At 48.9% G+C, this 141739-nt stretch overlaps 3 protein-coding genes across 6 annotated transcripts; 1 reads left to right on the top strand and 2 right to left on the bottom strand.

Moving 5' to 3' along the window:
- Positions 1-3711: 3711 nt before the first annotated feature.
- On the bottom strand, positions 3712-6802 carry TPBGL (trophoblast glycoprotein like). Its single transcript, XM_054441089.2, has one exon. The coding sequence runs from the start codon at positions 6341-6343 to the stop codon at positions 5195-5197; it is 1149 nt and encodes a 382-aa protein (XP_054297064.2). The 5' UTR covers positions 6344-6802; the 3' UTR covers positions 3712-5194.
- A 25783-nt stretch (positions 6803-32585) lies between these two features.
- Positions 32586-96614, bottom strand: SLCO2B1 (solute carrier organic anion transporter family member 2B1). 4 transcript variants are annotated; one of them, XM_054439429.2, is made up of 15 exons: positions 96272-96614; positions 84849-84979; positions 83532-83669; positions 81660-81822; positions 78198-78431; positions 77840-77938; positions 75017-75207; positions 58879-58981; positions 53526-53883; positions 50500-50665; positions 46831-46994; positions 44268-44332; positions 43806-43926; positions 36231-36354; positions 32586-32806 (listed from the first exon to the last, which is right to left on the bottom strand). In XM_054439429.2, the coding sequence occupies exons 1-15, from the start codon at positions 96285-96287 to the stop codon at positions 32795-32797; spliced, it is 2085 nt and encodes a 694-aa protein (XP_054295404.2). In that variant the 5' UTR covers positions 96288-96614; the 3' UTR covers positions 32586-32794. The 4 variants fall into 4 exon arrangements, with proteins under 4 accessions (XP_054295404.2, XP_054295403.2, XP_054295405.2 ...); XM_054439428.2 differs by lacking the exons at positions 32586-32806; positions 36231-36354 and adding an exon at positions 40978-42833 and having other exon boundaries at positions 96272-96612; XM_054439430.2 differs by lacking the exons at positions 32586-32806; positions 36231-36354; positions 96272-96614 and adding exons at positions 40978-42833; positions 87766-87811.
- Positions 96615-106932: 10318 nt separating this feature from the next.
- LOC129008692 (olfactory receptor 2AT4-like) lies at positions 106933-118489 on the top strand. Its single transcript, XM_063671656.1, has 6 exons — positions 106933-107058; positions 109305-109373; positions 115240-115337; positions 115757-116494; positions 116565-116650; positions 118446-118489. The coding sequence occupies exons 1-6, from the start codon at positions 106933-106935 to the stop codon at positions 118487-118489; spliced, it is 1161 nt and encodes a 386-aa protein (XP_063527726.1).
- Positions 118490-141739: the final 23250 nt, after the last annotated feature.

Below are 141739 nucleotides of genomic sequence, written 5' to 3'. Positions count from 1 at the left end.
CCCTAAGTTAGGGGCCTCCCTGGGATCCCTGTGCTTCCATGATCACAGTGTCCTGTGTGTGTGGTCACCATCTTGATCGAGAACAGGAGCAGGATCTGGTTCATCCAGGTGAGCCTCGTGCTCAGATGATAGAAGTTCAGGAAGAATTAGTTTAATGCCTGGGACTTCAGAGCCTGGAGGTCCAGACAAGCCCCTTTCTCCTCTCAGGGAGGGTAGACATAACTCCCAGCAGGGCCGCTGCCGGCACGATGCTGGCATGGGGCTCCTGAGGCCTGTCCGGAGCCGCTGACAGAGGCTGAAGAGTCCTTCCAACCCTCCACGGCTCACTGTCTTATTTTTATCTTCAGGCTACCTCAGGCTTGGGGCTGGCTCCTGGATGCACTGACAGGTGGAGATAGCAAGTTAGGAGGCAGGGTGGCTCTGCCAGATGCTCAGACCCAGGGCAGAGCAGGGGTAGCCCTGGGGCATCCTGGGCTCAGGATCTGCTCCTGACAACCTGTGTGACCTGGACGGGCTCCTGCATACTCTCGGCCTCAATTTCCCCACCCATCCAATGAAGGGTTAGTTGAGGGTCTGCATGGGCCTGGCCAGCTCCTGGCAAATCACCCTGTGACAGTGCTGAGGGAAGCAGGTGGGGGTGGTGAGGCAGGGGTGAAGGGTAGAGGGGGGACTCAGAAGGCAGCCAAGTGTATTATTAGCACAGGAATATTAACTGCCCCCGTCACTTCTCCCAGTCTGGGAAAGGCCATACCCATAAATTAGGGCCGAGAGTCTGCCAGGCAGCGGCTTAATGAAGAAGGAGATGGACTTCAGGGATAGCAGGCAGTGTCTCCAGAGGTCACAAGTCCAGCCCCAGCCCGGACAGAAGGAACCCGGAGCCAGAGGCAGGCAGGGGTGTCCGAGGCCACAGTGTCAGGCTGGGCCAGGAAGGCAGGGGCTGGTTCTGCTGTGGTCACTGCTGAATCCCCAGACCCTGGCACATAGTAGGGTCTCAACTGGTATTTCTGGCTAAGGACCAGGTGACATGACAAGTCAGGTGCTGAGTTCAGACTCAAACCCAGTCCTCCTGACTCTAGCTAGTTCCTCCCTGGTTCCCAGCCCAGGTCTGAGGGTGTGGGTAGGTGAGGGGGCGTGGAAGCAAAAGGCTTCTCAAGGAGACGTCTTTGAAAGACAATTTCACAGTGTTTATGAGGTCACAGAACCTGGGAAGTCTGCCACATTTCTCCAGGTGTGCAGCTGGCTTCACATCTCCCGTGTTTCTGACAGTCACACACACCTGTCCTCTCCTCTCCTGTTCTTTACCACGCCTGCTCTTTAAGGGGACATCCTACAGGCAGATTTCTTCCTCTGCCACTTGGCTCATGCAGGCAGGCCCCAGGCCTCTGGGCCTCTGCTCACCTCACACTCCAGCAGCACTCCCAGTGTGTGATCAGAGGAGGAGGCTGGCCATTTAGTGGGGCCCTGGCACCTCTGAGAAAGAGTCTGGAGTGGATGGTGTCAGGGAGTCTGGGCAGGGCCAGTCAGCTGCCCCATCTCACTTTTTACTGCAAGGCTTCTGTGGGCTCCCCTCCCCTTCCCTTCTCTCGCTGCCCTTATCTGGCCATGGCTTTGGTTTGATTCCTCTGTGTCTCCAGTGCCCAGCTTGAGGCCAGGCACAAAAAGGATGAGCAGAAGGAAGGAACAACCAGGCTTTACAAGCAGGAGGCACAGTGCAGCTGCTTGTGCCCCCATCACACCTCTCTACCTTCCTGACTTTTCCTCTAAGGGCAGAGGTCCCTCTAGTGCTTCCCAGTGGAGAATGCGGTGAATGTAGTAGATCCATTCTACCCCATACGCATCCTCCTACCTACCCCCAGCCATTGCTGGCCTTCAATCCTCAGGCTAACGAGATCTTCCTGCCTCCAGACCTTTGCAGAAATTGGTACTTCTGATCTTTCTCTGTTCAGCAAACTTCTACTCATCCGTCAAAACCCAGTTCAAATGTGACTTCCTCTAAGAAGTCTGTCTAGGTGGGGTCAGGGCTCTTACTCTGAGCTCTCATTATTTCCTGGGATTTCTTTTCTCCAGATCTTGATTAAATGTGATTCCTTCCCTGGATTGTTAGCTTTTCTAGGACTGGCAGAGTTGCATTCAGTAAGGGCTGAGTGAATGGCTGGGTTTGTAGAAGAGGTGAAGCTGGCAGCCCTGGACCTTGTTGATAGCCCCATAAGGCTATAGGCCACTAACAGACAGCAAGGAGGATGGCCGCCCAGAAAAGACATTTAATGGGGATCAGTGAATGGTACTAAGGTTAAACACCAACTGGCACACAGTAGACACTCAATTAGTTGATTTTTGATGACTATTGATTTGATACTTAGCAGTAGCTCTCATATACATCTTTGGAACTGGAGAGATCTACAGATTTACAGATCGCCTCCTCAGTTCCAAGGACATGCTCTCTGCTAATGTAGCTTAAGACTACAGTAAGTCCTGGCAAATAAAACTGCTATTAGCTATGGGTTTTCAGCAAAAATCTTTGAGGTTTTATGAGAGCTACTGCTAAACTCAGTATTAAATCAATAGTTATCAAAAATCAACTAACAAGCTCTAAGTTGGGTTAGAGAGACCATCACTATATTGTTCTGGGGGACTGCGGGGCACCCTTTTGAGGTGACAGAGGGGAATGTGTCAAGAGGACTTAATCCTTTCTCACGAGGAATGACTGGGAGAAGGGGTAGGGAGCATGCCGGGAAAAGACAAGGAGCCCCATGCATGGTCTCTGACTTGTGAAGAGCTGTCCTGGGCTGAGGGGTGCTCCTGGCCCCATGGCAAAGCTGGGGCTGTCAGAGTCCCAGGCAGGCTCCTCAGACACTGAAAGGAAGGGAGGGAGTGAGCCTCCCATCATGAGATGATGCCGCCTGTTGAGACAGCTTAGGAGGCTTCCCACATTACCTCTGCAGTCCTTTTCAATAGTTAGAAGGCACACATTCTAGAATTATGTGGCCCTAAAATTAGAAAATGCCAGAATTCTAGGCTTCTGCCCTATGGTTCTAGGGCCCTGTGACCCTGCATGCAAAACAATCCAGCCTGGGGACCTCCTGGCCCTCCTGGCCCTCCCGTCCCCTGGCTTCACATATCTCAAGGAGTCATTTCATCCACACCCCCCACACGCAGCCTCTCACATACCCAATACGCAGGTCTTACCCTCTGGCCAGGAGAGCGTGACGTGACACAGGACATAAAGGAGTATCAGATAATAATTCATTAGAGGGGATGATCCCAAAGCAGCAAACAATCCCTCTTCTTTCCTGTCTGAATTAACTCCTCATTCTCTGTAGCTGGATTTCCTCCCGGATGGTCTTGGCTGAGGCTAATGTTTCTTAGTTTAACTCCATCCCCATCCTGAAGATGAGGAACGGGAGGGAAGAGGATGTAGAGGAAGTGTCGAATCCCACCTTGGCTGTGCATAACCCCTCCTCCGATGATAGAAAGCAGGCTGGCTTGGGGAACAATGTCATCCCAATGGGAAGTCCCTCCATGTATCTAACCTTAATCCTGCTATGTGCAATCAGAGCCCATTTCTTCTCCCACAGTCTGGGCGAGCGCATCAAGGGTCACTGCCCCACCAAAAAGAGGTCCAAAATGCCCTCCCAAGAGTCCCCTCCCACCCCCATCAGTACTCCGAGGTCAGCAGGAATGATACGGCACCACTAACAAGAGTAGAGTATCTGAGATTATTGCAGACTTTATAGAAAACTGCTCAAGGGAGATCCAGATTTTCTGGGTATGGGGAGGGAAGGCAGGCCTCAAGCCAATATATTAAAGGAAGGTGACTTCCTGTGTGCAGACGCAGCACAGGCCAGCCATTCTGCCTGATCTAGAGGGTGGGGAGTCAGGGAGAGGGGGTCCTCTCCCCCACTCACCAATTGTGCTTTGGGATCATGGAGAAGGCAAGGTGCTGAGGTTCTGACCCTGAACCAGGAGGGCTTGTGCCTGAGGCAGGAGGCAAGACCTACTTCTCTTTCAGAAGATATACGGGGTGAGGTGGTGGTGGTAGTGGTGGTGGCAAGGAATCCCCAAGGGTGAAGAGCCACGGGGTGGGAGAGAGCATACAGAAATCGAAGGGCAGCAACTTCCAGCCCTTCAGACCCCACTTCCTGCCCCTCTCTGAGGCCACGATGCCCTACTATCCCTTTCACACACCCAAGACTCTCTCCTGCCCCACAAGGATCTGCCAGTATGCACTAGGGGTGCATGGCACCTGCACCTATCTAGCAGGACTGAAGAGCTCGTCCTGGAAGAAAAAGGGGATGAGGACATCCCAGGGACGGATTCCTCACTGGACCTTGACTAGTGAATGGCAGGGGTGGGTGCTGAGTGCCAGCACTGGGTATGGGGGGTCAAGAGCCTAAGGCTTGGGCAGGGGGACGAAAGTCAGATCGGGGTGAAGAGCTGAGAGTCTGAGACTGGGGACCAGCACTGAGTATCGGGAGGTCAGCGCCCTGGTGGGAAAGGCTGAGAGTCGGCTCCACACTAAGGCTAGATGGGGTGTGCTTGTCCCTGGGATGGGAGGGACAGACTAGTTGCTGAGCCCCATGCCTGAGCCGAGGAAGGGAAGGGCCTGAGCCAGAGGCGGGGGTGGGTGAAGGGGGGGCAGGGGTATGAAATATATTCTCAGATGAGGGGAGGGTGCCCAATTCTCCGAGCCCCAGGGTTGGGCCTCCGTGCAGGATGGAGGGCTCTGAGCTCTGGGATGGGACAAAGGGCTCAAAATCCACAAAACCATTCTGATGGGGGTGCTGTGCTTCGAGTCCAGAATGGGATGGGAGGGCCCACAAGCCCTGGAGTGGACTGAGGGCTCCGAGCTGGCGAGGGAGGTCAGTGCAGTCTCGGGTGTCGGAGGCAAGTGCTGGGGGCAAGTCTCAGAGCTTTGGCCTTGAAGGACAGAGTCTCCGTGTGAGCCCCGAGACGGGGAACGGACTTTCAGTGGTTCAGGAGGGAGGTTTCGGAAACTAGGGTGGGCAGGCGGGGTTTCTGGATTCGGACCGGCTATCTCTGGGTCTTTGACGGTGGGAGCTCTCGGAGGCGGGAACGAGAGGGTACGGCTTAGCGCCTCCGAGTCAGAGGAAGGTCTCAGAGCTCGGGGCTCGCGGGTGTCTCATCTCCACGGCTTCGGGCCAGGCAAGGGCAGCCCCGAGCCCGGGGGCGCCGCTCAGAGCCCCGAGCCTGGGGAGGTGGCGCGGGAGCCCGCGGGCGCGGCGGGCGCGGGCGCGCGGCGCGGGTCGGCGTCCTGCTCGTAGCGGTAGTGGTAGCCCTCCATCTGGTCCCGGCACGCCTCGCGCAGGTTGCGCATCCAGCGCTGGATGCCGCGGCGGTTTAGGTAGAGCACCATGAGGAAGATGAGGCCGATGAGCGCCAGCACCAGCCCGAAGAACACGTAGGAGGCTTCCAGCTCCGGGCCGGCGGCCTCCGCCTCCTCTCCGCGAGCGCCGGCGCCGCTGTCCGCGCAGCGAAGCCGCGCCTCGTCCAGGTCCAGCAGCGACCGGTCCAGCAGCGCCCGCGGGGCGGCGCAGCGCAGGCGCCGCGCGTCGGGCACGCGCTCCGTGGCGTTGAGCAGCCAGGCCAGCAGGGGGCGCGCGGCGCAGCCGCAGCGCAGGGGGTTGTCGGCGAGCAGCAGGCGCGGCCCGGGGAGGCCGCCATCGCGCTCCAGCGCGCGCAGCTCGTCGGGGCCCAGGCCGGCCAGCGCGTTGAGGCGCACGTCCAGCTGCTCCAGGCGCGCCAGGCGCAGCGCGGCTGGCGGCAGACGGCTCAGCGCGTTGCCCGCCAGGCCCAGTAGGCGAAGCTCGGACAGCGGGGCCAGCGCAGCGTCCAGCGCGGCCAGCAGCGCGGGGCCGCCCCGCACCAGCGCGTGGTTGAGCTGCAGCGAGCGCAGCGCGGGCAGCCCGCGGAAGGCGCCGCCGCCCAGGGCGCGCAGCGGGTTGTGGCTGAGGTCGAGCGCCGCCAGGCTGGGCAGCCCGTCGAAGGCGCCGTCCTCCACCACCTCGATGTGGTTGTGAGTGAGGCGCAGCGCGCTCAGGAGCGGCAGGCGCACGCCCGCCGCCTGGTCGCCGTCCCCGTCCCCGCCGGCGAAGGCGGCCGCGCGCAGCACCGTCAGGTTGGCGCCCACGATGGTGAGGTTGCGCGCGTCGGGCGGCACGTCCCGCGGAGGCTGGCGGAGCTCGGCGCCCGACGCGCAGCGTAGCTGCAGTTTGGGGCCGCCGAAGCAATAGCACTGGAAGGGGCAGGGTGCCGCGGGCTGGCTCAGCGCCGCCGCCACGAGCAGCAGCCCCTGGAACCCCGGCTGTCCCGCGCGCGGGGCCATCGTGGCCGCCCCCGCATCCAGCGCCCGGGCCGCCGCGCTCACCAGTGAGTTGGGAGCGCCTGGTGGGAGGCACGGGTGGGGCGAGTCCTTGACCCGGAGCGGCTGGCAGTCCCGGTCGGTCCGTTCGCTGTCTCGAAAGTCAGAGGAGCCGCACTTACTGGCTGACTGGCCGGGGGCGAGAGGGGTCAGACGGGGAGCGGAGCCCCCCAACCCCGGTGCCCTCGCCCTGCTTGCCGGCCTCCGGCTTCCGCGGCCGCTCCGGGCTCCAAGCCGAGTGGGCAGGGTTTGCCTCCCACCTCCCCGCCTCCCGGTCTCGTCCTCCGCCCCCAGCGGAGTCTCCGCGCCCTCCTCGCCGTGGGAGGCGGGGTGGGAGGCTCCTGAGAATCAGGGCTGTTGGCTGCTGCGCTTTCTCTTCACCCTCTCCGCCCCCGCTCCTCCGGGCTGCTGAGAAGTTTGGCTCCTGGAGTCTCCGACTTGGTTTTCCTCCTCCTCCACCCCCAACATTTAAGCTGGGTCCTTCCTCCTCCCTCTCCAGCACGTGTGGGGCGGGGCCCGGCTGCGGAGAGCAGGCAGGTGGGTCACCACCAGGGAGAATTCAGGGGTTGGGGAGGATTTTAGAGCTGCTCCTACTACAGGAGGAAGGGATGAGGGATGGGCTGAGAAAGTTACTCATTTTCCGGCCTCTTCCTAAGGCAGAGAGACTGGAAAATCCCCAGGCTCTGCTTCTTTCTCTGTGACCCTAGTTCCATTAGACCCGGCTGTGTCACCACCCCTGCAGGTCCTATGCGACCAGCTTTTTCTCCATCCCATCCCATCCCATTCTGAGAAGTCTGTGGCACCCGCTCCCCTGCCACCCACCAACTCTGGCCGCTCTGCCTCTGCCAGGAGTTCCCCCATGTGGTTTCCTCCACCGGGCTGGACTCCTCTGCCAAGCACTGTCCTAGGCACAGAGACCCGGGGGTGTAGTGATTCTATTCTTTGCTTTCACTCCCTGCCCCCAAACCTCTTAAGACTCCTGGGGTTCCGTTGGACACCATCAACCAGTCCCTCCAGGCTTCTCCACCTGTGAGTGGGGTTTGGGGCACCAGAGGTTGGGAGAGCAGGAGCAGATTTTGCAGCATGGAGTTTGGGGTCTCAGAAGGGGCCAGGGCTGAGGTGGGGGCTGAGCTGTTTACAGATTTGTTTTGTTCTGGGTTTTTTTTTTTCCCCCCCAGAACTGGGAAGCTCTAAACCTGATTTAAAGAGGCTCCTGAGAAGGGAGCCTTCCTGGCCTTGGCATGAATTATTCAGGCTGGAGAGGCTGACACTTGATCCGCAGGCCATTCGGGTATCAGCAGAGCTGGTTGGAATAGAGGCTCCCCACCTCCTCCCAAGAATCAGTCTTTCTCCTGAATTGGGTACGGTTGTTACGTTGACTCCTTCCCTGAGGTTATATTTAACAGATCGACCAAAGGATCAATACCACTTAAGGAGAAGAGGCAGACCCTGCAGTGGCCTGGGTCTTGGGCAAGGACCAACGTTAAAGAACAGAGCTGGTGATGGTGGAGGTCTCCCAGCTCTCCCCTCCTCCCAACACCTCTCTCTTCCCTACCCCCTGTCTTAACTCTCCCAGGTGTGAGAGCTCAGATGTGTCTCATGCAAGTCCATGCAGACTCATTCATATGTGCACGTAGGATCGTAGGTTTGAGTGCGTCCTGGCATGTGTCCATAAATTCATAAAGACATATTTGAATATGCATACTTCTGAGCCCATGCAGGTTCGTGGGTACATTCTCAGAGGGCAAGCTTACAGGCCCATGCTTAAGCCATGCCAAGTATAGGGACCCAGAGATTGGCTAGCATAGACCCTACTCCTCCTGCCCTGCACCATGCCCTTGGTCTGTAGAGGTAACAGGCTGGTGATGTCTTTTCTCACATGGGCACACGTACTCAAGTAGATGCCATTGGGGCTGGGCCCCCAGCTATAGCACTCCCCTAAACCCCGGCCCACACAGCAACATGCCCCAGCTCTGACATCTCCCCTGGTAGGAGGCACTAGGTCGTCTTCACTTTTGTGTTTCCAGTATAGAGACTATCACAGGAGAGTGTGTAGTGCAGATGACAGACTGAATGAACAGAACAGTCTCTGTTTCCTTGTCTGCTTCCAGGCCCTGAGGAATCACAGACCACTACCAAGGCTGGAACTCCTTCCCCAGGCCCCCGTGGTGGCTGGCCTCAGATTGGCTGATGCCCCGCTCCCCTGCTGCCCCCTAGGAAAGGAGCTGCAGGACCACAGGCAGCCTTGATTGGGGGGGTGCTCGACACCTCATTTGGGGAAATGAGGCCTGGAGAGAATTTAGAATCATCAGGTGCCAGAGAATAAGGCAAATGTCCTCTGTTTTGCACAAATGGGGAAATAGGCCAGAGGGGCCCCAAGGTCCCCGTCAAGGTTTCAGGGTTTAGCCTAGAAACCTGGCCCCAGGGTCCTTGCCCAGGACTCTGTCCAAGATGGTGGGCTGCATCTGAGAGGGTCCTGCACCACAAGGAATGCTCATCCTGACCCCAAGAAGCTGAGGCTGGGAATGGATGCCATGGTTGATCTGGTGTGACCTCAGGCCTGTCTCAATCTTGGGCTGTCACCTTCCTCTTCTATGAGGTAGATAGACTTTGAATTCCTGTTCTTCCTATTCCTCTCAGGGCTGTTATGATAAAGTGAATTGAAAGTGCCTCAAAACAAGAAAAAACATTTCACCTGGGTCTGGGGGCCTAGCACCCATCCTGCCAGACCCTGGATAAGACATTGCCCCTCTCTGGGACTAATTAGCTCCCATGTCATTTTTCCCTGTTCCATGTTCTTTCCTTCTCCAACACAGCAAATTTGTGGTGGATGTTAATAAAATGAGTCTCTGCTTGTCTGTCTGTATGGCCTCTACTCAGCCTCCTCTCCTCTCGTCCCACTTTGTAAAGGTGTTTCCCTTCTAAATTCTCCTGGAACCAATTTCTCTCTGTCCAGATTCCCCAAGGAATCAAGTCTGCGAGCCATTAGGGCTGAGGGATCTCTGTTCTTTGGAGGAACAGCACTCTCCATCTCAGATTTGCCAGTGTTCAGTATGCATTAAGTGTTCAATAAATGTGTGTCCACTTGAGTCTGAGGCTGTGTGTTTATTCTCTGATGCATGTGGTGGAAGTCTCTTTTCTTGGACTGTTTGCTGCAGCCGGGGTGCTCTCCTCTTGATTCTGTTTCTCCAGTCCAGTCCGCTGTCCCTCAGGATTTGTGAGTTTTGCCCCCTTCAGGGAGCCCTTATGGCTTCCCTCTCCATCCTTTGAACTTCATTTATCAGTTAGAGGGCTAAGACTCCCCTGATCTTCTTGACTGTCAGCAGCTGGGGCTCAGGTCTGGTCTAATTTCTTAGGGATCAGTACAGAGAAGGCACCGGGGAATATTTGCTGACTGAAATAATGATTTAAAAATCTGTGACTCGAGCCTTCCATCCCTATGAGGCAAGCTCGGTGAGGACCCCTCATCTGCACTTCATACCAGGAGATAGTCGCTCAGAAATGTTAAGTGCTTTCCCCAAGGTTGCACAGCTGACTGGGACCTGAGCCCGAAAGAAGCTCGAGTTTCTTGCCCGTCTCCTTTGCCGCAGCCCCCCTTATCCTAGGATCCCTCTCTCCTGGGAGCGTGGCTGGGTCAGATCCCAGGGGAGCCTGTGGGCAAAGAGCTCACGCCCTCAGGGTTTCCTTAGGACTCGGAAGAAGCAAGGCACCCCTCGCCACCCAAGCAGAGTGATCATCTGCCCTGTGCCCAGATGAGTACCCCTCATGTCAGCCACAATGGATCTCCACGCTTGCTTGAATTTATTACTCCACTAGGTCCCAGAGCCCCTCTCTTAGTATTCCAAGGTGTTGTCTCTACCTGAGCCTCTAGTGTCTTCGCTGGGCCTTTTCTGCTGGCACAGACCCTGCTCTTGGTCAGCTCCACTAACCCCTGGTAGGGAGCACAGAGTGTGATGACGTCCCTGAGATCACCCAGCAGGTAGCCCCTTCTCCAGCTCTGTTTTGTCATCAGAGGTGTGTCAATATTATTAAAGTCCTTGGACGCACCTCAGTTTCCCTGTCTGCAAAAAAGTGTGTGTGGATGGGATGGTCCTGGGGAGCCTAGTAGTCTTGTGCCCCTTGGCTTTTTAGGGATGGGGGTCAGGGAGGGGAAGGTCATACTGGGGTTTGCTCAAGTTGGTGCCGCCACCTTCTCAATATATGACTTTGAACTTGGCACCACCCCAATTAAGGTCTTGGTTGCCTGACTAGAAAGTGGTAGGGGTGGCCAGGTGTGGTGGCTCATGCCTGTAATCCCAGCACTTTGGGAGGCCGAGGTGGGCAGATCACAAGGTCAGGAGATTGAGACCATCCTGGTGAACACGGTGAAACCCCGTCTCTACTAAAAATACAAAAAAAAAATTAGCCGGGCGTGGTGGTGGGCACCTGTAGTCCCAGCTACTCAGGGGGGCTGAGGAAGAAAGTGATAGGGGTGGTCTGGGGTCCTTCTGGAGTGGATGCTGTAGCGTCCTGAGATCCAGGCTCCCTTTGTCCTCTGTCCCAGCAGCCCTCCTGCTGCCTCCCCATCCCTCTGTTCCCCCCTCCCCCAAGGCAAATGGAGGAGCAGCAGGCGGCCTGATGTGATGAACTCAGCCATGAGGTAGTGGGGGAGGCCCCAGCTTCTCTCCTCTTGCTTGGCTCCCTGCCAGCAGGGACGAGAAACTTCACTGTGGGCCTTGCCATTCCCATTTCTCACTCCCCTTCCCCTCCCCCACTGCTGTGAGACACAGGAAAATCCATAGGCCCAAGGTTCATTTTCTCTGTTGAGTCAGCAGAGGCCAGCGCTGCTTCTGAGGGGCAGGCAACTGGCTTTTAAATAACTCTCTGACATTTAATACCCTCCTCCTCCGCTCTGTGGCCTGGGCCTCTGGGGAAAGACTAGAATAAATGAGCTGGATGCGTCCTCTGAAAGTCCTAAATGTTCTTGACCCCACCTCAGTCTTCCCCCCAACGCCCAACTCTCAGACCTTTGGAAAAGATGACTCCTTACTACATCTGTACCTTGCTTTACGGTTTCTAAGTGGTGGCAGGCTGGGTTTGTTGTCCCAGTTTAGAATGGGAAATGGACATTTAGAAAAGGAGAGAGATCCCACTTTTGGTCTTTGTCTGCTGTTGGCTGGCTGTGTGGCTGTGGGCAGGTGGGTCTCTGTCCCTCCCTGGGCTTCTGTTTCCTCATCTGTGCTGCAAGGTGGTTCGGCCAGTGGGTTGTCGTTGGTCCCCCTTGGCTGTGTAATGTTATGATTTGCTGTGCTGGCCTAGGTCTCCTTCCCTAATGAAGCCTCTGTTTCTGCACTCCTCTTCAAGGAAAGGCTAAAGGGCAGAGCCAACTGAGGCTAAAGGCCAGCTAAGGTCTGGCCCCTAGGATTCCACTCTGTTGAGTCAGGGACAGGAGTGGGTAGGGGAGAGGGGAAAGGGAAAGGAGCAGAGTTGGGTGCCTTGCCTTGCCTTCCCTTCCCTTGCCTTCCCTTGCCTTCCCTTGCCTTGCCTTCCCTTCCCTTCCCTTCCCCTTCCCCTTCTCCTTCCCCTTCCCCTTCCCCTTCCCCCTCCCCTCCCCTCCCCTCCCCTCCCCTCCCCTCCCCTCCCCTCCCCTTCCCTCCGCTCGTCTTCCCTTGTCTTCCCTTGTCTTCCCTCCCATCCCCTCCCCTCTCCTCCCCTTTCATTATTTCTTGCTTTTGCCAGTAGAGGTTGGGACAGACCAAGGGCAATAACCTGTCTTGGTTCTCTTAAAACCCAAGGTCTCTACCACTGTGGATGCAGTTTATTGAGGTGGGAGCAAAACCCTCTTCCTCAACTGTGCCCAGGCCCAGGCTCCTGATAATGGAAGTTAGTGGGCCCAGTTCTCCTGGCTTTGCCACTGTCCTGCATTATTCAGAAGACAGGGATTGAGATCTCTGTTGGCTATATGAGAACACTGGGAGGTTAAGAGCTGTGCTTGGGGTCATCCCAGATTAATGATGGAACAGGGCCTATAATCTAGGTTTTCTGATTCCCAACTCCGTGTTCTTGCCACTTCCCTGATTCAGGCAGGAAGTTGGGGCCTGAGGGGTGAGCATGGGAGAGGCAGCTGGTTCTGTAGGGGTGAGCTTTGTTTGCCCAACTTCTTTAGCCTCCTCTTGGGTCCTCATGCTCTTCCTCGACTGTACTGAGCCTTCTGCTTCTAGAACCACAGAATCTTGGAATCAAAACACTGACTGCTAAGAACCACAGACTCAGAGAGCCGTAGAACTGTGGTCTCTTTGAATCAGAACAAAAACTTATGGTATTGGTAGTATGGGTGGTGGTGAATGAGACACTTAGAGCTTGTGGTAGGTTGTTAATATTGATGGTCCCAAATGAATTCTGCCTATCTGAGTCCATACTTTTATGTTGTCCCGCCCCACACTGACTTTGGGTTGGCCATGTGACTTCCTCTGGTTAATGAGACGTCAGCAAATGTGATGAAAGCAGAGTCTTAAAAGTGCCTGTGCATTGGGATTCACTTCTTCTTGCTCCTCTGAAACTGCCATGTGTAGGAACACAAGCATGCCTTTTAGAGGAAGAGACCAGAAATAAACCATCCCAGCTGAAGACCAACCAGCTCCCTGATGGTCTTCCACCTGCCTCCAGCCACCTGAGCGACCCCAGATGAGACCAACAGAACTACTCAGCTGACCTGAGCCCAAATTTCTGACTCACAGAATTGTGAACAAATAAAATGGTGGTTGTTTTAAGCCACTAAGTTTTGGGGTGGTTTGTTACACAGCAGTAGATAATGGATGCAGAACCTTATCACTGTAGAATCTTGGTCATAGATCCAGTATGCCCTGACAGTCACAGCATCGTGGAACCCCAGGACCAGAAACTGGAACCACTGATGTAGAATCCAAGAAACAGAAGAGTCCTGAAAACGCCTTAACTCCCACCCAATGGTACCCTCTCCTTTCAGTGTCAGACCAGGTGACCACTCATCTTTCAACGTTGAGCCCTGTCCCCACCCACAGGTGTCTCTTATTCTTTAGCGTTCTGCCCATTCTATCACAGTCTTCTGGTTCCACCCCTCAGCTGGCTTCTCAATCCCTTTCTCTAGGAAGCCTTCCCATATCGATCTGCTTGCTCTGGTCCTGGGAGCCAAATGTGGACTTTGTGGAAAGTTATCTTAGTATTCATCCCAGTTCCTAGCACAGTGTCTGGCCCAGAACATACCTTGAGGACAACAACCAGCACTACCAACCACACTTCTCATTTCTTCCTGCCCTGTTGCCTCACAACCAGCAGTCCTGGATCTGTCCGTGGTCCTGAATGTCTTTTTCCTTCTTGCCAGTGACTGCATCAGACTGGCCACTTCCCACATTCCCCACATTCCATTGTTTCTCCCTCCCCCATATACAGATCATTAGCCTGGACTATTAAATGCAGAATAATATGTGGTGATGATGATGCATATTAATTAGGATTAGTTTCAACTATATGCGTCAGGATGCCCACATGAATTTCTTAAATGATAGAGAAATAGAAGTTCAGTTTCTTTTCTTCTCATAAAAGAAAGTCCAGATGTAGTAGCCCAGAGTCTGAATGGTCTCTCCATAGTCATGAGGACCTCACATCCTTCTAGCCTCCTACTCTGCCTTCCCTATAGTTCTCATTGCCATGGTCCAAATGGCTGCTAGAGCACCAGCCATCACATCAGATAGCAGATGGAGGAAAGATATAAATAAGGGTACCCCCTTTCCTTTATTGGCACTTTCTATACTTTCATTCAACACTTTCACTTACATAAGCACACCTAACTAGCTTCAAGAGGCTAAGTAAGATAATGTGTCCAGCAAAACGTATGGTCCTTGTTACTGAGGAGGAAGAAGAAATAGCTATTGAAAAGCAACTACAAATCTCTGACATTAGTAATGGAACAGAGGTGTTGATGGTGACAGAGACTGTGGTATAATAGTTGTAGTGTTAGTAATGGTGATGGTAATGGTGGTGGTGGTGGTGGGAGAGTGGGGGTGATAATGGTGATGATAGCACGGATGGTGATGAATGAAGCTGGTGGCTGGTAAAACTCAAATCCAGGAGCACACACTCCTTTACACATTAGCCTGGACCAGGAGAATACTGGGAGATGGACCCAGTGACTACAAAGTGTCTTGAGCCTTGGGGTCTGCTCCAAGCCATGCAGGAGTGATTTCTGGCACCCCTGCTATTTGCAGTTCATCAGTTACAAGCCTCCTGCCTTCTTGGGTACAAGTCATCCCCAGCAGAACATGAATCAGATTCCCCCCATCTAGGCTGGAAATAACTCTGGAATGAAAATTTTACGCCTTAGGGATGTGAAGCAGGAAGGGCAATATTGGACTTCCATTTATTAGACAATAAGCACTGATGGAATTTGTGGTTATAGTCAAGGAAAGCTTTGCTGTGAAATACACAGAGAAACACATGGACACATAGCTTCAGAAATAGAATCAAGTCATTACAAAAACAAACAGAGAGAGAGTTACAGAGATGCAGAAAGAAACAGGCCCACAATCAGAAACCAACAGGCACAGACACACTAGTCTCACAAGGATGGCCAATCTGTCTCCCCAAAGAGATACAGACACCTGGCCATCTTTTTTTGTTGTTGTTTGTTTGTTTGTTTGTGTGCTTGCTTGCTTGCTTGTTTGAGACAGGGTCTTCCTCTGTCATCAAGGCTTGAGTACAGTGGTGCAATCATAGCTCACTGCAGCCTTGAACTCCTGGACTCAAGCGATCCTCCTGCTTTAGCCTCCCAAGTAGTTGGGACTACAGGCACGTGTCACTATACCTGGCTAATATTTAAAATTTTTTTGTAGAGACAAAGTCTCACCATGTTGCCCAGGCTGGTCCTGAACTGTTGGTTTCAAGCAGTCTTTCCACCTGGCCTCCCAAAGTGCTAGGATTACAGGTATGAGCCACTGCCCGTGGCCCACTCAGCCGTCATACTCCAATGAACAACTTTCATGTTACCAGCTGGATCCTATGCACTGAAGATACCTAGGAGCCAGAAATAACAGTGATGAGGGGCTCAGAGGTCAGTAGCCAATCACAGAAGCAGGCAGTCTGAGCTTCCATGCCGCTCTCATCTACAATGTGATACTGCATAGTGCACCATGGCCTTCACCAGGCTATGTGACTGAAGGTGATCAGAGGGGTGAGGCTTGGGTAGGAGGGGGTGTGTCCTCCAGGAAGTCTCCCTCCAGGGGCCCAAGGACACATCTGGAAGCCATTAACAGAGGGACCATCAGGCAGCAGGCTCTGGCTCCAGGTGAGAAGGCGTGATGAGAACATGTGGCAGCCTCCCGCTTGCTGGAGCTGGTGCATGGAGGACACCTTGGCACTGAGTAATTCCAGAATCACCCCCTGCCCAGCACCCACCTAGAATGTAGAGCTATCCACAGTGCAGGCCTTGGAGTTCACCTCCCGAATCTTTGACACAAGCTTTTCTGACCTTTGTAGTGACACTCTTTTTCCAGGAAGCCATCCTGATGCCTCCTTTGCCCCCTCCCCCACTTAGTCTCTTTCCTTTTCTGCTTCTGCTCAGAGCTCCTATAAGACATTGCTCTGACAGGCCTCCCATTTCCATTGATCTGTGCTTCTTTGGAAGTGACAGCCCTGCCTAGCTTCAGCTGCCACAGTTCTTTTCTCTGTCCTGCTGGAGCATCTCCATTTCATGGCACTTGCAGTCCTTTCCTAGTGGTTGAAGATGTCTGAGTCCCATCTTGGGTCTCAACCCCCTTGCTGCTAACCCTTGGTCCTGGGACTCATGAATGACTGTCAATTAATTTCCTGCCACTGCAGCACTGGAGCTCTGGGTTAATTAATGATGGAGCCCCAAGAGATTCCACTGTGCAGACAGATCATCTATTGCCACTAGCCCGTACCTCCAGAACTGGGGGCTTCTGCCACCCCAGAACTTCTCTCTTCCCAGCCTCATGTTGGCCATTTACCAGGATGACCTCTTCCTGGCTTTCCCCAGTGGGTCTGGTTCTAGGTCGCTGGATTTCCCTGACTGCATTTCAGAGTGATAGAAAAAGCATTTAGCCTCGGGTTGGATTGGGATAGCTTCCCCCAACCCCATACAGGTATAATACCCTTGGGGATCTCTATGAGCTCATCACTCACCGGAAGGCTGTGAGTGGGCAGGAAGACCTTGAAGGCTGGCCAGTACATTGGTTATTGGCTGTCCCACATATTCCTGGACATAGGACATGAACCTCAGAACAGATGGATGAAAAGCAGGTTGTGTAGGCAAGAAGTTCCCTTGAGGCAACCCCAAACTCTGGGTCTCAGCAGCCCCCACAGTTCAGCCAGGATAAGCGGCTCTCGCCCTGTTCTTAGCACAAGGACTGGCTGTGGTTGGGGCCTTAGCTTTGCCCTGCCAGTGTGTCCCCATCCCTGCCCTGGGGAAGGGAAAAAGAAGCCAGTTGGAAGTTCAGAAAAGGAAAGGCTAAAAAGGAGCCCACAATCGGCACTAATTAGCCACTGGGAGAGAGGAAAGGAGGTCAGAGGACTGAGTCTACTTCCGAAAGAAAGCATCTGGCAGGCAGAACCCTGGTTGGTCATCACCCCCGACTGCCCAGCGTTGGCTTGGCTCCACACAGGCCCACCTGACACTGCCCCAGCCCTGCTAGGGGCAGGGCTCCATCTCTGCCCATAGACCCTGTTCAGACCTTCAGACCTTCCCCTCTGGAAGAGGCAACTGGCTAAAAGGAAAGAGGGAAAGAGGGGAAAGAGGGAGGGAGGGAAGGCAGGCAGATGCAATTGAGCACCCACTGTGTGCAGTGCACTGAGTTGAAAGCTTTGCATACAGGATTATGTTTAATTCTCACAATGGTCCTGAAATGTGGATACCTTGGCCCTCAGCCTCCCAGGTAGCTGGGACTACAAGTTTTAAATACAGAGGTGGACCCTCAGGTTAAGTAGTTGATCCAAGATTACTGAAGAGAGTCTGGTTCAGGCTGTGTATGCTGCAGTCTATATTCTCAGTGCTATACAATGAGCACTTGGAGGGCAGAGCCCTTGCTCACATCATCTCTGTGCTCCCAGTGCTCCGCCCAGGCACATGGCAAGTGCTGAGGAGCTGTTGAACTTGACAGGCAGGAGAGGCTGAGCCAGGAAAGGACACAAAAAGAGGGAGATAGATGGAGGAATGATGGAGGCGCAGCAGATGACTCCCATCCCACAGGACACCATGCAGGGCACCTCTGGGGGGAGCTTTCCTGAGGCCCAAGACAATGCTGGACAGTACACAGCCTTGTACCCAGCCATGGGGGGAGGCAGAGAAGGTAGAAGTAGAGGAACATTGTATTTATTCTTCCCTCTTCTTCCAGTTCCCAGATGGTTACACTGAAGCAGAAAACACAATGAAGAACCTTTCAGCTCTTGCTGGAGCCAAGCCACCCATGCTGGAGCCAAGGCAGGTCACCAGCAGGCCAGCTGGCCCAGAGCCAGCTTGTGATTCAGGGTTGGGGGACCAAGGGGTGTTGAGGAGAAGAGGGCCTCTGGGTACGGCCACTGTGGGCATGGTGCCGTTCCACATGGGCTGGACCTTCTGGCAGGGCCAAGTGTCCCTAACGAGGAGAACAGGCAATGGCATGGGGGCAGGGAAGTGGATCGTCCTGTGTCCCTGAGAACCCCAGTAGCAACTGGGGTGTAGGAGAGACACACTGTGGGTCAGGCCGACTTCACATAGTGGCGGAATCAGTCCTCACAACCATCACCCTGAAAGGTGATGATTCTCAGCCCTGATTTTTTTTTTTTTTTTTGTTGGAGCCTCACTCTGTCACCCAGGCTGGAGTACAGTGGTGCGATCTTGGCTCACGGCAACCTCTGCTTCCTGGGGTTCAAGCGATTCTCCTACCTCAGCCTCCTGAGTAGCTGGGATCGCAGGCATGCACTACCATGCCCGGCTAATTTTTGTATTTTTAGTAGAGATGGGGTTTCGCCACGTTGGTCAGGCTGGTCTTGAACTCCTGATCTCAGGTGATCCTCCTGCCTTGGCCTCCCAACTGCTGGGATTACAGGCATGAGCCACCACACCGGCCAGCCATAATTTTAAAGATGAGGTATGGTGGCTCACCCCTGTAATCCCAACATTTTGGGAGGCCAAGGCAAGAGGATCACTTGAGGCCAGGAGTTTGAGACCAGCCTGGGAAACTTCAGGAGACCTTGTCTCCACAAAAAAATTAAAAAAGGTAGCCGGGCATGGTGGCACATGCCTGCTGTCCCAGCTACTCAGGAGGTTGAGGTGGGAGGATCGTTTGAGCCCTAGGGGTTGAGGCTGCAGTAAGCCACGATTACACCACTGCATTCCAGGCTGGGTGACAGAGCAAGACCCTGTCTCAAAAAAAAAGATGAGGAAACTGAGGCATAGAAAGGGTAAGTAACTTGCCTAAAGTCACAGTTGAGTTGGAGGAGGGCTGGGATGCCTCCCCTGGCTGTTTGGCTCCAGGCCTGCTCTTAATCATTATGATCTCCTGAGAGGAGCAGCGAGAAGCTTGCCTGCCTGCACCCCCCAGCAATTAAGGACCCATTGGTATTGTGAAAAATGTCAGTGGAGTGTGTCTGATTAGGCTCATCAGTGCCCAGCATGGGACACATGTGTTTTTAAGATGGATCACCATTATCCCTGGCTGAAGAATTGCATGGGGTTTTCTAATTACAAATTATTCCTGCTGGATTTCATTATGCTTCCTCTTGTACTGGCTTTTTGTATTTTCAGTAATCTTATAAAACTTTGAAAATCATGATCAGTCAAGCTTATCTTCTAGGTCTTAAAAATATACAGCTAAGCTTTTATTAAGACAGTATTGTTACATTTTTTTAAAGTGAATGTTTGATTCAATATTACAAAACAGCAATTACTTGAATTTTAGCATTCCGCAATTATAATGAGTCAGAAGAGAAGGTTGAACTTTTATCTTCCTATAGGAAACCTTCATTCAATCAGAAAGAAAATTTCCTGTGGTAGAGAAAAGTTTTCACTTAAGTGTTTTAGACTGTTTTCAGCCAACAGCCAAGTAGGCAAGAAGCCTGTGTTAATTTAATAATTTCTAACAGACTTTTCACTGATCACTGAAAATTCTTCCAATTTAACGGCACTAACAAAGACAGCAGAAGAGGAATGGTATATATCATTTTAAAAAGAAGAATATAGTTCAAATCCCAGCTAGGAAAAAAAAAAAATTTAAAGAAGAATAAAACATAGTGATCACCAGGACCCAGCCTAGGTTTACTTAAAAGAAGTCAGGCTAATCTCTCATCTCTCTTGCTTTGGGAGAACCAAAATTGCAATAGATCAGGGGTCTGTTGAAGTCTTGAGAATCTTGATTTCAAAAAGGCAATTGGGACATCTCCCAAGGTACTTTTTTTTTTTTTTTTTGAGACAGAGTCTTACTGTGTCGCCGAGGCTTGAATGCAATGGCGCGATTGCGAGTCACTGCAACCTCCGACTGCTGGGTTCAAGTGATTCTCCTGCCTCGGCCTCCCAAGTAGCTGGGACTACAGGCGCCTGCCACCACGCCCAGCTAATTTTTGTATTTTTAGTAGAGATGGGGTTTCACTATGATGGCCAGGCTGGTCTTGAACTCCTGACCCCAGGTGATCCACCCCCCCTCGGCCTCCCAAAGTGCTGGGATTACAGGCGTGAGCCACCGTGCCCAGCCTCCCATGGTACTTTCATGGCAAGCTACAGTAGAGATCAAATCGTGATACACTAGGGGAATCCCTGGCTGCCTGGACAGCAGGTGGTGGAGAACGGGTAAGTGGATCAATGGCAGCTTAGAGGGAAGACTAGTGCCCTACTCCGGGCTTGGTCCTCCCTGCTATCTTGCTCAGTCTGATGTATTTTTTCAAGGACTTGGATTAGGCCAAATAAAGCATGCTTATCAAATCTGGGTGGGAGAGTGATTATGTCAGATGGCAGAACTGGGTTTCAAAATGATTTGGATTAACTTGGCCCATAGGTGGTGACCATAGGTTCACGTTCATGGAGGTAAATGTCAAGTCCTCATCAAGGCTCAAAGTTTGGGGTGAGGGAGAGGAGAAGGAATTACTGAGCACATACTTTGTGCTGTACCCTAATGTAAGATATCTCAGTTAATAGTGAAAACCTTAAGAGGAGGATGTTGTTCTCATTTTATTTTTTTAAATTATAGATTCAGGAGGTACACATGCAAATTTGTTAAACAGATATTTTGTGTAATGGTGAGGTTTGGGCTTCTAGTGTATCCATTACCCAAATAGTGAACATTGTACCCAATAGGTAATTTTTCAGTCTTCACCCCTTCCACCCTGTTCTCATGTCATAGTGGAAGAAACTGAAAGCCAGAGAAGCTAAGCATTTGCTCAGGTCACATAGTAAGAGATGGAGCTTAGATCAAAGCCAAGGCCCATAAGACTCTTAGGTCCATTCTTCATAAAAAGTTCAGGATGAAGGAAACAGAGCTTAATAGCAGTTTATGTGGAAAGAAAAAACCACACATTTATGTGATATTAATCCTGAATTCATATGCTAAGTCTTTCCTGAGCCTCTCTTCTGGGACCATCCTTGAGCTAGGCTTGGGGTGCAGAGATGAAAACTCACAGTCCCTGAGCAAGTTGAGCTCCTGGTCTGGGGGAAGAGCAACCAACACTAGAACAGGTGGATTTGACAGTGCTGGGCATACAGGATACTGTGGGAGCGCAGAGAAAACCTGAGCCCTCCAGCAAACTGTAGAAGAGGCAGTGCCTGGCCTGAGGTCCGAGGCTGGATGGCTTGTCTGGGAGCCCAGGGAGGACATGGATTGTAGGTCCCAGCACGATGACCCAGGCTGGGCCTCACCTCTGCCCTTCAGTAGTGAGGGGCACTGAGGCCCCGGAAGGGGTAGGGCTGAGGGAAGGAGGTTTGCCAACTCTCCACCAGAAATGGAAGAAGAGGGCAGGAGGGGGTGGGGTGTGGTGGCTCACGCCTGTAATCCCAGCACTTTGGGAAGCCAAGGTGGGTGGATCACTTGAGATCAGGAGTTCATGACCAGCCTGGCCAACACAGTGAAACCCCATGTCCACTAAAAATACAAAAATTAGCTGGGCATGGGTGCCTGTAATCCAGCTACTTGGGAGGCTGACGCCTAAGAATCACTTGAATCCAGGAGGCAGAGATTGCAGTGAGCCAAGATCGTGCCACTGCAGTCCAGCCTGGGCGACAGAACAAGACTATGTCTCAAACAAACAAACACCAGACACAGAGAGAGAGCAGGATGGGAGTGGGAGCTCTGGAAGGCGTCTGAGAGCCAGGCAGGGACACGCCTCTGTGGACACTGGGAGGTTCTGGGACCTTAGCTCCAGACAGGCCGGTTACTTTGTAACCCCACACTGTGTCCTGCAGCTGATCCTTCAAGTGAGAAGGGCTAGAGACTGGTGTTCAGGGTCAGTGAGCACATAAACAGATGTGCTGGGAGTCATTTGGAAGAGAAAAAGAGGACATCCCAGGTCTTTGTGCCCACAGGAAAGACAATGTGAATAACACATACAGAAGTTTCTAAGGTGGGCAGGTGGGCTGGAGGCGGGAGGTCAGGAGACAAGGGAGGGGGTTGTTGAGATACTACTGGCGCTGTCAGTGAAGGCCAGGCCATGCTGGGCTTTGCAGGCCTTGAAGATTTTAACCTTTGTTTCAAAGGCAAGGAGAAGCCATTGAAGGCTTTTAAGTAGAAATGTGACATAATTTTATTTGTATTTTGTAAAAATCACTCTCACCACATGATTGAAAGAGCCAAGTGTGAGAAGATAAATGAGGAGATGCTTGGAGAAGTACAGGTGAAAGGCGATGGTGCTTGGGCTGGGTGGTGGTGAGGAGGTGGGGAGTGGTGGGTGGGTTTGAGATACTTGGGGCCTGGTGACAGACTGGATATGGGGTGAAGGGGAGGGATGGGCCCGGGGTTTCTGGCCTGTGGATGATAGAACTGACAGAGGGAAGACCAGGTGTGAGGTGGGCAGAGAGGGTGAACTTAGCCTTGGTCCTGATGAGTTAGGGATGCCAAGACATCCAAGTGGAGACATTGACTGGGCAGTGGGATATTGAAGCCTAGAATTCAGGAGCCATGTCAGGACTGGAGGTGCACAGCTGGGATTTGCCAGCACTTAGAGGATAATTGAAGCTACAGACCCACCATACCTGTATATTCAAGGCCCTCCTCAGTCCCCTACCTGCTCTGGGAAGCCATTCCTGACCCCTACCCCACTGCAAGGCTAGCTTAGGGCCCCCTTCAGCTCCCTCTGCTTCCCTGTGGTGGTGTGTTGTCAGTTTCTGCCACCTGCCCCCTGCCTGCCCCCTGCCTGCCCCCAGATGGCGAGCTCCTGAGGGCAGGGACCACATTCATCCCTGCTTCCCCAGAGCCCAGCACAGGCTGTGGCTCAGAGAGGCATTTCAGCAGCTTGATTGGAGTGGGCTGCCAGAGAGGGAAATGAGATTCCTGTCCCAGAAGGCATGAGAGCCAGGGCTCTACAGCCAGAGGGTGAGAGAGAGCCCTCCATTCAGCAGGTGTCCTCTGGAGTCTTTTCCAGGATCTGAGTCACCTCCCCAAGGGAGGAGGAAGTGTTTTCACCTATCCCTGAGTCCATGGTCACTCTGTGGCCTCCTTCTCCAGAGAGGTTTTTGGAGGCTGTGCTGAGCTCAGCAGAATGCCCTACTCCTGCCACCATCCTCTTTGGCCCTGGAGCTGTGACCCAAGCATAGATACCTTGCTAGAGTTTAGCAGAAGCTGCTGAGGTGGCTCTGGTCTGGGCTGTTAGGGTTGGCTGCTTGCCCTGCCTAGCCTCCTAGACCTCAGCCTTGGCCTGGGCCCTCCTCCTCCCTGGCTGCCTCTACTTTACCCACTGCATCTCTTACTGCAGCGGCTTAGCTACCTGAGCCAAAGTGAGCCTCAGCCTGGGGATTCTAGGGGCTCAGCAGGGAGTGTACTGGGAAGGAAAAGGAGAGGGAGGAGCTTGGTGAAGAAGCTGGGAGGGCAGAGGGAAGGGAAGAGGTTTGGGGAGAGGAGAAAGAGACACAGAAAGCACTGGGCTGGGTGGCCTATGAGGTTACTAGCTCCTCAGTTTTTTGCCCAGGAAAAAACTGAGAAGAGAGGGGGCCTGACTTTCTAGAGGGGCACCAAGAATCCTCCTTGCACTTGGAAGGGTGAGAAAGGCCGAGCAAGGCAGAGGGCCCTGGAGGCCAGGGGAGATCACGACAGTACAGGGAAGAAAGGGCTGGGGGCTTGCCACTCAGACAAGAAAGATACAGAAGACACCAGGGAGAGGCCCACAATTCACACAACTGAGCAGCCCTGCCCCATTTGTAGAGGAAGGTGAACCTTGAAGCCTGGGAAATGAGAGATGAAACCAGCAGAGAGGAGGGTTCCAGCTACCAGAGCTGAAGTCCTCACAGTGCAGAAGGGCTTGATAACATACACATTGTTACAAGACATGGGCACACTGGGCTCTTCCCACCCTGGTTCTGAGTGGTCGGCCGGAGATAACCGTGGTAACTGTGCCCTCATGCTGGCCACACCAGCTCGGATAGTGAATGCTGCAGGAACTGCCAGGCTGTCCCAGAAAACACAGAACTACCTATGCTTCCAACCATGATAGGATAGGACTATGAGAACTTGAAAGGACCAAGACACGTCAGTACCATCACTAGGGTAATATCTTATTTATGCTTGTTTATTTTTCTTTTTCTTTGTTTTTTTTTTTTTTTTTTTTTTTTTCTCGAGCCAAGATTCTGGCTGTGTCGCCCAGGCTGGAATGCAGTGGCGAGATCTCAGCTCACTGTAACCTCCGCCTCCTGGGCTCGAGCCATCCTCCCACTTCAGCCTCCCGAGTAGCTGGGATTACAGGCATTCGTTACCACATCTGGCTAATTTTTGTATTTTGTACAGAGACAGAGTTTTACCACGTTGGTCAGACTGGTCTCGAACTCCTGGACTCAGGAAATTCACCCACTTCGGCCTCCCAAAGTGCTGAAATTACAGGAGTGAATCACCATGCCCGGCCTATGCTTGTTTTTAAAATAAAATGTATTTTACTTTTTTTTTTTTTTGGTGTGAAAATTTGAAAAACAGAAGTTGAAAGAAAAATAATTATGCTCATAGTCCCACCATCTAGAGACTTTTTTTGACGGACATCTTTCCAGTCTTTTTTCTATGCATATTTTCTTCATAATTATTATAACACTGCAATAATCCTTAAAATGGTTTTACAGCTGGGCACAGTGGCTCACGCCTGTAATGTTAGCACTTTGGGAAGCCATGGCTGGAGGATTGCTTGAGCCCAGGAGTTCAAGATCGGCCTGGGCAACATAATGAGACCTTATTTCCACAGGAAATAAATAAAAATTAGGCCGGGCGCGGTGGCTCATGCCTGTAATCCCAGCACTTTGGGAGGCCGAGGCGGGCAGATTGCCTGAGCTCAGGAGTTCGCAACCAGCTTGGGCAACACGGTGAAACCCCGTCTCTACTAAAATAAAAAAAATTAGCCGGGCATGGCGGCAGGTGCCTGTAGTCCCAGCTACCTGGGAGGCTGAGGCAGGAGAATTGCTTGAACCCTGGGAGGCGGAGATTGCAGTGAGCCAAGATCGCACCACCACACTCCAGCCTGGGCAACAGAGCGAGACTCTGTTTCAAAAAATATATACATATATATATTAGCCAGGCATGGTGGCATGTTCCTGTAGTCCCACCTACTTGGGAGGCTGAGGTGGGAGGGTCACTTGAGCCTGGGAGGTCAAGGCTCCAGTGGGTCGTGATCATACCACTGCACTCCAGCCTGGATGACAGTGTGAGACTCTGTCGCAAAAAATAACCCAAACAAACAAACAACAAACAAAAAACTGTTTTTTAGCTGGGGTGTAGTGGCATGGGCCTGTAGTCCCAGCTACTTGGGAGGCTGAGGTGGGAGGATCACTTGAGCCCAGGAGTTTAAGGCTGCAGAGAGTCGTGATTGCACCACTCACTCCAGCTTGGGTGACAGAGTGAGATCCTGTCTCAAAACAAACAAACAAAAAAACAAAACAAAAACAGTTTTACATTATTTTTATTTGTGATTATTAAGGTAAAGTATGCTTTTTTTTTTTTTTTTACAGGAAAGTACAGAAAAACATTAGAAAGCTAGAAAAATATATTACTCATGATCCCATCAATCATTGTGTGAAGACATTGGAATATTTATTTCCAGTAATTTCTTTTTGTGCCCCACACTTTTTTTTTAATGTGTACAAGTGCTTTGTGTTTACAATTTGGGAGGCAGCATAATGTGTTTATGAATAACACCAACAAAACCCACCAGTTTTTGAGTCCTGGCTTCATCACCTACTAGCTGAGTGACTTTGAGAAATTTATTTCACCTTTATTAACCTCAGTTTCCTCAGCTGTAGAATGGGACCAAGCATCATCTAGCTGATAAGAGTTGCCTTGAAAATTTGTGTATATACTATGAAGCCATAAAAAAGAACAAGATGTCCTTTGCGGGAACATGGATGGAACTGGAAGCCATCATTCTTAACAAACTAACAAAGGAACAGAAAACCGACTACCACACGTTCTCACTTATAAGTGGGAGCTAAATGATGAGAATGCATGAATACATAAAGAGGAACAATACACACTGCAGCCCATTGGAGGATGGAGGGTGAGAGGAGGGAGAAGATCGGAAAAATAACTAATGGGTACTAGGCTCAATACCTGGGTGATGAAATAATCTGTACAACAAACCCCCATGACACAAGTTTACCTATGTAACAAACCTGCACATGTAGCCCTGAACTTAAAAGTAAAAAATAAATAAATAAATAAAAATTAAAAAAAATTGTGGATATAAAACTCCAGGCAAGGCAGAGGCCTTGGAGCCCTATACAGCGCTGGGCCTTTACTGTAAAAAAAAACAAAATCAAAAACGAACAAAAAAACCTCCTGGCAATAGGAGCACTTAGTGGGTCCTCAGTAAAGGTGCAGTGGACATTTGTCACATTTTTTTTTTTTTTTTTTTTTTTTTTTTGCTGCGTAGGACTAATCCGTTGCTTTGTATTTTGAGTAAATCTCCCACTAGGTGAGCCTTTATGGAAACTAGGATCCCATCTCCCCCTTCAAAGTCAAACGTGGCCAGATACTCTTTCCCTTCCACTCCCTGGCAATTTGGCCAACAGGGCGCCTGGCTCAGGATTTGATGTGAGAATTGGTGAGGCTGGGAGGAAGCTTCATTAGAACTCATTGTGTTTGTCTCATGCCACAGTCTGGGTATGCAGTGGGGTGATGTTCAGAGGCCAAGATCATGCTGTTGGAGACATTGGAATCAGCTGTTCCTATGTTATGAACTTGACTGTGAATTCAGCTGTTCATTCATCTCCAGCTTTCCCATCCATTCTGAGCTGCCTGGTGGAACTTTCAATAGGTTTTTTCTGCTTTGTTTAACCTGAGTCAGTTTCTGTTGCTTGCACTACAAAGGTTAGTTTTTAGCTACATATTTATTTATTTATTTATTTTGTAGAGACAGGGTCTCACTGTGTTGCCTAGGTTGGTCTCAAATTCCTGGGCTCAAGCAATCCTCCTGCCTTGGCCTCCCAAAGTGTTGGGATTACAGGCATGAATCACCATGCCCAGCCAAGGTCAGTTCTTAAATCTTTCCAATAATCAAGTAAATTTGAAGCATTAGCTTCAATTTCCAGCCCAAGTTTTCATGCAGAAAGGTCCTGGGGGATATGCTAAAGTACCATTCTCTGTGCTGGCCTTCTGGACAAAGAACAGGGTGACCCTCAGATCTTTGCCTCCCTGCTTGGCCCAGAGCCAGCCCAGAAAGGGGAGGTTCTCAGAGAGGGCTGCTGATAGAAAGAGTAGAGGAGGGACGGGAGAGAGTACAAAGAAGATTTCCATGTGATGAAGAAAGCTCCTGAAGGCAGCTTATGTGTGGTACATTTGAATTCCTAAGGCTCTTGGGCCTCTACCCAATGAATCCTGATTCCAGCAGCCTGAAACAGTTCCAACTCATTTTCCCTTTCTGATCTCACATTCTCCCGTGTTTCCCAAGGATGGCACTGCCCAAGATAGAAATCCTGAGTGCCATCCAGGACACTTCCCTTGATCTCTTTTCCCCAGCATCCAGCAGTCCTGGTGAGTCCACCCACTAAACACCTCTCAATCCATGTCTTGCCCCTACCCCCAGGGTTCCAGTTTATCCTCTCATCTGTCTGCATTTCTTCCCAAGGCCCTGGATTACCATCAGATGTATCCTTGGGAGGCCAGGTAGTTGTCAGGGGCAGGCCCCCAGAGGTCAGCTCCCCTCTGAGCAGGAAGACTGCTTGTCTGGATATCTCAGTCCTTAGGCAAAGGGCTGTAGGCAGGTCTAGCCAACAATTGGAGCCCCAGAAATACCATGTCTGGCCTGAATCCCACTTGGAGCCAAGTTGGTACTAACCAGCTTAAAAAGAGGGAATATTTGTGTGTCCTTCTAGAGCCCCCATGGGTGGAGGGCCTGAGTCAGGTTCATCTCTGCTCCCCCACTCTCACTCCACCCCAGTTCCAGCATGGGGCATGGCCTGCCATTAGTGCTCAGAAAGTGTGGATTGACAGTCTGGGATCATTGCCTCAATCTTTTCGTGGCATCCCATCAAAAGGAGACCTCAGCCTGCCTACCTCTCTTACCTTGCACCCCCCATCCCTACCTCACTCTCCAGGCTCCATCCACAAGACTCGTTCATAGTTCTCTGAATGCATGCCAACCCACCTCACCCACCATGCCATTGTACGTGCTTTTCCCTCCACCTAAAGCCCTCCCTCAACCAGGGAAGCCTGATGAACTCCCACGAATCCATCCTTCCTTTAAGGCCCAGGGAGTGCAAGCGCTGCCTCCTCTGGGAAGCCTTCTGGAACTGGCCTTGGGAGGCCTCCCTCCCTTGTGCTGTCTCCATGCCTGCCCATGCAGAACTCTGTTTGCCACTTGGCACGGAGTGTTGTGAGTATGTGTCCCCCCATGAAGCAGTACCCCTGAAGGAACCAGGTTTGTTTCCTTCTGTACCTCCAGGGCCTAGCTGGTACCTAGCCTGGAAGGAATGCCAGGACATGGTAGTTCCTCTTCACTCATACCTACTTTTTGAAGGCAGGTGATGCAGCTAGAGAGGTTGCAGGGCCTTGAATGCCAGGCTAAGGAGAGAGGCTTGGCTAGATTTGCATTGTTCAATGATACTGGTGGCTGGGACACTCTCATTTGGGGACTGGACAGTGATTTTTCCATTTTGGACCTCTTCCAACTCAGAGGACAGGGATTAGTTCCTTAGCAGGAAGATACAAGATGAGCCTGGGCTCATAACTCCCTCCTGTCCTGGACTCCCTTTCTTCTTCTGCATTCACTCTCAAGTCCCAGAGTCCCTCTCTAAAGGCCTGGGGTCTGGAATCCACCCCCACTACTCAAGGACCAAGTCCAAACCTCAATCCCCAGTTATGTAAGTGAATTATCTGCTGTCCCCAACCAGCGCCAGCCAGATCTCCTCCTCCTCCTAATTGATTTAATCTTCTCATACCAGAGAGTGGGGCCGGGTTTGGGGAGATGGTGTTGATCAGAAGCCAACACATCAGTGACGTAGACTCATTAATTACAGAGAATCTGGGTCATGGATTGGCTCTTAGTGCCTCTGATCCTCCTCCTCCCTAGTCATTTGGGTCTTTGAAAGGACATTTTCAGAACTCCTCATTCCTCAAGCCCCTGTCCTACATATAGAGAAAGACAAGAGTCCCTAAGACCCTGTCTGTCTCTTAGATCCCCCTAACCCTTAGCTATGAACAGAACTTCCCTGCATTCCAGTTCTGAGCACAGGACATAGATAAACCTAATTCATTGAAAAATGAAGAGATGAACAAATTATTTAACTTTAGCTGGGAAGAGACCTTAATTTACTTTCCACACCAAGCCTGCCTCTACTTTGGAGCTTCCTTGATAGAGGATGCCCAGGCCCTATTTGTACACCCTCAGGATTAGGGAGCTCACTGCCCTGGGATAGTCCTTCCCTTATGTGATGACTCCACCTAGGAGAAAGTCCTTTTTCACATGGGGCTGGGACACCAGCCTGGTGACTTCCCCTAGGACCCAGCTCTGCTGCTGAGGACATAGGGCATGCCCCAGGACAGCCAGCCAGATCCTGGGACACAGTTGTTGCCACTACCGAGTTGGCTCTTCTCCAGGCTGAACACTTACGGTTCTTTCACTGGTTCCTCATTTGGTGGACTTAATAGATTACTCCCTACTGTATCTCCTATGTGCACATCTTAGTTCATTTTTGTGCTACTGTAACAGAATAACTGAGACTAAGCAATTTATAAGGAACAGAGATTTATTTCTTACACTTCTGGAAGTCTAAGATTGAGGGGTCCACATCTGGTGAGGGCCTTTGTGCAGCGTGATCCCACGGCAGAGGGGGGAAGGGCAAGAGAGGGTGTGTGTGTGAGACAGAAAGAGAGATAGAGAGAGGAAGAGAGAGAGAGAGTGAGCAAGAGAGGGCTTGCTTTTATAACAAATCTACTCTTGCAATAATGAACCCATTTCCATGATAGCCATATTCATTCATTCATGAGGGCAGAGCCGTTATGAACTAATCCCCTCTTAAAGGCCCCACCTCTCAACACTGTTGCATTGGAAATTCAGTTTCTAACACATGAACTTTGGGGGGGACACCATAGCAATGCACAAGCTATGGATGGCATCATCTCTTCAGAGGTACAGAGCGGAGCACAGACTCCAGGGAAGTGTGAACAGCTCAGGGCAGGATAGAATCATCACTCTTTTTGGTCTTGTTATTAGATTTCCATTGATACAGCCTGAAATCGCCTGAGATCTTTGGGGGTGTTAACACACTTTGACTCAGCTTAAGCACAGAGTCAGCTAACCCCTGTAGTAATTTTTCTGGCACCAGCAATGGAAAGTTTCTATGAAAAACATATTAGGAACATCTCCATGTCCCCCCAACAAATAATTCTTCTCTCCACCTACTCTGACATTTATCTTTCCATACAATGATGCAATTATTCATCTACTTGTTTGCCCATGCAACTACCCAACCATATATATATGCAGGTTTGTTACACAGACAAATATGTGCCATGGTGGTTTGTTGCAACCTATCAACCCATCACCTAGGTATTATGCACCATATGCATTAGCTATTTATCTTGATGCTCTCTGTTCCCCCACTCCCCAACAGGTCCCAGTGTGTGTTGTTCCCCTCCCTGTGTCCATGTGTTCTCATTGTCTAGCTCCCACTTATAAGTGAGAATATGCATTAACCACTATATATTAACCCATATATTTACCAGCCCAACTAACCTCCCACATTCCCTTCCATTCATCTGTCCATAGAGTACTCATTCACCTGTCCAACTACCCACTCATCCACAAACCCACTTACATTTAATCAATTTTCTACCCTCCTAACCAATGATATACTTCCCTATCTGTTCATCCATCCATTCACCCACCCACTCACTCATCCACATATTCATCCCTTCATCTACCCTCTTTCCTAGTCACCCATACATCTGTATTCATCATCCATCCATCCTTCCATCCATTTTTTTTTTTTTTAGACAGTTTCGCTCTTGTTGCCCAAGTTGGAGTGCAGTGGCGTGATCTCAGCTCACTGCAACCTCCGCCTCCCAGGTTTGAGTGACTCTTCTGCCTCAGCCTCTCAAGTAGCTGGGATTACAGGCATGCGCCATCACGTCCGGCTAATTTTTTGTATTTTTAGTAGAGACAGGGTTTCATCATGTTAGCCAGGCTGGTCTCGAGCTCCTGAACTCAGGTGATCCACCCACCTCAGCCTCCCACAGTGGTGTGATTACAGACATGAGCCATCATGCCCAGCCCATCTATCCATTTTTTACTGAGATTCTATGGCATGTCGAATCTTGTGTTGAGTATTTTGTGCTCTCTCTCTCTCTCTCTCTCTTTCCTTTTCTTAGGTGAAGGAATAGGAGCAGATAAGGCAAATGGTGTGAAATACTATAAAATAGGAACAAAGAAAATGCTTTGGAGATTTGGAGGAGGAAGTGGCTTCTGGATGAGGTTATGGATGCCTTCCTGTCAGGAGAGACATTTGGTTTGGGCCTTGACAAAACAGCAGTATTTGGATATACACGAGTACATTGGAAGTCATTCCAAGTAGAAGAAGCAAAACATCAAAGACATAGTGCCTAGAGAACAGCATTCATATCTTATGCTTTATATCCCTCCTAAAGTGCCTAGTAGAGAGCTGGGCACACTTCAGCAACCTAATACATACTTGCTAATTCATATTATCTCTCTCTCTCTCCTTCTCTGACAGGGGCACCACCAACACTTAATTAAGGTAAGAATTCACACTTTCTTTTTAAAAGATTCAAGAGCTGCCTTACTAGATGGCCTTGGGCAAGTCACAAAACCTTTCTGGGATTCTCTGAGTGTGGGGTTGATTTTCTGTCTCTATCAGGTGATCCTTTCCCCATAATCTTAATTATTTATGCCATGCTCTCTGTTCTCTTCAGAGAGATTGGCATTTACATATATGTTAAATGTTATTTTCTTTTGCTAACACCAATTAATGCAATCCTGTCTGTTTTTAACTTCCTTAGCCTCCATCTTCAGGCAAGAAAGTCTGTGATATGAATGAAGGGGTAAGTTTGTGGAAATTGCACTGGGGTAGAAGCCAGGAGCCATGAATTAAAGTCTGCTTTGCCATAAGCTTGCTGTGTGACCTTGGGCAAGTTCCTTTCCCCCTCTGTTTTAAAGATTTTTCCACCATAGCACATTAGCACTGAACTCAGCATCTGATATTATCTAGACCAATATACATCTTGCAAATGGAAAAACAGGCTCAGAAAGAAAGGGCACATGACCTGCCTAGATCATATCTGGATTAGTGGCAAAGCTAGGACTAAACTAAACTTCCTGACTTCCAGTTTAGGGGTTTCTCTACCCAAACACCACATATCAGCCTTCATTCACAGCCTCTGTATATCTCAGAGACTGCTTCCTCTCCAACTTTCATTCCCTAGGAAGAAACGTGTGAATCTTCCAAGTGTTCTGTCTATTTTACTGATTCATGCCTGGGTGGGGGCTGGGCAGGCAGTATTTAAGAGCAAGCATTCCCAGCCTGACGGAGTTAATTATGTTCATCAGGAAGGGAGAAGAGAAAGGAACAAGGCGCTCTGGTTATCTACTGGGCTTTAATCAAATTGAGAAGAGAGGAAATCCATCACCCAGAGGCTAAGGGAGGTGGAGAGCTTGGCTTCCGCTGGCTCCGCGTCCTGTAATGGGTTGGGCGCTGTCCAAGGTGCTGACATCTTCACTTACTGCTCCGAGTTGCTGGGAGGAGCTGGGAGAGGCCCCCTCCTGGCCAAGGGACGGCAGCTCTTAGAAGAGGGTCTAGGAGAGACCAAGAGAGGGTCTGGACATGTTGGGAGAGGCTCGAGTTTCTATTCTGCCTCCTGAACCTTTCCTTTTCCATATATTTGTCTATCTGCTTTAAGAAAAATACTTTTTCCTATGGCCAGAGTCTTGGGCTGGGATAGAGGGAGGGAATACACAGAGAAGGCAGAGCCCTAGACTCCTTGCTGTCAGGGAGAGGGTCCCCAGCCAGAGGGTGGAGGCACAGTCCTTAAGGGACTTCCGTATCTTTTTTTTTTTTTTTTTTTAGACTGGAGTGCAGTGGCGCGATCTCGGCTCACTGCAACATCTGCATCCCGTGTTTAAGTGATTCTCCTGCCTCAGCCTCCAGAGTAGCTGGGACTACAGGCACGCACCACCATGCCTGGCTAATTTTTTGTATTTTAGTAGAGACGGGGTTTCACCATGTTGGCCACGATGGTCTCGATCTCCTCACCTCAGGTGATCTGCCTGCCTCAGCCTCCCAAAGCGCTGGGATTACAGGCCGGAGCCACTGCGCCTAGCTGAGGACTTCCATATCTTAAAGGGGAGGTGTGGCTTCTGCTTTTGTGAAATCGTTAGTCCAATGGCAGAGACATATACTTGCCTTCGGGAATTTGTTGATCTGATAGAGGAACATCACTGTGCCTCTAGCTCTACTCAAGTATGATACAAGGGAACATTGGCCCATGTCTACATGGAGCCTCCAGTCTGATGGAGAAGACATGGTCTTCCTCTGTAAAATTCCCAGTCTGGTTGAGGAGACAAACTCTTGATTCAGGGGGAAATCTCACATATAATCAGGGAGACAGGATAGACAGACAAGTTATGGGTCTGTACAATAACCAACCAAGGAACTCAGATCTTCACATTTCACACTCAAATTGAGGTTGTTGGTGTTAGAGATTTAGTGTCAACCATGGAAGGCTTCCTGGAAGAGGTACCTTTGAGTTGGGTTAACAGGAAAGCAAGAGACATGTGTTTCTAGACCTTAGGCCACATGAGAACCATAACCATGTCTTCCCTTTTTTTATATCACTTTTGAAATAAGTATAAGCCTGGCCACAGTGAAGACTCTTGTTTAATAAACAGTAGCCAGCAGGTAGAGAGTAATGTACCTCTTTCGTAGGCTGGGAGACAGCGGAGTGTGGATGGGATCAGAATTGGGGAGGAGGGTTGGTTGGAATGGAGAGCTTGAGGCTGGGGTGGAAGGATGATGGTGGAATGACAGAGTGGGCAGAAGGAAGAGCCCAATGTGTGTCCAGGCCACTGAACCACAGCATTTGGAGCAACTCCCTTGTATTTCTGGAGCTGGTGACAGACACTTTATTGACTTGAATTGTTAAAGCTAAAGACTATTAAATTATAAAAATAATAGGCTTCTCAGCTTCTAGAGCCACACAATTATGGAAAGTTCTAGTATTAAAATCATAGCATCTTAGCAGGGAAGAATCACAGAAATTATAGAACGGTAAAATATTAGAGCCAGAGAGCCAAAACTCCATATTAGACAATTTTAAAATCTAAGAATCTCAGTGTTAAAAAGGAAAAAAAGAACCCAATAATTTATTGATCCTGTCTATTTGCACTGGTCATGATGTTAGGAGTAATCTCATATGTTATCCCATTTAATTCCTACCTCAAGTCTAATGCCATTCAGTCCCATACCTGCTCAAACCTTTGTCAGTAATACTGCATTATCAAACACAAGCTTGCATAACCTTTATGACATGGGAGTCGTCACATCTGGGCATAGCTCTGCCCCCTGCCAAATGGTGCTAGAAAGTTTTCCCTTATATAAGTTGCACTCTATCTCCCTGTCGTGCTCCCACACTGGTCCAGTTCATGTCCTCTGAGCTATCCCGAGTAAGTCTAATCTTCTGCTCACATGACAGCTTTTCAGATGTCTAAAGACAGCCCTTATTTCTTTCTTCTCTAGGCTAAGCTGGCTTGTTGATCATGTAGCTCGAAATGGGACAGCAAATGAAAGAATATTTGAGCTTAAGAGGCCCTTAGAGGTCACCTTGTCTGGATACTTCCTTTTACTGCTAGGCAATATGGCTTTATAGTCAGGATCCTGGACTTCATGTTTCTGGGCCTCAGTCTCCTTATCCCTAAAATAAAGATAATAGTAATACTGACATAATAGAGGTGTTGTGAAGATTGAATGAGATGATGCAAGGGAAGATCTTAGAAGAGCACTGGGCACACAGTAAACAGCCAATAAATATTAGCTGTAATCATTGGAGGCCCAGAGGCGGAAGGGACTTGCTCAAGATTACACAGCAACTTAGAGGCAGAGCTGGGGTTAGACCAAGGATGCCTGCCTCCCAGCCTGGGCCCTTTCCCATTCCACTCTTCCCTCTGTCTTCCTCAGAAAAAGAAAATAGTCCCAGAGGGAACCACGATACTTTTCTCACTGAATCATTTAGGATGCAAGGAAAGAGGTCACCTGCTTTAGAGTGGCTTAAACTTTTTGTTTCTTAATGAGGCCAGAAGAAGTTGGTACCAGGATTGGTCTGCCGATTCAACAATGTCTTTGATGACTGAGGCATTTCCCATTCTGAGCCTCAAGGGTGACTACCCCTGTAATTGCAAGATGACTGAGTGCCATCAGGAACCATGTCCTCCCAAGCAGGGAGAAAGGGCATGATAGCAAAAAGGGTATTCTCCCTTCACATCATTCTGTTATCCAGGAGAGAAGCTTTCCCAGCAGACTATCCCCAAACATGTCATTGACTAAGACGAGGTCACATGTCTACTCTTGGACCACTCTCTGGCAAAGGGGAAGGCATTTCCATTGCTGCCTTGGATCATCCCTGTGGCTGAGCACCTTGCTACCAGAATGAAGAAGAGAGCATTTGCCATGGGAAGGCAACCAATACCGCCTGCCATACTCACCTTCTGTTTTCTCTCTGGATTGCCCTCCTACCTCCTCTCCACCTCTGCCAGGAAGTCTTCCCTGGTTGCCAGGGCCTTGTCCAGCACACCCTCTTCTAATGTAATTGAACATTGTTTAGTTTAGTTCAAGTTACATTTCACTTTGCCGAAGATTTCTCACCTTATCATGTCCAGATCTTATCTTCTCAACCAGGCTGTGATAGGTCATTGCAAGAGTTATAGCAGCGACTAATGAATAAGTACCTACTGTGTGTCAGGCACTGGTCTGAGTGCTTGTTGTAGCCAGCTTCCAAATGGCTCCCAATGATCCATACCCCCTGGTATTCATGCCCTTTTGTATTCACCTCCCACATTATACCAGGGTTTGTCTACGTGACCAAGAGAATATGGCAAAAGTTACGGTATGTTGCTTCCAATATTAGATCATTAAAGACACGTGGAATCAAAGCTTTTGGTCAACTGCCAACAAGGTACAGAGGCCCAACAGCAATCATCGAATGAGCTTAGAAGTGGATCCTCTCACCCCAGTTGAGCCTTCTGATGACTGCAGCTCTGGCTGATGCTTGACTACAACTTCATCAGAAATCCTCATGAAGATCCAGCACCTTCCAGTTAGCCCATCTGTGGGTTCTTGACCCTCAGAAATTCTATGAGATAATAAATATTTGTTGTTTTAAGTTGCTAAACTTTGGGAAAATTTGTTTTTTGGTTTTTGGGGGTTTTTTGAGGCAGGGCCTTGCTCTGTTACCCAGATTGGAATGCAGTGGTACAATCACTGCTCACTGCAGTCTTGACTTCCTGGGCTCAAGCAATCCTCCCACCTAAATCTCACAAGTAGCTGAAACTACAGGTGTGGGTGCTACCACCCTTGGCTAAGTTTCTTTTTTTTTATTATTATTATTTGGAGAGATGGGGTCTCACTATGTTGCCCAGGCTGGTCTCAAACTCTGGGGCTCAAGTGATCCTCCTGCCTCAGCCTCTCAAATAGCTGGGATCACAGGTGTGAGCCACTGTGTCAGCCAGGAAATTTATTACTCAGTAGTAGATTACTATATTGCTACTTTATCACATTAAATCCTCTCAACAATTCTGATAGGTGAAGCTTATTTCTCCCTTTTACAGATGAGAAAACCAAGGCTCAGATGAGTGCAGTGACTTCCCATGCCTGGTAAGTGGCAGAGCTTGGATTGGCCTTCCTGTCTGTTGGATTCCAAAGCAGAGGGACCTGGGTTCTGTTTTCCCAGCTGGAATGTCCCCAGCTGCAGGATGAAGGCTGAGGAAATGAGGACATAAAAAGGAAACCTCTTTCTCTGATGTGTTTTCTCTCCTCCCCCGTTTTTTTCATCCCAACCACATTAGTCAGCACTTACTACATCTATTGTATATATGTGATTCAGGGACAAGTACGTTTATTAGCAACAACATGGGAGTCTTAGGAAGGGGATACCTGGGCTCTCGAGTGACCTTGGGCAAGTTTCTGCGCTTTTCTGGGCCTCAGTTTCTTTACCTATTACATGGCAATAATAATCCCTTTCCTGCTTTCTTCACCAGGAAACCATGAGGACGGGGTGTAAAGGGACTGTGTAAAATGTGAAATGTAGTAAACACAAAAGGGTTTGTTTGGACTAAGGAGCACTCCTGACCTAGTGCTCAGACCTGTACAGCCACCTCTGTACAGAGGTGAGGGCTCCCTCTCCTCTCTCACCTGGGGCTAGGTTTGGGAGGTGGACAACACTGAGTGGCATTGAGAGCATCAACCCACTTCTTCAGCCTCACCCTCCCCATGCCTTCTCTCTTAGGCCATGCTGCAGCCCTGCTAAACTAGTGAAAATACCCCAAGCCTGCCAGGAGGTTTCTGTCTACTTTGTGCAGTTTCTTCTGCCTTGACACCCTTCCCAACTTCTCCTCCTGGTGCATTCCCACTTGTCTTTCAAAACTGACCTTAGATGTCCCACTTCTAGGATGCCTCTCCTGACCCGGCTGTAGTCCTCCTACTTCTCTGGATTGTTGCACCCGCCCCCTGCCTGAGCTCTTGGCCTTCAGCTTCTCTTTTCCACTTGAAGCCCCCATGGTGCAACCAGCGGCCTTTCCAAAATACAAATCTTGTCATGTCACTCCCTGCTTAAAATAACTGGCCAATGGAATAATCCATCAATGCTTCAGGGGTTCTTCCTTGCCCTCAGGAAAGCATCCACACCTTCAGCTGGGTCTCCATGCTTGGTCCCTGCTGGTCTTTCCAGCCTCTGCTCTCTTCTTTCTCCTGATTGCCCTGCACATGCAGTGCCCTCCAGCCACATTGCTCTTGTCACTGTATCTCAGACACACCTCTCTCTATCTTTGCTCGTCCTGTTGTTTTTCCTACCCATTTCCACCTTGTCCACTTGAGGAAGTCCTGCCTAATCCTTAACACCAGGTCTGATATAACCTCTTGGAAGCCTTCCCTATTGGCCCCAGGAAGAGTCCTTAGCTTCCTCTTCTTCCCTCTCCTGTATGACTACTCATGCTTTTGTTACTGTTTGTCAGCTTGTCTGTTTACACTGAGAGTTTCCTGAGTAGAGACTGTATCTGACATGTGGTTGTGTCTCCAGCAGTGCCAGGAGGAGGGCACAGAGCAGACATGTAGGCTATGTTGCTCATGTGAGTGGTTGAATGAATGAAGGAAGGAAGGGTGAATGAATCCAACCTTGAACCATCACTTCTTGGCCAGACCCAGAACTGCTGTTTCCCAGGGTAAGCCCATTTGATAGCCAAAGGGGAAGTAGAAGGGAGGGACTGCTCTAGGAGGGAGAAAGAAAATCAATAAAAATGTAAATCTGGTTGAGAAAAGCTGTCCCAAGCTGGCTGTGGGGAGAGATAAGACTGGGCTGGCTGAGCCCTGGCTGACAGTGGAGGAGAGATTGGGGACAACGGAGCTGTGGCCAGGGTAGGGCAGAGGAGGTGTGTTCCTCCCTCTGTTGTTACTTCCCCCTCCCACCGAGATGCTCTATGTGCTTATGAAATTTTTTCAGGGACAGAAGGGGAAGGGAGCTTACAAATCCTGATCATCAGGTGTGGTGCCTGTGAGCAGGTACATGATCTTACCCGGTCCTCACAGCTTCTGGGAGATAGGAGCCAGGCATGCTCAACCTCACTTGCAAGTGAGCAAACTGAGGTGCAGAGAGGTTAAATCATTTGTTCATCGTCACACTGTAATAAGTAGCAGAGTCAAGATTTGATCCCAAGCCTGACTCTCTCCACAACTCTATAATCTTTTCACTCCATTAAGGGCTTTTGACTGGGGACCTGGGATTCTTAGGAGGTCTACACCCAGGCATCATATGGTCTTCAACCTCTGAAATCATATGCACAATTGTGTATATGTCTGTGTGTGTGTTTTGTTTGATGTTTAGTGGAGAGTCTATGTCTTTGATCAGATCCCCAGAGGTGGTCTTCACTTGCCCCTCATTGCCTATACCATGTTGCCTTCCTGGAGGTGGTGGCCTTTGATCCGGGCCTGGAAGGTTGGGTAGGACTTTATGAAGTGGGGATGGAGAGACAAGCTGTGGGATGGGGATGAAGAAGATAACCCAGGTCAGAGGGAACAGCATAAGCAAAGGTATGTGAAGAGGAAAGAATTCAACACCTCCAGGCAATGGTGAGGATGTCCATGAGTTCTCTTTCACTTATCTGCATGTCAGTCATGACCCCTGGATGCCAGCTCCTGATAGGTCATCTGCCTGCCCTAGAACTTCCCAGCATCTAGCATCCCAGACCTTCCCAGGGTCTACAAGAAAAGAAACCTAGGCATCAGGATGTCAGTTCTGGTCTGAGTACCGTCCTCCGCTGACTTTACACCAGCACAGTCTAGCAGGGAGACTTAATGTCTTCTCCTCCCAGCTTTCTGGCACAGGGTAGGAAAGTAAGCTCGCAGATGCAAATGCTTGTGGCTCTTCATTGACCAGAGGCTATATTAGGGGAGAGGACTTCCCTGGGACCCCCACAGGGCCTGGAAAACCCCTCTGGCTCTGACTTGCTCCACCCCTTGGCTCTCGACCCATTTCTCTCTTGGGTAACTCCTGAGTCTCCTCACCATGGCCAGTTTGGAAGACTTTAGGCACAAGGACCTCGTCTTTTCCTTCAGATCTTGGCTCAACCAAGAGGCGGACTCGCTGTGATGTGAATGCAGCTTGAGCGTCCAGGACTCTCCCCAGATCCAGGGAGGGCCTCAGCGATGTGTTCATGTTGTCATATTTTTGTAAAATTTGCAAAAGTAAGATACTTTAACCACAATGAAAATTACTATTTTCTTCCCACTCCAACTTCCCTTGTGTTTCAATTTTCCTTTATATGGGATAATTGGAGTGGCCGTGGGCACTTTTGGGATCTGACAAAGGGGAAGCTGAGTGGGGGACTGATTTGAGTTGGGTTCATTGGGATATGTTTACGTGGTTTTCTGAAACAGAGGATATATTAATATTTATGTGGTTCTCTGTGTATAGATAAATCATTGCTAGTAATCTCTGTGTAGAGAATAGCTTCTAGGAATTCTACGCACTGCCCAGCTTACTTGGCATGGTGATATTAAGTTGCCATATGCAGAGGTCATATCGTAATATGAATGTGTGTCATGGCACCCAGTCCAGGAAGTATACGGGCAGTAGAGAAGAAACAGGAGAAACCAGGTTTGAAATGTACAGAGCCAGAAGCTAGTCTGTGGAAAATTCTTCTAATCATCTGGGGGAGAAAATGTGTCTTAGAGGTTATGCAGGGCAGTTAATAAAAGTATTATGCATTTTGGGGGGATTGTGTGATGTATCTGTTTTGATTTCTTTTCTCATTATAGGTAAATATAGGTACCTTGTACCTAATTTTATATTCATAATTTTGTATATTTTTCTTAAAGAGGGCTCCTCAAATTATAAAACCTTCAGTTCCCACAAGGTCTACACATCCAACCTTGGCTCCATCATTTATTTTCTGTGTGATCTTGGGGAAGTTACTTGTGCTTTCTGAGCCATTTTCCTCTTCTATAAAATGTGAATGACAATTTGGAAAGGTGAGGATTCAGAAATCCTCGTGACCTTATTCCATTTTTGAAACCATTAGCAGAAGAAGACACTCAGTCAAACAAAAATTAGACAATAATATAAAGATTGGAAAAGATGTAATATACAAGCAATAATGGTGAGCAATGAATCCAGTAAAACTTAAATCTAAGTTAATGGAAATGATGTGGTTGTTGCAAACCTCTAATGCAGTTTATAAAGAAAGAATTTTTGTAATAGAAGAGACATTATGCAAGAACAAATTTAATAATAAGCCGTATCTATAATTCCAGACTTTTTTTCCCTGCAAAACCTGGGAAACAAGAGGGATGAAGGAATATAAACATCCTAAAAGCCTCATATTGTTGAAGGATACTTTGCAATTCTTGGCATTGATACATACATGCTCAGATATTTGTTAAACATTTACAGATACCAACCAGCAAAATAAAAAGGGAACTGGAACTTCTGTAGCTCCCTTTTCTTTTATCATGTGGGAAAGTCTCAAAGCCCTGGCACTGGGAGCTGCTCAGAAGGCAAGGGCCACATGTGCCCCCAGCTTCCCCCCACCCCCAGCACAGGGCCAGGAAGCCACTGCTGGTGGCTCCCTGTCTGCTGCTTCCCAAGCAGCAGGTCCCAGAGAGGTGGGGTGGTAATAGGTTGGGCTGGGAGCCGATTAGCAAACTCTCTCCTCCCCGCAGGGAAATAACCAGGCCAGATAAGACTAGCCATAAAACAAAACAAGGCCTGATGTAGAAAAGGATTGGATCATAAGACCCGAGCAAGCTATAGCATCACTCATTACACAGAGCTGAGCTTTACTGCTCCCAGCTCTACAGTCCTGGGCCTGATGCCAGCCCAGGCATCAGAGAACCAGGTGCCACCCCCAAAAAACAGTGTCACAGAACTAAACATTATCCACACTGCCCCAGGTGACACAGACCCAGGCACCCAGGAGAAAATAGAGAAATTAGGATCCTAGTTACAAAGGTCACAGGGACTTTGGTGGCCCCTGGTCACGTGTGAAATCTTGGCAATGTGTAGGAATCAGTGAGTGCACGCTGAGTGTGTGTTTGTCTGAAATTAGAAAATACCCAAGTGTGGGCCTGAGTCTCCCTCCCTACCCCAGGGCCCAGACTTGCCCACCCAGGGCCCTAAGGCAGGTGTTGGGCCTCACCCTCAACCGTGGCTCCCTGAGGGCAAGGGCTAGAACTTCCTGAGATGGAGAGTGAATCTCCCCGCTTCAGCTAAGGCTTCCTGGGGCCCCCACACAGGCCTCTTGAAGGCCCTGCCAAGTCTGGGTGTCCCACACCTGAGGCCAGCTCCGTCCTCCCTGCGGGAGTTTACCCAGGGTCCAGCTCAGTGCTCTGCCTCCAGGGGGCGCCAAAGGGACACTTCTTAAAGGTTGCTGGAGTTGGGGAGGAGATCTGAGTGTACCCTGACCGCACAGATGGTCACAGCTGAGCGAGCCTGAAGGCTGGCAAGTTCATTCCCACCTGACAGGAGATGGCTAAGGCTCAAAGAGGGTGATCCAGGCGAGTGCAGACCTGCGCTGGGGCCCAGCATGGAGGACAGCCTGGCCCACTATGGCTCACTTTGCTATCCTAGGGCCCCAGGGAAAGGTATACAGTCTTTCCACCCAGGAAAGCCTGGCTGCAGGACAGCTGGCTGGCTGGGGGAAGGAGGAGGAAGACCCTCTTGCTTCAGAAATGGCCAACACAGCAAACGCCCAAACAACTCTTTGGTTCAGACTAGCAAGCAAAGGCTCAGAGAGGATAGGTGTCTTGCCTGAAGTCACACAGCAATTTAGTGGAGGAGCCAGAATGGAACACAGGGCTCTTGACACCCAATCTTGGGCAAAGGACTCAGAGGAGGTACTGCTGTGGCTGCTACTCTTGGCCAGGTGGGGCCCCAAGACAGCTCACACTCGGGAATCCTCTGGCTTCTTCCCTGGCCCCGACACTAGCAGTTGCTGCTCTACGGCAGGGCTGGATCTGCTCTCTTTGGTCCTTGCCTCTTTGTCCTGCTGCCTCAGGACAGCCAAAACTAAGGCGAAGCAGATCACAGAACCTGTTTTGAAGAAGAACTGGAGGCCGATGAACCTGGGGAAAGAATGGGGACCCTTGAACTCAAGAGCTGCCAGGCCAGGGCATGGACGTCAGCAGTCATCACTCATTGTGAAATCAGAGATACTGAGGCCTCAGGGAGACATTGACCTCTGCTGGGGCTCTTCCCTGGAGGAGGGGGAGAGGCTCTGCAGAGGAGCCCTGGGTGGGAGCAGAGGCCTTGCCATCTTCATCGCCCTGTCCTGGACTCTGCTCTGTGGCCTGGGCTGGCCCTGCCTCTCTCCGAGCCCAAGGGCTCAGGGGGCCTGACAAGTACAATTTTATATTGCCCCACCTGCCACAAGAACAAACGGATTCCCTCTCCCCTGTTTAACTATCAAAGCCCTTGTTTGACTTTTCCTCTTCTAGGAAGCCCCCTGTGGACAGTCCCAGCCCACAGGAACTGTGCCCTCCTCACCTCCTCAGAGCTGAAAGTGACCAGCTCCCTGTCCCCAGCCCTGCTAGCAAGTCCTCTCCACATCCATCCCAGGCCAGCCGCCTCTGTGCCTTCAGGTTCCTTTGAGTTCCCCTTTGTACAGATGGGAAGACTGAGCCCCAGAGAAGATAAGTCCCATGATGAGGCAGACAGAGCTGGGCCTGAAACCCAGGCCTCCTGTGTCCTAGACAGGGCTTTCTCCCCAGCCCTTCACCCTAAGTCCCTCTCGCAGCATGGCTGCTCCTCTGTTTCTCCCCAAGTTCCTGCATAGACTCTGTGGTCAACGCCCAGCTCTGCCAGTTATTAGCTGTGTGACCTTGGGCTACTTGCTTTAACTCTCACTTTCCTCATCTATAAAAGGAGGGGGGCACTGTCTAGCTTGAAGGACTGGTGAGCTGAGCACTGAATATATAATGACACCTGTCAGCTAGCAGGTAGACTTAAATGAAACCTCCCCTCCCTGCTGGTATCCTGCCTGGGACTCTGAGAGTATTTCCAGCACCCTTCCCACAAGCAGTCAAACCAGGTCTCACCGGTTTCGGAGCAGGTCGTTATTGTAGTAGCGACAGACAGCTCGACGCCCACAGCTCAGGGCCCAGTGCACACAGGTGGTGTCGATGGCGCTGCCGTGGATCACGGGGCTGGGCATCCAGGCTGAGGGAGATGGTGCTCAGGGGACAAAGAAGGCCCACCGTCCTGCCCTGCCCCCTCCCTGGCACGTACAACCCCTCAGGGGCTCTGGGTTACTGGGGCCTCTTGGCTCTCTGGCCCTCAAGCCCGCCCCACCCCTGCATCCGAGGTGGCTTCCTGACGGGCTGTCTAGACTCTGCCTGTATACCTGGCTCTAGGAGAGCTGGGCCAGGTCTATCACCCCATGGGCTTGTGAGCCCTAAGATCAGGGATTGAGTTCCGCTCATGCCTGTGCCCCAGGCCTGGCACACAGTGGGCATCTGGATCCCATCACCACCACCAATGGTCCCAAGCAAGATCTTTACCCAAAATCCTCAGGAACATGAACTGGATGCCCACAGCCAAAGTCTTGTCTTCTTTCTTCACTCCTCTAACAAGCAGAGACATGGGCAACATGAGGTTGGAGGGGTTCCAGCCCCCAAGGGCCATGCATCAATGTTGAAGGGTTCTCATTATGCCCTTCTCTCCCACCACCCAGAGCCAGCCTCCCTCCCATCTGGTGATCTAGGCTGGGGGCTCAGGGACGTACCCCATCCTTTTTCAACCTGCAGAGCCTGGTCCCATATACAAGACAACACACCCACTGACCATCAGGGTCCTGTGCTGACCTCTGTATGTTTCTGGTCACAGACATCACTCCTCTTCCTCCACCCACTGGTCCCATCAAATTCTCCCCTTACTCCTACAGTTGGCAAGACCTGGAGCTGGGACAGTCAGACACTTCCCCAGCATCCCCAACCACTGTAACACCACAGCCTGCGATCCTCTGGCTCCTGCCAGACAACACCAGTGGCCGGCATTTATGGAGCGCTTACTACGGGCTCAGTAACGTTGCCTTGCAACCCCACATCACTCCTATGAGCGAGGTGTACATTAGCCCCATTTTACAGATAAGGAGACTGACACTTAGACAGATTCAATAACTTGGCCAAGATCTCATGGCTGACAGCAGTCAGGGCCTGTATCCACGCAGCCCTGAGGCTGTGTTCTCAACTCCTTTTAGTCAGGCTGCCTGTTGGGCATCTAATTCCTCTATTTTCTCTCCCAGGCCAGCTTGTGTTCTAGATCTACATGTCTTCTAGTATTTGCAAGGGGCTCCATTTCCCTTCTAATTTCCTAGAAAGTAGATAGTGAATAAAATAATCCCAGGGGAAGGAAAATGGAAATTATCTTGCTCTGAGGTCCCTGTGATATTGTGAGATATGTATTTGGTCTTCCCGGCATACACTCCTAAAATTCTTGGAATCTTCAAAGTGAGAAGTGTCTTTTTGTATGCCAATGAGTTGATTGATGGTGAGCAGCCCCTAGGTAGCTTCAGGCTGGGGCTTGGTCACCAGAGGGACCAAGGCAGGATTAGAGGGTTGGGACTTTCAGCCCCAACCTCCAGCAAGGGGAGAGGCGCTGAAGGTTAAGGTGACTGCCAATATCCAGTGATTTAATCAATCATGCCTACATAACGAAGCTTTGGAGAGCTTCCGGATAGCTGAACACATGGAGGTCCCTGCAGGGTGCATCCAGGGAGGGCATGAAAGTTCCTCCCCCATACCTCGCTGTATGCATCACTTCATCTGTATCCTTTCTAATATCTTTTGTAATAAACTGATAAACATTAAGTAGATGTTTTCCTGAACTCCGTGAGTCACTCTAGCAAATAAAGCAAACTCAAAGATGGGGCTGTGGAAATCCCAGCGTATGGCTGGTCAGTCAGAATCATTGGTAAAACAGCCTGGGGCTTGCAGTTGGCATGGGAAGTGGAGGGGAAGTCTTGTGGGACTGAGCGCTCAGCCTGTGGGATCTGATGCTGTCTCCAGGTAGATCGTGTCAGAATAGAATTGGAGGACGCTGGCTAGGGTCCACTGCAGAATTAATTGAGTGCCTGGTGTGTGGGAAAATACCCCCACACTTCTGGTCGCAGAAGTCTTCTGGGTTGATTGTTGAGTGAGAGAATAGAAAAACTGTTTTTCTCAGCCGAGTGTGGTGGCTCGCGCCTGTAATCCCAGCACTTTGGGAGGCCAAGGCAGGTGGATCACTGAGGTCAGGAGTTCGAGACTGGCCTGGCCAACGTGGTGAAACTCCGTCTCTGCTAAAAATACAATTAGCTGGGTGTGGTGGTGGGTGCCTGTAATCCCAGCTACTAGGGAGGCTGAGGCAGGAGAATCACTTGAACCCAGGAGGAGGAGGTTGCAGTGAGCCGAGATTGTGCCATTGCACTCCAGCCTGGGCAACAGAGCAAAACTCCGTCTCAAAAAAAAAAAACCATTTTTTTCTCACTCAGTCCTCTTATCCCAGCCCTCACCCCAGGAGACCCTGACTTTGAACTCAGGTGACAATTTGTCAGGACCAGCAGGCATTCTTAGGACGAGGGCCACAAAGATCTTGGCCCAAAAGGCAGTGCTCAGCACGGGTTGGGTCCACAGCGGGCACCTAATAAGCACTTGTATGTAGCCTTGAAGCAGTATTCAGAATCATGCACCAGACTGACACAGTTTGGTTTCCTAGATGCACCTCCTGCAGCTCATCCATTGCAGGTATGATGCCCTCACCTCCAGAGGCCAGGACACGGCCCTAGGTATGTCCTCCTCTCCCCTGGACAAGTAGGAGTCTGGGCTCTGGGCCAGGGAACCAGTACTATTCCACCCAACACTTGCTATATGATGGGGGCCAGCTCCTGAACTTCTCTGAGCCTCAATTTTCTTATCTGCAAGATGGGGAGAAAACCTTGCCTCAGTAGGTTACCATGGGATGAACACAGTTAAGGCCATGTTGTGGGGACCAGGACACCCAAGTGGTCTCCTTTCTTGAACTCCGCCCTTGGAATTCCTTGTTCTGCCTGTGGTTAAGGACCTCCCGCCCCGCCCCCACCTTCACCTTAGGATGAGCATGAAGGAGGGTGTGTGGGTGAGACAGGCCAGGGCCGAGCCCAGGCTGACCAGGAGCAGGAAGGGCACCACCAGGTGGCTGCAGGTTGAGTCGCAGGATCCTGCCAGCATGGGGTTGCCCTCCGCCACGCAGCTGCAGTTGGTGTAGAAAACCTGGAGTGGGAAGAGGAGGAAGAGACTTCAAGAGCCTCCAAGGGCAGGCAGCTGGCCAAGGGCTTGCAGAGGGAAGGCTTGTGAGAGGCCCAAGTCCCGCAGCCAGTTGGGGTAGAGCTGGCTGAGAGTCTGAGATCCTGACCCGTTGTCTGAGCAAAGACAGCTTGAGGAGCAGGCACCTCAAGGGCTGTCTACGCGCAAGTTGAGCCTGGGCTGACGTGGTGGGCAGGGAGAAGGAAGCAGAGAGAAAGTAGAGAAGAAGAGGGAGGGACCCAGGAGAGCATCATTCCCTCACATTCTACACATCAACTGTAAGAAAACATCCCCAGGCTGGTCATGTCCCCGGGCTGGCCCCCTGGAGTGTTTGATCCCAGCCTGCACTCACTCCCTAGGTAGCCAGGGAAACCTCCAGCCAAGGACTCTGAGAAGTGATCTGGACTGCTAGGGCCTGCAGGCACCCGATAGAAGCCAGCCCAAGCCAAGAGGCCTGGGCTTCTCTTTACTTTCCCATAGACCAGAGCTTCTAGACTTATGTGCCCCAGCCACACAGGGCCTCAGATGGGAGACAGGTGTGCAGGGATTAGTCCTATCAACGCTTGAAGTGGCTGGCTGGCCTGGGCAGCTGGAGCCCTCTGGACCTCTCACCTCCAGCCCTGGCAGCTGCAGACACTTCCCAGTGTGAAAGGGTTAGGAATCCCAGAGGTGGATGCTGGGGGCCTTGGGAGAATTTTAAGCAAGGGGTAGATGAGACTGGATGGTACAAAGGGTGTTCTGGGGGCTGCATGGAGGAGGGACCAGATCAGGGAGGCAGGCCAAGGGGCCCATCATAGAGTGGACTTGGGGGTAGACGGATAAATGGGTTTAGATTTGAAGTTACTTAGCAGGTGGAATCAGAGAAAGGCAAGAGAAAGTGAGCATGTGAGCACTTAGGCTTGGGTGACCAGGCACTCTCCACTGGCCGGCAGAGCCAATGTGCATGATGAAGCTGTGCTGATCCTTCACACAAGGGTCTGAAGACCCTTCACACAAGCTGTGTGACCGCTAAGTGCATATCATCTTACACTGCAGGAAAAGTGGCCCCTGAACCTCCAACTACAGGTTGGAGATACAATGGAGGGACAAGAAATGGAAATGCTAAGGCAAGGTTCCTGGGAGAGAGGCATCCGCCCCTGCTCCTTTTCTCAGAAGCACAGGGTTGCCGGGATGAACACAAAGTCTGGAGGCTTCACTTGGGTTTTTCCTGACCCTTCACATTCATCTAATTCCATGGCAGGAAGTTTTTCTTATGAATGACTTCAATCTTTCTGCTGCCTCAGAGTCTCATTCCCCCAGAGCATTCAGCTCCACACCTGTACAGGCACCCACCTGCCCCATCTTACCTCATTCACTCATGCACTCTTAAGCTGTTACTGAGCAGCTGTGCTGGGCGCTGAGCCACCCATCCCTGAGCCAAGATGTTCACAATCCAAGGAGGCAGACATGTCAAGACACAATTCCAGGCCAGTGTGACAACAGTCCCTGAGTGCTGGCCCAGTCTCAGCTGCACCCTCCTCCAAATACTGCACCTAAATCCAAGCCTCCGTGATGCTCCAAAGAGGGGACTGGCTGGGAGGCCAGGGCCTTGGTGCCTAGTCCCAGCCCTGGTATTGAGACTCTGGGCAATGTCTGGTCCTTTCCCGGGCCTCCATTTCTCATCTGTACAATGGGTGTAATAGGAATGTGTATTACTGAGTATTTAAAATTGCCTAGGCACTGTGCTATGTGCTTTCATGGATAACGTGTGGCGCTTTGCTTACTAGTTAATGAAGTCATCCAGGTAAAGCATTTATTCAGCACATTCCTGCTCTGTAGGCACTCAATAATATCTCCCCTATTTTACAGACCAAGAAACTGAGGCACTGGTTAAATAATTTGCCTAAGGTAACAGAGTCAGTTAGAGGCAGAAGAGGGATTTGAATCGGTTCCCATATCCACAGGCGTTCACTGCTCCACCTGCCAAGGCCTGGGGGCCTCTGGAAGGGCTCTTAGGCCCAGGTGGTGCCTGGCTGGCTTCTGAAGGACTATGCACCATCAACAGGTTCTTCTGCACCAGCCGGTGCAGCCCAGGTCTCTCCCTGGAGGAGCCTCGGGTTTAGATGCTGATGCCTAGCATGAGGGTGGGAGGTGGGAGGACTCTGGAGAGAGGGAGATGTCATAACCACCAGCCTGATGCTACTGCCTCCACAAATCCCCCAGGCTTCACTACAGCCTGGGGGCCTGAGAAGGCAGATATTGTCCCCCTTTGTCATTTTGGGGAACTGAGGAAAATGGGGAGGAGGAACCGGCTGGTCTTAGCCCTCCTAAGATTCAGAATGCACTGCTGCTGATTACATTGCCTTCATTTCCCCACTGGGCCCCTTGGCTCTGAGTCCTCAGCTCCCAGCACAGGGCCTGGCACAGAGGAAGAGATCAGTGAAGTTTGTTGACTGACTGACTGACTGAATGCTCGCTAGCCTTCTGTGTCCTATCCTGTACTCTGCTCACCTGCCCCCACACTATGGCCTCAAGCGTGATCAAACACTGATCTGAACTTGTTACTCCCTGGCTGAAAACCCATCCATGGCTCCCCACTGCTCTCCAGAAAGTCCCCACTCTTGGCCTGTCATTCAAGGCCCCTCTTTTTCTGGGCCCTGCCTTCCCTTCATGAACCCTTGTGCTTCTGCTCCAACAGAAATAGTGTGTGTGCATGCTTGCGCGTGTGTGTTCCTCCAAACCTCTGCTGAGGGCATTTCCCCCTGCCTGGAAAGCCCTTCCTTCCCAAGTCCTAGTTTACCCATTTATTCTTGAATGTCTGGCACAAATGCCACTTCCCGTGAAGTCTTCTGGGCCCACCCCCACCCAGGTGAGATGTGTCTCTTTTCATCTTTGTATGTACTTGTAGGGACCAGTTGTCTTACCTATCAGCACCTCTGGAATTCCTGTGAGTTCTTTCCTTTTGCATCTCCCCTGCACAGAGACCTGGAAGCCAGAATGATTCACCTCTGTGTCCTGGGACCAGGCTGGCAATGAAAGCTTTATTTTTATTTTTTGAGATGGAGTTTCACTCTTGTTGCCTAGGCTGGAGTGCAATGGCATGATCTCGGCTTACTGCAACCTCCGCCTCCTGGGTTCAAGTGATTCTCCTGCCTCAGCCTCCTGAGTAGCTGGGATTACAGTTGCACACCACCACACCTGGCTAATTTTTTGTATTTTTAGTAGAGATGGGTTTCACCAGTCTGGAACTCCTGACCTCAAGTCATTTGCCTGCCTTGGCCTCCCAAAGTGTTGGGATTACAGGCATGAGCCACTGCGCCCAGCCAATGAAAGCTTATTGAGAGAATAATGTTCTACATCTGCCAACAGAGAGAGGCAGAGAGAAGAGAGCTACAGAGTGAGAGCTTGGAGAAGTGGAGAGTGTGACAGGCCCACAGAGACAGGGCAGGCAGAGCCCTGACGGGCAGAGGTTGCCACGAGAGGCCTGACTCACCTGGCTTTTGTCCAGAGCATCCCGGACCACCCGGCTTGAGCAGCCTGCGTGGCAGGGTGTGATGTATTCCACACGAGTGCTGGGGTCACAGACAGGGTTAAAGCCGTCCGATGGGCAAGAGCAGGCCTCCATGCAGCTTGGAAACAGCTCCAGCCCGGGGTGGGCACTGGTGGGAGAGAAGGCCAGTAGGGTTGGCCTGGCTTCCCTCCCTTAGGCCGCTAGCTGGGGCCTCCTCGGCCCTGTAGCCGAGAGCAATGGCCAGAGATTTCAGCTCCACACAGAGGATTTTCACCATCAGGGCTGCCCGATGATGGTGATAGTGAGATCCTTGCAATGAAGGTGGGCAAGTATGGAGACAGGCCCCCTCAATCCTACAAGCCTTTGAGCTTCTTCCAACATCTCTGCACCTCAGTGACCCTTCTACAGGGTATACAAGATAAATTCCTCCCAGAAGTTACAGTCAGATGAAGAGTATCTTTCCCTCAGTGAGCTTCCTTTCTCCAAAAATCAATGATTTTTGGAGAAACTGGGCCTCAGTTTCTCTGCCTGTCATGGCCATCCTGCAGTCTCACTCCCACCAGCCTGTTCACTGTGTCCAGGGCACATTTTAGTCCCACCTGCCTCCCTCCGAGGGCCTGTTCCCAAATCCCCGAGGTGCCCCAGCTCCAGGTGGCCAGAGCAAGGTGAAGGTGGGCAGGGGCAGGATGTCAGAGGGAGGCTTAGTCTGAGGGGGAGGTCACCCTGGGAGGAGGGCAGGGAGGTGGCCCCTGGGACTCACAGTGTCACCTGGCTTCACGCTAGGGGGGAGCACAGCTAACCTGCCAGGGAGACAGAGGCCCAGAGAGGCTGCGCCTTTCAGGGTCACACAGGGGTCCAGTGGCCAGGCTGCAGAGGAGGCCAGAGGCGGAAGCTGGAGGTCCCTGTCTTGGGCTTGGGGTGGGTGTGGGTCAGAGGCCCAGGATGATCACTGAGGCTGGGACTGGAGCTTAGTGAAATGTCAGTTGCATGGGGAAGAGGGTGAGCAGGAGCTGGAGACAGTCTCTAGCCAGGGTGTGGAGTGGGGAAGTGGGGCATGGGGCAAAGTGAGCTCCTCTCCCTCCCTGGGGTGAGGGGGCACTCCATCTGAGAGGGAAGGAAGATCATCGGCCACAAAATATTTCCTCTTCCTCCTCTGCCAGACAGTGCTTGTGTGTGTCTGACAACGTCTTGGCACATCTCCCTCAGGGTGGGGGTGGGAGTGGGAAGGCTGGCACTGTCTGAGCTGAGGGCCCATCAGGAGGCAGTGCCAGGGGACTCTGCCAAGGGTGAAGCACTTCCCAGAACCCTCTGCTAGCAGCTGGAAGGCTGAGCAGATAAGAGCTAGGGAGCCCTTCCTCCGCTCCTCGCTGTCATTGACCACCTGGAGCTGATTGCTTCTGTGGGGAGAATCCTGGCTCCAGGCTCTACCCTGTTCCAGCTGTGGGGTGACTTCACCTCTCTGAGCCTTGCTGTACTCATCTGTGAAATGCGGCTAATAACAGGACCCATTACAGAGATCCTGTGGGGATTCAGTGAGATGTAACATGGGAAGACGCTGAGCGAAGGGAGACCTTTGGTTCTTGCAGCTGTTAGTACCTGCGGTTGTGCAGGAATATGGAAAGTTCTTCTTGCCTAGCTCAGTTGGTCCCAAATGGTCTCTTCAGTGAATTAGAACCCAGAGCTTAGTGAATAAATCGCAAGAATTTAGATGAGAACACAGGTGACATGAGATGTCAAAGCTAAGGTGTGAAAGGGAGAAGAAAAGAGAGATGGGGCATGTGGGATAAGCTGACTTTTTCTCCCATGCACTATTTAAAAAATTGTGATAAAATATCCATTTACTTTTTACCCTAAAAATCATTTGACTGAGGACCTGTCTCCCTCCTCAGACCAGGGACTTCCTGAGGAGGTGGCTAAACCCCCGCTGCAGTGCCTAGAACAAGGCTCTGCACACAGGAGGCCCCAGGCTAGAGAGCAGAGTTGCCTCGCTATGTGGGAAAAGCGGGGCAGAGAATGAAAGGGGGAGGAGGGAGGGGAGATGGGGGAGAGATCAGCGAGGATGGGACCTGGGACAGATGGGGAGGGGCTGGGTGCTCCTTGGCCCTGAGCTGAGCCCCTGACAGCCGTGCAGGAGTACCCCTGGTGATGAAAGCTGGCACCTAGGTGGAGGCAGAAGATGCCAAGGAAGGGGTGGGGACAGAGAAAGTTGGGAAATTCTAGCTGAGTGTTGGGCCAACCTAAGCCTGGAGCAGTTTCCAGGAAAAATGAAATCATTCTGGAGAAGAAGCAGGAATGTGACTTCCAACATCCTCTCCAAGAAGGCTCCCAAGGGTAAAGGTGTGAGGGAGAATTGGAGAGATAGAAATCAAGAGACTTCCTCCCGGAGGGCAGAGGCAGGTGCTGCCTCACAGATGTGGAAAAAGAATTCTGTAATTTTAGAGTCATGGAATATCAGAATTTTAGCTCCCAAGCTCTAAAACCCAAAATATCAGAGGTCTGCTGTCCAATCTTTTCCCAGTGCCTGAGTCCCCTCTGCAGCCTCCCTGATAGGGGCCATCCAGTCCCTTGCTCACCCTCTCGTCCCCTCTCATCCCCAGGATGGAGAGCATGCTCCCTCCTGGGCAGGCCATTCCTCTGGCTGAGCTGGGTCCTGGCTCCTGTGATGCAGCCTCTGGCTCATCTCTGTTGGGCCCACAGGGCTTGGTCACCCTAGACATGCCATCCCATGGGTGGCTCTGCCCTATCTCAGCCTCCACACCCTCCCGGGCTTGAGAGTTTCTGCCCCTGAAGTCTCATCCATGCCCCTTCCAGTAGTGCCTGACACCTACCCTGGAGCCTTCTGGAGCACCCCACTGCTTGACTCAAATCTCTAAAGGGCTGTTAAGCAGAGGTGGGGAGGCGAGATTTGAGGCAGGGGGCGCCCTGCCATCCTGGCCTCTGCCCAGGGACCCTGTCCTCCCTATCCCGTCCTCCCAGGCTTGCCTTTACGTGCCCACGCACACACTCACCTGGTCTGGTGGGTGATGCCCACAATCTGGTGGCTGGAACAGCCGATAAAGAAGAGCGGCAGGCTGAAGAAGAGGCACAGCAGCATCCCCAGCAGGCAAAGGGCACCGCATCCCACAGGGCCCAGGTGGAGGCGCTTGACCAGGACGCCACCCACCACGATGCCCACGATGACGGAAGGGAAGGAGAGGCAGCCGATGAGCAGGTTGGCGTAGGAGGCTGTGATGGAAAACTGGCGCTCCAGGAACTTGGGCAGGAAGGTGGCCATGCCCGCAGCCATGGATGACAAGCATACCTGGGACAGGACCACCAGCAGGAAGATGGGGTGGCGTAGGGTCTGCAGCAGCACCCTGGGGAAGACTGTGGGAGTGAGTGCAGAGGAGGTCAGGGCAGGCAGGGCAGCCAAGCCGTCCAGCAGAGACTGCCCTCCTGCCCTGCTCAGTTCAAGCAGTTCCATTTCTTCCAACCTGCCCCATTCCACTTAATTCTATTGCAATCAATTTTATCCCACTTGACTCCATTCCTTTTATTCTAGTCCTTTTTTTTTTTTTTTTTTTTGAGACAGAGTCTTTCTCTGTTGCCCAGGCTGGAGTGCAGTGGCGCAATCTCAGCTCACTGCAACCTCTGCCTCCTGGATTCAAGTGATTCTTGGCCTCAGCCTCCTGAGTAGCTGAAACTACAGGCGTGCACCACCATGCTGGCTAATTTTTGAATTTTTAGTAGAGATGGGTTTTGCCTTGTTGGCTAAGCTGGTCTCGAACCCTAGGCCTCAAGTAATCCACCCTCCTTGGCCTCCCAAAGTGCTAGGATTACAGACTTGAGCCACTACGCCTGGCCCTTGTTCTAGTTCATTTTTGAAATTCTGTTTCATTTTGTTCCACTGAGTTAGACTGTATCTTATTTGATGCGTTTTTTTTTTCCATTCAATTCTATTCAGTTCCATATAGTTCTGGTCCATGCCATCCTATTTGATTCAATTTCATCCATCCCATCCCATGTCATTTCATTTTTTCTATTCTATGTATTCATTCCTCTCCCCCGCCCCACCCAGTTCTTTCCATCCTGTCCTGCTACAGCTTTTTCCAAGACTCCCAGGCCTTCATCCTCCCTCGCGTCCCAAACACAGGCCCCAATCCTCTGCCTTGACCTCCCTATCCCTAGCTTGTATTTCTCCATAGCCCTCTACCTGATGTACTATACCTTTCACTCATCCAGCTGTTTTATTGTCACCCTACCAGAATGTAAGCCTTCTTTAAAAGATCACGGGGTTTTGTTTGTTCTGTTAATTACTTAATCTCCAGAGCCTGGGATATGGGAGGCACCTGAATTCATGGAATGAAGGAAGGAATGAATGGATATATGGACTAATATGTGATCAAATGTCAATATGTCTGGGGCAGAATCAAAGACCTCCAGAGAAGGTGAAATCTGAGTCTGCTTGGTGCTGGGAGACTTCCTGGAGGTGGGACAGAGCTAGGGTCTAAAGAATGGGGGGGAGGATCTGGGGAGGTGAAGCGAGGAGGAAAAGGAATTGAGTAGGGGCCCAGGAGGGGCAAATGCTTGGAGGTAGGAAAAAAAGTGACTGTTTTGGCAAAAAATTACCTCCCCAGTCTCCTGCTAGCTCCTAAAATGGTGCCTCATTCACAGGTTGCCCCAATGCAAGTCTGCTAAACTAAAGGGCACAAAAGGGTGGGTAAGTCCTTTCCTCTCTGGGCTCCAGCAGCCAAGTGATGCTCATTGGTAGGGGCAGCCCAGGTGAAAGTGTCAAGAACATTTTCTGTTCGACACATGAGATCCTCTCTCCACTAACATGTGTTTCTGCCTGCAGTAGGCAAGACTGAAGTCAAATACAAGGTATGGAGGGAGAGGAGCAAACCACTTTCCAGGCCAGGCTGGTGGGGCCATGGGGATTCTCTGGGCCAGGTGGGGGCTCCTTCTGTTCCTGCAGCAGCAGGACCAGGGCCTCTGTCATGGGAAGATTTCTGTCTGTCCTCAGAGCAGGGCCAAGCCAGCTGGTTCCCTAGCCCCCCGGGCCAGGCTAGGATCTGTTTCCTTGGGAGCCAGAAAATAAAGACAAACAGTTCAGGAGGGGTGAGTGGGGGCTGTGGAATTCCCCCTCTTTTCCGTGCCAGGCCTGCCTCCTGTCCCTGATTCCTTGCTGCACACCATGCATTTAACTAGCATTAGAGTGAAGAGGTATGAGGCTCGCTCTGACCCCAGGTAGCTGCTCAGCCTTCTTGCCATGAGCTGCTCTGGCCAGGGCATCTGAGGCCTTATATTGAGCCATGAATTTCAATCTGGCATGGTCCAGGTTGTATAGGTGCCCCTACTGCATGGTAGAGTCTAGAGAGGGACAGGGGCTCGCCCAAGTTCATCCAGAGGCCAGTTTAAGACCAGGAGTTTCCTAGGGTCTCCTGACTCCTAGTACAAGGTCCATCCTCCCTTCTATCCTCCCTCCCCCATCCTGTGCCTCTCTGGCTGCCTGACTCCAGAGGGCTCCATCTCATGGATTGCTTCCAGTCCATTCTCCTGCACTGATCACTGCAGTGTGCTTTATAGCCATCCCCCATCTCTCCTCAGCATCCACAGCATGGCGCCGGAATAGATGGAAAATTCCTGGATGGAGGGCGGAGGCTATGCCTTTCACTAAGATAGGTCTACCTGCAGGGGAATTCCAGGGCCCATCTCCAGCTCTGAGGCAGATCTTTCCCATGAGACAGGGCTTCCCTTAGCACAGCACAGTGTCTCCCCCATCAGACCAGCCAGGGCCTCCCTCAAGTCAGTGACTCTGTCTTCCTCATCAGCCAGGAGCCTCACCCAGCTAGAGGCCAGGTATCCTCTGTCAAATAGTACAGGTTCTCCCTCAGTCTAGGGACTATGCTTCTTCCAATTAGGTAGGGGCTTCCCTTAACTCAAGGGCAATGTCTCCCCCAGGAACCTCCTCTAGTTCAAGGACTACGTCTCCCTTATCAGACGGGGCCTTCTCCATCACAGAGGTCAGGTCTCTTCCATCAGACAAGGCAGGGTCTCGCTCCATTCAGGGACTACGTATCCTCCATCAGAGAGATTGTATCTCTTGCATTAGACAGGGGCTTCCCCCAGCTCAGAGACTGTCTCCCCCATCTGACAGGGGCCTTTCCTAGCTCAGGGATTATCTTTCCCCAAGAGTATAGGGCACCTCCGGCTGAAGGACCATGGTTCCTCCTCCCTCGGCCTTGCCTGTGACACCAGGTGGTCAAGGCCAGGCCCTAGAGTCAGACTGGCCCCTGGAGCTCAGCAGAAGCCAGGCCGGCTCACCAGCCACAGGGCCTGAGGGCACCCCTGCCCTGATTCCCTCCAGGCTCATGTAGAAGCTGAAACCACCAGAGACAATCTGGCCTAGAACACTTGCTCTAGGTTCCAATTTCAGCAGCTTCCCTCTGGGCAGAAGCCCAAACAGTGATTAATAAGCAATTCAGCAGCGCAGAGTGCTGGGGCCTAATAGCATCTGGGGGTGGCCTGAGGCTAGGGAGTCCCGGCCGCTGCCTCTAGGCCCAGCACTATGCACAGAGTCCAAGCCCTGTCTTTCCCTGGGAATGCTGAAAAAACTGGGGGCTAGATTACCGATCTCCCAACATCAAGCCTTTTTTTTTTTTTTCAGATAGGGTTTCTCTCAGTCACCCAGGCTGGAGCGCAGCGGCCAGATCACAGCTCTTTGTAGCCTCAAACTCCCAGGTTCAAGCGATCCTCCCACCTCAGCCTCCCCAGTAGCTTGAACCACAGGCATGCACCACCAAGCCCGGCTAATTCTTTAATTTTTTTTTTTTTTTTTTGTAGAGGCAGGGTCTTCTTATGTTGTCCAGGTTGGTCTCAAACTCCTGGGCTCAAGAGGTCCTCCTGCTTTGGTCCCCCAAAGTGCTGGGATTACAGGTGTGAGCCACCATGTCCTGCCCCAACATCAACTCTTAGGAAGCTCTTCCCAAGAATAGACCTAATTCCTTCCTGTTGCAGAAATCCTCAGTAAGGAATGAAGCAACTCCTGTGGACATGCCCTCCTAAACCATAGGCAGCTCAATTTACTATCCTAGGGCATGGTCAGAATAACTGTGGAACAAGAGTAATAATTGAAATAATTGTACCTTATATATAAGTACAGTTTTTTTAATAGCATAAAGAGGCTTTCCATTTTTCATCTCATTTGATTCTCATAATAGCCCTTGAGACAGGCAGAGCAAGGATTATTGACCCAATCTTCCAGATGAGGAAGCTCAATTTAGAAAAGGAAACTAACTTCTTTAAGATTGTACACTGGTCACCGTTAGGGGGAGGACTCAAATCCAAGTCTTCTGACCTGCCATCCAGTGCTCTGTAAGAGCTGGGCACACGGCAGGCACTCAATCAATGCTCCTGGGGTCATAATCTTGAGAAAGAATGGCCTGGTCATAATGTGTACTCTGGTTAGTGATAGACTGAGTTCATAGTCTCAGGATCATAGCCTCAAGGACATTAGATCATTGAGTCTACTCCTGGCTATATAGATGGGGAAACGGAGGCCCAGAAAGGAGCAGGGATCAGGGACAAAAGCCCAGGTTCTGGATTTTAGCCCAGAGCTCTCTCCGCCCATGCTGCCATCTGGGAATTTGACAATTTCCTGATGGCCTCCCATTTGCAGGCTCAGCGGTGGGTGGGAGGAGAGGAAGGGTCGTAGATGAGCCAGCACAGGCCTGACCTTCAGGAACACAGGCTCAGATCTGAACTGATCTAGAAGCCCTGAGGGTTCTGAGAACCAAAGAGGGAGGGAAGTGGCCTTGCTGGCTGGGAGAGCTGGACATGTGGAGAAAGTAGTGGCTTTTTAGCTGGACCTAGAGGGATAGGGAAGGTTTTTTGTTGTTGTTTTTGAAATGAAGTCTCTGTCTGCTGGAGTGCAGTGGTGTGATCTTGGGTCACTGCAACCTCCTCCTCCCGGGTTCAAGTGATTCTTCTGCCTCAGCCTCCCAAGTAACTGGGACTACAGGTGCCCACCATCATGCCCAGCTAATTTTTGTATTTTTAGTAGAGACAGGGTTTAACCATGTTGGCCAGTCTGGTCTCAAACTTCTGACCTCAAGTGATCCGTCCACCTCGGCCTCCCAAAGTGCTGGGATTACAGGCATGAGCCGCAATGCCTGGCCCATAGGGAAGGTTTTGAAAGCAATAAAAAATGATGGTCCAGGCAGAGAAGATTGCATGTGCAAAGACTCACAAGGAGTAGATGGTGCTCATGAGGGGTCTGCAGGTAGAGAAGATGAATCAAGAGAGGCAGGAAGGACTGGATCCTGACAATCTGGAGGGCCTCTCTGGCCCTGGCTCCCCATAACCTGGTCTGAGCTGACTTACCTTTAATGAACTGGATGACAGTCAGGTTTGGTGCAATCTGGACTAGGCCATCCTGCTTCTTCGTGGACTCCCCAGGGCTCTGCTTAGAGGGAGAGTCCTTGCCCTGAAGGAGACACAAAACCAAGGACAGTCCGCTGGATGCCAGCGATCCCACTCAGAGTTGGCTGTGGGCTGGGGAGGAGAGGTCTTGGAGAGGAGAGGGTGAGGGCCCTGTGATCTCTTCAGGAGCAACTGAGGACTGCAGTGTTCCATTTGTTCTTGGCCCTATAGGTACCCAACAAGTGGTTTTGAAAGAATGAATAAAATTCTTGTGGTTAAACTTTGTCATCACCAGTATCCACGTGGGTTAGTTGTCATGACCGCTATTAACATCATAATAATCACCAACATTTTTAGGAAAATCACCACCATAATCATCGTCATCATTTCTATTCCTTTCTGCTTAAATGTCACCCTCATTCACATCACCCATATCGTTGTGACTAAATGACAAATTGAGTCATGACATTACCATCACGATATGACGATTGTTATTGTTGTCTCTGTCATGATCACCACCACCAGCACAATCATCGTTATCGCTGTCACCTGAACCTTCAGAATCACCACCACCATGATGATGATCAGAATCATCAATATCACTATCACTGTCTCTAACATCATCATCACTACCACTGTCTTCACCAAGATCAGTATCACCAGCCTCATCTCCATCGCCACTGCCATCATCACCACCAATGTTACCCAAAACACCAACACACCAATCCAGTCAATCTTCACTCCCACTGTCACTGCTCCTCTTGGATGAATCAAGCCACACCCAGAGGATGGACTCAGCTTTGGGTCCAAGCTGTGAAGATTCCCGTGGACGCCCGGGAGTGTGTCCCTCCGCCTGGGTGGGGACGGCCCATGTGCAACTCTTGAAAAAGAGGGGAAGAGAATATCGTGTGTGGAGGGAGGGGGCACAATCACCATCTTCTGATTGTCAGAAATAAGAAAGGAAATAATGATAAATAACGGTTAATGCCTACTAAGCACTTACTGTATGCTGGGCACTGTTCTAATGACTAATGCATAACTACTGAAACCTCACAACCTCCTGAAGTGTATACGTCCCTACCAACAACTTGGAGAAAGAAATAAGAGTCAAAAATCATTTTTAAAAAATGAAGTAGATACCATAATAATCCCTTTTTGTCAGGTGATAAAAATGAGACACAGAGAGAAAATAACTTATTTCAACTTATTTCACACAGATAATAAGTGGTCCAGTTAGGATTTGAATCCAGACAGCTTGGCTCCAGAGCCTGAGCACTTCACTGGTACACCCTGAAGGAAGGGGACAACCAAGGCCAAGGGCCCAGAGTACTCTACCTACATTTCTCTAACACAAAACTGTGTGAGGCAGGTACTATTACTGTGCACGCTTTTTAGATGAGGAAACTAAATCTTGGAGAAGTTGCTAAGGGCACAGGGTCATTTGAATATAAGTGAGCAAGTGGAGTGTAATTTAGTTATTTTTCTATGTAGGCTGAGGTCAGGATTAAAATAAAAAAATTCCCTGGAAGAAGACTTATGCCTAGGCCGGGTGTGATGGTTCGCGGCTATAGTCCCAGCACTTTGGGAGCCTGAGGTGGGAGGATCGCTTGAGCCCAGGAGTTCAAGATCAGCCTGGGCAACATGGCGAAACCTTGTCTCTACTAAAAATAAAAATAAAAATAAATCGGTTGGTCGTGGTGGCTCACACCTGTAATCTCAGCACTTTGGGAGGGTGAGGCCAGTGGATCACCTGAGGTCAGGAGTTCCAGACCAGCCTGGCCAACATGACTAAACCCTGTCTCTACTAAAAATACAAAAATTAGCCGGGCATGTGGCGCATGCCTGTAATCCCAGCTACTAGGGGGGCTGAGGCAGGAAGATCGCTTGAACCTGGGAGGTGGAGGTTGTAGTGACCTGAGATCGTACCACTGCACTCCAGCCTGGGCAACAGAGCGAGACTCCATCTCAAAAAAATAAAAAATAAAAATCAGCCAGGTGTGGTGGCACACACCAGTAGTCCCAGCTACTCAAGAGGCTGAGGAGGGAGGATCATTTGAGCCAGGGAGATGGAGATTTTGTCAGAGGCGTTAGAATCAAAACAACTCCATCTTGACTGAGGGGTAGGAAAAATGAGGCTGGGACTTGCTGGGCTGCATTCCCAGAAAGTCAGGCATTCTTAGCCTCTAGATGTTTATGGTTAAGGGAACAGATTAATAATGTTTACTAAATAGACCCAGACTTAGGAGTGTCCTGATATCCAGATGTCTGGAGAACAGAAGCATTTCTAATTTTGCTTTAAATATAATAATATTGATTCTTGCAAAATATAGTGATCAAGAAAATCCTTGATCACAAACCCTTGTAGCAGAGCACATCTCCCCATGATCTTTTTTCATCCTATATATAAACATGTATTGTACCTAGGGTGGACGCGTTCCTCCTCTTACTTTCGGGAACACCCTGCTCTGCCTATGGAGTAGCCATTCTTTATTCCTTTACTTTCTTAATAAACTTGCTCTCACTTTACTCTGTGGACTTGCCCCAAATTCTTTCTTGTGTGAGAGCCAAGAACCCTCTCTTGGGGTCTGGATCCAGACCCCTTTCTGGTAACAGTTGCAGTGAGCTGAGATAATGCCACTGCACTCCAGCCTGGGCGATAGAGTGAGACCCTGTTTCAAAAAAAAAAAAAAGACTTATACCCAGTGTGGACAGCAGTTTGGAAGAGGCTACCCTGGGAGGAAATGAGCTCCCTGTAACTAGGAGTGTGCAGGCCGAGGCTTCCCCACGTCCAGGGCCAGGATGCCATGGGCCATAGGGAAGGACCTGTTGGGCTGGAGAGCGCTCATTTGGGCTTCCTGGTTCTGCCTCCTCTTCCCATGTTGCCTGTGAGGTTCCTACAGGACTCACACTCTGATTGGGTCTGACACTTTCTCTTTCTTCTCCCATCTCGTTTTTTCTGAGATCATCACGAGGCAAATGCTGGATTTCCCCACATTTCAGAACCTTCATGTCAGCCACAACCTTGTGGGGGTCCCCTGTTCCATGCCTCCCCAACCTGGCTTCCTGAGGCTGGCTGGCTCAAGGCTGGCCTGTCCCAGCAGGACAATTCATTCAAATATTAATTTATGTGTGTGTTCCCTTGGGCTTTTTTCCCTTTCTTCTCTCTTCTTTCATTCCAGCAGGGGGCAGGCTCTAGGTTTCCTGTCCTCAGGGGATGTTTGTGGCATGGCAGAAAGCAGTAATGGATTGCAAGATTTCCCTTCCTGTCTTTTGTTTCCAGAGCTTGAGTCCCTTGAGAAGATTCTGCTGGGTGTTGTGGATGTGAGTAGAGAGGGAGGCTCTGAGGATGAGGGGAAAAGAATACCATCTTCCCTAAAATAAAGCCTGGAAAAGAGGACGAGGCAGAGACAGAGCAGTCTGTGGATTCCATGAGCAGCAAGGAGCCACGTACCCTCTGAGATAGGGCCCACGGAAGCAATTCATCTCCAAGGGGCAGGATGCAGGCTGACCTAGGGAGGCTGGGCTCCTAGGTTCCCAGCCTCACCAAGACTCTGCTCCAAGCATGGTAAGGGAACCATATGGGCCAGGATGGCAAGTGGGCATCACCATAGTGACCACAGTGGGCTGATGCTGATGTCTGCTGGGGAGGCCTCCCTGGTGCTTGGGCACTGTGTAAGACACAGGACCTTTGCTTCACCTTGGTCAGAGAGCTCTGAGAAAGGTTGAGATTGAATTTCTTGATGATCTGGCAGGATGGGCATTCAGAGTAGAAATTAAGTTGATTTTTAAGTAAAATAAAGAATGTCTATTTTATACATGCTTTAGGTCTGAGGCAAACGTTATTTGACACCTTTCTTCCCTGCTGGACCCTGAGCTCTGCAAGAGCAGGAGTCATGTTTATCTTGTTTTCTGTTCAAACTCTTGTGCCTAGCAAGGGCCTGGGGCGAAATAGTGGTTATCTAGTAAATATCAATTGAAAGAGGAGTGCAAGAGATGGTTCTAACCAGCAGTGGGTGTAGCCAATGCCAGGCTTTTGGGGGAAAAAATGAAAGCAAGAGGAGATGCCATCATGCCGTCAGGGAGTTCTTGAACTGCTGATGCTTCCGAGACAGGCAAAGGGTCCACAGAGCACACCAGCACTAGCGGAACTACCATTCCAGGACATGGCAAGCCACTGGTATATGGGCTGGTAGCTACGCATACATGAGCCTGCTCCATCTTCACTGGGACCTGCCAGCAAGTCCTACACTCCTTCACACATGAGCAAACAAGTTCTGAAGGTAGGCAACTTGTTCAGCATCACATAACTAGAGAGTGGCAGGACTCAGATCCGAGCTCAAGCTTGCCTGAGTAGAAAACTCATGCTTTGACTGAGCTCACACCTGTTAATTCCAGCATTTTGGGAGGCCAAGGCAGCAGGATTGCTTGAGGCCAGGAGTGTGAGACCGGCCTGGGCAACATAGTAAGACCCTATTTCTACAAAAATTTTAAAATTAGCTGGGCATGGTGACATGCACCTGTGGTCCCAGCTACTCAAGAGGCTGAGGTGGAAGCATCACTTGAGCCCAGGAGTCCAAGGCTACAGTAAGCTATGATGGCACCACTGCTCTCTAGCCTAGGTGACAGAGCAACACCTTGACTCAAAAAAAAAATAATAATAATAATAATAAACTCATACTTTATCCACTAAGCCCCCTGAGTCAGACAGCCCTGATGCGGGACTGGAAGAATTAGGAGGCATCTTTGTGGTGTGATTTGAAGGAACCTGAAATCCTACCGTGTCTTATTTTTTTGGGTAAGGCAGCCTGCTTGGATTATTCATTTATACCTTAGAGCTGTACTGTCTCATACAGCAGCCACCTGTCACGTATGGCTCTAAGCAATTGAAATATGGCCAGTCCAAATTGAGATGTGCTGTAGGCATAAAATACACATTGCATTTTGAAGACTTAGTATGAAAAAAGGAAAATGTTTCATCATTAATTTTTTACTATTTATTATATGTTAAAATGAGAATATTTTAGATATAGTGGCTTAAATAAAATGTATTATTAAAATTAATTTCTTTTACTTTCGCATGTGGACAAAAAAAATTAGAATAACATATGTGGTTCATATAACATTTCTTTTGGACATGCTGCCTTAAAGAGAATCAGTGAATCCTTGCTCCTTTCTGAGTCCCGTCTGAGCTCTGGGAGAGTGATCTGGGAGGGGCGCCACAGTGGTTGGAGGGTCCTGGACAGCTGAGAGAGAGTGCTGGAGTGAGTGCTGCCCCAGGAAGCAGGAGGACAGGCTGGGGACAGACTGATCACTTCCCAACATTTTTTATCAGGAAGGGGCAGGGTAAGCAGAATCTTCTGAGTTCCTTGCCTGGTTTCCTTGTTCTCATAAAGAGTAGAAACAACCACAGTGTCGTCTGCTCCCACGTGAACATTCTTATTTGGTCTACATTGCACTTTTTTTTTTTTTTTTTTTTTTAACAGAGCCTTGCTGTGTCCCCCAGATTGGAGTACAGTGGTGCAATCTCAGCTCACTGCAACCTCCGCCTCCCAGGTTCAAGCAATTCTCCTGTCTCAGCCTCCCAAGTAGCTGAGACTACAAGCACACGCCACTACACCTGGCTAATTTTGTATTTTTAGTAGAGACGGGGTTTCACCATGTTGGCCAGGCTGGTCTCGAACACCTGACCTCAGGTGATCTGGCCGCCTTGGCATCCCAAAGTACTGAGATTACAGGTGTGAGCCACTGCACCCAGCTACACTGCACTTTCATATCCATCATGTCATTTAATTCCAACAATGGTCTGTCTGGTGCAGGGATTATTATTGCACCTATTTTACAGAAGAGAAAACTGAGGCCCCAAAAGGGGAAGTGTCACCCAGGCAGTTATTGGTAGAGCAGGCTCTCAAAACAAACCCAGGTTCTCTAGTCTCCCTGTCTCAGTCCTGTCTCCTGCTGTGACAGAGCATGGGGTGTGGAACAGGAGGGGAGTGACAGACCTTCAGGGGCTGGGTGGTCAGGGGTGGCATCCAGGGAGAAGTGAGCTTTGGGGTTTGGGTAGATAGAAAGGGAGAGCAGATTTGAAGCAGAGGCATGGTGGTGGAAGCTCTTGTGCAGGACGCAGTGGGGACACCAACCTGATTACAGCAGTGCTTGGCTGGGGTAGGGGCTGGGGCCAAAAGATGGGCCAGAACCAGACTTGGGTGGTTTGGAAGGCCAGGCTGAGATTTTGGCTATATTCTGTGGCTATTGGGAGCCCTAACTGTCCTTAGCTCCTGACCCTGTGTTCTCCACAGATTTCTGCCACTTGCCCCCTCATCTGTTTTGAGGACAGCTGAGTAATAACGGGCTCCAGAAACAGGAAACGTGCCTCTGCTCAGTGCAGGGATTGCAGTGTGACCCATCTGGGCTGTGTTTGCCTGGGTCAGCAGCCCTGGATGGAGAGGGCTGCTGGAACTTCCCCTCTGGGGGCTCTTTGCTGATTGCTGCAAGCCTGCCGGACACCATGTGCTGTGTGTGGCTCAGCCCATGGAAGGCCCTCCTGTCTGCTGGGCCCCCAGGGATCCAGGCGCTATCCTTGGTGAGAACTGAGTTCCTATTAAAAGAAGTCTTTGTCCAGGGGCTAGGTTCCTTGACCCACAGAGCCAGTGTGGACCCTGGGGTGATATGGAATCCTCTGCCAGCCTCAGGTTCCTTCACATATCACCAAGGGAAGCAGCCACGGGGATGAGAGATCTGCTTAACTTCCTCCCACCCCATGAAAGAGAGTGTTTTTCAGCAAGAGCTGAGTTTCCACGAAGAATGAAACACACTCCTAGCTTTCTTTTTTCTTTTTTTTTTTTTTGAGGTAGAGTCTTGCTCTGTCACTCAGGCTGGAGTGGTGCAATGATGCAATCTCGGCTCACTGCAACCTCCGCCTCCCGGGTTCAAGCGATTCTCCTGCCTCAGCCTCCCAAGTAGCTGGGATTACAGGCACCCACCACCACGCCTGGCTAATTTTTTGTATTTTTAGTAGAGACAGGGTTTCGCCATGTTGGCCAGGCAGTTCTCGGACTTCTAACCTTAGGTGATCCACCCGCCTCAGCCTCCCAAAGTGCTGGGATTACAGGTGTGAGCCACGGCAACTGGCCCCCGCTTTCTTTTAATGAGATTCATGCCACTGGCCATGCTTCTTTTCCCTTTGGCTACCAGAAACCTCAGAACCAAATAAATGGCTCAATGGTATCAACTGAATTAATCTTTATGGGTCCATGCATTTATGTTTTTCTCTCTCATTCTGAAAACCTTTTACTCTTATTTATATTTCTCCTGCTCCTTAGCCTTAATTGATTGGTTTCACTGTTTACTAGCTATGTGATCAGGTTATTTAATCTCTGTTACCCAAGTCCCTCTGGTATAAGATGGGGGTAATAACTATATCGACTTCACAGGTGGGTTATGGGGACTAAATGAGATAATCCATACAAAGGTCTTAGAACGTTGCATGGTGCAGAGTAAGTAATAAATGTTAGCCTAATTCCTACTGTTGTAGTAGTACTGTACCTTTGTGTGGTGTAAGCTGTCTCAAACCTTTTATAGACTATAGTGCAAGTAGGATATAGAAAAGCATATGCAAACACAATGGGATATCATCTCACACCTGAATGTGTATAGATACGATATAATATATTAAAATAGAATAGAATGGCTATTATAAAAAATATGACAGATAACAAGTGCTGGCGAGGCTGTGGAGAAAAGGGCACACTTGCACCCTGTTTGGTAGGGGTGTAAATTAGCACAGCCAGCGTGGAAAACAGTATGGAGTTTCCTCCAAAAGTTAAAAATAGAATCTTCTGATCTAACAATCCACTACTGGGTATATATCCAAAGGAAATGAAATCAGGATTAAAGAGAAAGAGAGCTGGATTTATTACACATTTAAAAATAACTAAGACACTTTGGGAGGCTGAGGCGGGTGGATCATCTGAGGTCAGGAGTTCGAGGCCAGCCTGGCCAACATGGTGAAACCCCATCTCTACTAAAACTACAAACATTAGCCAGGCATGGTGGTGCATGCCTGTATTCCAGCTACTTGGGAGGCTGAGACAGGAGAATTGCTTGAGCCCGAGAGACAGATTGCGCCACTGCACTCCAGCCTGGGTGACAGAGAGAGACTCCATTTCAAAATAAATAAATAAATAAATAAATAAATAAATAAATAAATAAAACTAAGAGAGGGACCAGGGCCAGGTGTGGTGGCTCATGCCTGTAATCCCAACACTTTGGGAGGCCAAGGCAGGCAGATCACTTGAGGCCAGGAGTTCAAGACCAGCCTGGCCAACATGAAGCCTGGAGCCTGTAATCCCAGCTACTTGGGAGGATGACGCAGGAGAATTGCTTGAACTCAGGAGGTGGAGGTTGCAGTGGGCCAAGATTGTGCCACTGCACTCCAGCCTGGGTGACAGAGTGAGACTCTGTTTCAAAAAAACAAAACAAAACAAACAAAACCAACAACTAAGAGAGTATAATTGGAACATTTATAACACAAAGAAATGATACATTCTATTGATTGGTTATACATTGAAAAATAAATTAAAGAAATAAGAAATGATAAATTCTTTCTTGTTTCTTGAGGGGTTAGATACCCTATTTACCCTGATATAATTATTACACATTGTATGCCGATTCAAAATATCTCATGTAGGCTGGGCACAGTGGCTCACGTCTATAATCCCAGCACTTTGGGAGGCTGAGGGGGGTGGATCACTTGAGGTCAGGAGTTGGGGACCAGCCTGGTCAACATGGTAAAACCCCGTCTCCTCTAAAAATACAAAAATTAGCTGGGTATGGTGGCGGGCACCTGTAATCCCAGCTATTCAGAAGGCTGAGGCAGGAGAATTGCTTGAACCCTGGAGGCGGAGGTTGCAGTGAGCCGAGATTGCACCACTGCACTCCAGCCTGGGCAAGAGAGAGAGAGAGAGACTCTGTCTCAAAAAAGAAAAACAAAAAAACCTCATGTACCCAATAAACATAAACACCTACTATGCACCCATAAAAATTAAAAATGACAACATTTTTAAAAAGAAAATGGAAAAACACAAATTTTCAAATAAAAGAATGTATTTAAATAAAAGAAAGGAGAGAGATCTGCACTCTCATGCTTATTGCAGCACCATTCACAGTAGCCAAGATATGGATTCAACCAAAGCATCCATCAATGGATGAATGGATAAAGAAAATGTAGTGCGTACACACAATGGAACACTATTTGGCTTTAAAAAAGAAGGAAATCCTGTCATTGTGAAAACATGGATGAACCTAAGGACATCATGTTAAGTGAAATAAGCCAGGCACAGAAAAACAAATACTGCATGATCTCACCTTGGTGTGGAATATAAAAAAGCCAAACTCATAGAAGCAAAAAGCAGAAGGGTAGTTACCAGAGCAAGTTGTTAGTCAAAGGATACAAAATTTCAGTTAGACAGGAGAAATAAGTTCAGGCAATCTATTGTACATCATGATGAGTCCAGTTAATAACAATATATTGCATACTTGAAAATTGCTAAGAAAGTAGATTTTAAGTGTTCTCACCACACACACAAAAAGATAAGTAAGTGAGGTAAGGCATGTGTTAAACGGCTTGATTTATCCACTCTCCAATGCATACATAGATCAAAACATCATGTTCCACCATAAATACATATAATTTTTACTTGTCAGTTGAAAAACCAAATTTAAAAAATAAAAAAAGTTAAATAAAAAAGTAAAAAAGTTGAAAAACATGTAAAAAGGAAAAGCATATAAGTTTAGAAAAAAGGCACCTTTTCTCTTAGTTTTCCCCTTAAGAGCTGGCCTGCTCGGAGAAAGATGCCAAGAACAAGCACTCCTGTTTACTGCGCCTGCGCTTTGGCACTGAACTACCCACCTCACCACTTTGCCTCACTTCATTCTTACAAAGACCCCGAGATGCAGATGTTATGGTTATACCCATTTTACAGATTTCAGAATTAGTAAGTAGCAGAGCCTGGCTGGTATGGTGCGGCCGCCATATTGCATGGTAGACGCACCTGACTGTACTAGCTTCTTAAGCATACCCTGAGAATGATTGGTCTAAACAGAACTTGCGTTTGAAGTTCTTTTTTTTTTTTTTTTTGAGATGGAATCTTGCTCTGTTGTCTAGGCTGGAGTGCAGTGGTGCAATCTCAGCTCACTGCAACCTCTGCCTCCCAGGTTCTAGCGATTCTCCTGCCTCAGCCTCCCAAGTAGCTGGGGCTACAGGTGCACGCCACCACATCCAGCTAATTTTTATATTTTTAGTAGAGATGGGTTTCACCATTTGGTCAGGCTGATCTTGAACTCCTGACCTCAAGTGATGTGCCCACCTCAGCCTCCTAAAGTGCTGAGATTACAGGTGTGAGCCACCACACCCAGCCTCATTTGGAGTTCTGAACTAAGAAATCTGGGAGTGGCCAACCCAGAGATTCATTTCTTATTTATGAAGAACATCTGAACCCCTGGCTCATCCCATGAAACACAGGCTGTATGAAGGATCAAGGCCCTTTGTTTTGGGTTAAGTGAAGGTTGCCAGGTGGAGGGTGCCATATAATTTGCATGGTTTTTACAAATGGTAGTGATTCTCTGTCCAGCCCACCACCACTGGACCACCCTGTATGTAAGTTCCCTCAATAAACCCTATGTCTTGTTTGCTGACTCCGGGTCTTTTCTTCAGCCCCTCGAGCATGGTGCCATCCCTACTGAAGTCAACAGGCCTCCAGCATGACATGCGTGTAACCCCTGCCATGTCTAGCCCTGTCCCTGCCACTGCAGGATGCCTTAGACACCGAGGAAGCTCGCATGGTGCCTCTTGGGCCTGATCAACTACCTTTCATCTCTTCCTTAGCCTCAATCTCCTCCTCTGACAAATGGCAGTGTTGGACTAGCTCAGCTGGTTTTTAGGAAGAGAACTCTTTTCACAATTGAAATCTTGTTCTTTAGATTTAGTCTTTAGACAGGTATAAAAACACAAAATAGTAGAACTACTCAGACTGAAGTGTGTGTGTGTGTGTGTGTGTGTGTGTATGTGTGTAGAGGGATGGAAGGCCCTTAGCCCTGCTCGGTGATACCCCTCCTCCTCCTCCCTGTGGTGGTACCCTTGGGGTTCTGTGGGGTTCACTTCGAAAAACCACTCAAGCCCCATTGATGTTAAAGGAAGCTCTATGTGCAGACCTGGTGGTCTGGGGGAGCCTTTCCTCAGCCCTTTGGCGCTAGGACCTGGCTTTGTACAGACAGGTGCGAGGGCCCGTGGTGCTGTCCAACCTCTGGACATGTCTTTAACCCTCTATGGGCCAATCCCTCCATCAGTGAGATGCAGCGGGGTCTAGAGGCAGTGCCTGCAAAGAAGAGGCACTGGGGGCTAGGAGGCCTGCAGCACCTCAGAACTCACAGATGCTGCCGTGGAGACACAAAGTCCCAGGGAAATGGAGGCCTCCTGGCTGGGCAAATCCCAATAGACCAGCCCTAAGTCCTGGGTTTGAAGGACCATTGCCACCTCACACTCCTGTCCTCCATCCCTGACCATTCTCCCGAAGAAGTACATGGAAGTTAATGACTGGGAGACAATGGACATCACAGGCTTACAGACTCTTAGCCAAAATTGCAGCCATTTAGAAATGTGGATTTGGGGAGTCATAGACCATTCAAGGCACAGACTTTCAGCATAATGTAAGTACTTGAGAAGCTCTATTAGGAACACAGACTTTAAAACCATATAATTTTAGAATCCCAACCTCTCAGACATATTCCAGAAATAACAGACACACAGACTCCTGGTCTCTATGGTCACAGAGTCTGGTGGTGCTCAGAGTCTGGAGAGGGACAGAGGTCCTCATGGAACAGGCTTGCCTGCCAGGAAGTAGCTCTCTGGGCCCCTCTGAGCCCCTGACCCAGCCCTAAGGGAAGGTTCTCAGAAGGACCAGAGGGCATGGCAAGCACAGGAGAGTTGCTGGCTGAATGGGAGCACCACTACCACAGGGACAGATGGGGACGAAGAATCTGTCAGGGAGCCCTCAAGAGACCATCTTTACCCCACAGACCCTGCAGAGCCATCTGCCAGGAGTCCTTGGGCCTAGCAGGACCTTGGGGACTGGCTGATTGTAGACAGGAAGACTGAGGCCTAGAGGGAGGTGAGGCCTGTCCTGGGTCACTCTTATGAGGGTCTCTTGGTAGCACCTGAGCTCTGAGGCCACAGATACAGGGACAGAGCCAAAGGCAAGAAAGTAGGGCTGCTGTCACCTCCCATTCCCTGCATGGCCTCCCCCAGTCCCATGTCCTGCTCTTCTCTGTGGGGACTGCTATTGCCCCCTGCCCCCCAGGCAGAGAATCCCATAATCATGGCCGTGGGAGAAACCTGAGCTGTCATTCATCATCCCCCGTCTCTCTGCATCTGGCCTTCCTTCACCTTCTCAGACCTCCTTGGGGTAGGGGCTGTGGAATGCACCCCTCTTTTCCCCTGTGAAAATGCTCACATATTTCTCCAGAGACAGTGAGTCATTTAGAGGAGATGGCCTTGAACCTGTCAGAGCCGACAGACCTTGTCTGATCTGCTGCCCATTAGACAGATAGAGACACCGAGGCCAGAAACCTTCTCTGGGGCACATAATTCTTGTATTACATACTGCCATCTCCTGGATACCTTTAAAAACAGCATTTACTTCTAAGAGGGTATTTAGGGGACCCCTGAGCCCTGAGCCTGGGAGGGGACGCCTGGGGAGATTTCAGAGTTAGCTCCGCCCTTCACTTTCTCCTCTTGCCCATTCTCTCGCCCTGCAGAAGATACACATCCCATGTCTGGGGGCCTGGACTTTCTGGCAGCCAATTCAGCCTCATTGGGCCTTTGCTCCTGGTTTATTCAATTCCTCATTGGTGGCCCTCCTGGGCCAGGCCAACCGGCATTACTGCAAGCAGACCCGGCCAAGGCAGCCTCAGGGAGGTGGAGGAACAATTCCTCCCACATCAATATTTATTGCCTGAGAGCTGCTGGAAGCAGATCATCATGTTCTCAGCCCTTGTTTCTTTTTAAAGAACCTCTCACCCCCGTCCCTCCCCACTCCCCATCCCCAGTGTGCTGACAGAATGAATTCAGACAGCCAGACAGGTTCACAGCTGGGGAGCCAGGGTTTCAAAGCATCATAGAGACACAGGTCTTAAAATTTGAGTCTCTGAATCATAGCAGCTCCGACTCAAGGACTCGTGCATTCTCGGAACCTGAGGCGCACAGGATATTGCTCCAGGAACCTAGAACCTGAGGCGCACAGGATATTGCTCCAGGAACCTAGAACCTGAGGCGCACAGGATATTGCTCCAGGAACCTAGAACCTGAGGCGCACAGGATATTGCTCCAGGAACCTAGAACCTGAGGCGCACAGGATATTGCTCCAGGAACCTAGAACCTGAGGCGCACAGGATATTGCTCCAGGAACCTAGAACCTGAGGCGCACAGGATATTGCTCCAGGAACCTAGAACCTGAGGCGCACAGGATATTGCTCCAGGAACCTAGAACCTGAGGCGCACAGGATATTGCTCCAGGAACCTAGAACCTGAGGCGCACAGGATATTGCTCCAGGAACCTAGAACCTGAGGCGCACAGGATATTGCTCCAGGAACCTAGAACCTGAGGCGCACAGGATATTGCTCCAGGAACCTAGAACCTGAGGCGCACAGGATATTGCTCCAGGAACCTAGCCTCGGCATCTTACACAGCAGCACAGAATGGGGAAGTGGCTTGCTGCTCAAGGTCACATGACTAGCATGTGACAGAGCCCAGCGTGGTCTCCCACCCCTAAACTTTGCTTCTGTCACCTATCCCACCCGTGGCTCAACTGGCATTCTTCTCTGTTCAAATTTAGGACTCAATTTGGAGATCATCTGTAACCAGCAATATAGGCTCTCTCTCTTTCCTTTATAAACATCACTCCACCTCTAAGTTCTAGGAATTTCATCTTCTCGGAACTTTGGCCTGAACTAGGCAGAATCAGAAAGGCCCATCTGTGGTTCCAAACTGTCTTCTTCCCCTGAAACTGCTCACTCCCTGGCAGCTGCTTCCGCCTGCATCTGAGACAGCGGCACCCAATCCCAGCATCAGCCCAACTCATCACTGTCTTGGGGAATCCCATAGCAGGACAGCTATGTGCAGTCCCCAACCTGGGTAGCTCCCAGATGCACCTCTATCCCCTCACTGCCAATGCACGGCTTCCACCTGGCCTGGACCACCATCAGAGCTGTCTCATTTCTCTCCCCACCCCCACCCTCTCCAAACATATTCAAATGCATCAACCTGCCACAGAAATGCTCTTGCAGCAAAAACATTCAACAGGATTTTTATAAATTGTCCCTTTGAAATTAGAATTACTTAGCAACAAGTAAGTTACTTAATTTATGATTGTCTATGATTTCTTAACAGCCACCTCCTGTACTTGAGAAAGAGGAAATCTAATGCACAAATTTTCAGAATGTAATGAAATGTGTATAAGTATTAAAAAAATTAATGAACTTGACATTACTGGAATGTAATTAAACTTTTAGGCCTGGCACAGTGGCTCACTCCTGTAATCCCAGCACTTTGGGAGGCCGAGGTGGGCAGATCACCTGAGGTTAGGGGTTCGAGACCAGCCTGGCCAACATGGTGAAATGCCATCTCTACTAAAAATACAAGATCAGCCAGGTGTGGTGGCACATGCCTGTAATCCCAGCTATTTGGGAGGCTGAGGCGGGAGAATCGCTTGAACCTGGGAGTTGGAGGTTGCGGTGAGCCGAGATCTAGCCTGGGCAATAGGGTAAGACTCTGTCTCAAAAAATAAAAACAAATAAATAAACTTTAAAAATTGTTTCTATTTTGTCATTTTCTTTTTAATTTGAAGCCAATTTGTTGTTTTTCAGGCCTCATGTTTTTGTGGGTATCTGGAAAACTTGGAAGTCCCTGGCCCAGAATGGCTATCCTGCCTAGTGGCTCACATGATCCTGTCCTCTCCTACCAGCTTTGTGACCCTGGGCAAATCCCTCCACTGGGCCGGGCCTCTGTGTCCTCTTCTGAGGAGAGACCCACCTGCCCCAAGAGTGGAGGAGGAGGATTCTAGATACCCCTGGAGCATCACACCGGTCGTGACTTGTCCGTGAGTCTGTGTCCTCCCTAGACTGTGCCCGCTGGAAGGGTGGAGGCCATGGACTGTTCTTCAGATCCTGCCTGGGGCCTGCACTCTGTGCGTGTTTATTCCCTTCACTGTCCCCGGAAGGGCCAGGTTTATTTCTACAGCCAAATCCTTCATGCAGGATGTTTCTGTGCCTAGAATCTCTGTTCCTCTCTCCTTTCTGTGCTTCCACACATCCTTCAAAGTCCAGCTGAAATCCCTCCTCTTCAGGAAAGTCTTCCCAGACCGTCCTACCCTCTCTCCCAATTCTTAACATTCCTATGGCACATTCAGAATTTACAAAAACTTTAAGTGATGAGCACAGAGGCCATATTGTAGTGGTTAGTATGAGGGGCACGGGCTCAGAAAGGTGCGGGTTCTCATCCCAGCGCTGCCCTTGCTTGCTGGCTTTGTGATCTTGGGTAAGTCACTTTCCAACACTGGCTCTGGGTCTCCTCAGCTGTGGAGATGGCAGGTGATATTCACTGTGCAAGGCTGTCAGAAAGATGTGATGGAGCCCAGGCAGAAAGTATAGTGCCCAGCGGAGATGCAGTGTAATTTTTTTTTTTTTTTTTGAGATGGAGTATTTGTTTGTCGCCCAGGCTGGAGTGCAGTGGTGCAATCTCGGCTCACTGCAACCTCCACCTCCCGGGTTCAAGCGATTCTCCTGCCTCAGCTTCCTGAGTAGCTGGGACTACAGGCGCCCGCCACCACACCCGGCTAATTTTTTGTATTTTTAGTAGAGATGGGGTTTCACCATGTTAGCCAGGATGGTCTCGATCTCCTGACCTCGTGATCCGACTGCCTCGGCCTCCCAAAGTGCTGGAATTACAGATGTGAGCCACCACGCCCAGCCGAAGTGTAATGTTACAAAGGAGAACAAGTGGGTGGTGCTGGAGCCTGGACCCAGTCAGGTGACATGGAGGGAGCTTACCTTCCTGGCAGGTGAGTCTGTGACTGCTAAGACCTTTCGCCGAAACTGAAGCTCACGTTTTTCCTTGGGCATTTCCTTGGGGAACAAGAAGTAGGGGATGGCAGCCAGGGCCACTGCACCGGCAGCGATGAGGAAACCCAGCCACCAGGCACCCACCCATCGGGGGTCCTTTATGGTCAGGCTGATACCACCTGGAAGAGAAGAGCATGGTGACATTAGGGTCAGGATGATAGGCTGTCACTTCTAAGCTGCCATCCTGGGACTGGCCTCTGAGACATGAAGTGGCCCAGGCTAGGAGTCAGGAGACCTGAGTTCCAGTCTGCTCTGCCAGGTGTGTTCTGTGTGACCCTGGGCAAGTCCTTGGCCCTTTCTGAGCCTTGGCTTCTTCAACTACTAAGGCAGTGTAGTCCAGTGGTCAGGGCCATGGACTCTGGAGGTCAACTGCTGGGTCTGAATTCCATTACTAACTCATAACCTTGGGCAACCTAGGTAACCTCTTTGTGCCTCAGTTTTTGTCCTTTGTGAAATATAGATATTAGTAGCTTCCAAATCATAGGATTATTATGAAAATTAACGAAATAGATGTGAAGCACTTAGAAGAGTGTGTGCCATATAGGTACCTGCTCCTCCTCCTCCTCCTCTTCCTCCTTCTCATTGCTATTGTGATTATTATTCTTAAATGAATGGTTAGGATTACTGTTGTGTTTCTCAGACCTTCATGATGATTAATATGCCCAGGGATGTTTGTCAAAAATACCTGGCGTTACCAAAGACCCACTTAGAATGACCACAGAGTGGGGTGGGAAGGTGACCAAGGAACCCGTACCTTTAACAAGTTCACCAGATGATTTTGATCCCCCACTAGGTTTAATTGGGACTAGATTATCCCAGATATACCTCCTGGCTGGAACACACAAAGCTCCCGTCATACTTCTTAATCCCAAGGCTGAGTTGCGTACATTCTCCTTCAATTTCCACAGCATCCAAAAATGCTTCATAAAAATACAAACGAGCTGGGTGCAGTGGCTCAAGCCTGTAATCCCAGCACTTTGGGAAACTGAGGTGGAAGGCTCATTAGAGGCCAGGAGTTCGAGACCACCCTGAGCAACATAGTGAGGCCCTGTCTCTACAAATAAATTAAAAAGTTACCCAGGTGTGATGGTGCACACCTGTAGTCTCAGCTACTCAAGAGCCTGAGGTGGGAAGATTGCTTGAGCCCAGGCATCCAAGGCTGCAGTAAGCTAGGATTGTGCCACTGCATGAGGGGCAGAGTGAGACCCTGTCTCAAAACAACAAGAAAAACCAAATGCTCCTTGATATACCAACCCCACATACAGAGCTTGTTCCCCTGGTGCTTGATCCTAAGTTCCTCCCAGGCAGGGACCAAAGGACTCAGTTGGCACTTAGCAAATGTACCTGTAAAGCCGGAGATGGGTTTGGCTTTTGCACTGATTAGACTTGATTCTCTCCTTACTTGTTATCTTCCCTGCCTCCATGTCAGGCTGGTGAGAGCTCACACATGCCCCTCTCCAACCCCTCTGCTTCTCTCATATCAGTCTGTGCCTGCAGCTGGCGTGATCTGCCCACCCTGTGAAATCCTCCATAGAGAACGGAGTTTCAAGGTGGCAGTTCGGTCCACAGAAACGTCACATCTGCCTGTGGAGATGCCCCGTCTGCCTGGACAATGTCAACAGAGTCAGAAAACACACCCCCTTGCATGGAGCTGAGGTGTGTCGGGGAAATCTAGGGAACCCCTGACTCCCAGGACTTTTCTTTCAGGGGAGGGAGGGGTTGCAGCCAGAGCCCACACTCTGGACCCAGCCTTCCAGAAGGAAAGTGGGCGGGGCAGGGCTGTCCCTAGTGGCTGCTGTTCAGAGCTGCGCAGACCTGTTCTGGCTGGAGGCGCTTGTGGGCAAAAGCTGGGGAACAAAAAGCAGCGTCTGCATGTTCATTCAGCCACACACACGTCACCTGAGGCTCCCAGGACCTGGCAGAAAGTCTGCAGGTGAGACTGGCAGGAGGCAGGAGGCAGGAGGCAGGAGGCACATCTAGAGCTGCTTGGTGTGACGAGTTGGGAGCTGGGATGCCACAGGGACATGCTCTAACAGGAGTACCCTACTGCTCTCCAAGGACTCCAGAGCCCCGGAACCCCCAACACCCCTCCCTCCTGGCCACCTTCAGACCAAGCGTCAGTCCCACTCCTTGGCCCACTCTGACCACTGCCTGGACCAGAGACTACTGTTTCCCAAATGGTGCCCCTGGCAGTTTCCTAGACTCTGAGCTGGTTAGAACTAGAAGGGTTCTTAGAGGTCACAGTAAATGTCCCATCTGAGAGAGGCCCAGAGTAATACTTTTGAGTCACCAAGTTCTGCTCCAAAAGTTCTCTCCAGTGTGCACTGTCCTCTCTGTTTAACTCAAGTCTTGTTTTCCCCTAAAAACAGAGGCTCCCTACAGGCAAGAGAGTACACTCTTCCACCTGCCCCACAGCATGTGTGAGCAGGGGGCTGAGGGCCTGGTGAAGGTGGGGTGTGGAACAAGGCGAAGACTCCTAGTAATAGTAGTGATGGCAACCACGGTTCCTCATCTGATGGCACTTTACAGTTTATCTCCACCATCTCACTGGACTCTGATCACAGCTTTAGGAGACAGACAGCGCAGAGATTATCTCACAGATGAGAAAGCTGAAGTTCAGAGAGGCTAAGAGGCTTGCCCAAGGTCAGTGGTGCTGCTAGGATTTGAACCGAGGTCCCCTGGCTCAGTGTCTCCTATGAGAGTGGCAGTCAGTTAGCTAGGGTCTAGCAAACATGTGTTCCTGAGGCTCACCTTCTGGCATCTGGTTAATGTCCACATAAAGGCGCAGCATGAGGCTGCCCAGCCCAAAGGCCAGGCCTGGCCCCATCATGGTCACTGCAAACAGGATCCCTACAACACAAAGCCTGAGTTAGGATCCTCTGGCCCTGGCTTCCCTCTGCAGACCAGTGCCTGCCCAGTCTCTGATGGGCAAGAACACTCTGTCTCCCGTAGTCAGGGATGGGGAACTCTCCAGGGCTTCCCTGGACCTTTACTGGCCAGATGCGGCAGGGGTCAGGGACTCCATCTCCAGCCCCAACCCTGGGTCTCTCTTCCTCCTAGTTGAGCCTGGCCTGACCCTCAGAGGCCAAGGGATGGCACTGGTCCTCACCGAGGTAGAGGGGCGAGTTGCTGTTGTGGGCAAAGTCATCGATGTAGGAGATGCCAAAGGGCTGAATGGGCACCCCGCCCACGCCCAGCAGGGTCTGTGCCACGAACATGATCCCCACCACACTCAGATGCCGGGTTTCTGTGTAGCTTGAGCAGTTGCCGTTGGAGGGGGCCGAGGCTGGGGCTGAGGTTGTGGGCAGGCACAGGGAAGCCTTGAAGTCCTGTGGCATATCCTCTGAGAGATGACAATGAAAAAATATTACAACAATAGCTGAGACTTAAATAGCACTTACCCCGGGGGAAGGTACTGTTCTAAGTGCTGTGTATACAAATAATTTGAGCCCCACGACAAACCTCAAGGGTGAGTGCTCTCATTATGCCTGTTTCATAGGTGAGGAAACTGATGCTTAGACAGCAACTAGTAAGGGGACAGGGCCAGGATTGGAACTCAGGAGGTCTGGCTTCAGTGTCCATGCTCTTAAACTGCCCTACACCGCCTTTCTGAGCTGATGCATTTGCAAGTGCCATAGCAACGGTGGCCCCTGGGTGGGGCGGGGTGGTCAAAAGTGGTGCAGTTTGAACTGGGTCCAGAAGAATAAACACGATTTTCCAGAAAAAGACAGAGGGGAGGGGTGTTCCAGGAAGAGGTCACAGTACAGGCAAAACCCAGGGACTTGAAAGGGCACCGTGCCAGGAGAATGAGAAGCTCAGAATGGCTAGATCACAAAGTGTGAGGGCAAGGCCAGGGCTGAAGGCACGGTGGAACAGGGTGGGGCAGCTGGGGCTGGATTGTGGAGGGCCCTGGGGCCCTTGGCATTCACTTTGCAGGAGGGCTCAGTGTCAGCTTGGGACACAGATGCGGAGTACAGAAAAGAATTTCTTAATTTAGTACCTGCTATTTGTTCCCTGGAGCTCACCAATATTTGGTGAGCAAACTTGAGGAGACCCTCACACTATTATTATCCCAAATGTGGCTGTAGAAGCAGCCTTCTCTCTGCGGCCCTCCATTTATGGAGCTGGGACTCTGAACTGTGTCAACCCAGCGCGGAGAGCCACTCCCTTGGGCTGCAAAGAGCCATGTGAACCAAGGTCAAGAACGTGAAAGAAGCTTTCCACGGCGGCTGCCTGGGACTTGCTGTGTGACTTTGACAGAGGCCCTTACCCACTCTGGGCCTTGGTTTCTTCATCTTTCAAATGAAAGAAAGAACAAAGTTTGACCAGGCGCTGTGGCTCATGCCTGTAATCCCAGCACTTTGGGAGGCTGAGCGGGGTGGATCACCTGAGGTCAGGAGTTTGAGACCAGGCAGGCCAACATGGAGAAACTCCATCCCTACTAAAATACAAAAATTAGCCGGGAGTGGTGGCACATGCCTGTAATCCCAGCTATTCAGGAGGCTGAGGCAGGAGAATTGCTTGGACCTGGGAGGCAAGGGTTGCAATGAGCCAAGTTCACGCCACTGCACTCCAGCCTAGGTGACAGAGTGAGACTCCATCTCAAAAAAAAAAAAAAAAAAAAAAAAGAAAGAAAGAAAGAACAAAGTTCTCCAGATAAGGAATTCAGAAGCGGAAGAATTCAGCAGTTCAGAACAGCAGCTAAGGCAGGGCTACCTGGGTGTGTCCTTGGGGCAGTTCCTCTCCTTTCTGAGCCTTGGTTTCCTCACTTGTGAGGAAGTAATGATAATTCCTGCCTCCTGGAGTCATGAACATTAAGAGTGGTGGGTGGTGAGTGTGCCCGGGCATGGGGCCTACTAGACGTTAGATGCAACAATTATTAGAGAGGTTATGTCTGCCTTCCCCATCCCTGTGTCCCCAGTGCCCTGCAGAGGGCCTGGCACAGAACACAACTTCATCAGTATTGGATGAAGAATGAGTGAATGGAATAGCCTGGAGTGTCAGAACAGGAGGGGAGTTTGGAGATCCCCGAATCTCTCCCATTCTTTGGGCTGATGTAAAGATGGAGGCTCAGACAGAAGGGCTTTGCTTGAGGATTCAGGGGCACCTATTGCAGAGGGGTTTGTATGGTAGTAAGGATGAAGAACATGCGTGACCTTGCACAGAAAAACATCTGTAAAGTGAAAATTCTGTACAAAGAAATGTGAGGAAGTATTATTTTTTGGTATTCCAAGCAGTTCTCTTGATAAGTTTCCATGCAGGCTTAGAGAACCACTCTGCATTCTTCATGCACGCCCTGGGCTTTCCCATTTCCCTGCCTCTGCACCCATGCCCTCCCCTCCACCTGCAACTCCCACCTTCTCTCTAAGCTGTAGCTCAAGTGCCACCTCCTCTAGCCACTCCAGCTCCCTCCAGTTGCCAGGGTCCTTCCCCTATTCAGGGCTCTAATGGCCTCCTCTGGCCACCTCCCAAGGTCCTGGGCTCTATACCTTGTAGCAGAGTTGCCCGTGCTCACTCCAACCCTGCACCCCACTGGGTCATGTCTGCTTCATCTTCTCTCCCCTATCTCTGACCTCTGGTCTGGTACAGAGTGGGACTTCAGAGGTGTGAGCTGGTGGGAGAATGAGGGAGGAAACCTGCTCTCTGACAGTCTTCCTCCCCTAGGAAGGCTTCCTCCATGCCAGGCTGGGGTGTGGGCTCCTCCCACCCCTGTGCTTCCCTCCTCACACAATTGTTTTTTGTCTTGTCTGTCTCCTCTCCCAGGCTGGGAGCTCCCTAGAGTAAAAAGGACTGATTCCCCTGAGAGGCCCAGGCACGAAGTAGGCAGCATTAAGAGTTTGTTGGGTGTCCCATTGGATGGATGAATAGATAAATAGATGGATGAGTAGGTGGATGGATCAATGGGTGGATAGATAATGGATGAATGGATGAATGGATGGATGGACAGATGGGTGAGAGGGTGGGTGGGTGAGTGGGTAGGAGAGGGAAGGAATAAAGTGAATGATCAGGTTGTTAGGGTCATTCTGTAAGAGACAGGCATCCATTTGTCAAGTAGGGCCTCAACAAAATCCCACTGGGCTGAACATGGCTTCACCATTCCTGTCCAGAATTCTTTCATTTTTAAAATTTGTTCATTCACTCATTCATTCTTTCTTTTCCCAATGTCTTTTATGAGGATTAAATGCACAACTACAAATTAAGTGCTTAGAGCAGTGTCTGGTGCATAGTAAGTAGTATATGACACTATTATTATTACACACGCAATTCCTGAGGGTCTACTGCTTGCCAGGACCTCAAAGTAGGCTGCGTTGTAAATTCACCTAAAAAAACCCACAGTGATATACAAGCAGGCCCTCACCCCTCTGCGCAGGGCCTACTTCCTACCCCACTCCCCAGGTCTGCCAGAGACCCACCTGGGCTGGGGTCTGGGGAGCCAGGTTGGGTGGGGGACTAGCAGCTGTCCTGGGGTGTTGGGGTGTATCCTGCCCGATGAACGCCTGTGGGGTGGGCCCCAGCGCAAAGCAATGCACAGGCTCACGTCCCACTCCTGCCCAGCCCCTGCTGCTCTTACCAGGGCTGGTGTTGTCATAGCGGTATGGCTCCGAGATGAAGTGCGGGAGAGCCATGAGCAGGCCCGCCAGGGCCACAAGGATCGCCCCATAGCCAATCATTCGGGGTCTGTGCACCCGGCTGCCAAAATAGCTCACAAACACAATCAAGGCTGTGTTCCCCACCTGCAAAGGGACAAGGTGACCCATTAAGGTGGAACAGTGCCCAGGGCTGGGGGCCTGCACTATCCTTGTCTCTGTCTCTAACTTCCGTATGCTCATCTGAATAATGGGCTGAATAAAAATCATCTGGGTCCCTCTCCTGGGTCCCCCTCGGAAGGGCCGCACTGCCCCCTTAGGGGAGGGAAATGAGGGCAGAGTGGAGAAAGCTAGGAGTTCAATTCCATTTTTGAACACAGATTGGACCCCATGTTAGAACATGGGGAAGGATGGGCCATCGAATGAAGGGATTTTGAGTTTCAGGAGTGTCATAAACAAAGTCTAAAGCCAGGTCAAGGCTTGAATTTTTTTTTTTTTTTTTTTTTTTTTTTTTTTTTTTTCGAGACGGAATTTCACTCATTGCCCAGGCTGGAGTGCAATGGTGTGATCTCAGCTCACTGCAACCTCCTCCTCCCAGGTTCGAGCAATTCTCCTGCCTCAGCCTCCCAAGTAGCTGAGATTACAGGCATGCGCCACCATGCTCGGCTAATTTTTGCATTTTTAGTAGAGACGGGGTTTCACCATGTCAGCCAGGCAGGTCTCGAACTCCTGACCTCAGGTGATCCACCCAACTCGGCCTCCCAAAGTGCTGGGATTACAGGCATGAGCCACCGTGCCTGGCCCAAGGCTTGACATTTTGAGCCTTAGGATCACAGTCCTAGGATGTGAGTTCAGGAGGGGACTTCAGTGCATGCAGGGCAGGGACAGTCTCTGCCACCATGAGCAGGCGGTGCATTGGCTCTGCTGCTTATTGATTGGTGACCGTGGGTGAGTCCCAGATACTCCTCACTGGGGGAGTGGGGCAGTATCAGCGGTGGAGCCAGGGGATGGCTGCCCCTGGAAAGGACAGCCACACTCCATAGTGGCCGTATCCATAGATAGGGCCCTGAGGCCCAGAGACAGGGGAGTGACTTGCCCAAGCTCCCAGAGCAAAGTAAGGACTTTCCCCTCCCACCTCTGAGGCGGGTGCTGAGGAGGATCTGGGGACACTGCAGCTGGACGGCCTTGGGTTGTGAGGAATATGACACATTACCAAGGAGGGAGAATTTCATGGGAATCTGCCCTGGGGACAGGGGAGAAAGACAACTTCCTTCAGGGTAAAAACATCTGGTGGGGGAAGGACTGAAGGACTGGGGCACAGCTGGACTCTGATCTCCAAATCCACCCAAAGCAGCTCATCTGCTCCTCCCTGCTTGGCTGCGGGCCCCACAGGCCTGTGAATCCCCAGGCAGTTCTAAGGACAGACACCCTGCGCTGCGGTATCCCTCCCCCCACCATCCCAAGGCCCAGAGGTTCCGCTCTCTCTCGATGCGATTTAAGCCTCTCTCACTACTGTTGAAGTGGCTTTCTTTGATTCCTTCCTGGGACAGGCAATAGTTGGGTGCCTGAAAAGGTGAGGGACACAAAGTGGGAGTGGGTGGATATGCGGACCCTGGCTAGCTCTGAAATATCCCAGGACCCGACCCTTTAGAGGTTCCCAAGGGGAGACAGCCAAGTCCAGGTCCTAGAAGACAGCTGCAAACGCTCTGAGGTGTCAGGCAGGTGCTGGGACAGGGGTTGCCTGAGGGCACTGGGAGGGGAAGGCCTTAAGGTGGGGTAGTGAGAGGGGAGGCTTGTGGAAGGTGCGGTGCAAGCCTCCCTCAGTGTCCACCCCTGTGGCTGGGCGAGGACTGTACCTCGTTGAAGGAGGCCAGCAGCCCCGACGTCTGGCTGGAGAGGCCGAAGCGCTTCTCCACTGTGGAGATGGAGCTCTTTAGGTAGCCGGAGATCATGAGCTGCGCCAGCTGCAGCAGGCTGTGGCACAGGACGAACAGCTGTAGGGGGACCCAGAGGCAGGCAGAGGTGGGCGGTGCAGGAGGAGACAAAGAGGGGGAAGGAGGCAGAGACAGCAGCAAGGGGTAGAGATGGGGAAACAGAGTCACAGAAAGAGACAGAGGGCGGGAGAGTGACCAACAGAAGAGAGACAGGGAGAGACCAAAGGAGACAGGGAGAGGAGGAGGGAGGGGAGAGAAAGAGAGAAAGGGAAGAAAGGCCAGAGGAGGTAGGGGGCAGAGAGAGATGGTTACTGGTGTAGCTCACAGCTTCTCACACAGGACTAAAAACTAGAAAAGCTGTCCTGGGTACACACCAGGAGCCTGGGGACTATTAAAGAGCCACAAGACCGAGAGTAGGGTCTTCCCATGGCCAGGAATGGTGGGAGCCCCTCTGACTCTCAGAGCCCCCCTTGGCTGGGCTGGACTTTCCTCTCAGTTCCACCATCCTGCCCCTCTCTCAGGGAAGCTATCCCAGATTCACCCAGATCCTTCTCCATCCCACCCCCACTAGTCCTCTCCCAGAGTGGCACTGTGAGGCCACCTGCACACACTGAACCCCACCCCAAACATCCCAGCCTGCCTGGAGTCTCCTCCTGAAAAACTCTAAGAGAATTCCTAAGAGAAGAAAAACTTCAAAGGATTGAAAAATAGAGTATTTATGACAGAGCTTAATATATTCACTCTGTTCTGAGTCTCAGTTTCCTCAACTGTACAATGAGGACAACAGCCCGAGTTCCCAGGAATATTGTGAGAACTAAATAAGATCACGTGTGAGTGGCACCTGGCACAGCGCCTGGCACCCAGTGGGCTCCAGTGGACGCTGGATGTTCACAGCTGCCCTTGGTGGAGCCAGGACTCCCAGTATCCACACAGGTTCGGGATCCCCAGGGCACTTCTCTATTTCTCTGGGAAAGTGGGAAACAAGGGGTGCCTCATCCTGCACTACTCCAAGAGCACCCCTTTCCTCTCTGGGAGAAGCGAACATGTACTGGCCACCTTCCATGTGCCCGAAACCCAGCTGAGTGCTTTCGCAGACCATCCCTTTGATCCTCACAGCCACCCATTCTATAGATGAGGAAACCGAGGCTCAGAGAAAGTCTTCCTTGGCATTACACAGCCAGTACGTGGCAGAGCCTGCTCTTCTAGACTCGGAGGCCCCTGCCAGGCCCTGAGAGGTACCTTGATGTTATGGAACACACTTGGCCGCACGTCCTGAGGGTCTGGGCTGGCTTTGCCTCCAGGTGTGTTTTCTGTGCCCATTGTAGCTTTGGTTTCCTTGTCTGGTACCTGGGGTCCCTCACTCACTGGCCCTGAGGGACAGAAAACCAGGAAAAGAGAATAGATAGAATCCCACAGAATGGCCCTGACCTGATTAGGTAGCCCTAGACCTCAGAACTAAGGTCTTTCAGGAAGAAGAGTTCTTAGTGGTTGATGAAAATCTGAGAATCAAATCACCTTCAGCCTTCCTCATTCTTAGGTCACAGTTCTGGAAGGGACTTTCCTAAAAGGGTGTGTATCCCTGTGCCCCTACTGATCCAACACCTACTGGGTACCTATTTCACACCTCACTCTGCTCCCAGCAAAATTTCCCTTCTAGGGAGAAGCTGCTGACCTCTCTACACAACAAACCTGCAGGTAGTGGCCCCAGCAGTAGGGTAGGCCGTGAAGACTCTCAGCCTGCCTTGGCTTGTGAGACAACCCGTGCTCTTGGAGACTGAGTCTGGGCCTGGGACTGTCGGGCTCAGTCTAGGATCAGAGGTCTGGGGTAGGTGCAGGGTCAAGGCTAGGTCCATAGTCAGGGAATAAAGGCTTTTCTGGGGTGTAATGGAGTAGATTTCAACCCCTGTACAGGGAACCCCTGTGCATGTCATCACAGAGCTAACCAGCCAATCCCCAAATCACACCATCAGACCATGTTGCTGGTCAGGGCAGAAAGGGCCCTCTGAGCTCATCTCATTTAACACCCTTGTGGACAGAGGCCCATGGGGTGATAACTGAGGACACAGAGCTGTCTTGGACCCTTGGCCTCCTTTACGCATGTTGGCTTTCCTCACATAGTAACTATGGTAACCATCAGTATCTCACTCACTGCAATGAGAGGAAAGCTGAGCCCCTTCAGAGGCATCTCCCAGGGTCTCCTGAGCTCACTCTCAGTGGGGAGCCTGGAAGTCCAATCTTGAGACTCCACCCTTCCATTTAGACTGAAACCACCTGCTCCTCCTGGCAGCCCAGGCCTCCTTGGTCTTCCTCCCCTCCTGCAGCTCCACTTCCTGCCGGAAGCCTCCATTGTTTCATGTCCCTTTCACCACCGGCAGGAGTTTCCTTTCACTCAGCACGCTTTCTGGAGCCTGAAAATTGACCTCAGGATTCCTCTGACCTGGGGGACTCTCACTCTATCTCCAGGGCTGAAAGACAAACTCAGGGAGGGGGCTACAGAGGCCCTGAACCACCACAGGTGAAGTTTTTGTGCTCCTCTTACAAGGTACCTAGGAGCCTGAGGATTTTTAAAATTGAGATGTAATTCATAGCCATAAAATCCACCCTTTTAAAAGTGCACAATCCAGTGGGTTTTAGTACATTTACAAAGCTGTACAACTATCTCCACTATCTAATTCCAGAATATTTTCATTCCCTCATAAGAAGTCCCGTACCCATCTGTAGTCACCCTCCATTCCTCCCTCTTCCCTGGCAAACACTCATCTACTTTTTGTCTCTATGAATCTGCCTATATTCTGAACATTTCATATAAATGAAATCACACAATATGTGGCCTTTTGTGACTGGCTTCTTTCACTTAGCATGATGTTTTCAAGTTTCAGGTATTAGAAACATTCATGTACAAATTTTTATGTAGACATACATTTTTAATTGTCTTGGGTGTACACCTAGGAGCGGAATTGCTGGGTCATATGTTCATATAAAATAATTCTATGTTTAACTATTTGAGGAACTGCCAAACCATTTTCCACAGTGGCAACACCATTTTACACTCCCTCCAGCAATGTTCCAATTTCTCTCCATCTTTGCTAATACTTTCATTGTCTGTCTTTTCAATTATAGCCATCCTCATAGGGTAGAGGTGGTATCTCAGTGTGGTTTTGGTTTGCATTTCTCTAATGACTAATGATGTTGAGCATCTTTTCATGTGCCTACTGCCACTTGTATATCTTGCTTTGGAGAAATGTCTATACAAACAGGTTGAGGAATTTCGCTGAGGAAATGGAAGTGCGTGTGGCTAGGGAGGAGTCCCTCTGGGGGGCATAAACACTCAGAGGAAGCAAGGAACTGTTGAAACAAAACTGACACCTGACAGGAGAAGATGGGAAATTGACCTAGGGAAGAGGAGTGTCGTGGGACACTCAGTGGGAGTCACTTTAAAGGCAAGGAGGAAGTAAGGCAGTTCAAAGCAAAGGCTCCCAGAGGAGGTGGAGGGGACCATTTCTGAGCCTCAGCTCCTCTCACCAGCCGCAGTGGGTTTCCTGCTGTAGTCTGGGCTCCGTGCCACAGGCTTTCTGTGCACTTGCCCATGAACCCTCTCCACAGCTCTGTCCCTTTGGTGTCTTATTATCTCTGTGCTTCTGATAAGGACACCCAGGCTCACAGGAACTAGCTTTGCTGGTTAGCATTGGTCCCAGGACTCAAGCCCAGGTAGGTGTTAAATTCAACATCACTCAATGCTCCTTGTACAAGTTTGACAGGGGGAAGAAGCGCAGTGCTTTTCTCTGTCTTGGCCCACCCAAACCTAGCCGAGTCACTTCATAGGTAGCAGTGCCAGTCCACCAAGGGGCCAAGCCAACCAGGTGAGAGAGCAGGAGCTGAGGCTGGGAGCAGAAGTCCCTGACCTGGAGCCCCAGCTCTGAAGGAAACCCAAGGAATGGATGGGGGAGAGGGGTGGAAGACCTGTGGGCCGGCTCAGAACGTGAGGCCCCCGCCTCCAGGCCAGACCCTGGACCCTCCACTTAGCTTCCTGGGTATACTGGAGGCATCCTTGCTGTGCCCCAGCCTGTCTAGCCCCAGTTCCAGCCCCCTGGCCTCCCACCTGCCCACTCATGGAGCCTGCTCACCTGCCTCAGGTGAGCTCCCACTCCAGCCTCACCTCTGGCTCTCCCTGAAGCTTCAATCCCAGCCTCTTCTGTCGAGGCTCAAAGCCTTCCTGGGAGTACTTTATCCTTTAGAGATACGGCTGTTGTGGAGGGCAAAGTCCACAGCCTGTGCCTCTGGGCAGGGGAGGGAAGCAATGGCCACATTCCTCCAGGCTCTGAGAGGAGCACGAGTCATGTATTGGGGGTCAGTTGGTCACTGAATGGGGCTTGTCAGGCAGGCTGTCCACCCCCTCCGAGCCTTTCCTCCGAGCCTTTCCTCCGAGCCTTTCTCTGCTGACGCGCTGACAACAAACCTTCGCCTCCCTGACTCAGGGCGGAACTCCCCTTGGAAGGATGGTCGAGTCCAGGACTGCGTGTCCTCCTGTGGAAGGGCACTGAGGCCCTGCCCTGTTCTGTGGGGCCTTTGTCAGGGGCCACCCCTGACAGGAGGAGGGGACGGCCATGGGACTGAACCTGGGCTGGGCAGGTGGTCGCCTGTGGGAATGAGGGGACCTGGGGGCAGGGAGCCAGGCCCCAGTTTAAAAAACCCAGTCCCTCTCTCCCAGGTGGGCAGCTAAGTTTTGGGGTCCCAGGTAGGCCAGGTGGCTCCAGGGGCTAGGGACCTGCAGCCTGAGCTGACCCGCAATAGGTCTGTGTGCCTGACTGTCAGTCGGTCACTTGGCTAATCACTCAGGCAGGCACACCGTGTCCACCTGCTGGTAAGCCAGCCAGCGGGCTACTGTCTTTCAGGAGAGCTGTCCATTCAGGCCGTCAGTCAGCCACCCGCCTGCAGCTCCTCATAAGACAATCAGACAAGTTCCTGAAAGTCTGTCAGGCACAAACTTCATTTCCCAGGTATCTGGTCAGTCAGAGACTCACCCTTCAAGGGGCTGCCCTTCATGGGTAGAGTCAGCCTTCTCCACACCACCTGAGTCTGGGTGATGAGGAGGAAGGTTTCAGAGACAAGCCTGACTGCAAGGACCACCTTCCTTTACCTGTTCTCTGCAGGAAAGGCCCAGGATTCTGCCTCCTTTGGCTGCCTCCCAGCTGCAAAGGGCAGATCTCAGGGAAATGTGAGGCTGAGAATAGGCTTTAAGGCCTCAGACCTAGGTTGGAACTCCAGCTGTGCTACAAGCCCACCGTGTGAGCCTGGGCACATCCCTTGAGCTTTCTGAGCCTCAGTTTCCCCATTTTTAAGGTGAAAATAACAGTATTTACTGATGGAATTCAGGACACACTACTCCCCAAATATGGCACCTTGGCCACATTTGAGAAAACAGTAGAAGCAGGTCATAAAACCTAGGATAGTCACCCCACTCTGACCTTCTCCCGCCTTTCACCCTGAAACAGGTCATAAAATCCTCATTTGAGAGTTGCTCTCTTTCTACCTGGAGAAAAGAAACAGCCTTAACTTTAAAGATGCAAGGACACAGAGAAGAATCTGAACAAACAGGCCTTGCTAGTTTCCCCCAAGTGTATCACCATTAGCTCACACCCTCTTCATGCAATACTTCTCCACAACTATATACTTCTTCATCAAACTTGGCATAAAAAGTCAAAAGTTTTTGACATTTTAGGCTAGATGATTAAAAAATAATAAATCAGCCTGGGCAACATGGTGAAACCTCATCTCTACTACAAATGCAAAAAATTAGCCAGGTATGGTGGTGCAGGCCTGTAATCCCAGCTACTCGCGAGGCTGAGGCAAGAGGATCACTTGAGCCTGGGAGTCAGAGGTTGCAGTGAGCCGAGATCATGCCACTGCACTCCAGCCTGGGCGACAGCGTGAGACCCTGTGTCAAAAAATTAATTAATTAATTAATTTAATTTAATTCAAAATAATAAAAACTAAAAAGTTTAAGAATACACACGTTTTCCCATTTCTTTGGGTCTTCATTTCTGAAGGCCCCTGCGTCATGTAAAACTTATATTAAATAAATTTGGGCCAGGCGCGGTGGCTCACGCCTGTAATTCCAACACTTTGGGAGGCTGAGGTGGGAGAATTACCAAGCCCAGTAGTTCCAGAGTAGCCTGGGTGACATGGTGAGGCCCCATCTGTATGTAAAAATAATAATAAAGTAAATTAAATTTTTAAAAGCCAAATAAATGTGTATACTTTTCTCCCGTTAAGCTCTCTTTTGTTATAGGGACCTCAGCCACCAGCCTAGCAAAGAGTGAGGACAAGAAATCTCTTCTCCTCTACACGACCTCAAAGAGGTAAGGCCTCTGGGGCAGCTGGCCTGGCATATAGGTGGCCCTTGCTCTCTTTTCCTGATAAATATTCAAGCACATCTGAGGCAATACGGCCCAGCTGGATCCATCCCCTTCCACACACACCTGGTCTTCCTCCAGGTAAACCCCTCCATCCTGACATCGCCATTCATCCAGCTCTGGATCATCTCTCTCCCTCTGTGGGCTAGGAGGCAGTGATACAGGCTTGAAGCCCCCAGCTACAGTGCAGGGACTGTAATCCCTCCTTCCTGGTGCAGAAAGCATCTCCTGAGGATGAAAACCATCTATCCCCACATTCAGCCTGAGAGCTAAAAACCCCAACTGTACCTTACCGCCTACATTCACATGGTGGTATTTGCTGTTTCACTGTCTTCATTAGCAATACTTTTCCTCTTCCTAGACTGTCCGTCCAAAGCAAATGGTTTGATTGTTCTTTACAGAAACTTCCTGAAAGATGGATCAGCCCTTCAAGGGAAGAGGCTGTGGCCCTCAGATTCTCAGACTCTCTCCCCACAAAATCCAAAACCGTTGAATTGAGATTCTTACCCATCTCCATCTCCATCTTCATCTTGAGTAGGGATTGGGTAAAATAAGGCTGAGACCTACTGGGCTGCATTCTCAAAGAGTTAGGCATTCCAGGTCACAGAATGAGATAGGAGGTCAGCCCAGGGTACAGGTCATGATGACCTTGCTGATTAAACAGCTTGCAGTAAAGAAGACGGCTAAATCCCACCAGTGCCAAGATGGCGATGAGAATGCCCTCTGGTTGTCCTCACTGCTACACTCCCACCAGCGCCATGACAGTTTACAAATGCCATGGCAATGTCAGGAAGTTACCCTATATGGTCTAAAAAGGGGAGGCATGAATAATCCACACCTTGTTTAGCATATCACCATGAAATAACCATAAAAATGGGCAACAAGCAGCCCTCGGGGCTGCTCTGCCTATGGAATAGCCATTCTTTTATTCCTTTACTTTCCTAATAAACTTGCTTTCACCTTACAGACTCACCCTGAATTCTTTCTTGCGCGAGATCCAAGAGCCCTCTCTTGGGGTCTGGATCCAGACCCCTTTCTGGTAACACCAGCAGCAGATGCTGGGCAATGCATTCCTCATGATAATGGCAGACACCCCCCTCCAGAGGTGTTGGGGTGGGAGGCAGCCAACCTCAAAGCCACAAGCCCCTGCCTTGGGCCCTTCCTACCTCCTAAGTTGCCTGGGATTCCCTGGGCCTACAGATCCCCTTGCCAAGCTCCTGCAGCCCAGCTCATCTCTCATCTCTCCCTCCATAAAACCCCCCTCCCAGGCCAATTTCTGCTGGTCACTCTCTTGCATTACTTATGTTTCCCTCTTATCTGCCTGACTAGGCAATAAACTCCCCCAGGGCAGAGGTTGTCTTGTACTCCCCCAGTCCTGGTGGATCATGTTAGTTCCCTGCTGAAAGCCTCTGGGTGAGAAGACTTTGGATTCAAATATTTGTTTTTTCATATCGTAGCTGTGTGACCTAAGGCATCTGATTTAGCCTCTCTAAGCCTGTTTTCTTCTCTGTAAGTGAGTGAGCAGTGTCTATCTCCCAGTGTTTTTATTAGGATTAAAGGAAAATGTCCTATGCCTGGTATACTGTGGTCCTCAACAATGGTTAGCCCCTCCCCAACTCCCAGCTCCATCTGCAAACCGTGAGTACAGGCTCAGTCCCAAGGAGGTCAAGGCTAGTGGAAGCCAGTCCCATCCCATGTACTCCCCACCGTAGTGAGCATTACTCCCTGGCTCCAATAGATTCTTGCCATTCCCCAAATTCGTCATGTTCTTTTCCACTTCAAAGCCTTTGTACCAGCTGTACCCTCACCCTGGAGTGTCCTTCTTCCCCAGCAAACCACTTATCTTTCGAGGCCTGACTCACACCTGGCCTCGTGGTGGCTCATACCTGTAATCTCAGCACTTTGGGAGGCCGAGGCAGGCGGATCACCTGAGGTCAGGAGCTCGAAACCAGCCTGGCCAACATGGTGAAACCATGTCTCTACTAAAAATACCAAAATTAGCCAGGCGTGTTGGCGTGTGCCTGTAATCCCAGCTACTTGGGAGGCTGAGGCATAAGAATTGCTGGAATCTGGGAGGCCGAGGGTGCAGTGAGCCGAGATTGTGCCATTGCACTCCAGCCTAGGCAACAAGAGTGAAACTCATCTCAATAAAAGAACAAGATTGTTGAATTGAACTAAACTAAATGAAGGGGAAGAGAAGGCTGGAGCACGGGGTCTGTGGGTGGGGACTGCGGTGGTGCACATGAGTTGGGATGCGGGCAGCATGACGGCCTTGAATGCTCCAGTTCCTTGTTCGGCCTGGCCCAGCATTCTGGAGGAGAGAGAGTCAAAGGCAGGAAGGGGGCGTGTCTCCAGGCATTGGGCTTGGCTGTCATATTTGGGAAATTCCTCCCAGCAGACCACCCAAGGTCCTGCTGGGAGGACAATAGCATGCTTGAGGTCCAGCTTTGTGAGACTCCAGCTGTTGTTTCTTGAAGGAGATCTGGCAGGGTCGTGGAGGGGCCAGGCAAACTTTCTGGTGGTTTCCCAGCTCAGTCAGGGACCCTGAGCTGAGACTTTCTGTTCCCAGTTGTAACCCTGGTTACCCCATCTAGACCCAGGATGACCTAAAAAATAGCAACTAGGGCCTGGAGAGAGGGTCTCCCTATGCCTAAAACAAGGAGCCAGAGGCTCAGTGATAGGCAGCTATGTCTCAAGGCCATACTCCGTTCCCTCCATGTGGTCCCAGCTAATCTCTCTCTGTGCTTAAATTGACCCCTTAAGGGGTCCATGTTATCCCATCTCACTGGGATCATGAAGCTCTAGTGCTCCAAACACAAGGTGACCCAAATGACCGTCTTCAGGCTGTTTTGGCACCAGAGACCCTGGGGTCAGGGCAGGCTTCCTGCAGAGCCAGCTCCCTCAGGCCTATGTTCACCAGGCACAGGCTGGGAACATTGGAGCCTTCAGTACAGATTTGTCCAGAAAGAGGGGAAGAGGAAGCCAGGAAGGGCTCTGTTACCAGTGGGGGGCTCAAGTTTGAGCCCCAGCTCTGTTGCTGAGTAGCTGCATGGCCTTGGGCAGGTAACAGAACTCCTCCTAGCTTTTGTTTCCTCATTTGTTGTTGTTGTTGTTTTTGAGATGGAGTCTCGCTCTTGTTGCCCAGGCTGGAGTGCAAAGGTGCAACCTCGACTCACTGCAGCCTCTGCCTCCTCCCAGGTTCAAGCAATTCTCCTGCCTCAGCCTCCAGAATAGCTGGGATTACAGGCATGTGCCACCACACCCAGCTAATTTTTTGTATTTTTTTTTAGTAGAGATGGGGGCGTTTCACCATGTTGGTCAGGCTTGTCTCGAACTCCTGTCCCTCATTTGGAAAATGGGCCCAGAGTGCTTTGTCATCACAAAAGTGCTGCACACGGCCAGGTGCGGTGGCTCACGCCTGTAATCCCAACATTTTGGGAGGCCGAGGCAGGTGGATCATGAGGTCAGGAGTTCGAGACCAGCCTGGCCAACATGGTGAAACCCCATCTCTACTAAAAATACATAAATTAGCTGGGTGTGGTGGCAAGTGCCTGTAATCCCAGCTATTTGGGAGGCTGAGGCAGGGGAATTGTTTGAACCCGGGAGGTAGAAGTTGCAGTGAGCCGAGATGGCGCCATTGCCCTCCAGCCTGGGTGAAAGGGTGAGACTCTGTCTCAAAAAAAAAAAAAAAAAAAAAAGTACTGTACACATGAGTGGGGTTATTATGAATGTTCCCAGGACACAGATTCTCTGGGCCACTGAAGCAGGGCCACTTCCTCCTCAGATACTTTCTATAGCTCCCAATTGCCTTTAGGATAAAGTCCATGTGCCTAACCTGGCATACAAGTTCCTTGTGACTGGGCCCCATCAGCTTCTTTGGCTTAACTTCCCAAGGTGTTGCCCAGTGACCCCCGCTCCTCCAACGGTACTGGGCAGCTCACTAGCTCCACAGACATGGAGTTGTAGTCACTTTTCTAAGCATTTGCAGTGCTATCTCCTTCCCTGGCATGCTCACCCTGTGTAGGATTGGTGGAAGGGAAGAGAAAGCACAAGGGCAATGGCACAGAGAGGAAGAGCTCTGGTACTGGAGAGGAAGAGCTCTGGTACCAGGCAGACCTGGGGGCTGGCCTCCACTCTGCTGTTTACTTTGGGGTGAGCTTGGACCTTGCTTGCCCTCTCTGAGCACTGGTTTCTCACCTATTGAAAAGGGAAGGACATTTCACTGAGTTCTCTTAAAGCCAGTGATGCAGTGCTGGAATTTGAACCTGGGACTGCTGGTTCTTTCCCTCGCCCCAACTGTCTGCCTAGAATGGCTTACATTTGAACACAGATGGGCTGGAGAGAGGAACAGCAATACCGGAAACAAGGAGGGATGAACCTCAAAGAGATGGTCATCAAACAGCATATGGGAGAGGTTACCCCCAGCTGGAAGAATCTGGAACAGTTTCCTGGAGGAGTTGGCATTTGGAAGAGTTGGAAAACAGGGCAAATATCACCAGGATGGGATGTGGGCAGGGGCTTCCTGAGCAAAGGTGAACAGGTGGGAAAATGAAATCTCTGAGTCACACTGTGTGTGTGTGAATGGCTGCTCTGGCACTGGCAGGGAAACTGCTGCCTAAGGGGTATGTGGTGAGTGGGTGGAGGGGCTCTGCTGGAGCCAGATCTGACCTTCATTGCTCTCTGGTGTCTGCCCTGACTGAGACAGCTTCCCCCTCTCCCTTGGGGACTCTTCCCAGGCTTCAGGTTCTGTATCCTACCCCACCTGCATTCCCACACCCCTCAGAGTAGTGTGGTGAGCCTGGCCACAGCCCAGAATGGGTCTCGGGAAGCAAGGCTAGAGGTGGCACCCAATGGCCCACCAGGCAGATGCTGGGGTCAGCTTCCCGCTGTCTGTGTGGGAGGTCAGGGGGCACCTGGAGAATATTCCAGAGCTGGGCCCTGCAGGGGACAGAAAAATAGTCCTGGAGGGACTTGTTGGGAGGTGTATTGCAGCCAAAGTCTCTAGTTAGTTCCCACACCCCCCAGCTCTCCATCCCTCCCATCCATACTGAGCCAAGGCTGATGGGGAATTTGGTTTGTCAATGGCCCATTCACACCGCCCCCCGCAACTATCCCACCCAAATCTGACCTCATTCTAATCTGTCCTGTGAGGTGCCCTAAGAGGAGGCATCTATCCCACCCTTCCTGCCATACTGCAGTCCCCAAGCCATGGCTGCGTTCTCCTGGAGTCCCTGCAGCTGCTCCTCAGCCGGGTCTGTCTCCATGGCCTATGAAGCTCTCCCTGCTGGGCTTCTGGGAGCAAGTGGGGCCTTGCCCAAATGGCTGTGAGGCTCACACAGCCCAGGGGAGGATCAATAGCTGGGAAAGAGGCCAAAGGTGACCGCTATAGGGCGTCTAATCTGGAGTTCTCCCAGTAGAAAGATCCTTTGTTTCTTCTACCCATACTGCCTTCCCAGGAAATGCTGGGCCAGGTGCTCTGTTCCCAGAAACACTGCCCTCGCTACAAGGTGATTCCTTGTCACCCTGCAGGCAGAGCTTCAAGACCTTTTTCCTGCAGCCTCCTCCCCACTCTACAGTAAGAGACCTCACTGCACAGAGACCCATGCAGGTCTCTGCAGGTCACTCTCAATCCCCTGGTCTTCTGGGTGGATCTTCTGACTCTGCCTGCAGGTCTGTCTGTAGCTCTCCATCACCTGTCCCTGTCTGATTCTCTTTCCTGCTCTGTCTCCTGTCTCTCTGTCTCTCCTAGTCTCTGCCGCAGCCCTATCTCCCGGTTTGACCTCCCTACCTTTCCCTGCATTCTCCCGCTGATACCTGTTGATACTGCATTCTCCGACCTCCTGTGTGCCTCTTCGTTTGAGCCTGCCTGTCTGCACTGTCTGACTACACTTTTCTCTTTTTCTCTGCTCTGTCTGTCTCTATCTTTGTCTCCTTCGAGAGGGGAAACAGGGCTCGAAGAGGGGGTCAGGGGCCTGTCTTTCTGTTGTCCTCTAAGTCTCGGCCTCATCAACGAGGTTTGGCTGGGTTCCCTGGCTCCAGCTGAGTAAATAGTGTCCCCTCCTGCTCCTCCAGTCATTCACTCATTCATTTAACACACCTTCACTGAGCTCCGGCCATGTGCCTGGCTCTGTGCCAACACCTGTGAGCACCCATCCCACCCACTCTGGCTCTACGGCCTCACCCTTTTCTCTGGGAACATGTCCCCCAGGCTCGCTCTCCATGCCCCTTCCTTAATTTGTTCGGACTTACCTATCCTGGGTCCCATGACTACTGGAGTGCAGTGAGCTCCAGCCCCTAATTCAATCTCAGGACCTGGAGCTTAGCAGGGGAGAGGAAGCAAATCTTCTCATGGGCTCCTGGAGACAGCAGCAGGTGAGCCACAGCAGGGATGCAATAATGGTGGGAGCTCCAGACACTGGGTCAGTTCTTCTTGGGCCACACAGGACATCAGACTCGTCCAGGCACAGGTTAGGGAGTCTTGCTCAAACTCAGCCCCAAGTATCTCCAAGTGTTTGTCTCCCTGGGTCACTTGCTCCTTCTGTGTCTCTCTCGCCCTGGCTCCACGGTTGTGTAGGAGGCTGGGTTTGTTCAAGTCCAGCCTCTCCGCGAAGAGGAAGCTGCACCCCGCCTCCCTGAGGCTCAGCCTCAGCCTGTCCTTTTCCAGCCTCTTGCCTCAGCATTTCCCTTAGGTATTTTCCCCTGCTCTGTTAGCAGCAGAGAGGTGGGGACACAGGGGGGATGTTGATGGGTCTCCCCAAGCTCCCCAACCTTCCACACTCATCCCCCAGTCTCCTCACTGCACTCCCATTTTCCACCTGAGCCCTTCTCCTACCAAGCTCTCGCTCCCTTCACAGAACTTTTGTTGCCCTCCCTTGATAGGAGGGCCCCATAGAGAGCCCTTGTTCCCCCATCTAGCAGTTGTCCTCTTTCACTGAAGCTCTGTCCCCCTCAAGCCCACGTGCCCTCTCACTAAATCCCTCATCTTCTCCCTGAGCTCCAAGGATCCACAGCAAGAAGGGGCTCTGTCCGCTAAGTATCCAGTGGCAGCCTGCCTGGGTGGAGCTCATGGTGGAAGGTCCATCAATTTCAGCCATCTAGGCAAAGGAGGAGGGGAACAGAATGGAAAATATGAAATTCTCAGAGTTTCCTGGACTGAGGACTGAGGATAGAGGTTCAGGAGCCGGAGAGATCTGGGTCCCACCTCAGTTGTTATTTGCTGGTCAAGTGATCTCAGGCAAGTCCCAGCATCTCCCTGAGCGTCAATTCTCTCAACTGTAAAGAAGGGACAGTAATCCCTTGCAGAGCTACTGTGAAGGTTCGGTGAAGGAGAAAGAAGCCAAGCCTGCAGGCCTGGAGCTCAGAGAAGGGAGTGGCAGAGGTGGGGCTCAGAACAGGGCAGCAAGGGAAAGCAAATCCACTTTGCCTTTCCCAGCTTGCACAGCACTTTCACACACAAGGCCCCACTGGGTCCTCCCCTTGACACTGTAACATCAGGTTATTTATTCCCTGATTTTACAAATGAGGCATTGAGTCTCAGTAACTTGCCAGAGATCACCCAGCTAGTAGGTGGTGGGTGCCTTGAACCTCTAATGATAGAACCAGGCTTTTCCCTCCACCCAGGCTATCTTCTCTGAGGAAGATCTGGGTTTCCCCAAATCCAAGATGCAGAAGTGAACCTGACCCTGTCTCTGGAATAACATCTTTGCGTGGAATGAGGATGTGGGTTTGGAGTCTAACTTTCAGGGTGCAATAACAGAGACACATACACCAGCTCCACTTGGCTCCTATTTGCTGTATGAGGGTGCTAGTAGGATGTAGGGAATGTGTGAAATAATCACAGATCTCCCTGGCACTCAGGAGGCACTCAATAGATACTTGTTACATGAATAAATGAGTCTTTGAGAAACCAGAAATGTGAGTGCATGACCATTCCACTGAGAAAGGTCAAGAACTGGCTTGGATTAATAGAAAGACCAGACCCTGATGGGTTTGACCCAGGGTCTGACCTGATCAGACCCTACTTGAGAAAACCAAATTGGGTCTATCTCTCCAAATCCTTATGACCAACGTCAGCACTGTGAATCCTCATGAAGATTGGCAGAGGTACAACCTTCCAGACTCCAAATTACAGGTATGAAGATCCCTTTAAACTTTCTGGAAGCCCAGTTACCCCCACCTTGGCCCCAGGGCCTGAAGAAGTTCTGTGCACGGAGTGTGGTCTCGGTAGGGGGACCAGCTTGTCTGGCTAAGTTTATCTGATTGATCTTTTTGTTTTTGTTTGTTTGTTTGTTTGTTTGTTTTTGAAATGCAGTCTCTCTCTGTTGCCCAGGCTGGAGTGCAGTGGCACGATCTCAGCTCACTGCAACCTCGGCCTCCCAGGTTGAAGTGATTCTCGTACCTCAGCCTCCCGAGTAGCTGGGATTACAGGCATGTGCCACCACACCTGGCTGATTTTTGTATTTTCAGTAGAGACAGGGTTTCACCATGTTTGCCAGACTGGTCTCGAATTCCTGGCCTCAAGTGATCTGCCCACCTTGGCCTCCCAAAATGCTGGGATTACAGGTGTGAGCCACTGCGCCCACCCGGCCTATCTCATTGATCTTTGAGTCAAGCAATGCACAATACCCCCCAGGGCACAGTATATACAGTAGCCTCTGGCATGAGCAGCTTTCATTTATTACCTCAACTTCCCCAGGCTGGCAAAGCCTGGTCCAAGAATATTCCTGAACTTGAGCTGTGGAACTGAAGCAAGGGTCAGGTACCCAGGAGCCTCTGAGACTTAGGCTAACATGCCTTCAGACCAGCTCCCTGGTGAACCCCATAGTCAGCTCCTGCTATGAGTGGCCCAGGTCTGAGGTTTGACCACACTGGTTTGCACTTGGGCTTTGCCATTTGCCAGTGTGTGGTGTTTGCTGCGCTTTGTTCAAGTATTATATGAAGGTGCATTTTACAGAGCGCCACGATGCAGGTGGATCACAACACCATCTGTGGATTCCCACAGTTTACAAAACTTGATGCCTTTTTTAGAGTCCTGTGCCATTGGCAAAAGCCTAGCACAATCTGCATACCTCTGCTGCTTCCAGGGCCCCATAACGTTCACAGAGCCCTGTGTCTCATGCTAAGCCTGATGCTGTTCATAAAACCCTGGGCTGTTTGCCGAACTCAAGCCCTTACCTTCTTCAAGCCAACCCACTTAGGAAAATGCCTTTTGGTAAACCAGGAAAAATAGGAGACTTTTCATTTTATAGAACTATCTGCTTTGGGGTACAAAGGAAGAGTGCTGGGCCCAGATTAAAGACCTCAAGGCTGGTCTCAGCTCTGTCATAATCCTGCTGTAGGACTTTGGGCTGATCCTTTGTCCTCTCTGGGTCTCTGTCTTCCCATCTGTTAAATGGAGATCCTGACATCCAACCATCCACCTCAGGCCTGTCCTGAGGATCACTGTGAGATTGCCCAGAAGACGGCATGTGGGCGGGGTGAAAAGGGGAAGAGTGCCCAGAGGCTTCTTCCCGAAAACAGCTCCAAACTGCCACCTCGGCATCTTTGTTCCCACTTCCCTTCTGGCCTGGCAGCCAGGAAGGGGATATCTAAAAATGAGCCATGGGCCAGGCAGACAAGGGAGGGCCTCAACCAGAGCCTCGGCCTTCCCTGCACCCCGGATGCTGCCTTGGAGTCAGACCCTTGCTGTGCAGACACACTACCATGTATGGCTCATTAACTCTGCTCAAGGAAGGCAATGTCCTCCTTATTTCACCCATGAGGACACTGCCACTCAAAGAGGCCTCATGTCTTGCCTGAGGCTACATGTCAAGTATACGGCAGGGGCTGGGATCTGAGCCAAGGACAGCAAGGATGGATGCCTGGTCCTCAGAGGTCGGAGTTGGAAGGAATGTGGAGCTCATTTAATTCAACCTTTCCTTTTTTCGGATTGGTAGACTGAGGCCAGGAGAGTGTGCAGACCACAGGGGAGTCACTGTTTATCTCTCCCTAGATAAGCAGGCTTCAGTTTCTCTAGCTGGTTGATGAGAAACAGGCCCCATCCTGCCAAGCATTCAGTCTTTGTTGGCACAACTTCTCCATCAGGACACAGCTCATCTCCTAACTGCGAGGAGAGGAGCAGGTGTGCAGGCCAGGTGGGTGTCCAGGTTGCACAGCCACCTAACCTCAACATAGCCCCTGGCTCTTCCAGTGCCCCACCCTTGTATAGCCCCTGCCGTGCTCCCTGTAGCAGCTTAAACCCCACCCGGAGTTTTCTCCCTACCTCCAACCACTCCTTTCGGAAGCTGCCTCCCCCAACCCCCACCTCCAGGCTCTTTTGCCCCACAGCAGCCTTCCCCTGGTTCCAGCTCCCTCCATCTCCCAGCAGTTTCTCCCTCCAGCCTATGAGAATACACACTGTGTTGGAAACTGCATCCCTCCCTGAAAGTGACAGCTCTGTGCCCCAGAAAGAGCATGAGCTTGGGTGTCAGTTCAACCCTGACCCAGTACAAAGCTCTCTGAGGCTGTTTCTTCATCTGTGAAATAGAGATGAAACGCGATAACTGAAAAATCATGAGATCTCTAAATTTGGAGAGAAGACTTTATTTCTTTTCTTTCTTCCTTTCTTTTTTTCTTTTTCTTTTTTAGAGACAATGTCTCACTCTGTCCCCCAGGCTGAAGTGCAGTGATGCAATCATGGCTTACTGCAGTCTCCATCACCTGAGCTCCAGTGATTCTCCTGCCTCAGGCACCCCAGTAGCTGGGACTACAGGTGCATGCCACCACGGCTGGTTAATTTTGTAAATTTTTGTAGAGACGGGGTCTCACTATGTTGCCTAGGCTGGTCTCAAGCAGTCCTCCCACCTCGGCCCCCTGAAGTGCTGGGATTATAGGTATGAGACTTTATTTCTTATAAAGAGTTACAGCCTACAAGGTGGCCATTCTGATGGGCTGAGGAGCTCAGTCTTTGGCAGAGTCCAGAGACAGACACTTCAAGGGAGGAGGGGTTGGACAGAAATTTAAGCTGAACATGTTGACCAAATACACACATTCAACAGGTTATAGGAGGAGCTATGAATATTCATGAGGTGGTCCTAATGTATGTATATTGAACAAACATGCATGTTACATACGACCCATGTTCACCTTGGGTTGGAGACTTAACATTCAAATGCATATATACATCAAAAGGTGAAGCAAGGACATGAAGGGCTCAAGTGCGGTGTCTATAAACTGGCCAGAACCCATCCATGGTCGGTGGTCTCTTATCAGAAAAAATTCCTGAAATCAGTCTCTAGTCCAATCAGAGCTATAGTTATGGCTGGTGGAATGGGGATCAGTTAGTTAGTGTCTGGCGGTGGAGGAGCCGCAAATTGTTTTACCATTGCTTATCTCAAGACCAAGGCTTATTTAGCTGCTAGAGAAAAAGAGAAATGTTGTGGCAGTGAGAACATAGTTTATTCTTTAGTGTATGGGTGTGGGACTTAACCCTTGCCTGGCATGACCCTAAGTCATGTTTATAGTTTGGCATCTTATTGCCACAAAGAGTCCATTCTGTCAGTCTTACGATCTCTGTTTTAACATTAATGCTGCTCAGGTGTAGGGTCTAAGCCACAAAAGGGAGGGAGATAAACGAGGTGTGTCTCTTGTCCCTTCATGGCCAAGAACTCAGTTTTTAAAGGTTTCTCTGGGGTCCCCTTGGCCAAGAGGTGGGTTGTCCATTCAGTGAATTGAGGGGCTTAGGATTTTAGTTTTAGTTGACACAAGAAACCTCCTGGCAGGACTGTCCTAAACCCTGTTATCTTGCCTGATCTTCTCCTAAGTATGTGGTACAGCTTCTTCCTCCTGGGAGACTGCCCCCAGCCTCGCCCAGTGACCTGGGGCTGGTCACTTGCCCTCTCTGATCCTTAGTGCCATTGTCTGCAAAATGCCTTCCCAGAGCTGTCATATGGCTTGGATGAGCTGATGGATAGATTAGTGCTTCCAAAATTCTGAGAGCTGAGCAGACATGAGCCATTATTAATACGGCAGTGATGGTGATGGTGATGACTCTTATAATTCTGGAAGCAGAGGATGAGGAGGAAGTAAATCATGACTTGTATGTGCCAGGTCAGCCTGACCGCACTGACAACCCAGGAGAATAAATCAATAGGAAGGCCCTCTGAGGTAGGAGGAAGCTCAGGAGCAAAATGGGGACTCTGCAGGTGGGCGGGGGGACCACTGTTCACAGCTGTCGGTCTGCAGGTGCTGCAGGGCCTTCAGCCCCCAGCCTTGGCTCTGCCACTGACATGCTGGTCAGGTCTCATTCCCTGCCTGGTCCTCAGTTTCCTTATTATAAAATGGTGGAGGGTGGGGGGTGCAGGTGCAGTGGCTCATGACTATAATCCCAGTGCTTTGGGAGACCGAGGCAGGAAGATTACTTGAGGACAGGAGTTCGACGCAAGCCTGGGAAACATAGTGAGACCCTGTCTTTACCAAAAATTTAAAAATTAGCCAGGTGTGGTGGCACATGCCTGTGGTCCCAGCTACTGGGGAGGCTGAAGTGGGGAGGATCCCTTGAGCCCAGGAGTTGGAGGCTGCAGTGAGCTATGATTGCACCACTGTACTCCAACCTGGGCAGCAGAGCGAGACCCTGTCTCTTAAAAAAAAAAAAAAAAAATTTAATGGTGTTTGGGGATGGGGGTGGTGGGGGTTGGGGGAAGAGTCTCATTCTGCTCTGCCCCTGTCTTTTGGAGTCTCATTCTGCTCATGGCCTACATGAGCTAATGGCTGTGCCACTGTTTTCCTAAAGTGTCAAGTGTGGGATTACAGTTATTAATGTGTCTCCTTGGAGAGAGGACACGGGAGAGGGGTGGTGCAGCAAAGGCTGGGAGGGGTGCCAAGGGTGGGAGTTAGGGATGGGGTGAGGGCGGGTGGCAAACACGGGATGGGAGCAAGCCCGTGCCAGGCCGTGGATAATTTGGAAGAAGGGCCCTGCTCCCTAAAGACTTTGCAACACTGCCCCCTGGGGGCTGGAGAGGAAGCCTGTGCCCTGACTTTTCTTCTGAGGCTTCAGTCAGGGAGGGGACCTTGAAGGACCACTGTCCAGAGGCTGAACTGGGTGAGCCAGAAGAAACCCAGCTAGGGCAGTCATTGCCTGCCCGCGTTCCCCACCTGTCCATTCCACTTCATGAGCCTCTCAAATCTGCAGCCCTGTCCTGGCCTAGCCCACCACTGCTGTTGTCTGGGCCATGCCCCGGCCTCTTTCCCACCTCCCGTCTCACACCAGCCCATCTTCCTGCAAGCCAGAGGGAACTTTCTAACCCTTAAATCCCACCACGCCCCTTTCTGTGTAAAACCCTGACCCAGCTCCCAGTAACCCAGGAGAGACCATCCTTCTCAGCCTGACACTGAGTGGCCCCTGTCTCTCTGTCCAATCACATCTTCTGCAGGTCACTATCCTCACTCGCAGATGAGACATTACAGGGGTGTTTAGAGCAAAGAAGGCGCTGGGGTAGGACTTCTCGGGTGTGACTGCTGGCTTCCCCCCTTAGTAGCTGTGTTACTTAATTCTTAGTTTGCATTTTTTTTTTTTTCTTGAGACGGAGTCTTGCTCTGTCACCCAGGCTGGAGTGCAGTGACATGATCTCGGCTCACTGCAACCTCTGCCTCCTGGGTTCAAGCAATTCTCCTGCTTCAGTCTCCTGAGTAGCTGGGACTACGGCTGCGCACCACCACACCTGGCTAATTTTTGTATTTTTAGTAGAGACAAGGTTTCACCATGTTGGCCAGGCTGGTCTCGAACTCCTGACCTCAGATGATCTGCCCATCATGGCCTCCCAAAGTGCTGGGATTATAGGCATGAGCCACAGCGCCCAGCATGCAGTACTTTTGTAAATTGTAAAGTATATATAACATAAAATGTTAACATAAAATTCAGTGGCATGAAGTACATCTACATTGTTGTGCAACCATCCTCACCATCCATCTCCAGATCTCCTTCATCTTTCCAAACGAGACTCAGATTCATGTGTTCTTCATTCCACCTCTGTTTTCTCATCTGACGGATGGAACTAATCACTGAGTGTGCTTTGCACATGCTTACAGGTGGGTAATAGGTACTCAGGCAATGTTACGATTGTTTTCTTCTCTTGAGGAAGCTGCTCTGGAAAGTCAGTGCAGCAGCACCGCATGGAGTGATCTCTAGAAACCCACAGCCTACCGCTGCCCGGCTTCATTTCTGTGGCTCGGGCAGATTTTCTGAGAGCTGCTGGGGAAGCATGCCGCCCATCTCATCTGGGAAGATGAGTCACTTCCTCTGCTGATGGGTTATGAGCCTAGGGATGGGGAAGGCAGGAAGCAGAACACAAGCAGCTGCTTCTCAGCTGGGCGGGGCCTCCGCAGTGGCTCACATAAGAACCACGTGGCCAGGTGGATTCTCTCTGGTGTCTGGACCAGGGTAGGACACCCTAACTTGCCTGTGTGCCAACTCTCTCAGGAGGGGCTGGAGCAGGCTAACTTGCTTCCATCAGTGTTGCTTATTCAGAGTAGATCAGTTTGCGTTTTGCTTGATTCTCTCCTTTTCACATCATGCTCCCAACACATCATCCGCCCCCCATTCTGCACACACACTTCCAAGATTCACTCACTCCAACTGTTCCTGGCATGCGCGTCTAAAGTCATCTCACCTTCTAAGTGGCACTGTCCTTATTTAAATGCATGTCCTCTTTTTGTCCCCTAGGTGGAACTAGGGGAGAGACCAGGCCTCACGCCTCCCTGATGGATCCTGGTTTCTGGCCTGCTCTCTGGCCAGGGGAGCAAGTGGATCTCTCCAGTAAACAAGCTGAATGGTGGTGTCAGAATCAGAGCTGGGTCCAGACAGGACGCTTAGAGGGCCGCAGAATCTCCTCCTAAGAGTCCTTCAGCTGGAGACTCTAGTCTCTTCAGTTAAAGACATCAACCATCCTCCAGAAAGAGCCAGCGGTGGCAAGCAGCTTAAGCAAACCAGTCAAGTCTTTGGAGTAGCTTAGGCTGGAACTCGGCCAACATTAGTTGTGTGGCATGGGGCAGATACTTCATTTTTCTAAGCCTCAGTTTCTTCTTCAAAATAGATGCAATGATTATGACTAACACTCATTATTTGCCAAGCACTGTTCTAAGCACTTGTATCAGCTCAGTTAATGCTCCAAACAACCCATTATAATCCCCAGTTTACAGATGAGGAAACTGAGGTACAGAGAGACCTGCCAAGGTCACACAGTTGGTAAGAGGCAGATCAGGATCTTAACCTAGACAATCTGGCCCCAGAGTCCAAGCCCCTAACCACGGCACTTAACCATCTCAAAGGGCAAATTTGAGGACTCAGTCATCATCCACTGGTCCCTAAGCCATGAGGTCGAATACAGAATGAGCCAAGTACTAAGCTGCTGCCTTTGACTGACCCTGGGCGTTTTACTTTCCTTGTCAAATCTCAGGTTTCCCTCCTACAACAGGAGGGGTTTGAACTCCAGCTCCGGCTCAGCAAAGAGCTCACCATTTGCCTGGAAACCTGCCCCTCCCTGGTCCCTGTTCTGAGCCCCTCACATCTCCTCAGAGTCAGCCCCCATCCCCGCAGCCTGTGTGGCAACTCTGCCTTCATATTTCTCTGTCTCTCTTACTCCCTCTTCTCCCTAAATTCAAAGCCCACTCCTTGTTCCTGTAGAACCCTTGCACAGCCTCCTTAATCTTCTGTGACTCCCGTCTCCCTAGTTCTAATCCATCCTCCACATTCTACTGGAGACATCTTTCCAAATGCTAATCTTTTTTTTTTTTTTTTAGACAGGATCTTGCTCTGTCATTCAGGCTGGAGTGCAGTGGTGCCATCCTAGCTCACTGTAGCCTCAAACAAGCAATCCTCCCACCTCAAGCTTTCCAAGTAGCCGGGACCACAGGCATGCACCACCATGCACAGCTAATTTTTTTAATTTTTATTTTTGTAGAGACAGAGTCTTGCTATGTTGCCCAGGCTGGTCTCAGACTCCTGGGCTCAAGTGATCCTCCCACCATGGCCTCCCAAAGTGCTGGGATTACAGGTGTGAGACACCTTGCCCAGCTCCCAACCCTAATCTTATTGTGCCCAGCCATTCTCCTCAGAGCAAAGCCTATTTCTTAGACTAACATTTGCTGCTCATCACCACACACCTATAACCTACCTTTCGCACTTTCATCCCTGGCGCCTGCATATGCACAGTTCCCTCAGCTCAAATGCCCTTCCTGCCTTTTACCACTGGATAAGCACAGATCCATCCTTCACCTGATACGGACGACCTCCAATCCCTCCCAGCACCACCCAAGTGTTCCCTGCTTCCTCCTGAAAGAATACACACGTGCCCACAGTCATACCCTAGTTCTCCACGTGTCCTTGGCTGACCAGCATCAAGCAGGCTGGCCATTCCCTCGGGGAGCTTCCCATCAACCAATTCCTCTGCCTGCAGCCATCCTCCTGTTCACTCATCTGAGCTGCTCCAATGCTCCAATGCAAATGGAGTTTTTCTTCCCCTTCTCAGACACTGGACTAAGAATGGGGGCAACCCAGGGTCACCTGTCACAGGACTGGCATAATCCCAAAGAGAAGCTGAGTGCGAGAGTCTCAGGCTTTGCAGGGTGAGAAGCCTCAGAGGGGAAGGCATCCAGGGGGTGGAATCTCTGTGGCTGTAGTGGCGATTGCACTGAGGCACTTGATGATTTGCAAAGCGCTCTCACATACAGTAGCTCACTAAACCACACTCGAGCCAATATTGCCATTATTATTACCCCCATTCACAAAGAGGAAACAGAGGCAGAGAGAAGTGAAGTCATGCGCACCCAAGGACACACAGGTGGTACGTGGAGTTGAGATTTGAGACCAGGTGCGTTTGGCCCCCAAAGCTGATGCCCTTGCGCTGGGGCCACACTGCCCCCTGGTGGCAGCGAGGATGGTAGCGATGATGAGTATGCCGGAGGCCCAGCATCGCGGACGCATTCTGGACTCTCCTACCCTGAGCTCCACGGCCTCCTCTGCATGGTCGGGAAGGTGGCCCAGGTTCTCTCTGGACATATTTGTAACCTCCCTTTGGCACTTTCCTTTTCCAGCCTCTCGCGTCTGTCGGAGCCTCCCACACCTGGGGGAGTGAGAGCGGTAGGGGCCAGACGCAGAGACAGAGCTCCACCGTTCCCAGTGTTTCCAGGGCAGAGCAGCGCCAGGACAGGGAGCAGGCAGCCAGCCTCTGGTTTAGGGGGAACTTCAAGGGTTGGGCTATTTTTTTGTTCTGAGCTTAAAAGTATTCCTGAAATACACAGGCTCCTCCTGGAGACATTTCCATGCCTCTCCGATTTCTGTGGAGGGAGACAGTGGATGGACTGTGAGTGTCTGGACTTCCCCATGGTCCCAGGAGAGGGACAGTGGCTTGTGCAACCTGGATGAAATGTTTATGACGTCTGCTTGTGACTCTTACCTCTTCTCAACCTGCACCATACCAGCTCAGAGCTTGCACTTAAGAAATACCTGATGATGAAGCCGGGCACGGTGGCTCACGCCAACACTTTGGGAGGCCGAGGTGAGTGTATCATGAGGTCAGGAGTTCAAGATCAGCCTAGTCAAGATGGTAAAACCCCGTCTCTACTAAAAATACAAAAAAAAAAAAAAAAGAGCCAGGCATGGTGGCAGGTGCCTGTAATTCCAGCTACTCGGGATTCTGAGGCAGAGAATTGCTTGAACCTGGGAGGCGGAGGTTGCAGTGAGCAGAGATCGCGCTACTGCACCCCAGCCTGGGCGACAGAGCAAGACTCCATCTTAAATAAATAAATAAATAAATAGAAAAAGAAAAAAGAAATACCTGATGATCAATCCTCCATTTTGCAGAAGAGAAAACAGGTTCTCAGAGAGCTAAATGCCAGGCTTGAATCCAAATTAGTCTGGCACCAAGATCAGAACATTTAACCACTATACTGCCTCCCAGTCCCATTCAATGGGGAACAAGCACTTCTACAGTCTCAGTATCTTCACAAAATTCCCCCACCACTCCAGTCTTAAGTGAGGATAGGCCCTCCCCCTCCAGCACCAAATCTGCACACTGACCTTTACTGCACTGTTTCTACTCTCTTGTCTCCCACTCCCACTGGGAGCCCAGACACTGGCTTCAGAAGCTCTCCTCCTCCTCCTCCTCTATTGACCATCCTCTTCCTCTCCCATTCCTTCATCCTCTCACTCTCTACTGGCTGCTTCCTACCCACAAATTGTGGGAAATATGCTCAAATATCTCCAATTTTTAAAGTACAACAAAAGTCCCCCTGACTTCTTGCTATGGTCTGAATGTTTGTGACCCCTCAAAATCCATATGTTAAATCTTGGCCAGGTGTGGTGGCTCACACCTGTAACCCCAGCGTTTTAGGAGGCCATGGTGGGAGAATTGCTTGAGGCCCAGAGTTCAAGACCAGCCTGTGCAACATAGTGAGACCCTGTCTCTACAAACATGGAAAACACTAGCCAGGCATAGTGGCATGTGCCTGTAATCCCAGCTATATGAGAGGCTGAGGTGGGAAGATCACTTAACCCCAGGAGTTTGAGGCAATGAGCTATGATGGTGCTACTGCACTCCAGCCAGTGCAACAGAGTGAGAACTTGTATCTAAAAAATTTAAAAAAAAAATGAATGCATGAATTAATACATAAATTAAAATTTGAAAGGTCAGGCATGGTCTCAGCTCCCAGATACTTGGGCGGCTGAGGCAGGAGGATTGTTTGAGGCCAGGGGTTCAAGACAAGCCCGGGCAACATAGCAAGATCCTGTCTCTACAAAAAAAAATTTCTTTTTTTTAATAAAACAAACCTAACCTCTAGGGTGATGGTGTTTAATGGTGGGGCCTTTGGGAAGTGATTAGGCTGTAAGGGTAAAGCCCTCTTGAATGAGATTACATCCCTTATAAAAAAGGCCTGAGAGAGCTTGTTGGTCCCTTCCACCATGTGAGGACACAGCTAGAAAGTGCCATCTATGAAGCAGAGAGCAGCCTTCACCAGACACTGGATCCACTGGTACCTTGATCTTGGACTTCCTAGCCTCCAGAACTGTGAGCAATAAATTTCTGTTGTTTACAAATGACCCAGTTTAAGGTATTTTGTTATAAAAGCTTGAACTGCCTAGGACACATCTCATCAGCCTCCAACCATCCACATCTCTTTTCAGCCAAACATCTTGAAGATGTTATCTATTCTCTCTCCATTTACTCACTCCCAACCTTCCACGCTCGCTGTTCCACTGGCCTGTTCACACCTAGGGCACCAGTGATCCCCTCATCACTGGACCCCACAGACACTTTTCATCCGGTTCTTGTCCTCTGGGGCACATCAGCAACATTTGATGCTGCTGACCACAGCTGCCGTAGGGAGCTTCTGTGATATTACATTCTCCTGGTTTTGCTTCACGCTCTCTGGCTGTTGTTTCTCAGTATCTTTTACAGACATTTCTTGTTCTGCCTCAGTCTCATGTTGTTTCCCCCCCACCCCATGGTTCTGTCCTTCTCACACTACACTCTCTCCCTAGGTGATCTTGTTCACTATCATAAGTATATGCCTCCCAAGTCTTTGCCTGCATCCACTCTCTCTCCTGAGCTCCAGACATCAGTCAGCATCACCACCATCTGTCTCATCACCCAAGCCAGAATACTGGGCATCATCTTGGACCTTTCCATAATCAGTTGTCAAATTCTGACTATTCTACCTCTTGAAGATTCTCCAACTTTTTTTTCCTCACTCTGTTGCCCGGGCTGGAATGCAGTGGCTTGATCTTGGCTTACTGCAACCTCTGCCTCCCAGGTTCAAGAGATTCTTCTGCCTCAGCCTCCCAAGTAGTTGGGATTATAGGAATGTGCCACCACCCCTGGCTAATTTTTATGTTTTTAGTAGAGATGGGCTTTCACCATGTTGGCCAGGCTGATCTCGAACTCCTGACCTCAAGTGATCCACCTGCCTCAGCCTCCCAAAGTGGGAATACAGATGTGAGGCACCATGCCCAGCCAGATTCTCTAAGCTTTGATAGTTAAGAGGAATGGCTTTGGAGATGGATTGGACTCTACACTAACTCACTATTTGTCCAGCAGAATGACCAAAGCAGGCTTAGTTACTTAACCCTCTGAGCTCCCTCATCCATAAAACAAGGGTAATGGAAATTGCTCCTTGGATTAAATGAAATGAAGTATGTGACTACCAGGGCACAGCCATTAGTACAAGTAAGCTCTCAATAAACGGCAGCCATCATCTCCTATCATTGTTGTTAATACTCCTCTCTATTCCTCTCCTCACCACCAAGCTTCCTGGCTGGTTGCCCTGCCTCTGGTCTCTCTCTCCCACTCTAAGACATTCTCCATGCCACAGTGGGTATGAGCTTTCTCAAACATGTAGCTGACTATATTAGTCCTCTGTCTGAGGCCTGGTTCTGGCTTTCCAATGTCCTCATGCTGAGGGTTTAGTCCTTGGCTTCAAGACTGTCCTCCCTCTGGCCCCTGCCAACCTCTTTAGCCTCATCTTTGGAGACTCCCAGTCTCTCCTTCTATATTGCAGCCCAAACCACCTTCTCTCTCCCCTCTAACACACCTCCTGCTTTTTCTACACTTCATGACTTTGTTTACCGCCTCCTTTGTGGCCTGAACTCTATTCATCTGCTTGAAATTTTTGATCCATTTAAGAGATGTCTTCCGTGATGAATGTCGCTTTGTTTCCTCCTCTGGGCCCTTCAGCTCTGTGGTAGCACAGATCACAGTGGATATGATGGACAAGGTTTTGACTGGCTACCCCACTAGACTGTGTCAATTCCCTGTGACCACGCACCCAGTGCAAAGCCAGCCTTATTCAATGTGGAATGAAGAATGAACCTCAGTTATCCTAATCTTTAAAATGGCAGCATTGGCAGCCAGTCCTGGTCAATCCAGAGGAGAGAAAGAGCACTGGAGGCTGGAGGAAGATTAAGTCACAGAAGGCTCCCTGGAGGAGGTTGGGCTTAGAATTATAAGACCTCCGTATTAGTCCGTTTTCACACTGCTGATAAAGACATACTCAAGATTGGGCTTCTTCTGAGCCCTCCAGACTGTTCCAACCTGTGCCTGTTACCCAGTTCCAAAGTCGCTTCCACAGTTTTGGGTATCTTTTCAGCAATGCCACACTCTATTGGTACCAATTTACTGTATTAGTCCTTTTTCACGATGCTGACAAAGACATACCTGAGACTGGGCAATTTATAAAAGGAAGAGGTTTATTGGACTTACAGTTCCACTTGGCTGGGGAAGTCACACAATCATGGCAGAAGGCAAGGAAGAGCAAGTCTCATATTACATGGATGGTGGCAGGCAAAGAGAGAATGAGGAAGACGCAAAAGTGGAAACCCCTGATAAAATCATCAGATCTCATGAGACTTGTTCACTACCAAGAGAACAGTATGGGGGAAACTGCCTCCATGATTCAATTACCTCCCACTGGGTCCCTCCCAAAAAACGTGGGAATTATGGGAGTACAATTCAAGATGAGATTTGGGTGGGGACACAGAGCCAAACCATATCGGCCTCTAAGAACGATCAAGAGTGAGCAAGAGAGAGCAAGAGAGTGAGGATTTGGGAGACTGAGTGGCTCTCTGTTCTGTCATGCTTGTTCCTTCAGCTTCAATACACTTGAAGGGTCCCACCAACCAATAGCACAGCATTTTACATTTTACACGGAAAATTTTCACAAACTTTTTCATTTGTGTCATTGGTTGGTGCAGAGGCTGGAGTGGGGGTTAGGAAATCTGAGACTTCCCATCCTGCCTTGTCTTTGGATTGCTGTGTGACTTTAGGCAATCCCTTTCACCTCTGAGCCTGTTTCCTCATCTGCCACATGTGGATACCAATGGTTGCTCCACACGTGGGCAAGTCCCCATAGACCATAAAGTTCTGTGTCCCACTGAGCACTATTAATCTTGTTGTTCTAATTATCAGCAAAGCTCATGGTAGCTGCTAACCAGCCACCTGGGGGTCCCCAGAAAATATTATTCGGGGTCTCAGTAAAAGGGAACCTCTGGGGGTCAAGGCCCCAGCAGGCCAGGAAGGGGTAGAGCTTGGGGGTTTAATGGAAATAGGCTCAGCTCCAACTTGGTTCTTCCCACTGAGGCAGCACTGGCTTGGGGAGAGGAAGGATCAGCTGGCATGGCCTGGGTTGGGCAGATGAGCTGGGCCGACTTGCAGAGGTCTTGGGCATGAAGGCTGAAAGTGAAGTGCCCAAAGTGCCATAGCCAAGGAGGGGCTAGGCTCTGGGAGGACAGCGTTTGGGGAGGTGGGCAGTTAGGGACCCTCATCCCGCTAGGAGAGGGGCTCTAAGAGAAGGGATCTGAGCCAAACTCTTTGTGCTCTGATTTAGAGCATTCCTGGCAGGCAGGCTATGCTGCTGGTTTGCCATCTGTGTGACTGTGGCCGGGTCAGAACCCCCTCTGGGCCTCCCCCTGCCTATCAGCAGCAATACAGGAGCTGGACTAGGAGCTCTCTATAGAGCCCAGGGTTGTCTGATTCTGCAGCAGCACTGGACAGAAAGCCCTGAGGTTGGCAGGACAGTCATGGTCCAGTCTGCCTGTGGAAAACTGGGAAACCAGGTGCCCAGATGCCACTGATATGTTGGTTTTGTAGAAGAGGGGTCAGAACACATTCCAGGCCCCAGGGAACCCCTAGTCTGGTGAGGGAAGCAGATGTGAACATGGATAGCTCCCAGCATTGTCTGGGCTGCCAGACAGGCAAGCTTCAGGGACCCTCCCACAGAGGACACCTGGGAGCCCTGAACAGGGAGCAGGCATCTGGCTTCTGGTGTGGCTCTGCCAGTAGCTCTCTGTGTAGCCTTGACCAAGGTCAGCTCCCCTCTCAGCTTTAAAAAATGTATTTTTAAATTATTTTTATTTTTTATAGAAACGGGGTCTCGCTATGTTGGCCAGGCTGGTCTTGAACTCTTGACCTCAGGTGATCCATCTGCCTCAGCCTTCCAAAGTGTTGGGATTACAGGCATGAGCCACCGCACCCAGCCCAGGTCTGCTTTATCTTAATAGGGAGTGAATTCATTTTCAACTTGGGTTCCATTCAGGAAATAACTCCTTCTATCAAAGGCACATACAATGTCTCTGCCCCCTGAGAGTGACCAACAGAGGAGTTTCACAGGACATGGGACTTTCAGTGCTGAAACCAGGACAGTTCTGGGCAAATCAATATGGTTGGTCACTGTATGATATGACAAAGAGAAAGGATACAAAGACAGGTCCCAGGGCACCCAGGCTAGACAGAGACAGACAGAGCAAGCCCCTGTACAGGCAAACAGAAGAGGAAGCTATTTCTGGGGTAAGCAGACAGCATTTTGAAATGCTTCTTGGAGGAAGCAGCTAAAGAGAAAGGTATCACAGAAAAGGAATTCTCACGTGAATGGAAATGGAGAGACTGAAACAAAGGGCACTGATTCAGACATAACATTCCGACCCAGATAGAGTGAGATGAGAATGGAGCGGGGTGTAGAAGAGGAATGGAATCCAGAGCACGACAGAAGCCATTGTTCCGGCTATCCCCAAAGAAGTTTTCCCAGAAGTTCCCTAGAGCTCATGAGCTAGGAGACTTTATCGGTGGCCCCTGACAATCCTCCAGGCTCAGAGGAACACAGTGTCAAGGGAACCTTAGAATAAATGACATAGTTTTCACTCCAGAGTTTAGCTTTACTCACTGTCAACCAGTGATTCTGCTGTCTTCACAAGGTCCCAAGATAAAGAACGCCATTCAGGAATCGTGCAGGCATAGCTAGACCGGATGGGCTTATGTCAAATGACTACAGTCAAGATCCTGGTGCTTAGAGTGGGCAAAACCTGGTAAGTGTATTCATCAACATTACCATACCTAGAAGATTACTTCACCTGTGCTAGTGGGAACTGGGCTAAAAACCAGACATCCTTAAAGAAGCTACTTGAACTAATAAAAGAGCTACTTGATTTTTTAATTGGCATTTGAACGCAAGCAGATGCCTCTCAGATTTTTTCTCTCCAATAGGTTAAATTTGCCCACCAACACTGCAATCTTATTTTTTAATTTTTGTAAGATAAGATCTTGCTCTGCTGCCCAGCTTGGAGTGCAGTGGTGTGATCATGGCTCACTGCAGCCTCAAACTCCTAGGCTTACCTTAGCATCTGGAGTAGTTATGATTACAGGTGCATGTCACAATGCCTGACTAACTTTTTTGACTTTTTATAGAAAAGGGGTCTTTCTATGTTGCCTGGCTGGTCTCAAACTCCTGGCCTCAAGTGATCCTCTGGCCTTAGCCTCTAAAAGTGTTGGAATTACAGGTGTGAGCCACTGTGCCTGGCTACAATCTTATTCATGTGATTCATTTATGTCATTATTATTATTTTTAGAAGCAATGAATCTAGGGTTAGAAGGTCACTTAAAGGTTTTTAATCTAGCTGCTATCCAAGTACTACATCTCTGTAGCATTCCAGACAAAGACCTCAGCTTTGCAACCTCTAGTTACATGGACTACACTAATTATTAAGCCTGTTTTTGTATTATGGAGTTGTTCTTTCTTTTTCTTTTTCTTTTTTCTTTTGAGACAGGGTCTCACTCTGTTGCCCAGGCTGGAGTGCAGTGGTGCAATCTCAGCTCACCACAACCTCCACCTCCAGAGTTCAAGGTATTCTCCTGCCTCAGCCTCCTAAATAGCTGGGACTACAGGCATGTGCCACCACGCCTGGCTAATTTTTGTATTTTTAGTAGAGACAGGGTTTTACCATGTTGTCCAGGCTAGTTTTAAACTCCTGACCTCAGATGATCTGCCTGCCTTGGCCTCCCAAAGTGCTGAGATTACAGGCATGAGCCACCGCGCCCAGCCTTCATTATGGGGTCATTCTAATGGTAAGAAACTTCTTCCATATGTGGGATTGATCTCTGGGCCCCTGAAGCTGCTAACAGTGGCCCCAGTTCTTTGTAAGTGTTGCTCCTTCTCTTTGACGGTTCTTAGGTGTTTGTATCCACCTCTCTTCCCCCCAAAACAGGACCAGCTCTTTCTGCCATTGTTGTTAGACATCTTACCACTCTGAGAATCTTAATTGTGCAACACAATTCCTGACACAAAGACAGTGTTGGGACTGAGATCCATGGTTGGAAAGGAAAAAGATACATGTTCTAGTGAATGTTTCCTTGATTGCTCTGGTTTCCAGATGTTCCCAGTGTGTGTCTACAGACATCCAGCTCTGACCCACTGTGGAGGCCACAGCCTGTAATGGATCAGAGGACTCCTTGCCTGTCTTCTGCCTGGTCAGCATCCCCTCTCTGCCAGAGTCCCTCTTCCCCCAACCCCCGTCTTTGTGGTTTTCTTTCTTCTTTCCTTTTTTCTTTTCTTTCTCCCTTCTTTTCTCCCTTCCTTCTTTCTCCTTTCCTTTCCTTTCCTTTCCTTTCTCTCTCTCTCTCTCTTTCTTTCTTTCTTTTTTCTTTTTTGTTGGAGTTTCACTTTTGTTGCCCAGGCTGGAGTGCAATGGCACAATCTCGGCTCACTGCAAACTCTGCCTCCCGGGTTCAAGCAATCCTCCCACCTCAGCCTCTGGAGTAGCTGGGATTACAGGCAGCTACCACCACGCCTGGCTAATTTTTATATTTTTAGTACAGGTGGGATTTTACAATGTTGGCCAGGCTGGTATTGAACTCCTGGCCTCAAAAGATCTGCCTGCCTTGGCCTCCCAAAGTTCTGGGATTACAGGTGTGAGCCACCATGCCTGGCCTTGATTTTCTTTTTAATCTATCTGCTTATCCTGGTGGGTAATGCCCTGATTCTGGTGGTTGTGATGGCAGAGCCCAGCCTCCACAAGCCCGTGTACTTCTTCCTGATAAACCTCTCAGCCCTAGACATCCTCTCCACTACAGTCACCGTCCCCAAGATGCTGCCCCTGTTCTTGCTTGGGGACAGCTTCCTCAGCTTCCCTGCCTGCTTCCTGCAGATGTACCTGTTCCACAGGTTCTCCTGCTCAGAAGCCTTCATCCTGGTGGTCATGGCCTATGACCGCTATGTGGCTATCTGCCGCCCACTGCACTACCCTGTCCTCATGACCCTTCAGACCAACCCTGTCTTGGCAACCAGTGCCTGGCTCACTGCCCTCCTCCTGCCCATTCCAGCAGTGGTACAGACCTCCCAGATGGCATTTGACAGCATTGCCCACATCTACCACTGCTTCTGTGATCATCTGGCCGTGGTCCAGGCCTCCTGCTCTGACACCAACCCCCAGACCCTCATGGGCTTCTGCATCGCCATGGTGGTGTCCTTCCTCCCCCTTCTCCTGGTGCTTCTCTCCTATGCCCACATCTTGACCTTGGTGTTTCGCATCAACTCCCAAGAAGGACGCTCCAAAGCCTTCTCCACCTGCAGCTCCCACCTCCTGGTGGTGGGCACCTACTACTCATCCATTGCCATAGCCTATGTGGCCTACAGGGCTGACCTGCCCCTCGACTTCCACGTCATGGGCAATGTGGTACATGCCATTCTCCTCTTCTTCTTCTTCTTCTTTTTTTTTTTTAAATACGTCCTTCCCTCCCTGTATATGCCTTGCCATTCTCACACCTGTTCTCCACTCTGTCATCTGCATGCTGAGGAACAGGGATGTCAAAGCAGCCATCACCAAGATCATATGTCCCCAGGAGCCAGGGTGTTCTAGGGGCCCTAGATCCCTAGATCCAACTAATTCAGCTCCCAGGATACCAATGACAGCACCTAGCTCAGAAGAACAACTCAATAAATATTTTTAAATGAATTGTAGCAATCTAATTTGGTTTCGTTTAGTTGAGCAGACAGCTACAATCTGGTTCTCAAATACTGGATCAGGACGTTTTCCCAATAGTACTATAGAATAAGTGCAGACTTCACTATTTTCTTTTCTTTTTTTCTTTCTTTCCTTTTTTTTTTTTTTTGAGACAGAGTCTCACTCTGTCGCCCAGGCTGGAGTGTAGCAGCACGATCTCAGCTCACTGCAAACTCTGCCTCTTGGGTTCAAGTGATTCTCCTGCCTCAGCCTGCTGAGTAGCTGGGATTACAGGCACCCGCCACTACACCCAGTTAATTTTTGTATTTTTAATTGAGATGGGGTTTCATCACGTTGGCCAGGCTGGTCTTGAACTCCTGACCTCAGGTGATCTGCCCACCTTGGCCTCCCAAAGTGTTGGGATTACATGCGTGAGCCACCACGCCTGGCTGACTTCACAATTTTCATCCGTCATTAATGTAATGAATAAAACTTTATCATTCAGTCATTCATAAAAATTCTTATTGGGTGCTAGAGACAGAAATGAACCAGACACAAATTGCTTCCCTGGAGGCATCTATAGTTGAGTGTAGGAGTCAGACCTAGAGAGAAAAAAGCATCTGGTGATAGGACAAAGAGAAGCAAAAGGGGTTGAAGGAGCTCAGAAGTTAGCATTTAATTCAATGTTAAAATTTTCTCCTGTAAGTTCTTATATTTTTGGCATTGAGTATCATTTATTTGTTAGCAAGTACTCATTTATCAGCAACACAGGCAGTGGAGGGTTGGGGAGCTTGGAAAGATTGGGTAAGAAAACCACTAGCTGCTCCAACCAGGGAGTGGTAACACTGTCCGTGTTCCTGCCCAGTTGGAAGGATTCATCTTTAGTTTGGATGACCATCAAGATGGGATGCTTATGACCAGGTGCGGTGGCTCACGCTTGTAATCTCAGCACTTTGGGAGGCCGAGGTGGGCAGATCACTTGAGGTCAGGAGTTTGAGACTAGCCTGGCCAACATGGTGAAACCCCATCTCTTGTAAAAATACAAAAATTAGCTGGGCGTGATGGCAGGCACCTGTAATCCCAGCTACTCAGGAGGCTGAGACAGGAGAATCACTTGAACCTGGGAGGTGGAGGTTGCAGTGAACTGAGATTGTGCCACTGCACTCCAGCCTGGGCAACATGAGTGAAACTCCATCTCAAAAAAAAAAAAAAAAAAAAAAAAAATGGGCTGCTTCCTGCTAAGGAAGGACCACTACTACTCCTGCTGCCCTCCTCCCCTCCACCTTGCCTAGTTCACAAGACAGGAGGAAAGAGAGAAAGCAAAAAGTTGGAAAGAAACAAAAGTAAGATAAATAGCCAGACAACCTTGGCACCACAACCTGGCCTTAGGAGTTAAAAAAGTAATAATAATAACATCAACCCCTGACCTAAACTACTTGTGTTATCTTTAAATTCCAGACATTGTATGAAAAAGCATTGCAAAACTGTCTGTTCTGTTAGCTAATGCATGTAGCCCCCAGTCACATTCCCCACGCTTGCTCGATTTATCACGACCTTTTCACGTGGGCCCCTTAGAGTTGTAAGCCCTTAAAAAGGCCAAGAATTTCTTTTTCAAGGAGCTCAGCTCTTAAGACGCAAGTCTGCTGATGCTCCCTGCCGCATAAACCTCTTCCTTCTTTAATCCAGTATCTAAGGAGTTTTGTCTGCGGCTCGTCCTGCTACACTGCTAAAGGAGTTTAAATCTCACTTCTCCTTAGAAATCACACAAGGATCAGAGCAAGGATGGACAGAGCTGCAGTGTGTCCCAATCAGGCAGAAAGGAACACCATTACCAGGAGAGCACACAGCAGGAAGCTGGCACTTTGTGGTGCATATTGTAGGGAAGTAAATCTGCAAGAAAGCCTCGGCACTTAGCTGGACACTGAATAAGTGGATAAGAAAAGATAATTTTTCACAAACTCCATTAATAAGGGTATTCATATGAGGAAATGACATCCTGCAGACCCATGAGCAACAAGCCCATAACATCTGTAGAACCAGACTCTGTGAGAGATGAGGAATACAGGCGAGTCTAAGATCAAAGACTTTCTTAGTTAGAGCCACGGATTCTTGGTAGTTCTTAGTCAGAGGAAATTGCAATTATCATTATTATTATTATTATTATTATTAGAGACATGGTCTCACTCTATCACCCAGGCTTGAGTACAGGGGTGTGATTATAGCTCATTGTAACCTCAAACTCCTGGGCTCAACTGACTTTCCCATCTCAGCCTCCCACATAGCTGGAACCACAGGCATGCACCACCATGACAGGCTAATTTTTTTATTTTTATTTTTGTAGAGATGGGGTCTCACTATGTTGCCCAGGCTGGTCTTGAACTCATGGCCTCAAGCCATCCTTCCACCTTGGCCTCCCAAAGTGCTAGGATTCCAGGCGCCTGGCTGTAAATTGCAATTAGTATTTCCTTTAGGTTTTGTGGTATGGTTTTATGTTTATGTCAATAGTATAATAAACTACATATAATTCTCGGTTCAGAGTATGGGTTCAATTACTCCCCAGCTAAACTTCAAATTAGCTTTTTAATATACCCGTTAAGGAATTAACCCCGGTATCATAAACAGATTTCTGCATTAAGTGGAAACATCTGACTGTCACTCTTAATAGTTTGATGCCCATGGTAGGACAGACCAAATAACCAGTCTCTTCATTTCCTTCCAGAACACTCTTAGCCAGAATTACATCTGTTAGGATATGCTATATAACATGTTAGTGGTGGAGATGAGGAATAAATAAATACCAAATATATATTAATTGGAAAATGTGGAAGAGGCCGAGATGGGTGGACCACCTGAGCTGAGGAGTTTGAGAGGAGCCTAAGCACATGGTGAAACCCTGTCTCTATAAAAAATACAAAAATTAGCCAGTCATGGCAGCACGTGCCTGTAGTCCCAGCTACTCAGGAGGCTGAGGTAGGAGAATTGCTTGAGCCCTGGAGGCAGAGGTTGCAGCGAGCCGAGATCATGCCACTGCACTCCAACCTGGGGGACAGAGTGAGACCCTGAAGAAAGAAAGAAAGAAGGAAAGGAAGAAAGAGAGAGAGAAAAGCAAGAAAGCAAGAAAGCAAGAAAGGAAGGAAGGAAGGAAGGAAGGGAGAGAGAAAGAAAGAGAAAGAAAGAAAGAAAACGTGGAAAGCCAATTATACTTAGTTAAAAATTTTCCTGTCCTTTTTTTTTGAGATGGAGTTTCTCTTGCCCAGGCTGGAATGCAGTGGTGCAATCTCAAATCACTGCAACTTCCACCTCCCAGATTCAAGCAATTCTCCTGCCTCAGCCTCCCTAGTAGCTGGGATTATAGGCATGCACCACCACTCCTGGCTAATTTTTGTATTTTTAGTAGAGACAGGGTTTCACCATGTTGGCCAGGCTGGTCTCGAACTCCTGACCTCAGGTGATCCACCCGCCTCAGCCTCCCAAAGTGCTGGGATTACAGGTGTGAGCCACCGAGCCCGACCAAATTTTTCTTTTCTTTTTTTAAAATTATTATCATACTTTAAGTTTTAGGGTACATGTGCACAATGTGCAGCTTAGTTACACATGTATACATGTGCCATGCTGGTGTGCTGCACCCATTAACTCATCATTTAGCATTAGGTATATCTCCTAATGCTATCCCTCCCCCCTACCCCCACCCCACAACAGTCCCCAGAGTGTGATGTTCCCCTTCCTGTGTCCATGTGTTCTCATTGTTCAATTCCCATCTATGAGTGAGAACATGCGGTGTTTGGTTTTTTGTCCTTGCGATAGTTTGCTGAGAATGATGATTTCCAATTTCATCCATGTCCCTACAAAGGACATGAACTCATCATCTTTTATGGCTGCATAGTATTCCATGGTGTATATATGCCACATTTTCTTAATCCAGTCTATCATTGTTGGACATTTGGGTTGGTTCCAAGTCTTTGCTATTGTGAATAGTGCCGCAATAAACATACATGTATATGTGTCTTTATAGCAGCATGATTTGTAGTCCTTTGGGTATATACCCAGTAATGGGATGGCTGAGTCAAATGGTATTTCTAGTTCTAGATCCCTGAGGAATCACCACACTGACTTCCACAATGGTTGAACTAGTTTACAGTCCCACCAACAGTATAAAAGTGTTCCTATTTCTCCACATCCTTTCCAGTACCTGTTGTTTCCTGACTTTTTAATGATCACCATTCTAACTGGTGTGAGATGGTATCTCATTGTGGTTTTGATTTGCATTTCTCTGATGGCCAGTGATGATAAGCATTTTTTCATGTCTTTTGGCTGCATAAATGTCTTCTTTTGAGAAGTGTCTGTTCATATCCTTTGCCCGCTTTTTGATGGGGTTGTTTGTTTGTTTCTTGTAAATTTGTTGGAGTTCATTGTAGATTCTGGATATTAGCACTTTGTCAGATGAGTAGGTTGCAAAAATTTTCTCCTGTTCTGCAGGTTGCCTGTTCACTCTGATGGCAGTTTCTTTTGCTGTGCAGAAGCTCTTTAGTTTAATTAGATCCCATTTGTCAATTTTGGCTTTTGTCGCCATTGCTTTTGTTGTTTTAGACATGAAGTCCTCGCCCATGCCTATGTCCTGAATGGTAATGCCTAGGTTTTCTTCTAGGGTTTTTATGGTTTTATGTCTAACGTTGAAGTATTTAATCCATCTTGAATTAATTTTTGTATAAGATGTAAGGAAGGGATCCAGTTTCAGCTTTCTACATATGGCTAGCCAGTTTTCTCAGCACCATTTATTAAATAGGGAATCCTTTCCCCATTGCTTGTTTTTCTCAGGTTTGTCAAAGATCAGATAGTTGTAGATATGTGGCGTTATTTCTGAGGGCTCTGTTCTGTTCCATTGATCTATATCTCTGTTTTGGTACCAGTACCATGCTGTTTTGGTTACTGTAGCCTTGTAGTATAGTTTGAAGTCAGGTAGCATGATGCCTCCAGCTTTGTTCTTTTGGCTTAGGATTGACTTGGCGATGCGGGCTCTTTTTTGGTTCCATCTGAACTTTAAAGTAGTTTTTTCCAATTCTGTGAAGAAAGTCATTGTTAGCTTGATCGGGATGGCATTGAATCTATAAATTACCTTGGGCAGTATGGCCATTTTCACGATATTGATTCTTCCTACCCATGAGCATGTAATGTTCTTCCATTTGTTTGTATCCTCTTTTATTTCATTGAGCAGTGGTTTGTAGTTCTCCTTGAAGAGGTCCTTCATGTCCCTTGTAAGTTGGATTCCTAAGTATTTTATTCTCTTTGAAGCAATTGTGAATGGGAGTTCACTCATGATTTGGCTCTCTGTCTGTTATTGGTGTATAAGAATGCTTGTGATATTTGTACATTGATTTTGTATCCTGAGACTTTGCTGAAGTTGCTTATCAGCTTAAGGAGATTTTGGGCTGAGACGATGGGGTTTTCTAGATATACAATCATGTCATCTGCAAACAATTTGACTTCTTCTTTTCCTAATTGAATACCCTTTATTTCCTTCTCCTGCCTAATTGCCCTGGCCAGAACTTCCAACACTATGTTGAATAGGAGTGGTGAGAGAGGGCATCCCTGTCTTGTGCCAGTTTTCAAAGGGAATGCTTCCAGGTTTTGCCCATTCAGTATGATATTGGCTGTGGGTTTGTCATAGATAGCTCTTATTATTTTGAGATACGTCCAATCAATACCTAATTTATTGAGAGTTTTTAGCATGAAGGGTTGTTGAATTTTGTCAAAGGCCTTTTCTGCATCTATTGAGATAATCATGTGGTTTTTGTCTTTGGTTCTGTTTATATGCTGGATTACATTTATTGATTTGCGTGTATTGAACCAGCCTTGCATCCCAGGGATGAAGCCCACTTGATCGTGGTGGATAAGCTTTTTGATGTGCTGCTGGATTTGGTTTGCCAGTATTTTATTGAGGATTTTTGCATCAATGTTCATCAAGGATATTGGTCTAAAATTCTCTTTTTTGGTTGTGTCTCTGCCCAGCTTTGGTATCGGGATGATGCTGGCCTCATAAAATGAGTTAGAGAGGATTCCTTCTTTTTCTATTGATTGGAATAGTTTCAGAAGGAATGGTACCAGCTCCCCCTTGTACCTCTGGTAGAATTCGGCTGTGAATCCATCTGGTCCTGGACTCCTTTTGGTTGGTAAGCTATTGATTATTGCCACAATTTCAGATCCTGTTATTGGTCTGTTCAGAGATTCAACTTCTTCCTGGTTTAGTCTTGGGAGGGTGTATGTGTCAAGGAATTTATCCATTTCTTCTAGATTTTCTAGTTTCTTTGCGTAGAGGTGTTCGTAGTATTCTCTGATGGTAGTTTGTATTTCTGTGGGATCAGTGGTGATATCCCCTTTATCATTTGTTTATTGCATCTATTTGATTCTTCTCTCTCTTTTTCTTTATTAGTCTTGCTAGCGGTCTAGCAATTTTGTTGATCCTTTCAAAAAACTAGCTCCTGGATTCATTAATTTTTGGAAGGGTTTTTTGTGTCTCTATTTCCTTCAGTTCTGCTCTGATCTTAGTTATTTCCTGCCTTCTGCTAGCTTTTGAATGTGTTTTCTCTTGCTTTTCTAGTTCTTTTAATTGTGATGTTAGGATGTCAATTTTAGATCTTTCCTGCTTTCTCTTGTGGGCATTCAGTGCTATAAATTTCCCTCTACTCAGTGGTTTGAATGTGTCCCAGAGATTCTGGTATGTTGTGTCTTTGTTCTCGTTGGTTTCAAAGAACATCTTTATTTCTGCCTTCATTTCATTATGTACCCAGTAGTCATTCAGGAGCAGGTTGTTCAGTTTCCATGTAGTTGAGCAGTTTTGAGTGAGTTTCTTAATCCTGAGTTCTAGTTTGATTGCACTGTGGTCTGAGAGACAGTTTGTTATAATTTCTGTTCTTTTACATTTGCTGAGGAGTGCTTTACTTCCAAGTATGTGGTCAATTTTGGAATAGGTGTGGTGTGGTGCTGAAAAGAATGTATATTCTGTTGATTTGGGGTGGAGAGTTCTGTAGATGTCTATTAGGTCCGCTTGTTGCAGAGCTGAGTTCAATTGGTGGATATCCTTTTTAACTTTCTGTCTTGTTGATCTGTCTAATGTTGACAGTGGGGTGTTAAAGTCTCCCATTATTATTGTGTGGGAGTCTAAGTCTCTTTGTAGGTCTCTAAGGACTTGCTTTATGAGTCTGGGTGCTCCTGTATTGGGTGCATATATATTTAGGATAGTTAGTTCTTGTTGAATTGATCCCTTTACCATTATGTAATGGCCTTCTTTGTCTCTTTTGATCTTTGTTGATTTAAAGTCTGTTTTATCAGAGACTAGGATTGCAACCCCTGCCTTTTTTTGTTTTCCATTTGCTTGGTAGATCTTCCTCCATTCCTTTATTTTCAGCCTATGTGTGTCTCTGCACGTGAGATGGGTTTCCTGAGTACTGCATACTGATGGGTCTTGACTCTTTATCCAATTTGCCAGTCTGTGTCTTTTAATTGGAGCATTTGGCCCATTTACATTTATGGTTAATATTGTTATGTGTGAATTTGATCCTGTCATTATGATGTTAGCTGGTTATTTTGCTTCTTTGTTGATGCAGTTTCTTCCTAGCCTCGATGGTCTTTACAATTTGGCATGTTTTTGCAGTGGCTGGTACTGGTTGTTCCTTCCCATGATTAGTGCTTCCTTCAGGAGCTCTTTTAGGGCAGGCCTGGTGGTGACAAAATCTCTCAGCATTTGCTTGTCTGTAAAGTATTTTATTTCTCCTTCACTTATGAAGCTTAGTTTGGCTGGATATGAAATTCTGGGTTGAAAATTCTTTTCTTTAAGAATTTTTAACATTCTTTAATTTTTTTAATTTTAACATTCTTTAAGAATGTTGAATATTGGCCCCCACTCTCTTCTGGCTTGTAGAGTTTCTGCCAAGAGAGCCACTGTTAGTCTGATGGGCTTCCCTTTGTGGGTAACCCAACCTTTTTCTCTGGCTGCCCTTAACATTTTTTCCTTAATTTCAACCTTGGTGAATCTGACAATTATGTGTCTTGGGGTTGCTCTTCTCGAGGAGTATCTTTGTGGCATTCTCTGTATTTCCTGAGTTTGAATGTTGGCCTGCCTTGCTAGGTTGGGTAAGACCTCCTGGATAATATCCTGAAGAGTGTTTTCTAACTTGGTTTCATTCTCCCCGTCACTTTCATGTACACCAATCAGACGTAGATTTGGTCTTTTCACATAGTCCCATATTTCTTGGAGGCTTTGTTCATTTCTTTTTGCTCTTTTTTCTCTAAACTTCTCTTCTCACTTCATTTCATTAATTTGATCTTCCATTGCTTATGCCCTTTCTTCCAGTTGATTGAGTCGTCTACTGAAGCTTCTGCATTCGTCACATAGTTCTCGTGCCATGGTTTTCAGCTCCATCAGGTCCTTTAAGGACTTCTCTGCATTGGTTATTCTAGTTAGCCATTCATCTAATCTTTTTTCAAGGTTTTTAACTTCTTTGCCATGGGTTCGAACTTCCTCCTTTAGCTCGGAGTAGTTTGATCGTCTGAAGCCTTCTTCTCTCAACTCATCAAAGTCATTCTCCATCCAGCTTTGTTCCATTGCTGGCGAGGAGCTGCATTCCTTTGGAGAAGGAGAGGTGCTCTGATTTTTAGAATTTTCTGTTTTTCTGCTCTGTTTTTTCCCCATATTTGTGGTTTTATCTACGTTTGGTCTTTGATGATGGTGATGTACAGATGGGATTTTGGTGTGGATGTCCTTTCTATTCGTTAGTTTTCCTTCTAACAGTCAGGACCCTCAGCTGCAGGTCTGTTGGAGTTTGCTGGAGGTCCACTCCAGACCCTGTTTGCCTGGGTATCAGCAGCAGAGGCTGCAGAACAGTGGATATTGGTGAACAGCAAATGTTGCTGCCTGATTGTTCCTCTGGAAGTTTTGTCTCAGAGGAGTACCTGGCCATATGAGGTGTCAGTCTGCCGGGTGCCTCCCAGTTAGGCTACTCGGGGGTCAGGGACCCACTTGAGGAGGCAGTCTGTCCGTTCTCAGATCTCAGGCTGCGTGCTGGGAGAACCACTACTCTCTTCAAAGCTGTCAGACAGGGACATTTAAGTCTGCAGAGGTTTCTGCTGCCTTTTGTTTGGCTATGCCCTGCCCCCAGGGGTGGAGTCTACAGAGGCAGGCAGGCCTCCTTGAGCTGTGGTGGGCTCCACCCAGTTCAAGCTTCCCAGCTGCTTTGTTTACCTAGTCAAGCCTCGGCAATGGCGGGCAACCCTCCCTCAGCCTCGCTGCTGCCTTGCAGTTTGATCTCAGACTGCTATGCTAGCAATGAGCAAGGCTCCGTGGGCGTAGGACCCTCCAAGCCAGGCCCGGGATATAATCTCCTGGTGTGCCATTTGTGAAGACCATTGGAAAAGCGCAGTATTAGGGTGGGAGTGACTCGATTTTCCAGGTGCCATCTGTCACCCATTTCCTTGCCTAGGAAAGGGAATTCCCTGACCTCTTGTGCTTCCTGGGTGAGGTTATGCCTCGCCCTGCTTCAGCTCACGCTTGGTGCACTGCACCCACTGTCCTGCACCCACTGTCTGACAATCCCCAGTGAGATGAACCCGGTACCTCAGTTGGAAATGCAGAAATCATTTGTCTTCTGCATTGCTCACGCTGGGAGCTATAGACTGGAGCTGTTCCTATTCGACCATCTTGGCTCCCGACCCGAAAAGGTCATATTTTGAAACTTCAAGTCCTTAAAACCATAATCTAAAAAGGCTAACATAGAATTTGCGTTGCCCACCTCTAGAAGTATAATTTGGTAGAGGGGACAGGTGGACCATCAGGAATAATGCTGATTTTTCAGAGCTGTTCTTGGTCTACAGTGGAGAACTCCCAAGATTACTTTTACTTAGTGTCAACCCCCTTAACTAAACCCTTGCTCCTTCCATACCTGTTATCCTTTCCTTAGTGACTGAGCCTCAGGCCCTGATGCAGAATAGACTAATGTGCATAGGGGAACAAGATAATGGGGGAGCAGATCCCTGTCTTTCCTAATCTGCCATTGCATATTGCCACTTCCACTGCAAATGCTGGGATTTCAACATTAAACATTGGGCTGGCTTCATAATTAAAGGCACTGCCACCTTTATCAAGTGCGAAAATGTGGAGGATAGGGTAGGATGTGTTTCAGAGGAGGCTGGAGAGTCAAGCATCCTCAGCTCCTCTGGCTCTTCCCATATATCCTCACCCAATTGCCACAGTCTCACTCTTTGTGAATCAGAGCAACACTGACCATAAAACAGACTGTATTTGGGTATTTGGAGTATTGATTAAGCTGCAGTTTTTACAATGCATGTGATGAATTTCTAATTTGGGCATTAGCAATCATACAGGTTGTAGGTTTGCATGACAGCTATATACTTTCTTATGTACTTCTAGCTGTATTCCCTGCCTCTTTTTTTTCTTTTCTTTTCTTTTTTTCTTTTTTTTATTTGAGACGGATTTTCATTCTCCAAGCTGAGATCGTGCAATGGTACAATCTCAGCTCACTGCAACCTCTGCCTCTTAGGTTCAAGTGATTCTCCTGCCTCAGCCTCCTCAGTAGCTGGGATTACAGGCACACACCACCATGCCCAGCTAATTTTGTATTTTTAGTAGAGACAGGGTTTTACTATGTTGGCCAGGCTGGTCTCGAACTCCTGACCTCGGGTAATCCACCTGACTTGGCCTCCCAAAGTGCTGGAATTACAGGAGTGAGCAACCCAACCCGGCCCCCTCCCTGCCTTTTAAATGTACTTCACTTAAGCCTGTAAAAAGTAAACTAACTCAGTTTGATCCTTAAGTTTTTTTATTCTTTTGAAATTGTTCAGTGGTGGGTTCTGGTGGATTAGGTTATTCAGATTAAACTTCCCAGTGAAAAGAATGAAAAATTCTAGATTGCATATTTAAATTTATCAATTACATTATAGAGTTGATAAGATACTATGGAATAACAAGGGCAAAATTGGAAGGAATACAGACAGGCGAAGAAAAGAAGCGGAATTTTCTCTGAGGGAATTTTGTGAGACAAAGTAACAAACATTTCTAACCTTGAAAATTCAGATTTTTACTTGTTTGCCTCATAGGATGGGGAAGTGGGAGGGGACAGAAATCAAAGACCAAAGATGCTTAAGGTGGAGAATTTAATGAAGAGTTACTTCACCACAATAACCTTAAACTTCAATGGGCTACATCCTTTAATCAGTGAGCCAGAATTATGATAGACCTTCTGAAGATCTGGATCCCAGGATCATATCTCCTGGGTATTCTAAGGAACCTCATAACTTACCTTTGCTTAAGGTAGTCCTGGAGTGTCCTCAAGTGCCTGATAAAAACAAACATAAATCCTGCTAGAAGAAATTTGATTCATCCCTAGATTTAAATTATTTTTCTGCTAGAAGAAATTTGATTCATCCCTAGGTTTAAATTATTTTTCTGCTAGAAGAAATTTGATTCATCCCTAGATTTAAATTATTTTTCTGCTAGAAGAAATTTGATTCATCCCTAGATTTAAATTATTTTTCTTGTTTCTTTCTTTCCTTTCCTTTTCTTTCTTTCTTTCTTTCTTTCTTTCTTTCTTTCTTTCTTTCTTTCTTTCTCTTTCTTCCTTCCTTCCTTCTTTCTTTCTTTCTCTCTTTCTCTCTTTCTTTCTTCTCTCTTTCTTCCTTTCTTTCTACCTCTCTTTTTTATTTCAGGGTGTCCCTCTGTTGCCCAGGCTGGAGTGCAGTGCTGTGATCTTGGCTCACTGCAACCTCCACCTTCCTGGGTTCAAGAGATCCTTCCACTGCAGCCTCCTGAGGAACAGCTGGGACTACAGGTGCATGTCACCATGCCCAGCTTATTTATTTATTTTTTTGTAGAGACAGGGTTTCACCATGTTGTCCAGGCTGATCTCAAACTACTGGGCTCAAAGGATCCACCAGGCCCACAAGGAAATAAATAAAAACACCAGAGTGAGATTAGGCAGAAAAACATAAATGAGTATTGGAATAAACAGTCACATACAAAACTATTCTTATTATGTTTAAATAGATAAAAGATGATTAAAAATATTTGAATAAAACAAGAAAATATAAAAAGTGACCTAAAACTTTTGAAAAAAGAATGAAATGGAACTTTTAGAAATAACTAATAAAATAGCTGAGACTCAAAACTCAATGAACAACTTTAATAGTAAGTTTGATACAATTGAAAAAAGAGTTAGTGAACTGGAAGACAGGTCAAAATGAAGCTTGGAAAGACAAAAACTATAAAAAGCACAAAAGAGAGAGTATGAACCTAAGACTCAAGTAAAAAGGTCTGATATATGTTAATCCTATTCCCAGGAAGAGAGAAATAAGTGGTGTATTAGGGTTCTCCAGAGGGACAGAACTAATAGGATATATGTATATATGAAGGGGAGTTTATTAAGGAGTATTGACTCACATGATCACAAGGTGAAGTCCCATGATAGGCCATCTGCAAGCTAAGGGAGAAAGAAGCCAGCAGTGGCTCAGCCTGAGTCCAAAAGCCTCAAAAACAGGGAAGCCGGCAGTGCAGCCTTCAGTCTGTGGCCAAAGGCCTGAGAACCCCCACCAAACCATTGGTGTAAGTCCAAGAGTCCAAAGGCTGAAGAACTTGGCGTCTGATGTCCAAGGGCAGAAGGAACAGAAGGAAACACTCAGCATAGGAGAAAGATGAAAGCCGGAAGACTCAGAAACCAGCTTATCCCACCTACCTTCTGCCCGCTTTGTTCTAGCCAGTTGGCAGCCCATTGGATGGTACCCACCCGCATTGAGGGTGGGTCTTCCTCTCCCAGTACACTGACTCAAATGTCAATCTCCTCTGGCAACACCCTCACAGACACACCCAGAAACAATACTTACTAGCTATTTAGGCATCTTTCAATCCAATCAAGTTGACGCCTAATATTAACCATCACAAATGGGTGGAGATATTATTTGAAGAGCAAATGGCTAAGAATGTTCATAAGTATAAAGACACCAAACAATAGATTTAAGGAGCTCAAAAAATAAAACCCAAGCAAGATAAATAAAAAGAAATATATTACCTAGGTACATAATAATGACATAGTAGAAAACAAACAAACAAAACTAAGAGAAATCTTAGAAGCAGCCAGATAAAAAAAGACTGCTCAATAGTGACACTGGAAGCCAGAGCCTTTGGAATTATTTCTTCCAGAAATAATTATAAAATGCTGAAAAAAATAATAACTGCCAGAATTCTAGCCCAGTGAAAATATCTTTCAAGCCCAGGCTGGAGTACAGTGGTGCAATCTCAACTCATTGCAACCTCCACCTCCCAGGCTTAAGCAATCTTACCACCTCAGTCTGGCTAATTTTTGTATTATTTGTAGAGATGGGGTTTTGCCATATTGCCCAGGCTGGTCTCGAGCTCCTGGGATCAAGTGATTCACCCCCTTGGCCTCCCAAAGTGCTGGGATTACAGGCATGAGCCACTGTACCCAGCCAGTTCAATGTATTTTTAAATTACCCTTGGTACAGTATATTGAAACCAGGTTTAAATTATTTTTTTTTTAAGATTTCCCTTGGGATTTTCTCTTTGACCCATGAATTATTTAGGAAAATGTTGTTTAATTTTCAGTGTTTGAAGGCTCTCTTGTTATGTTTCTGTTATTGATTTTTAGTTTAATTCCGTTGTGGTCAGAGAACACATTCTGTATGACTGCAATTCTTTTATATTTGTTGAGATTTGTTTTATGGCTCATGGTATGGCTTATCTTCATATATGTTCTGTGGGCACTTAAAAAATGTGTATTTTTTTTTTTTTTTGAAATGGAGTCTCACTCTGTTGCCCAGGCTGGAGTGCAGTGGCACGATCTCAGCTCACTGCAACCTCCACCTCCAAGGTTCAAGTGATTCTTCTGTCTCAGCCTCCTGAGTAGCTGGGACTACAGGTGCATGCCACCATGCCTGGCTAATTTTTTGTATTTTAGTAGAGATGGGGTTTCACCATATTGATCTGGCTGGTCTCGAACTCCTGACCTCAGGCAATCTGCCCGCCTCAGCCTCCCAAAGTGCTGGGATTACAGCCACCACACCTGGCCTGAAAAAAATGTGTACTCTTTTCTTGTTGAGTGGAGCATTCTGTAAATGTCACAGTTGACCCTTTCGGTGATGTGGAGTTCTATATTTGTACTCATTTTCTGTCTAGTTGTCCTATCAATTGCTGAGAGAAGAGTGTTGAAGTATGTAACTATAATTATGGATCTGTCTTTTCCTTTCAGTTTTATCAGTTTTTGCAGTTCTGTTGTTTGGTGCATACACATTTAGGATTGCTTTGTGTTCTTAGTAGATTGGCCCTTTTATCACTATATAATTTCCCTCTCTGTCTCTGATTATTTCTTTGCTCTGAAGCCTACTTTATCCGATGTTGGTATAGCCACTCTTTTTTTTTCTTTCTGTCTTTTTTAAGGAGATGGGGTCTCATTCTGTTGCTTAGGCTAAAGTGCAGTGATGCAATCATGGCTCCCTTCAGCCTCAAACTCCTGGGCTCAAGATCCTCCCATCTCAGCCTCCCCTGTAGCTAGGACTACAGGTGTGCACTACCATACCTGGCTTTGTGTGTGTGTGTGTGTGTGTGTGTGTGTGTGTGTGTGTGTGGAGACAAGGTCTCACTATGTTACGCAGGCTGATCTCGAACTCCTGACCTCCAGAAATCCTCCCACTTTGGCCTCCCAAACCACTAGGATTACAGGTGTGAGCCACCATGCCTGGCCTCCTATTTTCTTCTAGTTAATGTTTGTATTATTATACATCTTTCTCTATCCTTTTACTTTCAACCAACTTTATTATCATAGTTGAAGTGGGTTTCTTGTAGGTGGCATATAGTTAGGTCATTTAAAAAATCCATTCTGCCAATCTGTGTCTTTTAATTGGTCTATTTAGACTATTCACATTTAATGTAATTGTTGATATGGTAGGCCTTAAGTCTGCCATTTTATGTTTTGTTTTCTGTTTATTTTTTTTTTTCAATTCTTTGTTTTCTTTATCCTGTCTTCTTGTGAGTTACCTGAACATTTTTTAAGCATTCCATTTTGATTTATCTATAATGTTTTTGAGTGTTATCTCTGCATGTAGCATTTTTAGTGGTTGCTCCAAGTATTACATTATATATATATATATATAACTTATCACAATTTATTGCTGTTGACATTTTATCAGTTTGAGTGAAGTAGAGAAACTGTTGACTAAAGAAAAAAAATCAAGCCTTTAAAGTTAGTTTTATTCAGAAGTCTTACTGAGGACTGTAGAATGAGGACTACAGCCTGAGAGGAGTTGTTCAGAGAGATTCTGTTAGGCTGGTCTGAAAGTGTTTTAGCTCAGAGTGTATATACAGAAAGTGGGGGATTCAGTACATGTAAAATCACATCAAAGTTTGGGGGCAAGGGTACATCTGGTTATAGATTACCAAAGTACATCTGGTTGTAGATTATAGATGCATAATCACTAACCCTGTCAGATGTTATCTTATGTGTAGGAAAAGGCAAGGACTAGGGTCATTGATATGGTTTGGCTCTGTCCCCACTGAAATCTCATCTTGAATTGTAGTTCCCATATTCCCCATATGTTGTGGGAGGGACCCGGTGGCAGGTAATTGAATCATGGGGGCAGTTACCCCCATGCTGTTATTGTGATAGTGAGTGAGTGCTCACGAGATCTGATGGTTTAATAAGGGGTTTTTCCCACTTTGTTTGGCACTTCTTCTTCCTGCTGCCCTGTGAAGAATGTGCCTGTCTTCCCTTTTGCCTTCTGCCATGATTGTAAGTATCCTAAGGCCTTCCAGCCACAGGGAACTGTGAGTCAATTAAACCTCTTTTCTTTTATAAATTACCCAGTCTTGGGTATTTCTTCATAGCAGCATGAAAACAGACTACTGCAGTCATTTGTCTTTTAAGGAATGTAGTTACTCAGGCAAGAGACATGAGGGGCCATGTGCTCTATCCCGTCTTGTTTTCAAAGCATCTCTCTGGAGAGCTGCACTTGTCATAGAGTCGGGGCTTTGTGAAATTATGCAGGCAAGCAGAAATGGGCAAACATGGCTTCTTATGTTTGTTACTTTGTCTCACAAAATCTTACCTAAATTTCTTTTCCTTTACACTCCTTCTTTTATAATATAATCGTCCTAAATCTTTCCTCTATATACACTTAAGACCGTATCAGCCGTGTTTATAATTTTTGCTTCTATTGTCAAACATAACTTGGAAAGCTCAAGAGGAGAATAAAAATCTATCTACCAATATCTTTACTATTTTCATTTTTCTTTCTTCCTTCCTGATATCCCAAGAGCCCTTCTTTTATCATTTCCTTTTTGCTTAGAGAATTTTCTTTAGCCATTCTTTTAGAATAGGTCTTCAGGCAACAAATTCTCTTAGTTTTCTCTCTTCTGAGAATATCTTAACTTCTTCTATATTACCAAAGAATGTTCTTGCTGGATAAAGGACTCTTGGTTATACAGTTCTTTTCTTTTAGAACTTCAAAAATGTTCCACTTCTTTCTGGCCCCCATAGTTTCTGATGATAAACCTACTGTCATTTAAATTGTTTTTTCCCTACAGGTAAGGTGTCATTTCCCTCTTGCGCTTTCAAGATTTCTTCTTTGTCTTTAGTTTTCTGAAGTTTGACTGTGATGTGTGTTAGGGTGGATTTCCTTGGGGTTCTCTATTTGGGTAGTTTCTTAAAGCTGTAGGTTTATGTTCTTTACCCAACTCAGGAAGTCTTTAGCCATGATTTATGTAGGTTTTTTTTAGTTCTACCTATTTCTCCTATTCTTCTGTAATTTCGATGACACTAGATCTTTTGCCATCCTTCCACAGGTCTCCAAAGCTTTATTATTTCAGTCTGTTTATCACTGTTCAGACTGGTGATTTCTTTTATTCTATCTTTCTCTTTATTGATTCTTCCTCTGTTTATTCTTCTGTTGAGCCCATCCATTGAATTTTTTATTTTGTTTATTATAATTTTCAGTTCTAAAATTTCTATTTGGTTCTTTTTTACATCTTCTATTTCTTCATTGAAATTTTCTATTTTTTGGCTGGACATGGTGGCTCACGCCTGTAATACCAGGACTTTGGGAGGCTGAGGTGGGCAGATCACTTGAGGTCAGGAGTTCAAGGCCAGCCTGGCCAACATGGTGAAACCCCATCTCTACTAAAACAAAAATTAGCTGGGTGTGATGGCACATGCCTGTAGTCCCAGCTACTTGGGAGGCTGAGGCAGGAGAATCGCTTGGACTCGAAAGGCAGAGGTTGCCATGAGTCAAGATTGCACCACTGCACTCCAGTCTGGGTGACAGAGTGAGACTCTGCCTCAAAAAAAAAAAATCTATTTTTTAATTTGTTTCCAGTGCCTTTGTTATTGCTCATTGAGGTATTTTTATAATGACTGCCTTAAAATCTTCGTCAGATAATTCTCTGACGCAATGGTGAAGGGGCTGTAGGGGAGCTTGAAGTACCTAATATCAGCCTGGAACTGGTGGAAGTTTAGGCTCCCCATTTTGCTTTTGCTGGTGGAGGTGGAAGTCAAGCCACAGTTTTCTCTGTGGTATTTGGCAAGTATACAAAAGTTGTTTCCTAAAAGTTTCCTGGCTCGCTAATTGCCCCTGTTTTGGCTTTTTGGGTTTAAACAGACTACCCTTTCATTGGCTTTTTTTTGTTTGTTTGAACCTGTTGACATTTCCAGGTTGCTAGCTTCTTCAGCTCTAAGTCTGAGATTTATGAAGCAAAAGGAAAATTCCTGGAACCCAGTACCATGTTGTTCTTTGTGTTCCAAGGTCCTAAGCCATTCTGCCTTCTTCTTTCCCCCTTTCATAGTCTTCTTTTGTTTGATTTATACATAATATTCAGGATTTTAGGTTGTACTTAGCAGAAGGAATAGAGAAAAGTACATAGACTCCATCTTCATGAAAGCAGAAGTCTACATTGCTTAATTTTATCTTTTCTGTTTTTAAAGTCTTTTTGAAGTTCATCACTATGAACATCTCTTCTGGATCAATTACTGACAAATTTTTAAAAACTCTGAACACTTCCAGAAAGAAAAAGCAGATCATCTACAAAGAAATAAGATTCAGACTGATACCAGATTTCCTAATAGGAGCACTGGATACGAAAACACATAGAAGCAATAATCTTAAAGTACTGAAGAAAAATAACTTTAATTTACAGTTTTATATCCAGTGAAATGTTCATTAATAATATAAAGGCTAAATAGATTGTATATTTGCACCATTTTATAATGTATACTATACATTATAAAACAAACTCAACAATATTATAAACACAATACTGAAAAAAAAAAACAGACACAGAAGGGTAAATACCATATGTAGAAGTCACTGTTGGTAATCCATGTATCTGCTATGAATATTAGCTGCTAACAGCTTGCAGCTATGTTATTCTCTAGAGAGTTGCCTTCAACTAATTTTTCCTGCCAGGAAAAATGTCTTGTAGTTTACATCTTTTCCCCAGGGATAACCTATAGTGATGAGGTGATATAAAAGGTATCCCTCCACTCCAAGGTAGAACAATGCTATAGTGCCTTTCACACTCCAGAGCACCTGTGGAATGAGGTTCAATTTCAGTTGAAACTCATATTTGCCTAACTTCTCCTGCACTACCCTGCTTCTCTCACTCCCTTACAGGTCTCACCTGGGAATACTCCCTCAATAAATCACTTGCACAAGAATCCTTTTCTCTGGCTCTGCTTCTGGGAAGCCCAGCCCAAGAAAGTTGGTGCCAGGAGTAGTTCTTGAAGACAGATTCTGAGGATGAGATTCTGTAAGTGGATCGCTCACTATCTGAATGGCAATGAGGACCCTGTCACTGATGGTAAACAAGAGATTGCAGTCTATGCTACAGGAATGTGATTGCTAAGACTTTTATCTGCTGCAAGCTGGCTGGGACCTAGATAAAGCAGCTGCAACAGCTTGTGCATCATCTCTAGTGTTTTAGAGGTATGGCAGAAGTAAAAACTTTAAGAACTGTGGGATTGGAGGATGTTGCTAAAAGGACAAGATGTATTGAAGGGTAGAGAGAAAACAACAGACTCAGATCTATTAATCCCCAGTGCAAAGTGTGAGAGTCAGAGGCTCTCCTTGACAACATCCTCTGCAGAGGGCAGACAAGCTGAAGACTAAGCAAAGGGCTTAATCACAAAAGTGTTAGAACTTTGGAGAAACCTCAATTCTCAGAGCATCCACAGCAAAAGAGGCATGAAACAACCAAGTGGAGAGGATGACTTGGCCAGGCACATGCACGGGTAACCAGCAAAGCAGGGGCACCAAAAATACTTCTTAAGATAATTTGACCTTTGATATTTCAAAGCACCTTTCACTTAGTCCATCACAGGAAATACCAGAATTTGGCTAGACTCTCTTACACTTATTTTACAGAGTAGGGTTCTTGTTTTATTTGAAATTATATAATGGATCCTAAGTAATGCAATGTGGTACATATGACCAAAAAGACACTGTTTTCTAGCACATAGGACTTGCCCCAGAAGGTCATCCCCATTTTACAGAAGGAAAACTCAGACTCAGAGAGGCTAACTTACCTAAGGTGACATAGCTAAAATGTATTATAACTGATATTCAAACCCAGGGCTTTCTAATTCTGGACCCTATGCCCTTAATCTCTATGGAATACTATAGCGCACAGGCCTGGGACTGAATCCCTTAGTCTGAATTGCAGCCCTGATATGACACATCTGTGTTAGTATTGGCACATCATTTCACCTCTCTGGGCCTTAGTTTTCTCCTCTTGGCTGTCTATCTCCCCTGGCTCTTCTGAGGACCAGATGGAATAAGGTAGTTAAAAGCTGCCCCATTGGTTGTAAAGTTCTGGAACCCATGAGGGCTGTTAATGATGTTTTTCTCATTATTGGCAAATTCCAGGGGCAAGTCTCCTCCCAACATCTGCTCCACAAGGGCCCAAAAAGTTAGTCCTGGGTGCCTGGGGGCACAGTGCCCAAAGGAGCACCATCTTGAGGGAGAGGCTCCAGCAGGCCTAGCTGAAGGGAGGGGCCAGAGGGTTTAATGGGACACAGCTCAGCACCTACCTGGCTCTTCCCTCTGGGGCCAGATTTGGAGACACAGAGGGGATGGGCTTGGCAGATGAGTGAACTGGGGGTAAAGTGCCCAGAGCTCAGCAAAGACTAGGATAGGAAGACACGGTTAAAGAGGTGGGGGAATGTGGAGCGTGGGCCAGGGATCCAGAAAGACAGATGGGATGTACACATAGGCAAGTGCCCAGGATCCAGGTGCATGCCTGGGCTGTGAGGCCTTTGGCCAGATATCCTGGCAAGTCTGGGCAATGGATGCAGTCACAGATGGGATTCAAATCTTCTTGGCCAAGGCCTTCCCACAGGGAGAAAAGGCTGATGACAGCAGGAACCACTGGAAACACTAGAAAACTTTGAGCTCTTTCATTTTCCGGGCTCTTTGTAAGCATATCTAAGCATTCTCTACATAAAGAAAACCTTATGAGATCACAGATCAGGGGCAAAAGGCTCAGAGAGGGGAAAGTGACTTGCTCAATGTCACACAGCTGGAGTTAGGAGCAGGGGTTGACTCCCGAGTCTGCACACGTAACCACTAAGGTGCACATGACATAATGAAGGTCAAGAACCTGGCTCTGCTGCAGTACTCCCTCAATGCAAGAGCCCTCACCCTTAGGGGTGTGGGTCATGTGACATCTGTCTCTGAACCCCCACTCTGCAAAATGCAGAGGGACACTCAGAAAATAGCTCATTGATTTGGAAATCTCTCAGAGATGATTTCCTCAAACCCCTCACTGTACAGACGAGAAAATCAACACTCAGAGACCCACAGTCACAGCAAGAGTGTTAGAGCTGGCCCAGGAGGCAGGACTGTGGGTTGCCAGGCTCCAGGAGCAGCCTCTGCTCTCACTCACCAACTGTGACCTTGAAGGAGGGCCTGGCCTTCTCTGACCTCAGTTTCTTCATTAGTTGAAGGGGCATAAGCACTTCCTGGCAGAGCTGTCTGATGGGGAGAGATGATGTACAGAAAGTGCAGGATGGACATTCAGGTGGTTGGTTTTTCTGACCCCTCTTCCCCACCAGCACGGTAAAAACCCAACAGGAAAGATCTGCTCGGGCAAGTTCTGTGCCCTGGGAAAATGTCTTTTGGCCCTAAGCACAGGGCTGTGTTACTTAGATGTAGTATATAATTCAAAATAAAACAAGAACCCTAACCTATAAAATAAGCATTGAGACGGTCCAGCCAAATTCTGATATTTCCTATGATGGACTAGTTGAATGATGTTTTGAAATATCAAATGTCACATTCTCTCAGGAAGTATTTTTGGTGGCTCTGCTTTGCTGGTGACTCAAGCCTGATATGACCCTTGGATAGTCCTGGCAGTGAAAAGCCTCGGACCACCTCTCCGCTGGGGTGTCAGCAAAGCAGTGAACAGAGGAATGGGGAGGAGAAAGGGCAGCTGGACTGGATGGCCTCTTAGGGCCCCTCTGGCTATGACCTTCTTAGTTTCTGTCACTCAAACCCCCCAACTCAGCCTAACGTGGGGACAGTCAGCCCATGACTCACACTCTGACTGCTGCAATGTCCAGGGAAGTGCAGTTTGCTTCGTTTTGGGTGCATTGAAAACCTGTCTATTGGATCTGTTGGGATGGGGCTCTAGTTAACTGAGCATTAACCCTTTAGAATGATGATAGTCCATGTTCAACTCCTGTACTGCTCATGGGGGTGACCTCTGAGATTCTTTATCAGGGAGCTCTTATACAGGAGGGTCATCTGTCCCATGATCATTTTAGACAAAGCATTTTCCAGTCACCACTTCAAAATCTAGGAGCCAGGCTTCACAATCAATCATAGAGCAACGAGCAACCCAGGACTGTCTTTTTTTTTTTGGAGACAGAGTCTCGCTCTGTTACCAGGCTGGAGTGCAGTTATACAATCTTGGCTCACTGCAACCTCCACCTCCCGGGTTCAAGTGATTCTTCTGCCTCAACCTCCTGAGTAGCTGGGATTACAGGTATGCGCTACTATGTACACCCGGCTAATTTTTGTATTTTTAGTAGAGACGAGGTTTCGCAATATTGCCCAGCCTGGTATTTAACTCCTGGCCTCGAGTGATCCCGTCCACCTCGGCCTCCCAAAGTGCTGGGATTACGGGCATGAGTGACTGTGCTTGGCCCTGACAGGTAGTTTTGTGATCCTCACTTTCCTCCCACCCTTCACCCTCAAGCGGGCTCTGGTGTCTGTTGTTTCCTTCTTTGTGTCCATGTGTACTCAATGTTTAGCTCCCACTTAAAGTGAAAACATGCAGTATTTGGTTTTCTGTTCTGCATTAGTTCACTTAGAATAATGGCCTCCAGCTCCATCCATGTTGCTGCAAAGGACGTTATCTCATTCCTTTTCATGGCTGCATAGTATTCCATGGTGTATATGTACATTTTCTTTATCCAGTCTACCGTTGATGGGCATTTAGATTGATTTCATGTCTTTGCAATTGTGAATAGTGCTGTGATGAACACATATGTGCATGTGCCTTTATGGTAGAGTGATTATTCCTTTGGATATATACCCAATAATGGAATTGCTGGGTCTAATGTTAGTTCTGTTTTTAATTCTCTGAGAAATCACCAAACTGCTTCCCACAGTGGCTGAACTAATTTACATTCCCACCAGCAGTGTATAAGCATTCCCTTTTCTCCACAACCTTGCCAGCATGTGTTATTTTTTGACTTTTTAATAATAGCCATTCTGACCGGTGTGAGATGGTATCTCATTGTGGTTTTAGTTTACATTTCTCTAATGATTAGTGACAAAACCCTAATTTTTTAAGTTAATATGTGCATTTTAGGAAACTTAAAAACACAAGAAGTAAAGAACAAAGTCACCTACAATCACAAGCAGTTTACAGTTTCTAGGTCCTCTGTGAATATAGGTATAACATCCAGTTTTATGAGATTGAGATTGTACAGTATGAATTGTGATTTCTTTACACATCACAAATGCTTTTGTTCTAGAAAAGAATGTAGATGTAGTTCCAAGAAAATCAAAGAAGAACTGCTCATGGAATCACTGGAGTTCAAAGAGCAGCAATGCGGATGTGGACCTGAAGCTGGCAGGACCGCCCATCAGAGGCTTCTCTTGAAGTAGGCTAAGCCAGTATTTCCCTCAGCTCCAATGCACCAGTCCAGGGCTTGACCCAAGCACATATGTAGTGAGCACATGTCAAAGTTTTCAGAACAATCCCTGAAAACATTGAGACAGGCTTCTCTTGTCTTTGGACAGCTACAGCTTTCAGTTATCTGGGTCCCTTCTAGCAACAATGGCCCTCATGACTGCTCCTTTTGGCTTTGAGGAGGTGGAGCCAACGGCAGAGTGGGCAGACAGTGACTAAACAGAACACCTGCTGGGCTGCAGCAACTGGGAGGAAGGAAGACAAAAGCGACCCGGGATGTGCCTGGAGTCTCTGCTTCGGAACAATAATGGAAAGGTCTACCTTTGGTTTAGGCTCTATCAGGAGTGAGTTCTCCAAGAGAAGGAATTTGCCCCTCCTGTCACAAAAGCCTGAGAGGCCCCCACACAGAGAGAGAGGGGACCTAGAGAGCTCAGCAGAGTACACGATTTATTATTATTATTTTTGAGCGGAGTCTCGCTGTCTTGTCCAGGCTGGAGTGCAGTGGCGTGATCTCAGCTCTCTGCAACCTCTGCCTCTTGGGTTCAAGTGATTCTCCTGCCTCAGCCTCCCAAGTAGCTGGGACTATAGGCGTGCACCACCACGGTTTATAGGCATGAGCCACCATGGCCAGCAGAGTACATGATTTTTTTTTTTTTTTTGAGACAGAGTCTCGCTCTGTTGGTGATCTCAGCTCACTGCAAGCTCCGCCTCCCGGGTTCACGCCATTCTCGTGCCTCAGCCTCCCGAGTAGCTGAGACTACAGGTGCCCACCACCACACCCGGCTAATTTTTTTGTATTTTTAGTAGAGACGGGGTTTCACTACGTTAGCCAGGATGGTCTCGATCTCCTGACCTCGTGATCCACCCACCTTGGCCTCCCAAAGTGCTGGGATTACAGGCGTGAGCCACCACCCTTATGATTTTTTTTTTTATATTATACTTTAAGTTTTAGGGTACATGTGCACCATGTGCAGGTTAGTTACATATGTATACATGTGCCATGCTGGTGTGCTGCACCCATTAACTCCTCATTTAGCATTAGGTATATCTCCTAATGCTATTCCTCCCCCCTCCCCCCACCCCACAACAGTCCCCAGAGTGTGATGTTCCCCTTCCTGTGTCCATGTGTTCTCATTGTTCAATTCCCATCTATGAGTGAGAACATGCGGTGTTTGGTTTTTTGTCCTTGCGATAGTTTACTGAGAATGATGATTTCCAATTTCATCCATGTCCCTACAAAGGACATGAACTCATCATTTTTTATGGCTGCATAGTATTCCATGGTGTATATATGCCACATTTTCTTAATCCAGTCTATCATTGTTGGACATTTGGGTTGGTTCCAAGTCTTTGCTATTGTGAATAATGCCACAATAAACATACGTGTGCATGTGTCTTTATAGCAGCATGATTTATAGTCCTTTGGGTATATACCCAGTAATGGGATGGCTGGGTCAAATGGTATTTCTAGTTCTAGATTCCTGAGGAATCACTACACTGACTTCCACAATGGTTAAACTAGTTTACAGTCCCACCAACAGTGTAAAAGTGTTCCTATTTCTCCACATCCTCTCCAGCACCTGTTGTTTCCTGACTTTTTAATGATCACCATTCTAACTGGTGTGAGATGGTATCTCATTGTGGTTTTGATTTGCATTTCTCTCATGGCCAGTGCCAAAATCTCCTTAAGCTGATAAGCAACTTCAGCAAAGTCTCAGGATACAAAATCAATGTACAAAAATCACAAGCATTCTTATACACCAATAACAGACAGAGA

The sequence above is a fragment of the Pongo pygmaeus genome, chromosome 9 (assembly GCF_028885625.2).
Source record: "Pongo pygmaeus isolate AG05252 chromosome 9, NHGRI_mPonPyg2-v2.0_pri, whole genome shotgun sequence".
Classification (NCBI taxonomy): domain Eukaryota; kingdom Metazoa; phylum Chordata; class Mammalia; order Primates; family Hominidae; genus Pongo; species Pongo pygmaeus.
The sequence above is the reverse complement of the archived record's forward strand: the minus strand, read 5'-3'. Positions and strand labels throughout refer to the sequence as shown.

What these genes read in the sequence shown, in the direction of transcription:
- SLCO2B1 (XM_054439428.2), bottom strand. An exon ending in CTATGACAACACCAGCCCTG is followed by an intron (nt 78,432 to 81,659) that starts GTAAGAGCAGCA and finishes GTCATCTCTCAG; the next exon opens with AGGATATGCCACAGGACTTC. An exon ending in CAGACTCACCTGCCAGGAAG is followed by an intron (nt 58,982 to 75,016) that starts GTAAGCTCCCTC and finishes TGTCTCCTTCAG; the next exon opens with GGCAAGGACTCTCCCTCTAA.
- TPBGL (XM_054441089.2), bottom strand. Translation starts at nt 6,343, where the DNA reads ATGGCCCCGCGCGCGGGACAGCCGGGGTTCCAGGGGCTGCTGCTCGTG.
- LOC129008692 (XM_063671656.1), top strand. Translation starts at nt 106,933, where the DNA reads ATGGTAGCGATGATGAGTATGCCGGAGGCCCAGCATCGCGGACGCATT. An exon ending in GGTTCTCTCTGGACATATTT is followed by an intron (nt 107,059 to 109,304) that starts GTAACCTCCCTT and finishes TGGACCCCACAG; the next exon opens with ACACTTTTCATCCGGTTCTT. An exon ending in TTCCCCCAACCCCCGTCTTT is followed by an intron (nt 115,338 to 115,756) that starts GTGGTTTTCTTT and finishes GGCCTTGATTTT; the next exon opens with CTTTTTAATCTATCTGCTTA.